This window comes from Pseudopipra pipra, chromosome 3 (assembly GCF_036250125.1).
Source record: "Pseudopipra pipra isolate bDixPip1 chromosome 3, bDixPip1.hap1, whole genome shotgun sequence".
Classification (NCBI taxonomy): domain Eukaryota; kingdom Metazoa; phylum Chordata; class Aves; order Passeriformes; family Pipridae; genus Pseudopipra; species Pseudopipra pipra.
The window spans coordinates 42,670,401-42,800,238 of NC_087551.1; the positions used below are offsets into that span (position 1 = coordinate 42,670,401).

Genomic DNA, 129,838 nt, shown 5'->3' on the forward strand with positions numbered 1-129,838 from the left:
TTCTCTGGAATAACTTCAACACTGGAACAAATGATGTCCTGTAATAATAAAATTGGCAAGTTCATTTACTGGGCTACACCTCATACAGTCGGCTGAGGCACGGGTGCTCTCTTGGCTCTTCGCAACGAAGAACTGTGGCTGCGAGTAATTTGGGAAGGGGAAGACTGACATCACTATCTCACTGAGGCTGAGATGGGCCATGAGGACCATGAGGACTATGAGCACGTTGTCTTTACCATGGTTATTAGCAATCGCTTTGGGCAGGAAGTTTTCATATTCTAATTTCATTTTCTATTTCATATGTAAAAAATCTAATTCACAGGCCTTTATCTAGCTGGTCCTCAAAAGATGACAACAAATGTCAGTGTTACTGTCCTTAGGCTTGTATGTGCTTTACACACACACATGACCAGCATCCCTTCAGGACAACCTGTAAGGGCTTCTCTAGATGAAGCTAGCAATCTGAGGTCATGCTGAGTTTGCAGACAAAGACTTGAGCAGAGGTGTACCACAAGCATTGCCTCAATCTCTGCAGCTTGGCTGTCCATGGCTTCCATTCCCAATCACCCCTTCAGCACTGGAGCAAGAGGAGGTGCTTCAGGGTGGAAGCCCAGCACTACTGCCAAAAGGGACAGTAAAGAGCTGGGCTATGCCACAGTCTGTTTTGGAAACAATGTGACAGATGGAGCTGACTCTGATCCTTGGAGTTTTGCTGAAGGCAGAACCACTGGCAGATTTTCAATGTTTCAGTTGCTGTTATTAAGAGTGAGCATTTCTAAGCCCCAGTTTCTTGAGTTTGAAAATACATGTATATACTAATTCACATCCTGTTGACACTTGGTGTTCTTCAGGAGTGTGAATGCACCTTCCCTACAACCACCACTGATTTTGAGTTGTGCTGTCTCCTGCAATGACTGGGCATGGAAACGTTACACAAAAATGGATCAGCTGCTCATGAGGGGTTTTGAACTGGCCACATTCTGTGGGTAGTTGGTTGCAAGTGCTGAGGCTGTTAAACTCAAAAGCAATTTTACATGTGGCAAGAGTAACTTGAAGCCCATGAATTTTTAAACAGAGGAGCTCTGGGTCAATTAAAAATCTTTCAGTGCACCTCTCCAGTAACAAGTTGTTTACGTGCCATGTGCTTTCCCTCTTTCTTTAACTGTGTTATAATCACTCTCCTTACAAAACTGTGTGGTGAATGCATTTGCATGTCTTGCCCACTCTTTTTGAGCCAGTCTGACAGCAGGAATCTGGTCCTCTTTTTTCAAGAGTCACTGCCCTCACTGGGGTGGGTTTGGAGTGTCTCAGCCATGAACAGGCAGCTCAGCTGCGAGAGCAGAGCAGAGACTGAGCTCCATCACCTGAGTGCCAGGAGGATGCTGGAGCAGTTGGGTCCTTTTTTTTTTTCATTCAAACTGTGAAATATCTCAGCCCTATCTTGAGGCAGAGGGAAGCTCTGAGGTGCCTGGATCTTCCCTTTTTGTGAGGCAGGAACCTGTTTTGCTCCTCCACTGGTTCAGCGCTTGACCTTTGTCTCTCCAAGGTGGGTGAGGATGTGGGGTGAGTGCTGGTCTGGAAGCTGAGACACCGTGGGTAGTGGCAATCACCTCTCACAGCTCCATGGAAGCCACCGGCAAATGCAACTTCCCTGAAGTCCAGGTGTTTCAGCGGAGTGCTGGGCAGTCTGGGCTGCCTGTCCTAGGAGTACCCAGAGAGACAGAGCTCTGGTCCATCATGGTCTGTCGGCTGGTAGTGTTACAGGGACAGGGAGAAGCTGCAGAAGGGACAGGATGGATGGGTGCTGCTGGCTGGGTGCAGCAGCATAGCTGAGCAACCACTCCAGAGTCCCTGTGATGGATGTAGCAGGGAGGCTGCTTCTGAAAGACTGGGAGCAATATATCCTACAAAACCATTTTTTTAATTGGAAATTTAATAATTTCTTCTCTAAGTATTTCTACTGCCTGGCCAAAAAAAAAAAGTGTCTAAAATTAGCTTTCCCAGATAAAGACATTTTTGTCATATTTGGTGCATTGCTATCTGAACACTGAAAGCCAGCTGTTTGGGCTGGGTTACAGAGAGGAATCTGTTTGTAACTATACTGATCTGGCATTGTTAGCCCTAGAATTAATAGCTTTTTTATCTTTCTACATCCTAGGCTCATTTTTTCCATACTAAGAGAGTGCCAGAGGAAGCATTATAAGGGCTATATAATTAAAACCAGAAGAGCCTCCCAGTGAACTTAACTGTAAATGCTAATGGCATTTCTAGCAAAAGTAATGCCCTGAGGGACTCATTGCAAATGAAATAAAAAGGAGTCAGTGCTGTTGTTTTTATGGATTTTAACTGAATCTGTACAGTTGAAAGGAGTCGGGATTTGGATTTTTTTCATGTCAGTTGAAGTCCTCTGTAACTGAGGTCACCAACTGCTGGGTAAAACCTGTGAGACCAGATTCAGAAGCCACTCTTTACATGTTTTTTATCTTCATGTAATTTGCCTTACCAGGACATTACCATCACAACCCAGTTTTTCCATCTACTCTTCTGGCTCTACACTGGTGAAAGTCATTTGGCTTCAGGGAATGGAGTGAGAAAAGAGCTGGGCTTCAGTGTGAGGAAAAAGTGGAGGGAAGCTGGTGACCTGGCAGTTGGGCTGATGCCAGCAGAGGGACTGAGAGCTGGCTCTGAACATTGTAGGGCTCTGCACCCTTTAGGGAGTAAAAAAAAAAGATGTAGGGAGAGACGAAAATAACATATTTGAAGAATGCCCACAAAAATCCAGTGGTCTCTTAATGTCCATGCTTTGCAAATACTTCTGTGCCTGATTTTCCAGGCATATGTGAGAAGCTTGCACAGGAGGGTTTAAACTGAGAGTTTTAGGAGACTTTGCTGTACTGGTGAAGCCTTCCTGTGGCCTCTCCACTGAAGTGCTTGATGCAGGGGTGGGGGCTTTGGGGGTAAGGCAGAAAACTGGGGAGCCAGTAACAGCTCAAAATGAAAAGTTTTCTGCACTAAAGGTCAAGGATGGCACCAGTGGGCTGCAGGTGGGCTCTGGTGCCTGGCTTATGACCTACTGACAGCCAAATGCCTCTAAGAAAAAGTGTCCTGTCCTGGCACGGGGCCTTTTGCTAAGCTGCTGCTGCAATAACAATCCGTACTGCCGAGGAGTCACCTGGCAGCCTGGGAGAAAACTTCCTTTAAAAGGGCAAGCCCAGGGAGCAGGCTGGGCTGGAGGGAGGCAAGCTAGTGCCCACCTTGCCAGCTCTTGGTTCCTGCTCTGTCCATCAACATCAACCCTCTCCTTGAGCCCTGGAGAGCCTGGATAGCCCAAAATGGACAGCTGTCTACTAGGAGTGACCTAGACCAGTGACTGTCTGGGCAGGGAGAGGTCTCCATCACTGGCTGTAGGTCTGAGGGACCTGGCTTGGTGCTTTGGCACATTAATGTCAAATTGGGAATGGGGAGAATGAATGTCATTCCTGGAAGAGAGGTGACAGATGCATCAGAGACACGGAACTGCATGTGGTTACAGGGTAGAAGCTGGTTCATCTAACTCATAAGCAAGATTTGCTTGCTCCCAGCCAGGACTGGTTTTGAACCAGCAGGTGGAAAGAACATATAGGAGGGTACTTTGCTCTTTGATAAGCTTGTTCCTAGTCATCGGTGCTCCTGAGATGTTACTGGGGAAATCCTAGTGATGAAAAGCTTCCTTGGAACTGTTCTGGGATTTCCATAGAGTCAGTTGATTTGACACCAAAGTTAGTGGGTTGACTCCAAGCTTGCGTTAAGGCTGATGGTAGAGATATGGTACAACTTGACCAAAGATTGGGCACTCAGAATTACTTGATCTGGGATTTTTTTCCCCCCTTTCTCAACTCCTTTTGAGGTTTCTGGAGGAAAAGCAGCCAGGATCTTCATGTAATTTAACATGCCAAGTGCGGCCCAGTGAAAGAAAGTCCCTGATGCCTAGCTATGTTATTAAAATGTCTTGCAACTTCACATTTTCTCACTAATAAAACACTTCATGACATTTCATGACAGCAAAACTATTGTCTAGGTGAGATGAGAGCCAGAGAGGATGAAACAGAGGACAAGCAAGAAGCAGTACTCCTGTGTTGGCAGGACAGTGGGCCAAGAAACTCTCACCTCTTGGTACTTTTGCAGTGACTTTGGCCAGACAGTTTCTGGAGCCAGCTCAGTGTGTCTCAGACCGCAGGTCACTGGTCACTGCCTGCACTGCTGCCAGCCTGGTGGGAGCTTCTAGATACCCTCCTAGGTGCCCTAAATCACTGACAGCAGCTCAGTTTCTCCAGGATGGAGACGATAAAAAAAAAAGCTGTAATTACTGACCACAAAATTTGCAGTATTCTATGCCTTGGAGGAACTGAGCTGCAGCCAAACAGGGGTAGAACCGAAAGGGATCAGTACAACACTCGGGCCAGAGCAGGGTTTCTTAAACATAAGCTTATAGGCACACATCAGAAGTTTCTTTCTTGGCAGATGTAAGCTCTGAAAAATGTGGCAAGGAGAGCAGGATGTTCAGTCAAGCTTTTAATAACAAACAGCTGTAATAAAGTCCGGGCTTCCTCCAAGGCAGAATAAATTTTGCCACCAAGCTTAGTGGAGCCAGTGCTTCAGCTCACATAGCTTGGAAATGCCAGGGTGGAGAGGACCCACATGGTGAATTTTCTCCTCCCATATGAACTTTGTTCCTTCTTCCGTCACCTTTTCTTCTTCTCCCAGCACCCTGCCACCACATCTTTTCACAGCAGCTGTCATTTTACAGCAGCAAAAACAATCCTCATAACATAATTAGCACCTATTACAAGTGGGAGATTTTCAAAGACTACCTTCAGCTCTGGTTATCAGGCTTCAGAGAACAAGCTCAAGAGACAAATGACCCACTGAACTTCAAGGTCACTGGCACTCTTTACACTTCTGGTAAGAAGAGAAACTAGGGCTGAGGTCAGGCCCTTGTGGAAACCTCTAGTAGATCACTGAAGTTGAACTGTCCAAAAATCACAGAAGACTCTTTCCTTCCCCCATCAATTTTTTGTTCCATTCCCTTATTCATTTTGGAGACAGGCATTACAGGAAAGCTACAGTAAGCTATTTTCAGGGCAGTTATATGCTTTTTGATTTGTTGGCATCCTAGTAAGGTCCTGACCTGCCAAGAGCATTTAAGTCTGTATCTTGGTCCTGTATGAGGTCCAAGTTTCGTAGCCATTAGGCAGCAGAGCTCATAAATGCTGTGATTTAGAGGTTGCCTAATGGAATCTTTTGCACCAGAAGACATTCAGAGTAAAATCCACACTGATGCTTACAGAAAAATGGTAAGCTTTAAAAGTAAAGTGTTGGGTTGAAAATGAGCAGAGACATGGCTGCCATTCTTCAGCCAGGCCTGATTGTTCATTCCAATAGCTGCCCTAGTAGATTGTACCTTTACTGTGCTAAGCACATGAACTTGTCCTGGAAAGAAAATCAGGCTGCTGGTGAGAAGCAAGATAAGCTGCTCCCTCTCCCTTGTCATCTTCAGTATGAACAGCTAAAAGAACAGGAGGGAGCAATGACCCTGGTAAGGAAATCTTAGGGGACCAAAGGATCTGTTGAAGGAGAAGGATGAGATGGTGAGGTTTTCTTCTCTGCTCCATTTATGGAATAAACTTGGTCTCAGATCAGCATCTTTTGGATGCAGTCCCCAGTACCACTGTGGAACTGCAAATTAGGGATTCAAACAGATCTTGTGATCATCTCCCACCCCACATTCATTGACTTGAGATGCTGTCAAGGCTCCCCAGATGGTGGGAGGTCAGATGAAGATGTAGCTCTTCGTGGTGAACTACTTGGTTACATTATATGTTGAGGGGTAAAGCCCACTTGAGGAAAGGGGACAGTAACAGAGACCTTCAAAAGAAACACAGAAAGCGCTCTGTTGAGAAGAATTGGCTGTGCCTGGCTTACCTGCTCCGTAGAGGCATTAGCTCATTAACTCACACACAGGACAGCCAAATTATGGTTTTGTCCTCACGGTAACATGACCATACTGAATTAAGTGGGTCATGAGCAAACCTGAACAGCAAAGTCTGGGGCCTTGTCTGTAAATAACACCTACAAAGTCAGGTTTGTATCTCAGGGAAATTACTTGTGAGCTCTTTGGGGGATGCTGTTGCCAAGTGATCAACAGGACTCTGCCTGCTGGATGCTGCTCCCATACCCACAGCCATGACCTCAAAGACAGCCCTGTCTTTGAGCACCCTCAGCAATGATGGCTAAAGTCACCAATAAATAAAACAATCGCTATCCTTTGACAGGCAGCCAAAGTGTCTTTTCTACTCTGCCTTTACAACTCTTCACTCAGTAATGAGACCTGCTGGCTACTTGTGCCAAGACAGTGCCCAGATGCTGTGGATTTGCCTTTATTAGAGAGAATTTTTAAAAAGTTGAGATGGAGCTTAGACAAGATTGAAGCAAACTATGTGTAGGCCAGATCCTAAATATAGTTGGAACACCACCCCTTAATTGGCTGTCGAGTCTTTCCAAACCAAATTCTTCTTCAAATGCCTTTTTAGTTGTTGTTGGAAATTCAGCCCAAGTGTAAACCAAATTGTTTTTCAAAATACATTTTTGTAGATGTGAGCAAGCAGAAGAAAAACTATTCTTGTAGCTGCACATTTCGCTTTCTTACACTGTGACAACTTGCATCATAGGACAAAAGGCAGAAAGTGAGACTACCCAGTGGCCTCTGCTAGCACCTTTCTTTTTGTGACATGCTTTTAAAACCTATACATAACCCATTCTCTCCCCCATCCTGCTTGGGGGAAGTGAAGAAACAGCTGTGTAGTGTTTAGTTGACAGCTGGGGCTAAACCACGATATGAGTTTTCAAATTGCACCTGCAATAATGATCCAGATACTGCTTTGGATTACCTGAAGATATTGAGGGGAGAGTGTGTGTTAGGTTTAAGTCTATTACAATGAAGTACAAGTAGATTTTAGTCTTTCCAAAATCTCACCTTGTCCCCAGCTGTCAGATGAAATAATAAAGCAAGGATAGTTTCCCAAAAGATTCACTTAACACCTTGAAAAAATAGCTGAAGTGTGTTGTTGATTTCTTTTATCCTGACCTAAAAAATTCAGCTTGTAAGTTCTAGATTAAATCATTCTTGGCTGCCTCTCAGGAAGAATCAAGATGCCACAAACAACTCCAATGGCACTGATGAAAGCAGAGTATATGGGACATCACACAAAGCACCACAACAGCCTGGAACGTTTTATTTAAAGTGACTTTATTAAAACACTGTTAATATAAAATGTGACCAAGTACAATTTTTTTGTAAGAATGTTTAATAAAAACATATTCAAGAAAGAAGGAGCATCAACTCTTGTTAAGCACAGGAAAAACCTACCAGGATAAGTAAAAAGTTCTGCAGCATGTTCTACCAGCTGGTCCCAATGTGTCTTAGGGTCGAGTTAGCCAATGGAAGAGACAGGCAGTCAAGGTTCTTCCCTAAGAAGCTTTAAGGTATTTAGCAGAGATTAAATGTAACACTCCTCAACAGTAGAAGACTTCATTTTCAGATCTCCCCAAATCACAAGAAGATTAGAATTTGCATCTTCATTTTGGATTTAGAACTTTTCAGCAGCTCAATGTACAGAAAACTAGATTCACTGGTAACTGTAAACCCCAAGATTAACATTTGTCAGCTTTGAAAAAAGGTGCGAGTCAATGCTAATTATGCACCTAAAGAATTTGTGCTAAAGTTGTTCTAAGCTATATTAGTGCTGGATGCTTGTAGCAAATGCTAAAAAAGTGCAGCTAATTAAAAAACAGCAGAAAAGTCCAGGAAGTTAACAACAAGTACTTTCTGAACTGCTGAATGCAAGAGATAATATCCATGAATTACAGGAGTTTGTACAACTCAGGAAGAATGTAAATATGCTTTCAGAAGTCTGTAAATAAGACTATGCAATGACTTCCACTCTGTGGCAATCTTCCCCTTTAGCTAAGAAACCTCTTAAGAAAACACTAGAAAAATTGGAAGGTTTGGCCTTGGTGGTTCAATTTTTTGGGGGAGTGAGGGGTTCGAGGAGGAGTGGAAGGAGAAACATACTTACAGCATTTTCCTTGATCAACAAGTAAGTTTTAATGCTCTATCAGCACACTCTGTTCAGAGAAAGCAGCACACCAATTAGAGGTAAAGATTCTTCCAGGACATTTCAAACTCTTCCTGTAACAGGTAGAGTCCTGCTGCGTCCAATTCTGCACATGTAACTGCCCCTGGCACCAAACCAAATGTCAAGTGCTAATCCATGAGAAGCCTAGCACAACTATGGTCTAGGAGATGGTAACCTTCTTATAGCCTTGGCTGGGACCCATTAGAGCCCTGTGTTTTGCCTTCTACCCCAAACAAATGCTATGGGTCTATTGCTGAGGTAAAGGGAAAAGTCAAACCTTTGGCATTGGAGCAGACCAGTCACTGGCTGTGCGTAGGGGAATTAAGGCTTCAAGGTGAGGTAAACACAGTGAGAATCAGTGTGTAAATCATGCTGCATTTCAGAGACGACAGATTCAAACGACAGCTACTCTTGTTCTCTACATTTTAAACACCAAAGATCATTCAAAAGCAGAACTGGAGGCAAGACTGCTGAGGGCCACCTTGAGATGCCTCTCTGCACCTCAGGAACAAATGTAACCCAGATGTTGAACACTAAAGAGAATGTACCCACAAGGAGGAAAAAGCACCAAAGTTGATGAGTCCTTGAGACGATAAGCTGCTTAAAAACAAAAAAGCCTTACGCTGCTATGACCTCCCATAAACATAGTGGTTTCCTGACATAAAGGTAATCTACACTCCAGAAATTCTCCAGTGCTGTAGTTCCAGCACTAGTATTATGAAGAGTTATGCTCTAGTAAGGAGGCAGTGAAATTATTAGGCTTGTGTTCCCTGAAGAATTTCGCCAATTCATTAGTTGTTGTTCCGTTCCCCTCTACCCACCCCCAAGTCTTTAATCCAGAGAGCAGAAACACCTGTCATTTCCACATATCATTTTTCTAACACTCTTATGTTATTATAGCAGATTTGTAGGGTACAAACACAGTGCTTCTTTGTATCCATCATTTTGGCAATGCCTTTGCCCTCTTCAGAAGAAAAGTGTTTTCAATAAGTGGTACAAAAGTAACTTTCAAACAAAACAAAATCTATAAATCAATGCAATTCTGTATGTTTGTTTTTCATACTACTTTTGCTAGCTATCTGAAGTATGGAATGATTTTCTTACTTGGAACCACTGCACGTGCAACACTATTTCTTACAAGCCATGCTAGCAAGGTTTCGATTGAAAACAGCAATCTGGTCCTGCAGGTTCCATTTGTAGGATACAGAGACTCTCATTTGTGTTTCTTTAACATGTGTATGGTAACTTCTCCCATTCTCTCAATACAGTAGCTACCAAAAATTTTAAGAGATATTAAAAAAATATCCAAATGAAACCACACTTCTATCACTGTTTAAAAAACAAAACCGCATATGGTGTTACAAAAGTTTATACAAAGGCAACATTTAAGAGTTTGAAAGTTACTTCTAGAAAAAGACACAAATTCTAGTAAATTAACATACAAGGAGAAAGGTATTCCACTCCTTCCTCAAAATTGGTTTGATCTGTTTTGAAGTATCTTTTACCAGTTGTCCAGAAAATCAAAGCCAGTCTTCAAGATAACATTGCTTGTACTAGTCTGGAAGGGAAAAAAAAAGAAATAACATGTAGTTGTTAATTATGGTATTATGAACTCAGTATTTGACTGCCTATCTACAAAATAAAATTTAAAATGTTGTCTGCCAATATTTCAAGGTCTTCGCCTTGCTCTAGACACCTAAATACCTACACCATAAAATGCCAGACATGGAAAAATACTCACAATGGCCATTTAAAGGCAACTGCAAATAAAAATAAAATTCTTTTCATGGGCTGCAGTCAAAAACTTATTTTTCTCCTTATGGAAAAATTAATAAAGATCAATCTTTTAGACTAGAGTGGGAATTGCAGAGAACGAAACAAACACAGAAGAGAAGCATCACTAATTCAACAGATTGTCTGTTGCAATTATAGTCAGTTGTTTCCAGGAAACTACACAGTTTAAACTTTGATGACAAGTTATTTACTAGGCTATCAAGAACATGCTCACTCCTGTAGTGTTTCACTCTTAGCCATGACATTTGAAGTGATTTTAGTGGTCAGGAAAAGTATTCAAGAGGCACAGGTGAGTCTGCATTATCTTCCTAGAGCATGGCTTCCCAGAACAGGGAAGAAAATTCAGAGAAGAGGAAAGGAAGAAAATTCTATAATACATAAAATTCTCTGCTACTCTGTTCACATTTTGACATGGGGTGTGTGTTTTTCCACAGAGAGAAAAATCAGGCTTTTCAAACTGTTTCAGTTAGCTTGAAAAAATTCCCAAAGGAATTAAAACTAGCAAATCATTAATTTGTAGGAAAACAAGCTAAAGCCTTTAATTAAATTAGAGGACTACCATGGTCACAATTTGCAGCAGAACAGCTCAATAAGCATTATCTCTTAGCTTCAGAAAAAATAACTAATCATAGGGCTTCAAATACTGAAGTGGCTTAAGTATTGTTCTCTCCTAAGTGCTGCCACTTCTCTTGCAACGAGCTACCTCATTCTGTATCTTTCTGACCTTACATAATCTTGTTCAGAATTTAAACAATCACAGTTCGGAAAATGTAGTACAGAAAAAGTTATGCCACATGCTGAAGATGTACAGTAATGTGTCAGGCTATTGCCAGAGTGATGCCACAGATTCCAAACAGAACTGCGCAGCTCTGTTTGAAGAACCGCTCCTCTTCCCTACTTCACAGTTTTCAGGCTTCAGATCTCTTTCTTTTCTTTCCTTCACTATGTCATATCCTGCTGATCCCTTTCTTTTCTCACAGATCAGCATCTCAGCATCTGCTTTTAAAATAGCTTCAATTGGCTATTGAGCTGCTTAAGGTTATTTTTTGTTGTTGGGTTGTTTGGGTTTTTTTATTAAAAAAACATTCAGAAAGCTAATTCTGGAAGTTCACTCTATTTCTATTTTGGACTTTAAGAGAAAACACATTTGAAAGCAGCCCAGCTGCCTGGGACAAAGCACTGGGAAGTGGCTGTCAGGCTACTGCCTGAAACATCTGAGAAACTAGTTCACCATTCACCACTACGCTGTGTGTACCAATAAAGTATCCTAGCCTAGACTCCAGCTTATCTACTTTTCAAGTTAAAAATTTATTCTTTCCATTAAGTGTTTTGCTGTTTCAAAAAAACCTAAAAACAAACCAAACCAACCAAACAAAAAAACCCCACACTCAACCAAAAGAAACCCACACAACCTCTTTTACTTTATATAGCATGTTACTAGGTAGCTTGCTGTCAATTAGCCACTGGGTGCCTCGTCAGCATTTCTGGTGTTATATTTAAATTATGCCTTTATCCTATGTGTTAAAAAATATTTAATTCAAGTTAATGTGTCAAACATTTAAACAAAAGGTTAAATAAGACTCCTTCACATTTGAAAGATAAAAAGCCATCAAGCTTTATGGAGTCCCCGATCTTTGAGAGTGGCCCTCTCAGATTTTAATGTACTATACAGTTTTTAAATCTAAGGACAGTGGATATAGCAGTACTTACCTGTCCAGGCATTTGTGGGTCTGTAAGTATAGTACCATCAGTATCTTCCTTGTTTGTCCTAGATGATGCCAGATCCTGTGGTGGGTCAGGAAGAAAGAAGTCATCTAGAGAACTAGTGGGGAGTTGGGAAGGTCGAGGTTTTTCCCATTCGAGAGATACAGAAGGTAGGCTGGGGGCAACAGACTTCTCTGGTTTAGTTATGCTCGGCTTCTCAGCTTTTGTCATCTCCTTTGGAGTAGACTCTTGTCTGTAAAAAGAGGGAAGGGGTTTCTCTCCTTTCTCCATGGACTTGATCTGGCTGGGGGTCAGGGACTGGAACTCAGACTTGTCTCCTTCAAACTTTGAGCGCTCTGCATTTATCTTCCAGAAAGAGGACTCCTCTTCCTTTCTGGGTGCTATCAACCCATCAGAGCCGGGGGTCTTATTGGCCTGAGAAGATTTAGGGACTTGGACGCCAGGTGCTGCTTTAACAGGCTGCCTCTGTTCGTTTTGCATCTGGGCACCACCTTGTTCTTGTATGGATAGAGATGCAACGCTGAACTCCATCTGACTCTGTTCAGGGTTAAAGAAAAACAGTATTTCAAAGCCCCTCACGAAGATAGTTTTGACCTTCAGACCTTGATGCATATAGGTAGCACCTTTGCCCACAGTGAGGCAACTCCCAGACAACAGATACACACCAAAGCTACCTTATTTTCTCTATTTTTGTAGTTTCATAAAAATAATAATTTTTAAAAGTCTGAAGTGCAAGCAAATATAAGAGTCCTAGACCTGCTGCAGATTAGTCAGAGAAAGCAATCAGGCAATCATATTCGAGTTACTCAGTGCATGCACAGCACTAAAACATTAGAAGAGCGACACTAAAACATCAGAACAGCTGCAGATGTATTTTGAAAATCATAGATTTTTACATGAAAATATTAAGCAAAAAAGCTTTACAGTGTAGTTTAAAAGACAATCTTCCACTACAGCCTTTGAAATAGTTGGCTACAATTCCACCTACTTCCAAGATAAAGGATTAGATGTAGTGGGTATGCACAGGCAAGTCATTTTACAATTCTAATGCACCTCTGAAGGAAAAGAAACATCTCCAGCAGGACCAGTTCTTCACCTATTCCAGAACCTTGTTTTGTTTTTACTTGCAGTGCAAATAGCTAGTCATTTCTGATAGGTAACACTGGGTCAAGGAAGCAAGTGTCCACAGTTAATGCATGATACAGATCTTGCAAAAGTCACCTGAAAGCTAACAGTACTTCAAAATGTTCATTTTACTTACCACCACCTCAGTAAAATGATTGTCAACTAGTTGCACACTGTTTAGGCTAATAAAAGTTAAGCCTTATTTCACTCTGAGAAACATGTAACCATCTTTAGGAGCACAGACAGCACCATAGCAAGTGCCAGGAAAGAACAACCTAATGTCTAGACTTTTGTTTGTAAAATGGAACAAATAATGCAAAAAAAAAAAAAAAAATTTGCATTTACTGTTACAGCTATGCTGTTGCCTGACTGGGTTTGAAAAAACTCAGACGAGCTGTAACTTTTCCTACAAATGGTTAATAGATACTTTAGAAGTTCATTACAGATTTGTGATGTTTTTTCCCATTCTACTTCATTGCCCAGCCTTTCTGAATAAAACTGCAATAGTATGTATGGGCCTGATTCTAAAACAAGTCCCAGTTGCATATCATTTTCACTAGAAATGTTTGATCTCGAGTCCTACATTATCGTGCATGTTAAGTTCAAAGGGACTCTAGTTCTAGCAGGTCTCACACGACTAGTAGTTAATATTCTGAAACTTCTCATCAAAGAGAAACTGTTAACCCAGCAACTGATTATTTATAAAACAATTTTTTTTAAACAGTCAGCAGCTGCCTACACATAATTTGACTCATGGACTTACTTCTGACCTTTCTAAAGAATTAGATATATTATTTTTCCAAGGTTATAGGCAAGGAAGCACCAAGCTTCATGTTTTCACTAAGAATATCAAAAGATGCAGAACATAAATAAGCTGGAAGTAATTATAGCTCAGCTAGAGTAAGGTGAGTGCAAGGATACACACAACTCTTACCAAACAGCTCAACACCCCATGCTGCCTGCAAAAAACTAAGAGGAAAACCGTGGTGCTCCAATTTTTTTTTTCAACAAAAGTCATGACGTAAACCTAAGCGCAGAAGATTTATCCTTAGATAAATTTTGCATAAACAAATTATAGATGCACTGGTGTTGAGGATTATTTACAGTGACTGCCATTCCTTACATTAAAATATAGGGATTTATTTGCCTAAGCTCATTTGGCAGCAGTACTGAATAGCGATTTATCACCCTGAAGTTAAGACGCTTTACGACTTTAGAACTGATAAAATTCCAGCTTAAAAAACCCATAACACAATATAAAATAGACCTGCACTTCTCTACTATCCAAAAGGAAAAATAAAAGACAGATTAAAAAAAAAAATCCATCTTGGAAAGCCTAAATTGTGTATGACTTGTCATGTAGGAATTAAAACAGTGCTACTTTTTATCCTTCAGCAGTCAGCTGCCTTCTGAGTAGACTGTCCCAGGGCTCACACTAGGGATGACAGTAGCTAAAGGCCACCACAGCAGGAGTCACTTTCAGTAGAATGATTCCTTCACCCTCCAGCCCAAGAGAGAGGGAAGGTCAGTGCCCAGAGGGCAGAGAGGCTATCACAACCCCAGATCCACCAGGACAGTGTTGGAAATAAAACCCAGCAAAAACACTGATGGAAGGGAAGCAGGGGTCTGTTAGAACAAAAATTAGAAAAAGTAAACCAACAAGATGGCTCTGCATTTCAATGTCAATAAGACAGACAAGCAAAGCCAAGCCTCCTGAGAAGTTCTTAGACTGTGGAGCTAAAGATATATTTTATGTTCTTTTTTATGGGTCCAAATATCAACTCAGAGGTCTGGTTTGGAAGTGGCACATTGCTTCTAGAGTGTGACACTGCAGCACAACTTCAAGCAGTTGTGCCTTTCCAACCTGCTCATGGATTCATGTTCTGAAGAAGATGTCCTTTTTGTCCTCTTAGTATGGAGATCATGGAGTGCACCTTTCCATTTTAGAAGACAGGGCCACCTGACATTTAAGATTGCATACTTGTATCATGGTATGCTTTGGAGATCAAACAGTTCATAATCTGACATGGAATAATCCAAATGAAAATATTTCTTCAGGAGTTTACGTTCTCCCACAAGGAAGGTAAAGAAGATAAGACTACCCTGACAGGTTCTGAAAGCACTGCATCTCCGGATGATGTAAATACAGCTCCGTGAGGTCAGATGTATAATTCTGCTTCTAGCATTTAGCTCAAGAAGCCAAGAACTTCTGTGGACCAGCCGCAAGATATTCTGTATTCCTTGAAATATATAATGCTTCTATTTGACTTTTGAGGTTACTTAACACAACTAAGCCCCTAAGCTAATGAAAGAAAATGATTAATAGGCAGTATCTTTCAAGTAAAAAAATTGGCAATAAAACACCCTCCCCCGCAAGATAAAACAAACCAAATAACAGAACAGCATCATAAGTAGGAAGATAATTTCACACAGAGATGGAGAAGACCCATGTGTGAAACACCCTATGCTGACATCTAAGTAATGAATAGTGCTGAACACTCTAATGAGTCACTAGACACTACAAATGTGATTTTAATTAGTGTTCTGCTCTCAGTTTCTTACATCAGATTGCAAATTGGCAATTGGTTGCGTCAGCAGGAGAAAAAAGGAAACAATATTTAAAAGACAGTTACCCCCTGAAAAAAAACATTTCCTTTTCCTTAAGGTTTGCCAACCATGAGAATAGCATCTCTCCTGGCCCCAGTCAATATTAGGGCAGCAGCTCGTCTGTCAAGGGTCACACTGAGTGCTCGCTTTCCTCAGGCTGAGGCAGAGTTGCTGTGAGCTGCACTGGCATATGTAGCATTCAGCAGTGGAAGGGTGCCTGTGACACTCTACTAGCTGCCACCTTGGGGAAGCAAACACTGAACACTGGGATACGATTTCATGATCAAAAGTGAATTGCCATTTAGGCACCGTTTGGGATTCTAGAGACAGGGCTTCAGTCCCCCACTGCTTTCATAGATTTTGTATGACTTTAAATGAACTGCAATTTCTGTACTTATAATTCTCTATCTAAGGAATAAAATAAAATTATTTTCTTTTTCCTACCCTTTGTCCAAATTGTATTTCTGGGAACTATTCAGCCCAGAAACTCTCAAGAGTTTACAGACAGGCTAGTGAGGTCCCAACTGCAATTTCTAGAAGTTATTGGAATTCAAATAAAAGCTATTAACAGCAGTAGTATTTTCAAGATGTTGCAAGAGCAAATCTTTCTCAACACATTAAGAGAGAGGGGGGAGAGAGAGCATGTGAAAGCATGCACTGAGAAGTATTTTGAGGCAGAGTAAACCTGGAAGTCTGTGTTCTTTTTGGTCTTATCCCTCTGGTCCCAAACCACTGCAAGGGTTCAAATAAAGGATGCCCTGTTTTGATCATTTTTCTGAATAATAAATATGAATAACATTATAAATTGCAGTTTTTAGTTGTATGTTCATCTTTCCTTAAAAAGATGATATTAAGGTATTTAGGAATTTTGTTTATTGGATTAAAAAATTTAGACTAAGCTTCAGTCTCAAGGCAGCAATAATCCACCAAATCATACTAGTGGCTGTATATACTCATGAGAAACAATGTATTCTGAAAGAGAGGCACCACACACTGAGAATGTCATGATTTAATAATACTGTATAAAATCAGGTCTCAGTTCATAAGTCTATATTAAAAACAAGATGACCACAAAGAACCCAGGAACTTTTTAAGCATCTTATTCACTCATCAGGAATGTGTAGTATTTTACTAAGCAGTCACGCAAATACAGCCAAAACAAATTGTTTTCCTTGGCAGGCTGAAAAATCCAAATTGTTGAGAAAAAACTGCAGAAACACTGTCAAAAGCAACTTGTTTTAAGCACAGACTAATAAATGCAGAGGTAAGAAAGCCAACTTTAAAAAGATTTAGAAGATGACTTTGCTTTGCTGAATGGACAAAACCAAAATAAATATGGGACTCAAAGTAGTTGCAGTTTTTGCTTTATCTCCTGTGCACATCGTGGGTGTTTTTAGGATCTTTTCAGTCAGAAAGAAATCGTTAGGTCAGCAGAGGCAAATTGCAAGGGCAAAAAATAGAGCCAAGTACTCAAAACCATCTAAGTAATTTTAGTCCCTACAGAAAGACAATGCCCAAACATATATAGCATGGATCTCTGGAGGAAATTACATTATATACTCTTTGGTGATATGAACTGCATTCTAGTCTGCCACTGCTACCATCTAGCTTGAGCCAGCTGATGCTGACAGTATCTGGTACATGCCTGGTTTTATGCCCAAAAACAACTGTCTAAAGAGTGATGCAGGTAACTGAATCCTTAGCTGAGAACACTTGGCCATGCAGAATAAAATAAACATTGAACATAGTTTCTATTACCACAAGCTGGGTTTTTTTTGTTCAAGAACTAATAGTCAACAGTGATCTTACAGCAGCGTGTTTTAAATGTGTTTTAAAGGGAAGGCTAATCCCAAAACCTCAGGGATCACGCTTCTTTCCTTCCAAGGAAGCACTGCCATTATGCCTGCTTGGTAAAAATAATTACGCCAAATTATAGTTTGTAACAAACAATTATAATATCAGGCTGCTAAGCAAAGGAAGGAAAAAACTCTTTTCTTGAACTTTTTTCCTATTTAAAACAAAACAAAATCCTCCACAACTAGGACTTGTATGAAGAAGGATACTGAAGTCTGTCTTTTAGTTTTAGATAAGGGAAACAGTTTGCAAACCGTGTTTCTTTATAAGTGCAATTTTTCTCTTCCTAAATCATTGCTAGGAATAGATCACTTCTGTAGCAATATAATTAGGGAATTCAGACATGGAGGCAGCAAACAGATTATTGAAGGGATTGAAGCTTGACACTTCCTTGTTTTGCTTTTTTTGGTTTGTTTGTTTTAAACACACCTTGAAGGCTTTTCTTTTCAACAAATAGCTGATGGTCTGTTGAAAACAGAAGAGAGCTGGCAATTATTCTACCTGTATCAAGAAAACCAAATTTTTAGATATGCATGTGTCAATTTCAAGCATTTGGAATAAAACCTGTTTTCATTAATAGCATGAATTAGAAATAGATTCCAACTTACTCCCATGCTGCTCAGTGCAATCAGTGTGTTAACTGAGATGGCAGACTGAAATTATATTTTCTGCCCATTATTAAATTATTAAAAAAACAAACAAACAAACCAAAACCACAAAACCCACAAAGTTCTCAGTTCAGGAAGAGTTGCAGAGAAATTTTATTTCCAAACGCAGGCATGATTCTTGTTTTCCATTTATATCTTGAGGTCCATGCTGAGTTTCACTGAATTTTTACTTCAAACAAACCAAGAAACCTCAAAGGCTAAACTCAGCCAAAATGTCGTCTTTCATCTCACGTAAACCTGAAGCCATAAATAGAATGCCCTGAATTCATAAACCTGGCTAGAGCTCCATTTAAAAATGTAACCCACATTTCAAGACATTATGTCCATGAGGGCTCCACCCATGAACCAAATCACTCCCTCCAATTCAATCTCTGGTTTTAAAATGTTTGCAGTGCCAAGAGAACTCATTGCTTCCCAAGTAGTTTTCCTTCCGAGAAGTGATATCATTATCTACTAAAAATATTATTTTTAATGCTGTCAAACAGCTAACTCAGCAATTTACATGGTATTTCTACTTTGATTTGTTTGAGGATTTAAAAATAAAAAGGTAAGACAAGAAATACACATCAAACCGCTAAAAATAGTGGAGACACTCATGCAAGTGTTTGCTGTGATAAGATGACTTAAGCCATATCTCACATTTGTGTTTAAAATGAGAACACAGAAAGCTTATTTTTGACACAAGTGAAGTTATCAAGCCTTTCAACAATGTTCTGCCCAAAATGACCGCAATTTAGTACACTGTTCTCTGGGTAAGTTTGACAGCCATGGAATTAGGGAATCCATTGCACTAGCTCCTGTAAGAAAAATTTATCCTTACCTAATCCCCTAGAATCCCCTATCCTTACCTAGAATCCCCACTGGCATCACTGTAACACCTGAGAGGCTTCATCTTGGGAGAATACATGCTCTCTACTCTTCTCATTACCCTCTTAGTTTCCCTCATGTTGGTTACAAATACTGATTTTGCTGCTTTATTTTTCTGAGTCTCACTGTTAAAAAAAAAAAAAAAAGCCTAGTGGTTTTACTTATTTACATCTTTATTTTGCTCTGAAAAAGCCACATTCCTTTCCTTGGGTAAAACAGATCACATTCATGCACATTGAAGGCATTAAAGTGAGATCAGGGGAAAGAATATTGTGGAAAGACTAACCCTTCACGGGATAGAGCTCATGGAATGGAAAGAGCCTGATGGCCTTAAATAACAGGAGGAACAGATTTGGCTCACAAGACATTGCACGTGCATTACAATACATCAACCTTACTGAACAGCTCATTCAGGTTTCCTCACATGGGACCAGTTCAGCAAGGATACTTTTTCCTCAGCTGGTACCTCATGGGAAAATTGCCTTCCAGTATCACCTTATTAAAGTACTGGTTAGGGAAGAGATCTAAGAGTAAGCATGAAGCAAGATCTCCACCTTTAGAAAAGGAAGACTCAGCAGCTGAAGGATTTGGCTGACAGACTGATACAATACGAGGCACCGAATTAAAACCAAAAGGAAGCACCCACAGAAACCAATCAACCCACACCCTGTAAAGCCAGACAAAATGGATTCCCTAGAGTTTCGCTAGAGAAAAAGGTCAGGCAACTTTTCAGCCTACAGCTGAGGCACAGCTTTTATCCCTGGTCAGCAAGCAGGGAGCGGGGGAGAGGGAAGCACAGCTTCATCAGCCATGACAATTACTTCTAAAGCAACCTCCTCCCCACCTCACTTCTTTTCAGCAGCCACACGGGTGGTCCCATATCATTCTGTGATCCTCCATTCATTACAGTAGAGTATGAAACTAGTGCATCTATCCACTTGGGTCCCTCATTTTGAAACAGTAGGAGGACAGTAGAAATAACATTAATCAGAAAGTGATAAACCACAGGCTGGGTTCAAAAATCCTTCACTAGACATACAAGCATTAAAAAGAAAAAGAGTATCAATTAAAGAGAAAATCCATTCAAATCCAGATGCATCTCAATTTGGATCACCAGTCAGTGCATTACACGAAGCATTATCCTCCAGGAAGTTCAAGTATTCAGAACTTACATAGTATTATCAAGACAGAGCATAAAAATATGATTACAGCTGCCACGTTCCCAAACCTGAGTTTTTGGATTCATATCGAAAAATAGAGGAGACACAACAATGCTGTCTCCAACATATGATTTATTACACCTTATTGTCAATGAGGTCCACACTTTTCTCACAGGTTTTCCTTTCTTGGCAGCTTCACCCAAGTACACCCATGTTAAAAAGCCTCTTTGATATTATACTAAGAGCCAGTGGCTGTTTCTTCTAAAGGTTCTGAAAGACAGGAGGGCTTGCCTGAGCTACCAGGCTTCCGCTGCAAGAAATTTTCCACTGGTTCCTGAACCATCACAGCTTATAAAGGGAATTTTAAGGCAAGTGAAGACTGGCATTGGTTTCTCTTAAACCACGGCACTGTAGGCTGCCGGGACCCAGGAGCCACATCAAGTTAGAGGTTAATCAGCTTCTGCAAAGCACAGATGGGGCGCTGGCTACAGGCAGTGACCTTGAGCAGGGAGGGCGAGGGTCAACCAAATTAATTTAGTGTTCACTGGCATTTCCAAATAATTACTCTGCATTAGGCTAAGATTATATTCATAAGCTCATACATGATTATCTACATAGTTCAAGGGCAAAAAAAAACCCAAGCCAAAACAAAATAAAAACAGGGAATAGGGCAGAAGCAGCTTTCTCTGACAGAGAACACAAAGTCTGAAATGTATGATTAAATTAATATGTTCCCCATACACAGCTGAGAAAGGCAATGAGCTGTGGTTTTGCTCCCAGAATTTCTTCAACAAGAAGAATTAAGCTTGATTTTCCACCACAAACATGGTATGACCATATTTCCTCAAACTGCACGTTCAGAAAGATGGAGAACTCTGGCTCCATGTTAGGCATATGAGAATCCCATCGTAAATAATACTTTAACAAAATACCAGCAGTAAAGTGAGAGGTGAAAAACAGCAACACAACAATTCCCAAACCAACCCACCACAGAAAGAAAAAAAAACCCACCACATTCTTTTTTGAAGGAGATGCCTTTTGGAGATGTAATAACATAATGCTTGTATCACAGCCTCAGGTCAACAAGTTTCATTACATTTGTTGTAGGACAACATTCTTGGTCATAATAAAAAGATGAAGCATAAGACAGGCCTTAAGAAAAAATCCAATCAAGTTACTAGATACCTGCAACTTTCTCACCCCGTTTCCTAGCTAGTTTACTCCTGACTGCCAAAGTGAAATATGGTTATGTTTTATACAATATCTGATAAACATGGAAAGTTGATTAAAAAGTTTGCAATGAAAAATCAAATAATTGGTAATTAATCAGTTTTACACCTGCACTTGAAGCCAGAAACTTAGTTCATGAAGTCCCATTTTGTGTTTCTGTTGATGTGAATCAAAGTACATCAGTTCTGTATCATTTGCAGGATAGTCACTTTACACAGCTCTCATAGAATAAAGGTGATATTAGTCTATCGAGTATCAAAATGAAGACAATAAATACATAAGGAAAAGTATAAAATGACAGACCAACATTAAAAGTAAAATTGCTGCATATTTACCTTCGTTTCCCAGGAGAATGGAGCTGAGTGTTCATCTTGCCAAGTTATGTCCTGAAATAAAATTCAAGAATGACTAAAAATCAGAACAACAACTTTACCTGCTGAGAAGCATCATACAGATGGCATTACATTACACTGCTGGAACTGTAACAACCACTACCACACAACTTGCTAAAAAGTGAAAGCCCTACTTGAAGATGGCACTGATTACATTTTAGGACTGACTGAAAGCAAGTTCTCTGAGGGGAAGGTTATCAATACTATACCAATTTAATCTACAAAATATACAAAGGTTTAACCTGGTCTAAACTACTTGAAATGGCTTCTCAACAAATAGCTTTAAGATGTACTATATTTCCAGTTTTCTACTAGGCATTTCTTTGGTAGCCACTAGCAACACACAGGGACAGAAAAAACAAAAGGAGAAAGGGAAATAAAGTCCCATTTCCTCCCCTTGGCAAACCGAAGAGCATGTGCACAACCAGGCAGTCACATGGCAGTGAAACAGCTGTGCAGCCATCAGGACAAGCCACAGCTGGATCCAGCCCTGACAAAACACATAATCATGCCACTTCAATGATGGCTGGTCTGAAGTAAGAATTCAGTGGTGTTGAAAGAGCCACATGACATCCACAGAGTAAAATCCCAATCTGAAATCAATTCTTTTAAGAAGGTATATTTCTGAAAATAATCCCGATTTGAGAAATTTAAATAATCTCTTCATACACAGCATGCCCTCCAGAAATACATGACCCATGTCGAAAAAAGGAGGAGTGAAATAATAAAAAAATTACTGTATTTCATATTTTTTGAAGACTTAAAACAAAACTATTGCATTTTTATTCCTAGTCATGGCTGGGTCTCACTGGTACACTGGAGGGTCATGTTGGTAGAGGCTGTGAGTTGCACCCTCCATACCGAGTATAGCCCTGTTTGGCCATCCCAGTACATAAGAAAGGAATGGGAGTTGGAGTACCGTATGGAAAGACAAAGGCCAGGAGTAACCATGCAGGACTTTCATACTCCTGCTGTTCAGAGAATAACAGAACTAGACCGTGTTTTAAGACAACACAGGAACCCCACATCTCACTATGATTGCTCTTTTCTTCTTATTTGTGATCTCCGCCTTTATATAAATGTATTTCTCAGACATCTGATAGCATTCTCTTGATTTGCCATCTTATTTCACCCTAGGCAGATTTTGCTGGCCAAGAGCTATGAGATCACAATTAAAAATGTCTGAAACCATGTCCTAAACACGAAAACATGTCATTCTCCAACTATTACTCATCTGTGAAGCACAGGGTTTCTCGCAGTAAAGCATTTGTGGTATATATAAGGATGATCCCATGCTCTTAGAAAGAACTGGGCTGATAGAGATCATCTAAGAGGAAAAGCCTGGACTCTGCTGGATCCCACATTCTGGCCAAAAAGGAAATTTGGTAAAGGAAATTTTTGCCAAGAACACAAATGTAATACCAGGTTCTCTCATTCCAGGAAACAGATACTCAGATGTACTAACATTTAAAGAAAACAAAGGCAATAAAAGTCTGCTTTTTAGTATCTATCAGTATTTGCACTGTGCTGCTGACCGCATGGGCATGCCACACCACTCAGTGTGTGATGCCTCACAGAAGGTGTATCAAACTATTTCAAACTCATTTTAGGACTATATCATATATATTTAGGACTATATCATATGAAGCACATATGACAAGAATCACAGTCTGAAAGGGAAGAGAGATGGGACAACCCAACCACTGAATTGAGTCTCATACACAAGGCAGGACTATAACCCTTCTGTCCACATGGGGTCTGGAAAAATCAGTACTTGATTTCAACCACAACAGTAAAGGATACAAATGAAGTTCAGAGAACACTGTAACACTCCTACATGCTGTCACAGCACCTTAAAGCTCCAGACATGTAGGCATAGCTGCCAGTGGGTTTTACCTTAGGAATTTAAAGGAAGCTCTGGACAAGCAAACCAGCTGTGGACCAGTTTTAAACTTGGGTGCAAGCCAAGACCATCCTTGTCCTTGATGCAAGACATCCAGTTCTTTATTTTTCTGTATCTGAGGCAAGTGTAGACAGCACTGGGAGGGACCTCTTCACCCAATGCTCTCTGCACACTCTCAACTCAGTGATGACACCACTGTTGTGAGGCTGACCACAAAGGGATAGTAAAGCAGCATGGAGAAGGCAGAGTGAAGGTATGAGATCATCATGCAGCAGGATACATCATTCCCTACAGGGCAAAGCAAGTCAGCCTCCCATTTCATAGAATCTGATGTCTTCTCAACCATCACTGCACCTGTTGGAACCTCAACTTGTAACCTCATCCTCCAGCATAGGCAAGCAAAAAGCTCTTGAAATGAATTAACAGTATTTTGGTACCAGTTGTTAAAAAGTTCAGTTTAGAGATAAAATCTAAGACTTTCATAGACTATTTCAAAAGATGGAATTAGTAGACATTTGTTAGGCATGAGCAGTTCCCTAAAAGAAAAGGACCATAGATTTGTTTTTCTTAAAAGGATGGCTCATTGTATCTTGGACTGCACAGCCCAGCACACCTCAGAGCCAGTAAGTCTGAGGAGCTCTGTCCACTTTCAAGAGATCTTCCATAGGACATAGCAAAGAATAAAATAGGATAAGACATGGTTTGAGGATACAAACCTTCAAGGAGGTGATGTCTGTGGTTATTTGAAGTGTACTTCAGGGTAGGATGAAGGAGACAGTTGACGAGTTCTGTCCATTGCCAGGGAAGGGAAGGAAGTTTGTGGCCTCCACCTCTTGTGCCCTCACACAGAGGACATGAAGAGGAACAAGTGAGAAGCCAGAGATTACACTTCAATAGTTGCCTACCTTTAGTGCCTGACTCATGTTTGTCATCAACAAAATATGAGAAATAACTTTGATGTAGAATAAACAAATTCTTATACATTTGAAAAAACTGGGAGCAAAATAATCAACTATTTCAATATTAACAAAAGAGAATTATGAGTGAAAATTCTAGAGAAAAAGGCCTCAAGGCTATGTATCATCAACATAGATTAGGAAAGATCCATATCTGATCAGCTTTTGTTTCCAGTACACAACAAAGCCTTCTTCCAGAAAGAAGGCAAATAAATAAACTTTTGTTCACCAGTGTTAAAGAAAGAACCTATTTGTAAGAAATGGGGCCTCATGCAACATATTTCAGAGCTGAAAAAGACAAGAAAAAAAGAGAGAGGCAAAAATCTGGTCATACACTTGACTTCAACAACCAGCTGCAAAATATATAAAGAATCACAAACTACATTTGCTGTATGTAGGCAGCTTGTTGCAAAACAGCATCTGAATTTCAAAATGGAAGACACTGGTAGAAAAATGCCTGCGTATCTGACATGACTGTTGCTCAGTACAGCTGTCAGTAAGTGGGAAAGTCACAAACCCACCAACAAATGCATCTTGGAAGCATTATCAGAACAGGACTTGCTCTTTTTTGGGGTTTAACTGCACTCAAAAGCTGCCCTGCATTTTTCATTTTTTAAAAAGCACAAGTCTCTAACAGGCCCAACATAAAAGTTTTTGCTCTATTGACTATTTGTTGCTTTAAGGCATTTTTAAGTAGGGAGGTAAAAGGGTTGATCCTTTGCTTGGTGTCAAAGTTCTTAAGGCTAAGCAAAACAAAATACCATATCTGCCTTCAGGTAGATAAGTCAAGCTTCCCTATTAAAAGACGATCAATGAAGCTAACCGAAGTCTCCTACCTGTCTTTGCTCCACATAAAATGCTTACTACTTCTTAAAGCATATGGCATTTACTTCAATGAAAAATTTAGTTATTTCAAGTCCAACTCTTTGAGCTACTGAATACTGCTCAAATATTGAATATCCATTTAAAGAAAAAAAAAGAAAAAAAAAAGAAAAATCAGACCTTGAATCCACGTGTATGTCACACACTTATGGATAAAGAGGGACAGTATTAAGAGAACAGTGAGAACTTGTTGTAAACTACTATCTAAACTTTCACTGAATCAAACAGAGGATCCAGTGGCACCAACTAACACCAAACCAGCCGCTTAACAAAGGCTGACCACTACAGCAGGCAAAGGGTGGTAGCCTCTTACACACTCTGGTTTTCCACTGGTTCCTCTCATAACTTATGACACATTTCAAAAATAATCAATTTATATTACATTCATATTCAATCCTGGTTTCTATTTTCAGATTTTCCTCCGTTCAGTTAACCTTCTTTTCTACTGCTGCGGGCATTAGACATGAATGGAGAAATGCCAGTAATTGGAGGCTTGTTAGGAAAGAGGAAGTTCTGTTTGAAGGTCACAGCCTCCAAAAGCCCTCAGTCAAGAGGTCTAGACTGTCTAGATACAGAAAATTATGGTGAAGCAACAAATAATCTCCTAGTGCTGGGCTCATGTGTGATGGTAGCGAGTCAATCTTCAGTAAACAGAACAAAACTTATTTCATGGGGTCGTTAAATGACCCTGCCAGCCTAGAAGAGATGAAAAATATGACCTAGACCAGCCAACTCTAGAAAACCGAACAAGACAGAGTGGTAAGGGATGTCGGATGTTTCTAGCAGGAGGTGTTAGAGAATACCGGGTACTGCAACCCCATCAAGGCTATTGAGCTGATGTATTCTGGGGTTCATCTCAAACAGGAAGTCTCAGCTTGACACTGTGAGGCTGACGGTGGACATGTAATGGCTGGTTAGTGCTTGCATGCACCCTCACCACAACAGCGTGGTGCCCACAGGTACAACTGCCAAGCAGAACTGGGTGCCACCCAATCCAACTCTGCTTGAGAGAAATGCTGCTTGGGGAATCAGGGAGCCTAACTCCTGTACTTCAGTTTCTTTCATCAAGCTTTTTGAGACTTTTAAAAATACCTTCAGTTCTTTGACAGCAAGATGGGAGATTAAAAGAGCAGCTCTGGTGTCCTGGCACAAATAGTCTTTGGGACCCGCGTTCACAGTGCCTGCACAGCTTCAGTTATTAACTCCATGGCTGGTGATGCTGCAATGAGCATAAGATAACAGAAGAGAAGAAGCAGTGGCATTCAGCTGACTTTAGGCATTTGCTAAGAGTCACACATGGTGCTGCAGTGCTCTAACATTATAAAATGACTGGATCATGGCTGCAGGATGCCATGGTCCTGTTACTGCACATCTATTTTCTCTAACACCCTTCCCACACAGCCAACATACTGAAAGGTATTTTGAAAATGTAAGAGATGCTTATAGTTTGAGAACTTACAGTCCTGGGCAATGAGTTCAGGAAATAAATCTGGTGTTAGAAAAGATATATGTGAAATGGTGGGAGCGAGAAAGAGGGAACCAACTGTCCAGAGATACGAGACCACTACATATATTCTCTGGACCACCTTATGAAAGTGGTCAAATGCATGAAAGTGGGACTGAAATGGTGAGAGGCCTGGACGGGTAAATCAGTATCTTCATCATTCATCCTTGGTTTGCTTTCTCCCTAGACCTCTAAAGAACATGAGGTGAAAGAGATAAAATTTCCATGCTTAAGCAAGCACAGGTAGATCACTACAGATTTCAACATCAGTTAACAGGGAAGATGAGCTGTGTCTGGAAACTTGAAACCTTTGGAGCAGGTGTCAGCAAGAACATCACCACATCAAAACACTCTCACTGAAAGTGCTGCAAAATCAACAAGTGATTCTGAGGTATGCAGACTACTCTCCATTTCCTTGCCTTTGGATACCATACATCAATAGACAGGGACAGCAGCCAGGACCAATCTAATTGCCCTGAGCAAGGGCTGGGTGACCACAGTACATGTAGCAGTTATGTCTTACAAAGACAGCAGGAGCACAATTCCGTAAGCTGTTAGACCAGAAGACAAGAAGATAATAAAGCTCTGTAGACCAAGCACTTGCAAGCCTGGAAAGCTGAACTGAAATGGCAAGAGACTGGCCACAGTAGCTCTGCAACAGCAGGACAAGGAGGAACAATTAGTGAGCCAGGGCAAATGTCCAACAATCAGGTCGAATGCCAGCAAGGGAGCCAGGGGAGAGGAAGCTATCAGATGAAGAGCCAGGAAAGGTTCCAAGGCTCAACAGTGCAGTTGGAAGAACTAAAATGGAAACTGAGGATGCCAAAACGAGTGGAATCTCTTTTCTTCAGAGAAACGATTTATATTAACTTCTGCTTAGAAGTCAAGGAGGAAGTCAGTTGAGGCGGATGCTTCCAAAATTAAACACTTCGTATCAAGTATTTTGATGAATTCTTTGATTAATGGCAACAGAAACGCTAATACTATGCATTTTGTAACTGCATTTGGGGAAAAGAGGGGAAAGAAAACAGCTTGCTGAATTTCAGATGGACTCTCTAGCTGTTTTGTCAAGTGGGAAATTATAATTTCCATACAGTACAGCACAACAGCCTACAGCACGCTTGCTTTCCTTCCAGATCCACATAATTCAAAGCAGAAAGCATACCAGAGCTCTCTGAGACTGGGAAAGATGAACGTATTTACAGTCACAACTTTCATAACTAACTTTTAAATTTCCCTTCAAAGTTTGTTTGCACAATCAAATTTGTTGTCTTGTATTCTTCTATACCTCTCTTTCACCATTACTATCAAATATTTACCTAGAATTTTGGGTATCACAGACTAAACAAAACTGAGCTTGACCCTGTGTTCTCTAACTTTAGATACGATGTGCGTGCGGCACAACATCACACCTTCCTGACAGGTGAAACACAGCGAGCAGTCTTCTAGCACAAAGCTCCTTGGGAACCATGATACCCAGAATCAATGTGCCTCATATGCTTCCTATAGATCCTATTGCAAGGGATATTGGAGAGGAGGCTAAAAGTAGCACTGTTCTCTTTAAACTGGATTGATGATTACAAATGCAGAAGCAGATTATGGTTTTTTTTCTGGTAGAAGCCACTTGAGTTAATTAACAATAGGTCACTGTAAGTTATTATATGAACACAGGGAAAGAGACTGGCTCTGTAATCATACAGAAATGTAAAAGAAAAGAAAACAAAGGGAAACAATACACAGAATAAGAGACACAGTATCTGAAGAGCACTGTCAGGTCTCTTCAAGCATTGTTAGACCTTCCTCTTTAAGGGATTGCACTCGGTAACATGACCCACTGCTCCAGACCGGGTACCCTTTATACCTATGGATTTCCAGAAGGGCTGCCACGCTTTGCCATTAGATAGACGGCTCTCAAAAGGTTCGAAATCCATACTTTGTGCCATCTATCTTTCCACACTCTTGTTTTTCCTGGCATGTGACATGGAGCAGGCTGCATTTTTTTTAAGGTGTCAAACATGCCAAGAGCTGGAATGTTTTCAGGGTTGTATTTTTAACTGTGTCTAAAACTAGAAACAAAAAGGAAGAGACTTAATTCAATGTAAACATTCCCTACAGCCTATTTTCAGCAAGGGACTATGCCCAGCGCCAGCCAGGGCCATGCCCCGCTGTCGGGGCAGCTGGAACTGGCCTCTTTCTTCAAGTCCCCGTTCTGCAAAACCCACTCCAGCGTTACCGTCGCTGGCGCCTTCCCTGCTTTTACAGTGTGACCGAGTCCCCCCGCGCGCGGTGTACCATCCTGCCCTCGCGCACAGCCAGGGAGCCGGGAAAGGAATAAACCTCATCACCGGGGCAACTCCCCCCAGTGAGGGGGGATGCTGCCGACGGCGAGGAACGCTCGCGACCCTCCGCAGCCCAGCGCCGGCGGCACCGGCGAGCAGGAGCAGCGGCAGCTGGGGCAAGGCTGCGGCAGCTCCGCCCGGGCGGCGGAGCCATGGGTGGGGAGCGCCGCTCGCCCCAGACCCGCCGGCGCCCCCTCCCCTCGGTGCCCTGTCGCGGCGCGGCCCCCGCCGTACCTCGTCGCCGAAGCGCACCACCTTCTGCCCGGTGTTGAGGCGCAGGCTGGGGTAGGAGGCGGGCGGCGCGGGCGGGCGGGCGGCGCCGCGGTGCGCGGCGTAGCGGGCCTGGACGTGCGGCTCCACCAGGCACTTGTCGATGATCTCGTCCTGCTGCCGGGGCGGCAGCCGCTCCCACTCGGGCCCGTAGCGCTCGCGGATCCGCTCCTTCTCAGCCATGATCTTGCGCGCCATGGGGCTCAGCGAGGAGAAGTAGCTGAACCGCTTGCGCTCCCGCTCGTCCAGCGGCCGGTTCCCGTTCATCACCGCCGTGCGGGAGGCGGCGATCGCCGCCGCCATGGACGCCATGGCCACCCCGCCGCCGCCAGCCCCGCACTCGCACGGCGGGAATGGGAAAGGGAACGGGAAGAGAACCGCCTCCTCCGCTCCCCTCCTGCAGACGCCGCCTCCCCTCGCTCCCTATAAAGCCGGGCCCGGCCGCCGCCCCGCGCTCCCCGCCCCCCGCACGCCCAGCGCCGGCGGCATTCCCTGCCCGCCTCCCCCGCGGCGCCGCTCGCCGCTCCCGGGTGGGGGGAGCCGGCCTTCCTCCGTCTGCCTCGCAGCCGGCCAGGGACAGAGGGAAGTGGGGAAACCACCTCCGGGGCTTGCTTCGGTCTCGTTACCGTCGGTAGCCTGGGGCTGACCGGACCCCGCTGCCCTCAATTGCTCCTACCGTAGCGCTCGTCTCCCACAGCCCTTCCCCTTCTTTCCAGAGGAGACGAGTTGTAGTATTCCCACGCTGCCAGGGCCAGGAGCACCAGGAAACGACTTGCCTCAGCTGGCAGAGTGGGCCAGAACCAAGAACCTGCCTTTCCTAACTTCTAAATAAGTATTACATGTTTCTTAACACGATAGAAGGGCGAGCAGCTGCTGTCAGAAGGGACATGATGCCTGGGATGGGCTATTTTATCCAACTCAACAGGTTTAGGGAGCAAGATGGTCTAAAGCTTCTGTATTATTTTGATAATACAAAAAATTGCAGCCTAAGTGTAACAAGTCTATGCAGCAAGCATTAGTTATACTGGTAAAACAGATTTCCTAGAGGCTGAAGTAACTAGGTTTTCTGGTCTCTTCCTTCACTGTACAAATGCTCTCTTTTCCTGCAACAAGTCCTAACTTTGGCAAAGCATTCACAGAGGTACCACACAAACTCACAAAAGACGTCCAAAGTCTCCGGGGGTGGGGACACATAGTTCCTCTTTCCACAAAAACAAAGCAAACTTACCTAAGACAGGCAAATATGCCAGAAGATTTATGCGAGGCTAAATCTATTTTGATTTTTGGCCTAGGTACTTGCATGTGAATTTGTACTATCTTCAAAATAGATTACGCAGTCACACAAATATTGTGATTCAGGTTAATGGTTTTTCATTGCTTAGCCAATTTTTTTTTTCCTCATTAAGCTTTCTTTGACATTATTCTTAATCGATAAATGGTTAGGACTGCAATATATTAATGTTCCCATTTAAGAGTTCAAATGATATCGCTAGACCAGCTGTCTAAGATGACACAGAAGAGGATGGAAAATGATAATTAGATTTTCCACATATTTGGTTCTTAGGAGGTAATTAGTTCCCCAAGTCATCACATACCAGCCCAGTTATATAATCCTGTTTTGTTTGTTAAACTTGTTTGAGAGCACTTGACTTGAGCTCGCTTTCTTAGTCATCTGCATCACGCCCAGAGAAACAAGCCTTTGAAACACGTATGTACACACACACACACACACTCACAGTGGTGTAATCCATGTTACACCTACCCTTTTTTGATGTCCCATCAATCTCTTCCTCTGGCATCGGGGGTGGGTGTGAAGTCAGTCACAGGAATAAGAAATGAGGAGAAGGAAACCCAGACATTGGTACATGCTTTGTTTGCCCAGGCAATTTTTTTCTTCCCCACCATCCTTTCTCCACTTCCTCTGGTCTAATCCCTAAAACAAGAAACCTCCTATTTTACAGTTCCAAGGACTGTCTGGTCAAGTGCCAATGCCGACTTCGCCTTTCTCAATGAGTAACACAAGGTGTAAGAAAACTTACAGGCTTAAAAGAAAGATCATACCATTAGAATACAATCAAGGCATAAAGTTTGGCATCTCTTCCAGGCTACTGTACCCATTTCTCCATTAGGTAGGCAGAAAGTAACAATTCCTTTCCTCCACAATTAAGTCTAGTAGAGGTTTCTGAAACTTCTGGACTTTTAAACAGAAGAAGCAAATAGTGCTTATTTCTAGTGGGATAGAGGAAGGTACTCAAGCAACAAAATGGTGGAAAAATACCATTGTCACATTTGGAAAGCAACCCAATAGTTTCAATCAAAACTGACAAGCCTCCTTTATCCTTACTTGGAATGAAACACCTACTTTTGTCCTTTACAGAAATTCTGATCAGGAAAGTTTAAAATGCGTGTTCATTAGTACCAGCCAGACAAGTGGTCAAATTTGCTTTTATTATGGCTTGGTTAATGAACCTTAGGTCTGCATAGGAAATTCTGCCTTTTTTTTTTTTTCTGATGAGTTTCACTTACTCAAAATTATACCTATCCTTCCAAACACATAGCAACGTTACAAAGTGCATTACTGCTCACTAATGGCAAACAACTTGGATTCCAAACAGGTGTTTCCCCAGTTTTCTAGATTTCCTTGTGTTTTGGGCACTCATCTGTTACACATCCCTGATCAGATGTACCTGAACTTAACAAGCAAACAAGCAGGAGAAGAGAAAAAGAGGCTTTAGGGAAAATGCGTTTAGACATGAGCACAGCATTTGCTTTCTGATATTTGCAAAGCAAATGTTGATTTCTACACTTCAAGATATAGCACATTAGATCATTCTACCCTTGGCTGGAAGTTGGGTCACTATTTTTTAATCAAATCTAACCATGTTATTATCAGTGCAGCTCCAGTACAGTCCATGTAAACTTTGAAACAGATTCTAGAGCTACTCTTAGACATACTAGAATCAGGACTAAAAACACTGAACAAAATATCTGCTTCATACAATGTTACTTCTGCTGTGCTTACAAGTCTGGTAACACCACTGTAGGTCAGCATGGCAAGAAGTTAATACTCTAAGAGTCTGTTCTTAGAGAGGAAGAGTTACTACATAGCAACATTTGTTTCAAGTGGAAGGAAAGCATGTTATTTCCCTACCGTTTTGTTTTCAACACAAAATCCTAGAATATGAACATTCACAAAAGAAAAGTTCCCAGAGGTACATACACACTACTGGTTTAATTTGAATTGGGAGCACACTTGTGAAGCAAGTCTCTCATTTTCTTCACTTGCCACATTTTGGTTCCCAGTGCAGAGGTAGGTTTCAGGATACCTGTAGTTTCATCCAATAGAAGTCCAAACTGGAAGTTGCATTGCTGATGTTCTTGCTATATCCAATGAGCAGCCAGTTAATAAACTAGACCAGCAGACAAACGTATAAGCTCTAAAATGCATATCATGAGGGAACTGAGCTACTCACATTGGGTGGGGTGCACTGCTTCCCAGTGAAGACACATCCACCTTCTGGGATTTATTTTCTATCTATGAAAATAGATAGAAAATTTCATACAGAAACTCTCAGGCCTCTAGCTGCCCATAGCTGTCCTACTCTGCAAATAAAGTAACAAATACTGAAATCTAACTTGAAACCAACGTGGCTTTTCATATTATGGATGTCAGTATTCACCACAGTTCTAACTTATTTTATGGCACTTCCATCCCCGAACTTAAACACACACACACACAGAGCCCCCTTTGAATCCAATAAATACTTCTGTGGAATAATCAAGAAAAGACTCTCCATTCCATAAATCCACCCTATTATAATCAGTCACCTGTATCAACATTCTTGATGCTTTTCTTTCTTCATTAAAGAGAGGATTGAGATTGCACTGTGCTGTAAACAGAGAAATGCAACTACATCATTGGTACTGGTACACTTTGGGGTATGCAGGATGTTTTTGCCTCTTCCTTCTAAATAACTTTAGTATATCTAATGTTACACGGTCAGGCCAGGTATTTGCAAGTGCCCAACAAATCCCTAACCTCTGGAAAACTGAAAGAAGCTAAGTAAAGAATACAGTATTTGTGTAGAAGATGACAGCAACAGAATCACAGTTTAGACCATCAGTATTACAGAACTGAAAGCTGTATCTAAAACAAAACAGTTCTGTTTTTCTGAGATACTGAATATTCAAGCAGGAAAAAAAAGTTGATCAAAGCTACTGAGGAAACCAGACGTTTGCCCTGCTTGCTGTTCCTGAAATCACTTAACCTGATAAAGAGCTCTGAAGTCATGGAGCTCAAGCTAAAGTGTGTATAATTCAGAAAAGACTCACCAGAAATATCATAGTCACTATTACAATCAGAAATTGGTTCATAGTATGGTCCATGTTATTTGGACTGAAAGAGCCCTGCCCTACAGGAAGTCTGCCTTTCCAGAACGCTGCCAAGCCCATCCAACAAAAACAACTGAAGGAACCCTAGCTAGCTCTCCCAATATACTGTCAACCCGTTGATAACTTTTGCCAACCACCACCACCAATGGGTACTTGGAAAGGGAGATTGCTGAGTTTCTGACATTTACTCACCAAGAGCCTAACTCCAAATGTGTAATTTGTTTGGTTTTGTTTCCAAATGATGTTTCCCTGTAACCCATTCTTTTAAGCTGACATCTGTTCCTTCCCTGGACTGCATTACATGAAATACCTATGTATTCACCAATTACTCACATATGTACAGCTCAAAGTTTTCCACGCAGAAGTCAGAGGCTTTGAAAAAAAAAAAACAATGGGAAGTAGTAGAGTGGTATTTCCAACGCAGATTATTTTTCTTTCCTTTTTTTTAAAATAAATTTTCACCTGCAGTATGTTTGGTTCATAACTGTGATCCAGTTTCCTACTGCTCTTCAGTTTGGCCCTGAACTACTGTATTTCTGTTAGAGTCTTAATATGAAAAATCAGTTATTCTACTTCTTTTTTCCTCTTCAGTATTACTGGTCACAGAAAGATTCCTTTTACTCTAGTGATAAATAGTCAAGTAAGTTTGTTCTATTAAAAAAAAAAAACAAATCAAACTCTTTTGACCATAATTTGCCATTCAAAATAATTTATGAAGCGGTACCTCTTGGCCTTTTATTTGTATAAATTATACAACAACTATAGTTTTTTTTAGACAGTGAGATGAGTCTGTATTTAGTACTTCAATCATTGTTCTCAGGGTTGGAAAAGTCTCTGATACAGATGGTAGGCTCTTGTAAGAAGGTGAAATACTGAAAGAGATAAAAAAAAAACAACAACAAAATTATTTATCTTTTGATGAGTTCTATGATTTACCTGAAAGTCAACACATTAGCTTATACTTCATCCCCTTCTCCAACACATTTGGAACCTGAAGTCAAGAATCAGCCCCAAGCAATGCTACAGGCTTGGGGCAGAGTGACTAGAAAGCTGCCTGGTGGAAAAACAGGGGGTGCTGGTCAACAGCCACTGAACACGAGCCAGCAGTGTGCCCAGGTGGCCAAGAAGGCCAATGACATCCTGGCCTGTATCAGGAACAGTGTGGCCAGCAGGAACAGGGCAGTGATCATCCCCCTGGGCACTGGTGAGGCCGAACATCGAGTACTGTAGCCAGTTTTGAGCCCCTCACTACAAGAAGGACGTTGAGGTGCTGGAGAGTGCCTAGAGAAGGGAATGGAGCACAAGTGAAGGGTCTGGAGCACAAGTCTTATGAGGACCAGCTGAGGGAGTTGGGATGTTTAGCCTGGAGAAAAGGAAGCTCAGGGGAGACCTTATCACTTGTTATAACTACCTGAAAGGTTGTAGCAAGATGGGGGTTGGTCTCTTCTCTCAGGTAACAAGTGACAGGACCAAAGGAAATGGCCTCAAATTGTGCCAGGGAAGGTTTAGATTGAATATTAGGAAAAATTTCTTCACCAAAAGGGTGGTCAGACACTGAAATAAGCTGCTGAGCGAAGTGATGGAATCACCATCCCTGTAAGTGTTCGAAAGGTGTGTGGATGTGGCACCTGAGGACATGGTTTAGCGATGAACACAGTGGTGCTGGGTTAGCAGTTGGAACTCAATGATCTCAGTGGTCTTTTCCAACCTTAATGATTCTGTGATTCTAAGACTCTGCTGTTCACAACCAGCTCTTGCTTCTCGTAACTCCTCAGTCACTATACAGAATGAAAACAATGACTATATGGAAGAGCTTTTAAAAGTAGCAGAAGTTAAAGAAACAAATTATTGCTGTAAGTCTTCCAGCCTTATTTACCGTACCCACTACAATTCATCTACCACAGACAAATTAGCCACTCAGGTTAATTACCTTCATATTATTACACTAAATCCTTCATATTATTACTCTAAGTCCTTTGGGCTGTAGTTCTTCACATGTTTTTCTCAGCATCAAGCAAAGCCAACTTTAGCACTTTCTCCACTGGCTCATTTCCTCACCTATTATACATCTCTCACTTGAGCCAGCAATACTTTAGGTGGTACCATGCTATGAAATGGTCTTGATTAAAAATAAATTTTTATTTTGGCAAAGTTATTTTTAACACAAATGAGTTCCCTGATGTGGTTTGATACAAGTTTCAATGGTACAACTGAGGGAGTCGGAAACACATGGATAGCACTGAAATGGCTTAAACTGACTTTGCTCTCAAGAGAGAAGTTTCTCTTTGGTAATGTCTTAAAAAAACCCCAAACCAAACCCAAAATACAAAACCAACATGAACAGAAGATTAATAAAGAAGTAGGGTACATAAGTTTGGAGATTTACAGTAGAAAATTATGGGAACCATAAATATTTTATATTTCCAAGACAAACATGTCACAATATTTGTGCAGGCTACTTACAATAAAAAACACTACTTGCTACTCTGTAGTTTGAAAATGTCACTCCTTAATGAAGACTGAATTTGACTCATTTACAAGTAGATTATTAGCCTGAGTTTGACAAAGATTTCCTTGAGTCTTCTTAATAGCCTTCTTCATTTAGGAAGGAATTTTACATTCTAGTGAAACTCACCAGGCTGAGAACCCCTGATAATGAAGTTAAACAACACTAATCAGTATGCACTATTTGGCACTAAGAGCAGCTGCAGAGTTCCTCAGGCTCTCAGAATAACTCAGGTTGGACCAGACTGCAGGAGGTCTGTGATCTAATATCCTGCTCAAAGCAAGGTCAACTGAGTAGTCAGACCAGAGTGTTAGGGCTTTATCCTGTCAGATCTTGAAAATCCCCAGGGATGAAGAATGCACAGCATCTTTGGGCAGTCTGTTCCACTGCTTGACTACCTTGAGGATGAAAAGATTATGCTCAGTCTAAACTAAAGCACATTGTCTTTTGTCCTCTCACCAAGCACTGCCTGGCTCCATTTTCTCACAGGTACTGCAAAGCTGCTGTTAGGTCAAAGCCTCCTCTTCTCCAGGCTGAACAAGCCCAACTCTCTCCTGTTAAGGCTTGTGCTCCAGCCCCCTGGCCATCTTAGTGGCTCTTTACTGAATTTGCTCCAGCTGTATTTTAGGTGTGGTCTAAAGTGCTGAATACCCCCAATGGGATTATCCAAACAGCTTTTTAATCCATCTAGCTGTCCATTCATCCAGACCATAACGTGTGATCTTGACATGGGAGTATTGTGGGACTCCTTGCTGAAGTAAAAATAAACAACATTGATTGCTCTCTTGTCATCCCCAAACCCAGTCGGTTTCTATCAGAGAACAATCATATTGAGTCACACAACATTTGGTAAGCTCATGTTGACTGTTTTCTGTCACCTTCTCCCTCATATACGCTGAAGTGTATATGAAATGCATTTCATGGCTTTCCCAGGGACCAAAATGAAGCTGACCAGCCTACAATTTTGCTAGGCTGTCCTTTTGGGCTTCCTGAAGATGAATGCAAGATTTCCTTTCCTGCAATCAGCAAGAATGTTCCCTGATGTGCACCACCTTTCTGAGATTATAGATGGCCCTGTTAAGGACATCAGCCAATTCTCTCAGAACCCTGTAAGTGTCTTGACACCGACTTGAAGGATACCAGAACTGGTGTTGTCTTTGATTTTTAGATTTTGTATCGGGAATAACCACTAAGGGACAAATCAAATGCAGCAGATTCATAGTATTAGTTCCTTGTCAATGTATTCAGTATTCAAAAATCAATTCATATGCAAATCAAAATTTTTAAGCATTGCACAAAAGCCATGCAGCTATACTAAGTAATATAATTCTGTATATTTAAAATGTCCATCTACTTTGAAAACACTAATTCCCCAAATCAAATCAGCTCTAAAGGATAAGTAAATGACTGATATTTAGTTTGAAGAGATTCATAAGAATGAAAAAAATCAAAATTGCCCCCTGCTTTGTTGACTCATTGCCAGATTTACTAATGCTAAAAAATAATAATAAAAAGGCAAAATCAACTACTGAACAAAATAAAGACAATATTAACCCAGATAATTTTCTCAGAGGATAACACTCACAGTTAGTAGTGTAGACTACTAACTACTCTGCTAGAATAGAAACACACTACTGTGTGTGTAAATACAAATCTTGTCTTATCAATTCCTAAACAGTGTTAAAAAAATCACTGAATCGTTTACTAAACTCATAATTTCTAAATAACATTTTTAGTGCATATTAAATTTTATATTTAAAGTTTTCCTTGTTTTATTTATCCATTCCCCATCTGAATAAAAATATTTACCTTTTTAGATTCATCCAACTCCTTGCTATTTTGCTAAAAGCTTCAGACCCTGGTGCTGTCATTGCTTCAAAATCGACCAGCTGAAAATGCAACAAAATAAAAAAGATATTAAGAAATTACAGAATTTTGAAGTTCTCTAACTTCATGAAGAGCTCTGAGAGCATGCTACCTATATTCTTGGTAAGACAGGAGTAAGCTTACTAACCAGTATTTGTATTTTGAGATATTTTGATACTTGCCTTTCCTTTAGGGATTTTTCCTGACACTTCTTTTCCACTTGCCATTAGTGCTCCCATGATCACTGAGTAAGCTATCACACTAAAAGATTAAAAATAAAACCAATAAATGAAGTAGAAGTCTTTCTATGATGTTAAACTACAAAACAAATAGAATATAGTACTGTTTCATAGAAGGCTAGTAAAAACTAATGTTTTAGTTATTTTAGAAGCAAAACCAAGCACAAAACACTTAAAAAGTGAAATTAGTGTTACTTTCCAACACCACTAAAATGAAGTTATGAACCTATAGAGTGTAGCTACTGTTTCTACATTAGTTACAATCATGATTTCAGACTTTGGAGTTCTTAAGACTCCACAGAGCTGAAAACAAAGGAAGCTCCTGTTCCCAAGAAGCTTAGCTGCAGCCCAGAAGAGTTTATGAACTCTACTGCAATAGAGCTAGAGGCACTGTTAAGCTATTGAGTTACTTTTTTTTTAATTTATTTTTTTTTAAATTATGAATCTCAGACAGAATTTCTGTTAATTCTTTCATTCTGTAAGATAAATGTAAAATCTGACTATAAAACCAAAATCTCAGGTTTGTTTTTGTTTTTTTTTTTAATGAACTGTGTTTAGTAATAAGCTTAAAGATCTCAAGTGCTTAGTGGAACAGAAATTCATAATAGTCTTGAATGTAATGACGTTTGCAGTAAAATAGAATCTCAGTTAAAGAGTTCTGTGACATATGGAACTTTATACTACAGTTTCATCTGGTGACCCTAACAGTTGCAATAAATTACTAAAATAATATTTTAGTGTATTTTATTAAAATAAGTTAACTCAAAGTATATTTCATCTTAAATACATGTTTCAGAAAAGCCTTTTAAGTGAGAATACAGTGGGGTAAGACAATATGGATTAGGAAACCAAGCATTACAATTTAAAAATTACACTTTTCAATCTGTGAGTTGAAGTCTAAAAATACAGACTACTCAAAATTTTAAATATACATAAAGCTATGCGTAGTTACCATCAGAAATTATAAACTAGCTTTTAAAACAGTACTAAGTCACTTCCCTTTGTCATGGCAGGATAAAAGGAGAGACTGTGCAGGACATATAGCTCAACCCAGAGCTTTTTTATACTTAAAAAAATACATTAAGATACAGCAACACATGGACATTTTACTACATGCATCCAAGGTAACAGACACAATGAATACAAACACTAACCTAGATCCTCTTGAAAGTGGCATTAAATTATAGAAGTAATAAACTAGTGACAGGATCAAGTTGCAAACAGCATCTACTTCCTAAGGAGAAGAAAAAAGAAAAGTGAATTAAAGATAATTTAATAGCCAGGTAACACCTTCTAAAGGTACACTTATTGCAAAGTCTTACAGTACTACTATCTTTTTTTTAAAAAAACCATTTAAAATGTGAAAAATGTCAAGCTGAGAAGTTGAATTCTGATTAAAGGATGTTTAAACAAACTATTTTGTTCTATCTTTAAAATGTAGGTGAAACATAGTTCATTTACTTTGTATTAAGGGACGAAAAAGGAAAAGCACAAGCTCAAATGTTGTCAGATTCTCATGGCAAATCAAATCAACATAAAAACAATTCTAGTGCTTTTCATGAATTCATGTTACTTATCTTACATGTAGCCACCAGGAGCCAAATCCTAAACAGTACTTACAAGGATGGTGAAAAAGTTGAACACAGACCCATGAGAAAAATAAAAAATATAATAAGAGGGAAAAAGAAAGAAAAAAAAGAACCAAAAAAAAGGAGCACACTATGATATCGAGACCTTGCCTGGACACCGTCTATTACTGCAGGCAAAGCATAGCAAATTTTTAAGTAACAGAGAATTACAGTTACTTCTCATGATATTGTCCATAATTAGGTTTAAATAAGCAGTCGATTTTATTACTGAAATACTCTGTCAAAAATTATTAGAACAGTGACTGTTAGACAGAGAGTATAAAAACCTACTAGGATTTTACCAATGAATTAATCATTCCACTAAAACAGCCTTACCCCCAGCTCTGCAGACAGAATCAGAATTTTTCCTTTAGCTGTTAGATCCTTATACAGTGCATCTATTTCTGCATGATACAGCTGTGTTCTCTCTTCTGTTGTCTGAGTTTCTACTGAAAATAGTATGTTCCCCACTCTATCAAGCAGATGGAAAAAAAAGGAGATACATTTTTTGAACAGAACTTGATGCACAATCTAATATCCAGGGTAAGCTACATATGTACTACAGTTACACATCACATCACTTTTTTTCCATCATTTTTCCTTAAGCAAAAGATTATGGGCATTGCTTCCCATTTAATTAAAAGAACTCCAAAAATCACTGAATTAAAAATGTTACATCGCGTTGTAAGTCTGAAGATACATAAAGATTGGTATTGATTGCTGTGATTGTCTAATCACAGATGAAGTATTTTATTTCTATTGAACAATACTTGACAAGCATTAGTATTTCACTTAAAGTGTGAGTAAAAAATAAGAAATATGAAATTTTAAAATATTTTCATGGGCTTAAGACTTTTGTATAGAATGTATGTAAAGTGTAGTTTCATTAACTTCTAAAACACCAAAATGAAATTGTTTTGCTATAAAGCATGGTTACAAACTGTGGATCAAAACAGTCTGAGTGATACTGAACAGAGTTTGCGCAGAACAAAGACCATTTTACTGACATCAAAATATTTTCCTCAAAACGGTGAGGCCATAAACATAAAAAAGGTAAAAAATTCAAATAGAAGAGTTTCTTCCATTCTTAGACCACAGAAATTTCCATTCCATTTAGGACTTCTCAGTCAACACAAGAGACAAGGTCTCACAAAAAGAAATGTATTTTGATATTGATAAAGACTGAGATTTTTGAGATTTTTCCCCTTCAGGCATTTTATAGCCTAAGATGAAAAACAAGGTCTTTCTTCGCGTTTGTGCTATATGTTAGAGAATCAAAGCAAACAGGCCTACTCCATTAACGTTATCCCTATCCCCTTTTTGTCAGGGAACACAACAGGAATCAAGTTCTCAAACAAATGCACTTCAGTTATTTACAAAAAGGTCACTAGTGACAAACAAAACCCACTTTATGCAAGCAGAAATGGCATTTCAGACAATTAACTGTTAATACCTCATCGTTACTTAGTGTACCCAAACCCCTGAAAATAGCAAACATACTTATCTCCTGTTATTGTAATTGTGAATCCATCATATTCTTTCCCTTGATCCTTGAGGCTGGGGACTTTTGTGTTCACGGTAAACCCATCTCTGGTTTTACTGTTAAACTGCTTTCAGAAGGAAAAAGTGCAATATTAGAGGTAACAGAGGCAGACTGCCTAGCTATTGTTTTCAAACACTTAAAATACAAGGAGCAGAAGTAAAAATGAACAAACTGAGGGAGCAGGACAAAGTTACTGTTGACTACATTATTTCATTTATCCTTTATTTCCTACTGAATGGAAATCATAAATACTGAATGAAGCATACTGGCATTCAACTTTATAACTATATAGTGAATAGAAAGCAGCACTGTTTATGAAAAGTAACCGTACACAGCAATTCCACTTGTACAGATTTTTCCCCAAGTTGCACGCTGACAGTAACCTTTTGGTGCAACAATGTAAATACAAAAGTAGGAATTTGAGACCCCATTTTATGTTTACAGTAAGAAGTGGTTGCATTAGTCTAAGTGTGGATTCCAGAATACAAATCAAAGGAACAGTTTCTTAACTGTGATTCAGTTTCGATGAGTTTATCCTCATCAGAAGGAAGATATCACTAGGTTTAAGAATTTTACAAAGCTACATTTTCTAAGAGTAACACTGTAGCCAGAGAGCACTATAAACCAGGCAAAACTGCATTTAAGTAAAGCCAGAAGCCCTGCTTTTGGCATACAGCATTCCCCAGCTATCCACATAACCAAACTACATCGCTGTTAGCAGATATTCATTTTATACAGGCACTGCTAATGACTATTATGCACTAGTGTTGAATGAATTACTCAGGCAATTATTTATTTTAACAGAACTTGTGATCCAGATGTGTTGTTTGAAGAGAACCTGGATTTATTTTAAAGGAACAAAAAGCCTCTAATGAGACAGCATTCCACTTTGATACAGTTTGGAATGGGATACAGGAGACTCAAACCAGATCAAAATGTACAGGTTATGGAAACCAGAAGAACTTCTGCTGCCAGTTGAGGCATTTACTTTGAAATAAGTAATGTACAGTCCACTATGTTTATATATTTTCATCATTCTTTTGGCGTAACCTATACTTTTAACTCCATTAATAGCATTTTTTCTGGCCTACAATTCAACAGTGGCCATATCAGGTGCTCTACAAGGCCCTACTTGCACATGTGTGTGGCAGTACGGAACAATCAGTTGTCCATTCACCCCAACATCCACTCTTCAGCACAAGTTTTTGTTTAAGTTCAGTTAGTATCCACTTGGCTTCATCTTTCAAGGGCAAGAACAAGACAGTAATATAAAAAGGACCTCCAAAATTATGGTATGTTCTGTGAAGTCACTTATATTCACAATACATATTACAAAAACCCATAGAAAAATTTAGTGCTTTAGCCATGCAGCTCCTGCAAAGATATCTGTAGTGCACAAGTGACCGAGCACTATTCCCGTGAACAAATCCAAACCCAGCCAGTCTTTCAGCAGTAGCAGCAATGTAGCTTCAGAGAGCCCTGTTTTATGGCAACCCACCAACTCTGCTTAGATACAAAACTGCAATGTGGACACACATGATAAGAAAGTAATGAGTTTGTCTCTATTTAGAATGACTTATTTCTTCCCAAATTTTATTCTGCTCTAAAATCCTGTCCAATCCTTTAAAAAGATGTATTTTCTAACATTCCCCCAAACCAAATATTTACATGCTGCTCATCCTAGATTAATTTGGAGGAGAGGGGGAGAGTGAGAAAACTTTTTACTTAAACCCAGCTCAAGGGTAATAAAACTTAATTTAAGAGTATAAATAATTTTGCAGGTCATATATCCAAGGCCTTTCTACAAAGACCACCATCAAGAAAACCTGCAAGTTTCTCCAATCCTTTTCAGACAAGTCTTCCAAAGCTCAAGAACATTATTCCAGTATTTCATTTCAGCTACCAGTCGCTAAGGGCAACTGTTCCCCCATTTCCCCCTGCCAGTCCCATCACATACCAACCTGCACCAATGAACCTAAAGAAAAAAGAGCTTCCATGTTCTTAATCTTTCAGACACTTAGTTCAATTTTTTTCCTTCCTACTGCACAGGCATACAGTGAGTCCATTGTGGTGAATCTGTTCACAAACCCTCTCGGTTGAGAAGGTTGACTTCAAAGAATTACATTCAACAATCTGTTTCCCCATAATTTTGTTACCAGTTCACAGTTAGGCCAAGGATTTCAAATACACATCACCCACCTGCATATATCAAAGGGAAGGTCCAACCCTTCATACTGCAGATTTGGAATAACCTGAGCTAGTATTTCCACTTACTCATTTTAAGTTTACACACAATGGTTTTATTCTGAGAAACTGCGTATCTCCCAGAACACATTTTATTATTTTTATCATATTTTCAAGTTTTTCTTTAATTTACCTTCATTATGGGAAGAAGATCTTCTACTTTATGTACCTTTTCCAAAGCTTCTCGCACCTCTAACAGTCCTTTTGGATTATTAGCACTGGAAAAAAATTAAATATGGAATACAACAGTTGAATGCATAGCACTTCTGGAAATTCACCTACTTTTAACCTAAATAGCCATAGTGAAGTAAGTTACTGAAAGTTAATTATTTCTTTTCTGAAGATTAATTCCTTTATACTTGGCCACATGGTCTCCTATTTTTCAAAAAGTAATCTTCTATATCAACTCAATTAATTTTTTTCAGCTTCAAACCTCAACTTCAGTCTTCAGGTTTATCTTACTCTAATTTACTAGTCTATCTTACTCTAAGGCATTAAAGAATGTTTGCATGAGTGTGTGTAGACGGGCTTCTAGATAAGGAAAGATGGAAAAGAATAGAGTTAATGTTAAAAATATTCTTCACAAACTATGTGCATCTCTGTAGCCTCAAAGGCAAGTAAATAGCCCAGATGCACACACAGCCGGACCATGAAGAAAGCTGTTGAATTACTGTTTTAATATTTACTAATTACTGTACACTCAGATTTTAAGAAAGAATTATTTTAAAAATCACAGCACAAATTGCTCTGGTTTAAGGTCAAAGGCTGCTGGCTTACTCTGAACAAACTTAACAAACTTACTCCCAATAGAGGATAGACTTCCCAGGAACTACAGAACTTATGTACTTTCAGCAACTATCATAGATTTTCTAAAACTTAGATGTTTTCAATAGTTATAAAGATTTTATGCACTTTAATTTTTTTATATTTAAGTAGAATAATGAGATTGAAAAATAGAGCTCCATATTTAATATGGGTTACAAGGCCAAAGAAGAAAGAGGGTTTAAAGCTAAAAGGGTTTCTTAGTTTTTAATGTTATCAGAATACTGAGCCAAGAGATGGGACAGTCATTTTTGCTCATAAAAAACTTAAAGAAGTTTGAAATAGATGCCAATATCAATTTTCACATTACTTTTTGTCACATTCTTTTATTCAAAATTCTGTAAATGCCTTCAGTTCCAGGACAACATCTACCAAACCATCTATGTAACATGTAGTAAAGATTCTCTGCTCATTTAAAACTATCAGAAGGAAACCAAACATCTTTAATAAATCATATACTTAGAAAGAACTGAGAAAATCGATCATGACAAAACTGTGGCTACAAATTCAAAACAGTCATTAGTTTCTAAGTACACTGTAATGCACAATGGTTTTTTTCCTATTAGTTTAAGTTTCTTAAGGTAGCAAAAAATAGCATTTTGCACCTTTAATAGGAAATAATTATCTCTATAGATAACTAAGAAAATTAGAACTTCCTAAAATTAAAGAAAAAAAATCTCTCAAGACTTTCTCAAATGACTATGATATAAATTTCAGATCAGTATTACCAGGGGAGTGAAGGTGGGGGAAAAAAAAAAATCAGTAATTTACCCGTGATAAACAAGGATGCGGTCTTTGATAAAATGAAGAATTTTCTCAAAGTATTCCAGGTATCGCATGTTAATGACCTGCCCCCTACAAAGAAGAGAAAAGTTTTTTTTGAAGACTTGTTTTTCAACTCAGCATTCCAGGGCTAAAACATAACTATTACTCATTAATACTTGACACAATTTTATGCATAGATGCTCTGTTAATAAAAGGAATGAACTAGAGTTTTATCTATGTGGTCATTTGCCAATCCCCCATTTTAAATATAGCTTACATAGTGAACTTACAAAATCTCATGTATCGTTACTATTGTTGTTCTCTGATAAACTACATTTCAATACATATTTCCCTGTTTTCAATGTACCCAATTCCAGTACATCTTATTTATATGATAAATATCAATTTGCACAACAATATAATCTTCCCTAGACTCGTAGATTGCAGAATTAGAAAAGAATTCTCAATCTGTGCATTTATTTAGAGAACCAACACTCTCCAGTTTAAATATTTAGCAATAGATATGTTGATCTGCTCTGACAGTCAACATACATTTTTCCTTATTCACCTATGTCCCTCTTTATTGAAGTAATTTTGCTTTGACTCTTAACAGCGACAAGTAGTAACTGTAAAACAAAAGCATTAAAAAGGTGTTGCTTTCTCCCTTGGACTACTAAGGAAAAGAAATTTACATTAAAGTGTGGTAGAAACCTGTTAGGATTATAACCACTCTGAGAGGAAAAATTACATACCCTTATTGCATTTGTAGGAGTCCTTCCTCTTCTCCCAGTCTACAAAACAAGATTTTATAAAGCAAACGTTATCGCTCTCTGAGGAAGCAAAACCACTGTCAATCACAGGAAGGTGTGTACATCTAGCCTTTTTTTTCCACTCTAAGTGATTTTTGGCAGCTTAAGTCCCTATCTAACGTCTCACTCAACAGTCTCACACCTTAGTAGGCCTAGTCTCAGAAAATCAGCAGAATCAGTCTTTAAAAACTGAACAGAACTAGAACACATACACATATCTGCAAATAGGAAAGGGAGGTAGGGAAAGTGGAAGGATGAAGACAAAGCTATATACATAATTTGCCCTTGTTGTACGTCCCATCATTTTCCATCTGTATTTAAAAAAAAAAAAATGTGTACAACAGGCAGTAGCGTGTCAGTATAAGGAACTGGATTTTCCTTTAGTGTCATCTTGGAAAATACATCCAAACCAGACCTATCATTCTATCAGGCCAACTAGAAGCTGTAGTACCAAGAAAGACTTTTGGTGGGTGGTCAAAAGTGATCTGTGTTTATTTCTACTCTTTCTCCTTGTTTACTAAACACTACCACCAAGACTTCAAAAGTTGAAGTGTTCCAGAGTGTCCTTTTTTTTACAAAAACATTAAGTATATCATTAATGTTTAGCTGATCCCAAATCCTTGCTTTGCCTATAAAAACAGCTTAAGCTTTCAAAAACATTTCTCTACTTGAAATGAAACTTGCTAGCTTTGATCATTTAAGCCAGAAGGAGATAAGCCAAAGTTGCCCTTGTCTATAGGCCAACAAAGAAAGTGACAGCTGATACACTTGTGTCTTGAGTACATTAAGATCTGTATGAAACACTGTGAAGTGTAAGATGTTTCTTAAATATCTTTATAAAATGGTCTCCAAATTGACTCGAAACCAACAATAAAAAAAGTATTTGTTTTCTGACACACTCCAAACACTCTGCCATTCCGAAAAAGAAAAAAAAAATTAATTCAGCAGACAGTGAATGCTAGTGCACCATGACAAGACTCACTTGACAGGAATCACTGAACAATAATGGACTTCCAATGCAAAGAATTCTGAGTAAAGAAAAAGGTTATGCTAGCAGATATCTAATCCAAATATTTTTGTCCACAGAAATTCCTGCTGTACAATTCAGATCAAATAAAACCTAGATACAACTTCAGCTCAACGTGACTAGATGTGTTACAAGTACTAGAAGAACACCCAACTGATATTGTTACACTTCTTGACTGAACATCTTTTATCTTTGTATACAAAATAACCATGAAGTCTGCTATTTGTCAGCCTAAATCTATTGTTACACCTGGTTTTCGGGTAGCCATTCTACAGAAAGAACTCAGCCTTAGTCATACAGGTGTCAGAATAACTTTCAAATCATAACCCAAATATAAAGCAAAATATATATTCCTGAAAGATAGGGAAAAGATCATAAAGTTATCTTAATTATCAACAAAAAGGTGTTAGCTCTGTAGCATATTAGTATCTTCAATCAGCAGGCATTTTACAAGTTGAGTAATGTAAGGAGATTATACAAATCTGCATAATTCATTAAAATGAGATTGTGATTTAGAAATCATAGTGAACTAGAACATGCTTCAAAAGTATAATAAATTTAAGAAAATCCTCATTACCGCATAATATATTAATTTCTTTTAACTCTCACATCATCTTGAAATCATTGAGATGGAATCCAAAAGAAACAAATCACAACAGAAAACTGACCAAGGAAAGCAGCTACTGCTTGGGATGGAGAATAATCAAACAAGCATGGGTTTCCAGAATCAAAAAGAATGCAATCACTATACAGTACTAAAGTATGATCAACTCCTAAGGCAGCAGTAATTATGCTGCTTCAAATCTATTGTTTCTTCCAAAAAGGTGCCAAGTCAATAATTTTCAGAGAACCACAACCTAGCTATTAAAAAAGCACAACCAAAATGCTGATGAGATCCCCAAAATCCAAGGCTGAGCCAAAACCAAAAGGTTAGAATTAGATTCACTGCGGGCCTACAATTCTGAATGATCATGAAGTTTATTTTAGATTTCTATAAAATTACCAAAACAGCTGGAACAGTACATCATGAGTTTTGCTACTATTCTCTGACGAAACGAAAACAAGTAAAGTGTTTGGCCACTGCAAAACAGAGTTCCTGACACAGAGATCTTGTACAAGGACAAATTTCCCCAGATTAAATGTTCAACGTTATTTTCAGGATGTTAATTAAATGTTGTTACATGAATGCCTTTCTGCCAGCACAGATCACCTAGAAATGAAGCTTTTACTCCCTCATTTAAAAATAAAACCAGGAAGAAAGAGATGAGCTATGGAATGGATCCCTGTCTCAAAGTACAGATGGTTGTGGTTTCTGCTGCATTGTATGTGTGAGAAGAGAGAAACGCAGCAACAGCAAAGATGAACGCGGGTTGAAGCCCAAACGTAACACTTGGCTTGAAGGAAGAGAGAAGCCTGAGCATAAGACTGTTCAAGAAGCAGCACATCCTGCAAGGCAACTACTGATCTGCATTGGAGTTTAATGCTACATTAACCACTCTATGAAGTAAACCAGAGGCTGCTAGGGTCCATTTCACAGAGTGGAAGGAAGAGCAAGGAAAAATTCTCATTTGCATCTGCATGTGAACATTAGAATATCACTGTTTTTCTCTGCCTGAAATAATTCTTGAGAAGGCTTTGTTTCCCTTACCCTCCTTTTTCAATAAAGCTTCTCAGAGAAGAAAGAGATAAAAGGAGAATGACAGATCAAAGTATTTCCCATGAGGGGGTGGAATAAGATGAAACCTGGCTACATATTTACTTACACAAACACACTCTGCTCCTGTGATTGACAGTGATGCTGCCACATCGAGTCTCTCTGTCATGACTACATGTCTTGCAGCATGGGAGAAGATGGAACGTACAACAGTGGTTGAATCTTCTAAATTTTTCCTTTATTTGAAAGTGCAACTGTTACCTTTCAATGTTTACTGATTTTGTCATTTTTGCTTTACTTTGACCTGCTCTGAAAACAACTAAGAGAACCATGTTTTTCCTCTCCACTCTAAGTTGGTATTAAAGCTAATGAACAGCATTGTTTCAATACCAATGCCACTACTTTTGAGAAGCAGCATTTGAAAAAATTACAGCTATGATGAACCTAATCAAATTTTTACATTTAAAGTAATTTGGGAATTAAAAACAGCACATAAAAATATGTGTATTCTGGATCCTTGTTAGATCTTGCTATAACTCAGTTGTACGAGTGAAATTCAGGAAAAAGAGGAAATATCCCAAGGGAAAATCTGAGGTGCACAAACCCCAAATGTTTCATTAGAAAACATAAAATAAATATAAAAGTAAAACAATAAGCATATATACATTCAATACTGTAAGATGTTCTTTCACGAACAGATGGTAAGTTTTTGTACAATCCCTTAGTGAGTTTGGGAATGTTGTTTGGTAAAACTCTCATACCTGATTAAGTTAATGTGATTATTGAAACCTCTGCTAAGGCTTCGGGCAGGCATTTGGTCCAACCAAAGCACAGGCTGGTCAGGGTCAGCTATCCTACAAAGACAAAGAACATTAACACTGGCACATATTTCACTCCATGTAGTACTTTTAAAAAAGCTTTCTTCACAGACAGAACAATTTCAGGCAAAAAATAGAATTCACAGATCACAAAAAAGAACCTGTTTTTATTGAAACACAGGTTTTTTTCTTATGAAAACCATACAATTCAAACATTTTACATTACTGGAGTTTGAAATTCTTAGTTTTTGTTTGCCTTAACTGCAATGGATCCTGTCTTTCACAGCTTTGCTTCAACCGGCAAAAGCTATTCCCAACTCTTTCCCTCCTTTATAGAAAAATGGAGTATTTTCAGAAGCGCGCTCCTTGTACCTAAACCATCCTTGTCTTCTATCAGAACATCTTCTAGTTACAGAATGGTAGCAAGTGTTCATTTTCTCCTCCATGACTTTAGCCCTTTGGTTAGCTGGAGCATGCATCATTATTACAACAGTATAAGGCTCTTTCACCATTACCTTCGCCACTTTACAGCAATATCAAACATATCTCTCCACTGCATCAGTCTGGTTTTCCCATTCATCCGAACTTTTGAGTTTGCCCAAGTCCGCTGCACAGCTTGCATTACTTCTAGAGTGGCCAATCCCATTGCTGAGGTGAGGGAAGAGAAGAGAGGGACCAACAAGAGAAACAGAAAACCAATTAGAGCCACTCATTTTTGTACAGATAGGAAAACTGAAGAAGAAAAGCAATGTATTTACAGGAAAAGAATTGACAACATCAATAAACTCTGGAAGATCATGACTTCCAGTCCTCAGCTAGGTCAAGAAACTGCTGACATAATGATTATTTTAATTTTAAACTTTTTAAACAGAGCATAAAACTAATTTGCAGATAGCAAAAGGTATAGCATTCAATTATTACCACATTGATTTTTTTTTTCCCACTCAAATTTACAGAGAATTTTCAGTATACCTCTATGTATTCTTTTATTTGGAAGAAATCCTGGTGTCTCATACTGCATCATTGAACCCAGATGATCAGCTACACATATCAGCTCTTGCACATCAGGTTTATAGCTTTCAAAATTCTGAAATAACACATCTCTTACAGAGGAGAAAAACACACATCAGACGTAACTTGGCAACAAAAGTCCTGGAAGCATTAGACAAACTAATCTGTGTTTTACAAATCAATAGTATTTGTGTGAGAAACACTTAAAAGCAGTATAAAGAACACTCATTCCACCTCCCAGCCTACTGAACATACACAGTACGTGGCAGTTACACTCAATATCTCAAATTAATTCAGTCTTACTGAGATCTTATTATTAAGCAGATCTTATTACTGTCGCAACCAGTATTTCACCTTCAGATTTGCTCATAATAAGTGACACTAAATAAAGTTCACAGGTAATACATTATTCTTCACTGTTACACTCATCCTGATTAACTTATAACTACATAAGAAAAGGATATGTATAGACCCTGGAAGTCTTATTCCGTTAACTTATCCCATAATTCCGTAAAAGCTTCTTGTGCTAAAAAGGTGGATACTATTCCACATACACAAAAGTCAGAAATTTTTAATGGAGCAATGTTTTTACACAGACAAAGTGAATACATGACAATATATCTCAAAACTGTTTTACAGCAGGAGAAATTGCTATCTTTTCTTTAGTTACATAATTTTGAAGTCTGTTTTAATAAATCCCCTGCTTTGTTGACTGATGTTACCCTCCCCCTAAAATACTGGTTATCTAAGTTACTCCGGAGAATGTTTTCCCAGTGAAACCCAGCAAAACCCAGCTGCCATTAAAGATATAGTATCTAGAAATTACATCTATAACAAAATAAAAACATAACACACAACAAGAAACTGTAATAAGGGTACTACATTTCACTACAACTGAGCATCTCAGACTTATGTCTTAACATTAATTCCAAGAAAAAAAATAGAAGAGTTAATCAGTAAGGCCATAGAATATGAAAGAACAATATGTGAATATTATTATGTAAAGACAGAAGTGAAGAAAATCATCCTAATATTAATTCTTCCTCTTTTATGAGATAAACCAACTCTTACGATCTACTAAAGGATTTAAACACTCAGTGGAATTGTACTTTCATACAATATTAAATATTTATGCTGTGAGTGCCTCAGAATGGCACTTTAAAAAGTCAAACTGAAAGAAAACAAATCACATTTAGAGTAGGCTTAAAAAAAAAAATTCTCACTTTATATGTGGTTGTAACCCTGGCTGTTCTTCATAATTTTCTATAAGAAAAGGAAGATTTTTGGCCCAGTGGTCCTTGAAATTTCCAGGAAGATCTATGTCAGTATTATACTCTGTAAGAGGAGTATCCAAATGTGCATGCAAATATCTAGAATACTCTGGAGGAAAGAAATAAAATTAAATACTATCTGCATAATCAATCTACTTATGTCATTACACAAAACCGGTAATCAGATTATATGTTTGTCAGTTAAACAACATGACTTTATTGTCATTATTTTTAGGTAATATCATTTTGCTATTAGCCAATTTCCAAAACAGAAATTAGTCTTTTTCAACTAACCATTACAATATGCTTTACCATTATACAGAAACGTGTATTTCATTTTTGGTCCTAGTTTTTAACGATACGAACAATAAGAACCTGTGTATTTCATTTTTTTTAACATACATACTCAACAGTGCTCATGAGAATATACACTGGTTTATTTAAAATGGCCAGAACTACAAGCAAGTTTGCACTTTTAAGGTTCTTGAAGCATTGAGGAAAATTTAAAAATCCACAATTCCAACTTTACCTCGGAGGTATTTCACTTTCAGATATTCTGGGCTGGCCTTCTGTCCTGGTAGTGGATCATTTAGCATAACTTTGGTCTGAGCTTTTATGCCTTCATAAAACTGTCCCATTGCAACATGGCTAAGACCTTTCATGTACTGGCACACTTCATTGTATGGTTCTAGTTGTAGACATCTCTAGGAGATTAAAGGAACAAAATACCCATAAATCAAGAGAGAGAAAGATTATCTTCAAATAATCTAACCTGTCTGGTCAGAAGACCACCTGAAAAGATTTCCTGATTATTAAAATCCACTTCCATCACTATTTTCTTTCAAGTGATGCTGAGTACTTAAACTGTGAGCAAATGTAAGAAAAAAATATTTTCAGTTTTATTAAAGGGAAAATAACCCCCTGCCAGTGCAAATGTGCTTTGCACACTTTAATTGTTATGAAGACAGATCATATTTGCTCTAACAATATTAGCACTACAGAAGTGTCAATGTTAGCTAGATGAAATTAGAAAAAATATTCTCCTGACAGTACTAGTAATGTCATTTTTGGCTATTTATATATATATATAGTGCCACTTCTTCCATTCATCTCTTCACTACTTCATACATAAGTACACTTCTATGGTAGTCAACTATTTACCCTATGTCCACTTCTCTGTCTTGGAAGTTGAAGTGTCTTTTTAATTACACCAGTATCTACAAATTATATCAGGTGAATATTTAATATGTGCATAAAGTGTTCTTCCGATTAACACAGACTCATTTATAAAGGGATGGAATAGTTTCTACATCTTATTTCACTCCTTGTTTTAAGGATATCGACATACAATTAAAATGTGCCTTTATTGTTCTATCTACAAAATGAGGTAGTTATTTAATGCCAACAGAGATAGGCAAGACTTTGTTTACCTATGGCAACAGGCACATTTTTGCAAGCTCAGTCAATTGCAACATATTCTGAATTTTTCAAAAGAAAATACTCCAGAAAAATTAGATAAACATTGAAACTTATTTTACATTTAAAATTCCAAAGACTAGTACATTTCATTTTTCACTAGATATGAAAAAGCTTTAGGTTTCAACTAGAACTTAAATATTAGCAAGAACACAATTACCAGTTTAAAAAAAATACATAAAACACTTCAACCAGAGATTGGTTTTAAACATACACAGAACAGTTAGAGAAACCATCTTAGTTTAATCAAAATTCCATTTTTAATTAAAAACTGTAAAGTTTTATACATCATTTACGACAGACTTCACCAAAAATAATTTTTGTTTAAATGCACACACATATTCAGAAAGAAAAACTTCTAAATTTGTATATTTTATTGCACTCACTGAATACAAGTCCTTGTTAAACATTTTAATTTGGTATTTACTTAGGGCCTGCTTACCTTAAAATTCTTTAGTGCTTCATCTAAACTGCCATGATGATAAAGCATCATTCCTTTGAGCTGTAGTGTCTGAACATGATTTTGATTTAGCAGTAAAGCCTTCTGGAAGTTCTCTGTAGCAGCATCAAAGTTGCCAAGCTCTCTAGGTGATTCCATAAAGTGGAAAGTGAAAAATATAGAAGGCAACAATGACAACAAAATTACTTGTTAAAGGTTGCCTTAATGTGTCCAAAGGGGATATCATTGAAGAGAAACACAGTACTAACAGAAAATTTCTATAACAAAAGCAGTAATTTTGCAACTATTCTTCTGTGGTAATAACAGAACAGCTGCACAAAGTTTTGACTCCCAGAAATATGTGCTCTGAAATACAACCCCACAAGACCACAAATCTTCACAATCCTCAGCAGACATAAAACTGTAAAAACACATACCTATGGCATTTCTTCAGAAACTAAAACAAATAAAACTTCCACAGAAAGCATCCTTGGAAAGCACTACCTTTGACAGGTCTTCTCAGTATAAACACATTTTTAAAATTTACTAACTACTTAAATGCTGATTAAGAAGAAAGCATATGGTGTTTGAAAACTGAAACTAACTAAAAATTTATTGACTGAAATTACTCCATGTGCAGGACAGCTGTACATGTAAACAGACAGTAAAAATAGTCTTGGAGAAACTGTCATGAGAAAATTAAAACAGAAATAGTACACAATTTAAATTATCTTCATTTCTTTTTAATTCAGTACACTGACTTCTTTAACTTTAAGGTTACAAAATTCTTTCCACATCAAATTATAACAGACAAAATTAATCCAAACAAGAGCAATACTTGGAAAAAAAAAAAAAAACCAACCCAAGATTTACTAGTTTTAAATACATTTGCCAAGAAGAATTTTTAGGCAGAATAGTGATTAACCACAGATCTTTGGTTCAAAATGAATGCATGAACACTGAAGTCACTACATTTGAAGCAGGATTTAATAGGCAAAATTTTGTAACTCATATTTCACAGAAAGGTAAAAAAGGCTAAAAATTGTCTACTTTCACTTAAAAACAATTCTTCAAAAGGTATTTTTACACATTGTATTTAAAACTTATTTGATGCAGAAGAAAGAGAGCATGAACTTAAGATGAAACATTTTAGAAAGAAGAACTTTAAAACTGAAGTTAACTGTGCCCTGGAGAAATGAGATTGTTATTTCTGCCTGTTTTAAGACCAGAGTGTTCATGAGGAAGTCATTCAGACTCATGGTAGTTAGTCAGTAGTTACAGTGTACTCAGCTATTAAAACAATCCTCTATTCAGATTCTGGCTTCTCTAACTGCTGAGCCTATAGAAGAGTCAGCAATAACTGCACTTTGTACATTAAGTTCTTTAAAAAAAAAAAAAAGGTAGTTTCTCTACACTCCTGCCTCTATTATTTCCTGAGGATCAGAGAACTTTGGAGGCATGGGACACTGAGAGGGATTTTAATTTTAGCAGATTAGATCAGGGATATTCTGGTTAAGTAACTTTTGGTTTGTAAAACAACAATGCAGTGCAAAGTGAGATATTTTAAGGCTTGCTTTTTCTCTCCTTCAAAATAAAACTTATTCAGATTAAGGTTTCTTGGGCACAGGGTAGAACAGCTGATCAACTAGAGAGGCAGTTCCACATCCAAAAAACAGAACAAAAAAGTTAAAGCATTTATTGAAAATGTAAGAAAGCAACTGCTCATCTTTCAGACTACATTACTGACTATCATTTAGCACCTTGAAAGTACTTGCAAACCACAATAAGTATCACAGAAAAACTCACGAGGAAATCAGTGATTCTACATTGTGTTTTAAACTTATATACTGTGGTAAGTCAGGTACAAGTTCACAAACAAAACATTTTCTTAATGAAAACTGCCATTTACCTAACCTTAGGAGTTAGAAGACTGAATTAAAAATACAAAGCAAAACTAGAAATTATTTATATTGAATATATCCTGATATAGCCATACCAACTGCAGGACCTACCAAATACACATTTGATTCTGCATAATTTTGTAACAAGTGTATAAAACTTTAAGAGTGCATTTTAAAGAACACAATCAGACAGAAATCTGACTTTAAAACTACTTCTGAATGCAATTACCTGTAGGCTTGCCCCAGACTTTTATACGCATCTATGAAGTCTGCTTTCTGCTTCAGAGCTTCTTTGAATGATTCAATGGCTTCCTACAGAAAGGGACCAACAAAATAATTTATCACTTACTACACTGATTAAATTTCAGCATCCTCAGTAATTCCTAGCCATGGATTTACAGTTATTCATCAAAACCTTTGGAAGAAACAAACAAGGCATATATTTATTACAAAAACTACAGAGTAATCATCATATAACAAATGAAATACTGAAACATTCTTTACAGTAATTACAGATTTAGCTGGAATTCCTTAGTCTAATATCCCACGGGAATGAGCAGTTCTTTTAGCATTTTAATAGAATTCAGAGATGAAATCCCTTCAGAATTAATAGCTTTCAAAGCTCCCTATGGCAAAGCAGTCTCTTCTCACAGTCTTCCTTCTTCGTTCATAATACACCTCTTATTTTTGGAGTCCAAAAGTCTCCTTCAAATCGGTACTCTGCTTTTAATTGTTTTATTGTATTCTTTGTTATTCGCACAGTTAGCAAACACTCTCAAGGGATTACAGAGTAAGTGATCACCTTCACACAACAGCACATACTGTTGCTATGAGGAACACAATGTAATAAAAATAAAAGCTAAAAATATATGTATATGGTTAAAGAAATCTTCTTCAAAGAATTTCACTAAGAACTCAGCTTTTCAAACCGTACTGGCTATACAAATTGGCATATGCAATACTGAGACTTAGAATTAAGGACGGAATAAATCAACTACTTTATATTACTAAGGAATGCCTGAAAAGTATCTTGAAACCTACAATACAATAATTTAAATGCTGTAAGGAAAGCATTTTCAGTATCTTCAGTAGACTTAGAAATTCTTATTTAGAAAAACTATCAAATATATTTTGAGCACTACAACATGCACAAAAATATCTATTGAACAAAAAATGTAAGAAAATCACCTACCTATTATTACTTATTAATTAATCTATTAATAAAAATTAACCTATTATTAATAGGCTCATGTTCTCTAGAGAAGTTTTAAAACCAAGATGATTATTCCCAAAAGCAGTGACTCAAAACAATCTCTTCACTCTGCCACTCTCACCCCCAATCTCACTTTTCAGAAGATATGTACAGCTTTCCTATAAGAAGTCTGAACCTGACTGGAAGCTAAGGTATACCTGTGGATGAAAAGCCACTCAGTCATAATCTCTCTGAACTTGAATATTAGAGAGGGAAGATGCTTCCTTTGAGGAGAGAAACTGGGGGAAAGGAGGTGATGCAGAAATGTGTTGATATGCATATCAGAAAGAAGAAAACTTTGCTTTTATTTTGCAAATTGAGACAGTATTATTTTTTTCAGCTGTATTTTCACCATCACTTTCTGGGGTCTGTTGCCTACATCAAAAATCAGAAATTCAGACTGTTATTAGCAAGTAACTCATGTGACTGCAATAAAATACAGAGAGTAAGTTCAATGACTGCTTGAACGTCTCACAGCATACACTGAGAGCATAGAAAAAATACCAGCTTGGGTACTAAAAAAAATGAGGAAGTAGACTGCTAAAAAAAAGGGAAATACAAAGAGTGGTGATTGCCTATGAAAGATAGTGGGCCAAAACTCAGGAGTTCTGGGCTGTCCTCTGGGTTCTTTCAGGATTTCTTCATACAACTGTTAAAATCTCAAGCTATTAGCAGAGGTTTAAAAAAAAGCTTCCATTGTTGGAATTCACTGTTGGAATTTAGGAATCACACATTTGCACCTTTACTTTTCAAACTGAGGATTTCAAACAACTTATCTAATTATTCTCCCCTCTGAAAAATGGCAGCAGTATCTGTAATACTTTACAAGCAAGAAAAGGGTGCAATATTACTACAGCTAAAACATAGAGAAGTTTTGAGTCACAAAATGGTGAAAAAGTAAAAAAAGCATGGGAAGAACTTACTTCCTTGATGATTTTCAAAACTGAGTGAGCACCTCTGTTCCCTCAGTTTAGATATCAGCATTCCAGAAACAAGATATAACTGAAATAAACATGCATAAATGCAGGCCTCTCTATCAGCAGTTTACTTGATTACCTTCTAGCTCATTCAAGGAGGAATTTTAAATTATTTTTTCTCTTCATCCGTTTCTCCTTCCCAAAACCTAGAGAATCTCCATTTTGTTTTGAAATTTTGAACATAACCATACAAATATTAGCAGAGGTTCCAAATACAAACATCTTTCAAAGCACTCCATAAACATGTCAGTTATCACTGATTTACTAACATCCAACTGGTTCAGTAAGACCAGCAGTATTTACATGTCATATGATGAAGTATTACAGTCAGCAATGGCACATTTTCATTTTGGTTGCACTCTTTTGTCTTAAGAAGTCTTCCTTATGTGAGAGAAAATACATATATCAACAATTATAATATTTCTATTATTTTATGGAAATAACTTCGAATAGAGGGTATTGTTCTATATGAACTATTAGTTAATACAGCTTTACCTTCAAAAGTCCTCTGTGAAAAAACGTTAAGCCTTTATAAAGCATAGCTATAGGCTGGTTTTTGTTCAGTTCCAACGAGTGCTGAAAATCATCATGGGCTGTTGCATAATCCTGTGACAAAGCAGATTTTAAATGACAGAGGAAATAAAGAGGAATACGTGCTTTTATTTCATAAAGCAAACTATAGAACTTTGTTTAATATATGAAGTCAGCCTCAGTGCTAAGCAGCAATTATTATCAACTCCTAATCAGAACATCAAAGAATAAGGAATACACCTCCAACTTTTCAAGCAACCACTACATAGAACATAGTAAAGTAAGTGAAAAAGACAGCTGGAAACACAGTGAAATCAGAAGAATAAATTGGGAAAACAGCTATTTAGTATTTACACAATCTTTGAAGACAAAGTTTTACGCTAAAGTATTAAAAACAACACAAAAATTACACAGCAAAATAGGATGTTAGCATTTTTGTAGGGGTTTTGTTTGTTTGTTGTGAGAAGTGGGTTTTTTTAAGTATATGGAGCACTTACTGCCTTGGCAATAAGTTTTTTCTTTTTTAGACTGGTGTTCACCAATACTAGTTAAATGTTGTAGGTTACAAATCAAGTCAAAATCTTTATCCATATGCTACTCCTCAAACACACAAAAAAATCTGAAATGTGCATGCAATATATTTTCCCTTTGATTCTCTGCATTAAACAGATATGCAGATGATATACTGAAAGAATACCTCTGAACTGTCAAAAAGTCAACTACAGGAGAATCAAGGCTTTTGGTGTTATATTGTTTGGGGCTTTTTAACTAATTAGGAAAGAATGTAACAAAAGTAACAACTGGCACAAACAACAACAAAATAATCAACAACAACCCAAACAGAATCCCCAAAATCCACTAACCTCAGATATGAAGTAAAGGGTACCTCTGTGCCTGTAGAGTCGTGCTGATGGTTGTAGTTGAATAGCTTTGGTTAGATCAGATAACGCTTCACTGATTCGTCCTAGTGGGGACAATATCTAAGAGTATAAAACCACAACACAGTTTAGAGCAAACAGAGTGAACAGATTTGTTTTAGAAACATGAAGATTTTTCTTTTCCATGTTCAGCTGTAAGAGTAACCATATTTGCTAAAATAGGTTGGAAAGTTCCACTATAAATTTCAGTACTTATCACTTTTATAATATATCAGTGTAAATGAACACCACCAATAACATTTGCAGAAACCTAGTATTCTGAATTAAAAACAAGTTGGTCAAAACAAAATACTCCATTTCAAGTTATGTCAACATACTCAAATGAAAATGTAATCAAAATACTCTCATAAAGCTAATTTTGAAAAAACACTCCTCTCAATGGAAAATGGTCTATTTTCCAATTATTTGAATGCCTTTCACATTTTTAGATCAAGATTAACACTAAAAATATTAAAACTGTGAATATTATGGCAGCTATCATTATACAGTATGCTGGCTTTAACATACAATACAAACTTTTGATTTGTCTACAAAGCTGCATCTTGAAATCCATCTTCTGTAATTAATGTGGCAAAACAAAACTTGATTTTCAAAATAAAAAAATATATGTGAATCTGAACGATATTTAACTTATATGAACAAACATAAAACCAAAGCATTTCATTAAAAACTCATACTTTATAAGTTTGGCACTTTAACAACTAGCACTAATAATACCTTTACTGAGGTGATGGTAGGTGCAAATAGTAAGGGGTCAAGCAATATTTGAATTCATTTCATACCAAAAAAACCCCAAACTTGCTATACAGTATGTTAAAAACTGAAAATTTAAATGTCATTCTCTTGGCTATAGTAACTACGTATGGTCTATGTTTTATTTGAAAAACATTCCACGAATTACAGTGAGAGCAAATACATATGTTTTAAAAAAAAGGAGGAATATTCACAGAAGAATGCAGAGAAGAGCTTTAGTCATTAAATCAGTGAAGAAATACTTGAAAATACTACATAACTGAAAATTCTCCAAAAGTCTGAAAAGAGACAAAAAATGCTCACTTCTGCTCGCTGTTCAAATACTTCAGGATGATCTGGTTCTAAACTAATCACCCTACTGAGCTCAAACAGAGCAAGTTCAGCATTTTTCATATCCTGAAAAGGAGAAAAATTAACAAGGTGAACAACTGTGCATACTTAGATAAACATACTCTCATGATGAAGGACAACTAGATTGGCTAAGTTTCTGAAACTGTATCAGTTTACATTAACATAAAGATGTAGTATTCTACAAATAGCTGAAAAATAACACCTATCTGCTACAAACAAGGAAAATAAACTTTGTTTGTACACATCTCCTTTGTGTTGTACCTCTAACAATTTATTAATATAACTGTGAATAAACATTAGATTTATGGCTTTGTAAGTCCCTTTCTTGTCAGCAAAGCTGGCTCAAGCTCTCGCATGAACTCCAACACATAGTTATACTCACACCCACCAGTGTTTTTGTCAGCACTGTCTGTAACTTAACCTAAGTGGTACTGGTGGTTGATTCCATCAGCATCTTGCCCATCTAAATTTTTATATTTTCCTCAATAAATTGTAGGATGGAAGCAGTTACTTAATTAGAAAAAAAATCCAAAGTGGTTATACAGCAAGTTCTGTATCAGATTTCATTGATCTTTTTCTCCTTTTTCAGAAATTTTCCATGTGCTTAACACCACCTTTGTGTCTTGGAAGTGTCACTCACAAAAACTTTTATGAAGTGAAACTGTCAACATCATGGAAGTAGGACAGCACGAAGACTTTGTGGTGTATTCATCAAGTTCTAATCAGTCTATCTATTCCTGTTACAGGCCTTCTTATAGTTTAGATTCAAATAATTCAGTCGGATACTAATTTAATTATTATCTACTTACATGTAGTCCTTTTTTTCCATATGCTATCCCTCGTCCATAAATTGCACTAACCAGCTCTGGTTCTTCCTGTTAAGATTTAAAACAAATAAAATACTCAGTTGTGGTGTGGTTGTTTTGGTTTTGTTTGGGGTTTTTTTGTTGGGTTTTTTTTTGTTTGGTTGGTTTTTTGTGGGTTTTTTTTGGTTTTTTTTAAAGCTATCTTTCTTCAATACATATTTAATTCTAGCTGATCCAATGTAGTAAGCAATGAACAATCACAGCTGCCAGGCAAAGAAACTGATTGCATCACAGTCTATACTTTCATATGTTCACAATTTCAAATTCAATTTAATGGAATTGTTCTGGAGTATTTGTCTGGTAAAAAAGCAAAACAGAGTGCAGTTATAGTATAGTGCCAGTGACCACCTTCCAGAAGATATGTACATCAACTTGACTAGTTGTAACCTTACTGGCAATTATATAACTTGTCTAATGTCACTGAACTGATTACAACCATACAATTCAGCCATTCAAAGCTTATATTGTATGTAATTTAAATTTGAGATTTAAAATTTGGACACAGGATATTGTGACATCTTGATGAAATTTATATTCAGGCAGCAACTAAAACCAGAGGTATTCTACCACAATAGTTCTGCAAAATTCAAACCAACCTGCCTTGAGTTAGATTTAAGTTCATGACTTTCCTACTTCGAAACTTAAGGGGGATGCATCTTACACAGTGAATTTACTCTTCTTGTTTAATGCTATTTACTCCAACCACAGTTTCCCATTCAAATTTCAAGAACTACACAGCAAAACTGTTTTCTCAACAGAACAAAGCCTATGCAGTCAGCTTTCCTGAAAACCAGTTAGGAATCACATCATCTTCACACCTGCAATCAACACAACTGTGCTATAAAAATTTGTAGCGCAGGCCTGGTCTTAACTGGGAAAACTGCCAAGAAACAAACTCACTCCCAGGAAATAAGCTCTTCCATTGACAAAACAACAGAATACATGGCATACCAATGGTGGCAGTTTGCCAGAGGTGAGCTGATTCCAAGTCTACACTTGCCAACACCAACATCAGGTAACTTCCTACCTCTAACACCATGGCTAAGCAAAGCTGTTTTATTATTAAATGTTCTAATACTCACTTCATATGTATTTAAAATTGCCTTATGGAAGACAGAGTGAACAATCATGACCACTTCACAGCTTTTCAGGCATACTATGAGCATCATATTAATTTAAACTGAGATGTGTGCATTGCAGAGGTACTCTATTAGATACACACTTCTCACAATATCTTGCTATAGTCACTGTATCTTGCTTATCTTCATATTAAGTTTTCTTCTGAATAAAGACAGGAAAAAATATGTAAATGCAGTGATGTTGGAAGAAGGATTGCTCATTAGGGTAAAAAAAAAATCCTCACATTAAAAACAAATCAGAGATCACTGAACACCTATTTCAAACAATGAAACAAACAATGAAACAAACAAAAACAAAAGCACACGAGAAAAAATATATTCTGGTCCTCAGATAAATTCCTAGGAATAATTCCATTAAATTGCCACACTTCCACTCAATTTAAGTATGAGCCATATGACATTTTAGAAGAAACACATGCTATTATTTGCAGTATTGCTTTCAGCTTGCATTTGTGTACTTCACCCAGTTTAGACGAAAAAATAGGTCCATGCTTCTGGCAGACTCAGGTTTTTAGCCATAAAAATACAGTATATCAGCTTTAGTTGAAGCTTATAAACTGTTGGGGCTGGTTTTGTTTTAAAAGTGACTACCTCCTACTTAACTGCAGAAGATTTTGAATTCATCATCTTGGAAAAAAACCTTCTTCAAGATTTTATCAGGAAAAACCCCACAATGTTGAAGTATCAGTTATGTTTTATTTATATATTAAGCTAATCAAATGCTTATCATTGAAAAAGGATAAACCCATCATACAAAATCATTTATCATCATGAAAGCAATGCATTACCTGCCACACATACTGTCAGGGTTTTTTTCTGACAGATGTTACTGGCAACATGCTGTCACCCCAAAAAATCCACATTAAAATATCTCAGCCTACAGATTAAGAGGACAATCTAAGGAACCTGAGCTTTGCAGAGGTCAGGTTGCTCAAAATGTGTGACTTTTTTTTCGAAGTGACATGAAAACTTTATTTCTACAGATCAGGAAAATACTCACCAAATAACCAAGATACTGATCACTCAGTTCTAAGACTATGCTTATGTTTGGATGGAAAAGAAAATGAACAAATAGTAGAATAATTACTCTCATTTTAAAATCCTTAATTAAATATTTGTTTCGGTAAAAGCCCTATGTTGCAATGGGTAAAGTTATTTTTTAGGGGTCCAAACAGAAAACTTACCTGCAGCATTGTTGAAAAATGTCGTATAGCTTCATCATACAAGCCGTTGCCAATCAACACGTAAGCAATTGCTAAGAAAACATTACAAAAGTAAATAAAACAGAAAAAAAAAATCTTTGTTTTTAATATATTTTACAATGGTTGTATTTAATATAAGTTCCTACATTGCACTGAAGATTAAAGTAGCCAGAAGATTCCTGAACTCCACCAAAATGATATGACTTCCCTTGACCATTACATAGTATTCATTATTTACTCAATTCACACTGTGCTCCTCAGAATTGTTTTGGGGTTTTGTGGCTTTTTTTTCTCATTTTTACAGGTTTTTCAGGAAAGAGTCTCTGTTTGCTACCAAAGTACTTAGGATCTGGAAAGGTACCATGATTCCAATTCAGTAGCCAATTCATGTTTTCTCAATTCAGAGTCAGCTTGGCTATCACTGACTAACTTTTTTTTGGATAATTCCATTAGAGAACTTCCCTTTTTTGTACACATTTTGTTAAACCTTATTAGCTCATAGTAAGTTTTTCCTTCATTTGAATTAACTAGAAGTACCTCAGCTAAACTGATTCCAATATTTATAAAAATGAGACTGAAAAACTACAGTGTCTTTACCTATGTTATAATTATGGAAAGCTTTAAAGATCTTGCATATCCACCCACTTTGAAGTAGAAGCCAAGTGTTTGAAAAAGAAACATGTTCCTGTAATTCCTGTTGTTTTAGAAACATGTTCCTGTAATCTCCACAAGATACAAAAATACAGTCAAATCACAAGACTGGAAAGCTGTGGTTGTGCTTGCATGACTGAAGTTCAGTTCTGACAGCTGAATATCCCAACATTGTTTCATTTCGCATGTTTTAATCTCTTGCAGTTCTTAACTCTGGATAAAGCTCTGTTTACACTGCCCACAAAATCCAAGTATCTTTTAAAGAGAACTTTTCCCCAGGCAGTTTGTTCAAACAGCTGGCAGTGGAACTAAGAGCAAGGATTCACCTTTCTCGTTACTTAATAATGCGTTTTAGCAGTCATCCAAAGAATGGAAGAGGCACCTGTTAGCTTAATTATTTATTCAAACACGAGAAGAGACAAATAAGTCAGCTAGAATAAAGGTATTTTTAATAGGACACAGACACTTCTCTTTCATGCAGGCAGAGCCACATTGTTTTGGCAGTGTTGCTAAGAGCTGTTCATTAAAGGAGGGAAAAAGTTAAAGGAAAGAAATAAGAAATGTATTTAATTCAGAGCTTGTCTCATTCTCAGAGCATTTCTATTATGCAGAAGGAAATATTGGTGTGAAATATAAGCTCTTTCCTCGATACATAAAAAGCTTTACTTGGTACAAATACATAGCATTGCCAAAAAAGGGAAAAAAATTGGCAGAGTGAACAACAGGTTGAAGAGCTCTTGAATTTTCCTCATTTCATTCTCCTCCAAGACTATACAGTTATTAGTATCATCTTAGGATTTCAATCCCAGAACACAGAAAAGCTGGCATGTAAAATAAAATTAACTCAAAAAAGTGGAGGAAGCAAGATAAAGAAGACTCATATTGTCACTCAATTGTCCTGCTCATAATTACTTAATTTTGTTTATCCAAGACACTCAGCAAAATGCAGGGGATCATACACTATGTAAAACTATGGCAAGTGGTTGATAGCTAGTAGCTGATACAGTATCAGCTTCTTTTTAAATTTTTTTTTATTTTTTCATCTTTAATTAAATATTACAAAAATGCAAGTAAGTATTATGAAAAATCACAGGGTTAAAAATGGTCCACTAGCCAAAGTATTTGGGTACCAACATTGCTTCGGAATGCCCCGTACATTTCCACTGCTTTTCCTCAGAACAGTTAAAAGTAACACGCACAAAGAAGAAGGACCCAGGCTCCACTATGACATACTTGGAATAAAGTGGGTAGGTAGGTGCCAGCCTACATGCCAAACATGAGGACAGAGACCTTCTGGCATAGTTTTCCAAGTCTACAGAACAGTTGCTAAAAGCATCAGATATTTTCAGCTGAACAGAAGTTTGGTATTCCTTGCAGGATTCCATGAACGTAGTTACGTACAAGAGGAATACGAAAAAAGATTAAGCTCTCAAATTTTTCTGGATAAATCTGTGCAGGCAGAAATTATGTTAGGAAAAAAACTACTTAATTGTTTTTAGTTCATTAGACAGGAAAAAAGTCTCCCCTCACTTATATAAAAGATTGTCTGCTGCCTACCTTGACATACATTCTCAAAAATCTCTATGCTGTCTCACAATACCGCTGCTTCCTACACAGGATACCAGTTTGGAAAAGCAGTGTAAGTAACTTTTCTGAAAGGACTTAAGGAGGGAGTATTTCCTGTTGCTTTATTTGAAATTTCTTTTTTTTCACACTGACTGTGCATTAAAAACAAACGTCAGCTAGCAGCCTAGGATGTAATTCAAAAAGCCTTCCTGCTGCCTATAAGTGTTGATAGGTAGAAGGTGTGGAGAGGGGAAGACGGATCCAAGATCTATATTTGATAAAAAGCACATTGAATTGATAAAATTTTCTGGATGTTTTATTAGTTTTAGTCATCAATAACAACAGTAAAAGGAAAGCAGGAAGTAGCTGAGCCTGTTTAAAAGGATTTATCAAAATGCTTTTTGAACATCTGCTTAAGAAGACGCGGTGAAAAATTCTATTGGACAAAACAGGAAAGATTTTTAGCAAGATAAGTATTTTCTTTGTATGACCAGGGAAAACTCACCGTATTTTCAGACTTATTGGAACACTTTAAAGTTAATGCATCTATAAGGAATAATCAGTTTATTTTCAAAATGTTGTACTAATAATCAGCACATCATTCACTCGCACAAACCTTATACAAGGCATCTTACCCAATTCTTCATTTGTGTTGTCATTATCAGTAGCAAATGGAAATCGTTTTTGCTCTGCAAGCAACTTCGCTTGGCTCTGTAAAACATCATGTTTTTTAAGTATTCAGCAAACAACAATAAAGAATTTAATAGAAAATCCATGTCTTAAATCCTTAAGAGAATGCCTTAAATAGCAAAGTTAAGACTAATGTGGTTGCATTAAGGTAACAATACAAATTCAATCCTAGTCTTCCACAGGGAGAGAAACTACTCTTCAATCAGATTCTGCTGTTTTCCTCTCTAACATAAGGCTAACCAAACCTTTCAGATGAAAGAACATTGTCAGCATTTTACCAGTGGCTGTTTCTGTATTACATCTGTTTAACATGAAGTTTTGGAAGTCTTTCTAAGACATGCTATTTCATATGAAAGTTCATACTCTTTACTCCGTTAATTATTCCTTTGTCTCCTCCAAAGGGAAGGATACTGCAGAACAGTAAAACATTGAAAATAAACACTGAAAAGAGTATCACTCCATCAATACAGAAAAGTGTAACTTCACAATGCCATATGAAAGAGTCTGTCCTTTTAACAATTACTTTCTATCAGTTTTAGACTTTGTTCAGCCAATTGTAGCCTCATCTAGGATGTCTGTTCCCTAAATAATGCACCTACAGAAACCAATACTGTTCAAGACAACCCCTCAGAAATATAGAATTACTCTACTCTGTTCATTTTCACAAGTATTTTCCATAGATAGTTGTAAGCCTAAGAGAGTAGTTTATGTTAGAAAAATAAAAAATATTCATGTCATTAATACGTCTTTCAAAATGTTTTAGGAAACAAGAAGAGGGAAAAAATAACTTCTCTCTCTGTTCAGTTCTCTTCTTTTGCTTCAACTAAACAGCTTCTCTACTGTCTTCTTTTCATGTTTTTTTGCCTGTCTAATCAAAAGTAGCCACGTTACTTGTATCCACAAAACATATTTCACTTATCTGCAAGGTGCAAAAGTAACTGGTCAAATCCCATTTCACATTTTCTACCCCGTGCCATCTAATAACGAGAAGAAAGTTTGGTCTGCTCTAAAAACTTGAGCATTTTGGAGGGTATGAATGATTAGCAAGTGGATTTTACAAACTTCGTTTTTACTGCAATAAAAGATAATGTATGAGCTCTACATTACACCATAACACTCTGCAAATTGTTACTCCACCTACTACTGCACTGCTACAGTAACAGAATGGAAAAGTTCTTCTCCTTTTAGAAAAAAGTAATTAAAAGCCACTACAAGAATGAGCAGCGTTCAACAGTTATAACAACAAGTAAAATAAATCTGCGTTGCAGTCCATACACATTTACAAATCACCCAGTCTTCGAAACACAACCTTTTTAAATCATCAATGGTCTTTGAGTAATTTCCAGAAACCCTAATTCAGAAAGTGATCTTTAACACTTAATTCTGCAAAACATTATTGTTCTATAATTGTCTTAACAGTAGGAAAAAACTCCACAACCTTTTTACTGAAGTATAACCTCTTCCTTGGCGGATTTACAAAAAAGGTCTACACTTCTTTGTCTGCAGACAAAGATATAGCATGATTCCACACCAGGTATTCGAAAATAAGCTACAAGTGGTAGAATCTGGCATTACAGTAATTTCCTATGGATTACAGGCATGCATGTGACAGCAAGAGAAGTACCACTACCTTGCCTCTTTTGTCATTACAGAATAACAGAACAGTGGTTGGTTCTTGGGGTGGCAGAGAAAGAAATCCTTCTTCAACAAACTCTGAATTCAGGTACAGGTTAGACATTCTGCAACTCTACATGTAAAATCTGTGAGTCATGCTGCCTTCAAGAAACGGGAGAAGAATTTTCATCACATCACCAGACCCCAGTAGATTGATTTGTTGCTCTCTTTAAAATAACTTTTCTTTTTTTGTAACAGGGAAATGTCTTACAAACTAATATACATTTCACTGCTTTAGAAAGAATTGCTGCTGCTGTTGGACTAGACTAGACAGAAGATCTGGCCAATATCTAATGAAGTAATGTCTAAGGAGAATATTCAAATTAAATAATTGGCTTGGTGGATTTGCTGTAGAGTAGTTTTATTTCCAAATGCCACCTTTGGAGAAGTTGTTTCCAATTACAATTTTGATTCCATGCTCCCCTATAGCCAATAATTCCTACAAATTTGCCAAAGCTTCTTTATATATTCATATGGGAATTATTTCAAGATTTTCAATACCTCTGACTACACTGGACTGAAGAAGTAACATCAAACCTGTGTTCTGATGTAGACTGAAGATTATATTTGCTCAAGATCAAAAGGCTAACACCAGTGTTGCAAGAAAACTCAAATTACAAGATAATCCTCTTGAAGTCTCTCTACCAAGAAATGCTCTTCTTCTGTTAGAATATTCACCACATGCCACATCTACATTACATTTAGAGAAATATGGCCTGAAGCCCCTAACTCTTGTCTTTGCACAATGTTATTTCTGTAGTGATTGCAAGTCATTATTCCTGCAATTATACACATTTTGTGGTAAAACTCAGGAAGCTAATCTGGGTGAAAAATAATGCACCTTCCCCTATTTCAGGCATAGCCCCTGCACCCCTAAATGCAAACAATTAATCAGTTGACTAATTGAGGTGAAGGTTAGCTTTCAGTGAAAACATCAGTCTCAATTACCTGACAGCCCTACAGACTCGAGATGGAGCACTACAAAGTAATACTTTTATGAGCAACAAGAGTTCATTCATACTTAAGTCTTTGGCACCTGCACCTACTGATTAATAGATTCTACTCGTAGTTACTTCCCTGAACTTCATTCTAACTGGTTAAGGAGCAAAAGTGATCTGCAACTTCAACAATCTATTAAAATTGTTCTGTACATTATATTCTTGATATCATACCAGAATTTTCTCTGTGTTCAGAGAAAGCATAGATTCACAAGACGATGACCCTCCTATGTCACAATCCGATTCATGGAAGTGCAAAAATGATGAATCTGGGGGAAAAGAAAGAAAATACCTTTAGGAATACCTTACATGTGTGTTCTATTATCACATCTCACATCTCCTCACGTTCAGCTAAACAGCTTCCCCACTGGGCACTCCACTGGAAAATTTTCATGAAGTGCTTTCTGCTCACAGCACTACATCCACACAGCCAGGGAAGCAATAGTTTACATGACTACTTTTATATAGTTAGTTTTCTGTCTACTTGTGCTTCTGTTTTTGGCTAAAAATAAATGAAAATAAAAAGGTACTAAAAAGGGGGGTGGAGGTAAAAAAAGGAGGATGCTGGAAGCAAATAACAAAACTTTGGGGTAGACATGTCCCCTTTTAGCATTATGATTCCATTCTCTGGCCCCGGAAATAATAAATAAAACTATCATTGCAATCCCAGAGAGGAAATAAATGGAATGGACTGTACAGAGGCAGGGAAAGAGCTGCTGTTGGAGATTCAGAAAACAGAGATATAAAGACTAAAAAGCAGCCAGAATAGTAAACCATAATTGACTGACCACATACAAAGGTCCCCACAGGTACGCTAAAAAGAAGGGCATTACAAAAAGGGTAGGATTGATTCAAACCTATAAAAAGTCAAACACAGCTTGTTGAGAAAAAGTTTAAGACACCAAATAAACAAGTAATAATAAAAATCAACAATCCCCCCAGATTGATATACTATAGAAGTCACTACTTCCTCTATATGGTGCTTTAATTGCAGAATTGGTACCTCTAAATCTTCAGGTCCTAAAGCTTCTATTATCTTGAAATATTTCAAGAGTAAACAAGAAAAAGCAGATATACAGTATTATCTCTTTGAATCCATGCCACAAATACCAAATTTTATCATCTCCCCTAATGTTTGTAAATATAAGCTTGAAGCTTAGTTTGAAAGGCTGGGGGGCAGTGTGCTCTTTGACTTCTTAAGGACTGCATTTAGTTAATTCCCTATTTCTCACAATGACAGAGCTAAAAGAGAAAAAGAAACAGTCTCCTTATAAAGAGAAGTCAAAATAGCATCTAAAATAATTTCCTGTAAATAGGAACTTGGAGCTATGTTGAGCCATAAATGATAACCAGTAGAAGTTTTACAACAGCAGTAAGAGTGCTAAAAAGCAGAAGGTCAAAGTATAAAGTCAGAAAGTCCTGTGAGAACAGTGGCTCACCACCCATAGTTTCCAAAAAGACAGCAGGAGGTTTCAACACTGCCCTTTGTTCCTTATGTTGGCCAAACCCTCCTGTGCTATGGCAGTGTTATTAACATGTTACTTTTTCCTTGTTGGTGTTCATAAATCAGTGACAGTTAAGAGTTTTGGCTGCAGACTCACAGAGTAATTTTCACTTTAGAAACCAAAACAAAGAGGTGCAGGTATGGCCTGCCTCCACAATAGTGTTCTGCACAAAAGCAAAAATTCAGTGATGGAATTTTTTAATAAGGTGGCAGGGAATAAGAACAGCCTACCTGCTACAAGCTATAATGTGGAAAGGACTCCTAATATCTTGCAGTTTTGGGGGCAACAAACTGCTTTACTCACAGGGAAGAATGGATCTGCCTTTGTCTGCAAGTCAGATACAATCAAAACTGTACCACACTAACAACTTTATGAAAAACAAGAAACACCAACCATAGAAATTACCTGGGACCTCAAGTACTTGAAACAAAAAGAATCTCAGCTTCTGTGAAAGTTGTACTGAAACAAAAGACCAAGAGCTAAAAGGAATTTTATAACGAGCAATTTATTTAGTCATGCTATTTAAATAGCAAGAAGTGAATTGGTATACAGCTATTTCAAGATAAGTATATTGTTTTGTAATTAAGGGCTATCTTATTATCATGCACGCAAAGTACCTCAGGTACCTGATGATTTCAGCAGAATTCCTGGTATCAATCCCAGATACACTGGTCTCTTTAAAACAACATCCACCATTAAATCAAAATCTAATCTTCCATATACACTCCGAAGGAGTATCCTGAGTCAATCATTCACGTCAAGTTTACTAACAGATGTAATCAAGTGCTTTGCCATTTATTAACTTGTATGGTGTACAGATTTTGATCTCAACACTGGGTGAAAGTCTTCTTGGCTTTATGCTTAAACTTGAATAAAGTGTAGCAATGGTTATCTGAGATAACTTTCACAATCTGATTTAGTGTTTACATTCTGTGGCTCTCAGCCACTGCAGCCACCCACAGCCCCCCAAAAAACAGTGATAACAACTAACCAAAGAACTATATAATGTGAAGACAAAAGCACACACACAAAGGGTGGGGGGGGAAGGAAAAAGCACAGATGCAGCAAATACATACCAAGGTATTTCTACAAAATCTGTAATTCAAGTGGATTACACTAGTTGCATATTAGTTCTTAGGGACCACAGGAACTGTTGATGTGAACACAGGCTTCATGAAATAAAGGGGGGAAAATCATAAAATGGTGCTGACAGCTAAGAAATCATGACACATTACTGATTATTCTCCTATATATAATTTAGTGTCTACATTCCAATGAATTGATAAACCTTTTTCTTCATCTGTACTACGTGTACATTTTGATTCAGACTGGCATTTTTGTACGGTCCATTCACACCATGCTCACAATCAACGATCACAAGAAATTAAGCCACATGCTTCTGATGCAAAAGATACTGAAACACATAAAAATAGTTTTAACTGTGCCTGTATTACAAGCCATCAATTAACTTGAAAAAGACCAGAAGACCTGCTACCCAAACTTCTCATAAAGAGAAGCACCCGGTTCACCAGCAAAATACATGTAACTGTGGCCGAAAATAAATCAAGCCACATCCAATTTACAGAACCACAGAATTCTCAGGGTTGGAAGGGACCTCTGGGGATCATTTAGTCCAACTCCCCTGCCAAGACAGGGTCACTAGAGCAGGTGACACAGGAACAAGTCCAGGTGGGCTTTGAATGTCTCCAGACAGGGAGAACTCATGACCTCTCTGGGCAGCCTATTCCAGTGCTCTGCCACCCTCAATAAAAAGTTCTTCCTCATGTTGAGGTGGAACTTCTGCTTGTTTTTGTTTATGGCCATTCCTTCTCGCCCTGCTGCTGGGCACTGCTGAAAAGAACCTGGCACCACCCTCTTGGCACCCGCCTTTGAGATATTTAAATGCATTAATGAGATCCCCTCTCAGTCGTCTCTTCTCTAGACTAAACAGGCCCAGCTCCCTCAGTGTCTCCTCATAAGAGAGATGCTCCAGACCCCTAATCATCTCTGTTGGGCCTTCACTGGACCCTCTCCTTGTCTTTCGTGTACTAAGAAACTCAGTGAGCACAAGGTGCTGGCATGTCCCTACGCTCCTGAGTGCAGGGATTAAAAAGCAGGCAGAATCCAGCTGCCAGGCTCGGGAGGTGAGTGGGGCAGCAGGAATCCTCCAGCGTGGTACCACACGCCGTACGGTTTCTCCGTCCAAGGGGTGAGAGCCTTCCCTGTGCCCGGTGCCGCAGCCCCCGCTCCGCGCTGCTCGGGGGTGCCGCTCGCACGGGAGATGCTCCGGGATGAGTCAGCTCAGCGGCACCGGCGCGCACAGCCGAGGGGCCGCCGGAACCCCGCACCGTCCCGGGCCGCCCACCACCACCACCCCACCGCCTCCCGCCGCCAGTCCAGCGGCTCCGTCACCGCCGACCCAGCACTGCGGGCGGTCACCGCGGCGACGCCCCAGACTCACCGCACTCGGCCGAGTACTGCTCCGCCCACTCCCCCGCGGGGCCGTGGCGCTGGCGGTGCCGCTCCTGCTGGAGCAGGGACAACGCCGGGTAGCGCTCGGTGAGGGCGAGAGCGGCCCGAGCCACCAGGGCCAGCAGAGCCACCGGCACCCACAGACCCCGCGCCACCCCGCCGGCAGGTGCCATCTTCACAGTGCTCATGCGCGCTGCCGCCGCCGGGGACACGGGGCACCCCCACCGCCCCTCCCACGGGGCCGCCGCCGCGTTGCCCCCTGGGACATGGAGTTCTCCGCTGGAGCGCCCCAGTCGGCGGCCATGGCGGGAGAACTACAACTCCCGAAATGCAGGGCGGCGCGGTCGGGCTCGGCTGCGCCCCCGAACGCGGAAGCGGGGCGGCGGTTTGGGAGCGCTGAGAGGGCTGGGAGGTGCTGTCGCGCGCCATGGCGGCGCTCGGTGCCTACCGCTGCATCGAGTGCAACGGGGAGGCGGCGGAGCTGTACCGGGACTACCGGCGCGGGGTGCTCCGCATCTCCATCTGCGTGAGTCAAATCGCGCCCAGGGCGGCGGGGCGGGGCGGGGCGGGAAGGATAGGGAAGGATGCGCGTGGGAGGCTCCGACGCCCGGAGATGGTGGCACGTGGTGGAGGCCCCGCCTGCAAGCGCGCTGCGGTCCCTTGGGACGCCTCCTGCTGGCGGCGTTGTGGCCGTTTTCCCTGAATCCAGGTGTCTTATGAGGAAAGGCTGAGAAAGCTGGGCCTGTTCAGCCTTAAGAAGAGATGATTGAGAGGGGATCTCATCAATGTACGTACGTATCTAAAGGAAGGGTGCCCAGAGGATGGAGCCAGGTGGTCTTCTTAGTGGTCCCAACCAATAGGACAAGAGGCAATGGGCAGAAACTGATGCACAGAAAGTTCCACCTGGATATGAGGAAGAACTTCTTTACTGTGCAGGCGACCAAGCACTGGAACAGATTGTTCGGAGAGGTTGTGGCATCTCCCTCATTCGAGATATTTAGGAACCATCTGGATGCAATCCTATGCCATGTGCTCTAGGATGACCCTGTTGGAGCAAGGAGGTTGAACCAGATGACACACAGTGGTCCCTTCCAACCCGACCCATTCTGTGATTCTGTAGGTCTTACATCTGCCCTGCTTCCCAGTGTCATTTCCTCCAGTTCCTCAAGGGCACCTGCATGGTAGCACTGTCCCAACTGTCCTGTGCACTCCTGTACAGGGCGTGCAGTGGGTCTGCTGCTGTGTGTGCTTGGCTTGGCTCTTGCTGAAGGGTGAATCTGAGCATGGCTATGTGGTTGGACATAGCTCCCATACCATTGGACCTAAATGTCACGGTCTGACTGATGGTTATTCAAAGGGACCTGGTCAGTGGCAAGTTGAATATGAGTCAGCAGTGCCCTGGCAGCCAGGAGGGCCAACTGTGTCCTGAGGAGCATCAGGCAAAGCATCGCCAGCCAGTCGAGGGAGAGGATTGTCCTGCTCTGCTCTGCACTGGTGCGACCTCACCTTGAATATTGTGTGCAGTTTTGGGCACTGTAATGTAAGAAAGATATAAAGCTGTTAGAGAGCATCCAAAGGAGGTCAACAAAGATAGTGAAGGATCTGGAGAGGAGACTTCATTGCAGTCTACAGCTTCCTGCTGAGGGGAAGCAGAGGGGCAGGCACTGATCTCCTCTCTGTGGTGGCCAGTGACAGGACTCGAAGGAATGAAGTTGTGTCAGGGGAGGTTTAGGTTGGATGTTAGAAGAAGGTTCTTCACCCTCGTGAAGAGGTTGGTTGCGCACTGGAAAGGCTCCTCAGGGAAGTGGTCACAGCACCAAGCCTGACGGACTTCAAGAAGCATTTGGACAACACTCTAAGGCACATAGTGTGATTCTTGGGGATGGTCCTGTGCAGTGCCAGGAGTTGGACTTCAGTGATTCTTGTGAGTCCTATCCAACTCAGGATGTTCTATGATTCTGTGAATGTACAGACGAGGACTTCTGTATTACTTACCCAGCTTTCCGAAATGGCACCAGCATGTTCTAGGCTATTTACTGCTCTCCCTTCCCACTCTGTCTCTCACAGTTCTGTTATTTTTTTTTCACAGTCTTTTCAAAATGTTAAAATAGCTATTTTCTCTTTTAGCGTCTCCTGTGTTTTTTTGGAGATTTTGCAGTGGCAGCAAAAAAACATTTACCTTTTTCAGCAGTGTTTTCAAGTATTTCTAAGTTACTGTTTTCAACTTTTGATAGGGTTTGTGTAGATGTGTCTCTGGTGTCAGTTTTTACTTTTTTTTCTACTTTTTTTGGTAGCATGTAAAAAATTGGATCACTTAGGAAGCTAAGTATGGGGAAAAATGGAATGGAGATATCTGCAAATACAACTTGACTAAGCCTTTGATTTTATCTGTGACTTTGTTTCATAACATCCTGTCTGGTCTCTCTAAAATAGAGGAAACCCAGTGCTTGAACCAGTTGTTGAATATTTTCTAAGGAATTAGTTGTGTATCATTCAAATTTCCTTTGTGGTTGTTCCCTCTGGTTTTGAAGCCCTTGGCATTTTGCGAATGCTGATAGAAGATGCATTAATTTACAAACCATGAAGCTATGAACATAACAGATGACCAAAACGCTTTGTATGAAATCTGTGATGAATTCCTTTACAGCTTTTTAACTTTGAGTCATTCAGACACTTCCTAGATCAAAAGCAGAGATTGTAGATTGACTTCTGTGGGCAGTTTACATTTGGGGAAATGTAAACTGGCCTACCTCAGGTTGAAAGAGATACATATTAGATCTCAGCTTTTGTTACCAAGAAGCAGTTGTGGAAACAAGGTATGTACAAATCACTGATTATAGTAGAAAGAGCTGATTCATGTCTTTCTCTTTTCCCAATCCCGCAGTCACTTTATATGGCTCGTTGCTGTAGAGCGTAAAGCAGCTGAAAACATAGACAAAAAATCTCTGACTTTTCAAAAACTGGTGAGATCAGTAGTTTTCTTAGGTAAAAGGCAAACAAAGTAATAGAAATGGATTTCTGCTGGCTTTAGACATGCACACTACAAAGAAAAATTGATTTTTAATTGCTTTTCTTGTGTTAGGATAATGTATCATGCTTAGTAGTGGATATGATCTGCATCAGATTGTTGGTGGTCAAATCATGGTGAAATTCATCATTGGTACATGATAAAAATGTAAATTGTTTTCTTTGGAGCTCTTTCATCTGGAATCTCACACTAGTATTTGAAATCAAGGACAAATTGGATACAAAAAGAACAGGTATAAACCTTGTGCCTGCAGCCATATAATAGGATCATAGAATGTTTTGGGTTGGAAGGGAGCTTAAAGATCATCTAGTTCCAAAGCCCCTGCCAAGGGCAGGGACACTTTCCACTAGACCAGGTTGCTCAGAGCCCCATCCAACCTGGCCTTGAACACTTCCAGGTATGGGTCATCTACAGTTTCTCTGGGAAACCTGTGCTGGTACCTTACCACCCTCACAGGAAGGAATTTCTTCCTAATATCTCATCTAACTTTACCCTCTTTCAGTTTAAAACCATTCTCACTTGTCATATCATTACATGTCCTTGTGAAAAGTCCCTCTCCACATTTCTTGTAGGCTCTCTTTAGCTACTGGAAAGCTGCTTATAGGGTCTTCCTGGAGCCTTCTCTTCTCCAACTGAACAACCCCAACTTTCTCCGCCTCCCTTCATAGGAGAGGTGCTCCAGCCCTCTCATCACCTTTGTGGCCCTCCTTTGGAATGATTTAGCACATCCTGTAAACCCAGGTCATCAGTTATGTTTATTAATTTGGCAACGATAATCTCTAAGGCAAACTGGGAGCCAGTAGATGGCACTCATTCCTCTTAGTGTTCAACCATTTGAGGGCCAAAGATCTTGGTCTTCTGGAGCTGTGGCATCCCACATAGAGTCAAAGACTTAAGTCCCATTTGCTGTATTCATCGCAGCTGCCAAACTCATACAAAAAGAGTAACGAACAGAGGAAAAGAAAACAAAGAATCACACATTCCTAGCAACTTGGAATCCTGTCCACCTTTCTTCGTGCCAATCCAGATACGTAACATTTTTCACTTACTCCTACCAGTCTTTTCCCTCTGGCTGTGTTGTGGGTTGTCACAGTCAGTTCCAGTCCTAGTTGCTTGTATGTGGTGCTTGTCGTATCATCTTTAAGATTTTCTCTCAATTTCTGGCCACCCAGGAAGTGCTGAAAGTGGGAGCTCATGAGGAACAGGCAATACGAAAACCCTTGAGTAAGAAACATGTTACCTCATGGCTTATAAAGTGGAGATGAGAATTAGAGGATTGCCAAGATCAAAAGATTCCTTTAAGTGAGCAGATCTGAATTCAGTTTTATCTGTGCATTGCAGGAAAGCACCACTGTTTGTGTCCATCTACCAAGACCTCATGGTTTCTAATACAGCAATTCTTGTTTTACTTTTTCCTTTTAATCTGTAAGGATAGTTTTGTCACTGTACTAACTCTCTGCAGACATTCTACTCCATGCAGGCAAGACTGTGCTGCTGACAACAAAAGATAGAAAAATACGGAATGTCATTTGATACCCTTCACAAACTTTCACAGGGAGTGTTATAAGGAGTTTGTCAGTGTTATGAATCTTCCTGATTACGAATCTAACCTGAAAATAATGATAGCTTAGAAGGCTTCACTTCAAAATGTATGTAGATCCCACTTATCAGCATGAAACACCATTATATCAAGTAGGTATAAAACTTAGAGTGGAGGCCTCTAAAAACTTACAAAAAGCTAAATGTATTTAAGAAAAATTGAAGGTCTGAGGTGAGATTAGAAGATGTGATCACTCAGCCTGAGAACAGTTTTCGTCTGTCTCTGTGGAGTGAGAGCATTGAGTACAGCTACTCCATTGGAGCATAAGAAAGAAAAAATGAAAAGTTCATAGAAAGATTGTATAGTGATACTCAAAGTGAGGCCAATTTTTTTTTTTTTTGTTAAAAAACACTTGTGTTTCATTCCCATTTTCAAGTAGTACCTGAAAATACTGACACATTATGGGAAAAAAACAACCAACAACCCGATATTTGTTCCATATGGTAAGTAAAATAAAGGGCCCCAGAAAATTAGAAACAAGCAGAACACTGTCAAGATCATCACTGTTTTATACTGACCTACAGACTTGGCCCAGTGCTAGTTTAAAGTTATCGTTGATAAATTAATAGATCTGCATCTGAAAAGGTCTTTGCCGTTCTCAGGATGACCCTGTCATTCAACACTTTTTAGAACATCATCTCAAGGTTGAAGAAGCTAAATTCTCCCAACTGCATCTTCTGTTTGCCCTACATTTATTTCTAGGATGTGTTTAACTTGATCTGGATGTGATTATCATGTGGAAGATTTAAATTTGAATATCTAAGCAAAATGCCACAATTTTGTATTCTGTTACTAATTTGTTGAAGTAAAGAAGGAATTTTTTCCAGAGGCAAATAATAAAAGCTTCCATTAGGGAATATGTGTTTCCAGCTCACAATATTAGAGTACAATTTTGGAAATTCAGCCTAATGTTGCTTCTGTTTAGTACCTGCAGCATTTGTTATTGCTCTTAATATAATTAAAAGTTACTTTGCACTCTGTATTGTAATTTTAACATGGGCAAGCATTAAAGACCTCACACTATCCACTCTGGGAATAAATTTGCAATGGATACTGAAGAAACTAAAGGAACCTTCTTCTGTAAAACATAGAACTCCGCACAGTACCATGAAGCTTGAGTTGGAAAGGCCATATATTTTGTTAAGAGCTCTGGAAGATCGGTAACTGCTACAAATTCCTCAAGTTCCATAACTTCTTTTTATATCTGTTTTGTTTAATCAAAACCAGTTTCAGCAGACGCCTAGCCCAGACCTCTGGCATTGCACGTTCATTCTTGCTCAAGATTCACATTTAGTGGATGAACCTTTTTCTCATCCTACGTATCCTTGGCTGTGGAAGTGCCATTACAAGAGACAGGTGGACTGTTGCTCCTTAAAAAGAACTTAAAGGCACCTAAAAAGAGATAATAAAATTCTGAGCAAACTCACCTCCTCAGGAAGACCTGTTTAATATACTTTGTTCTCAGCGTGAAAACTGGGGAGTGGCAGGAGAGGGTGTAGGGATGTGCAGACATGTTAGGATTGCCTCCAATGAAGGTGACATTTGGCTGTCACTTTTCAGCTCATGGGTCTCGTTTTAGTCCTAATCTGTGAACGTACTGATGCTTACCCTATTCTAAATGAGAAGTGATGGTGAAAGTGAGCCTATATGGTTCTTTCTAGGTAAGGTTTTTGTTAATTATTTTGAAATCCTTAAAACTTAATTCATCTGTAAATAATACAGCAAATCTTCACTGAATATATTACAAACCAACCACTAAGAAGAGTTAGGAAAAAATACTGCTCAGATAACATTGCTACTATAATATTAATGCTGGGGCAGGGGGTGGGAACACATTCAGATAACCTAGAATAAGTTCCGCAAAGTGCAATGAATATAGAAGGAAATTAGCAAACTTCACTTTCTCAGAAATAGAAGGAAAAGCATGCAAACTTTTTTAAAATTTGGTTTTCAATTATGTATATGTTGTTGTATTTAAAAATAAATTGTTAAAATCATTCCAGACCCTAACAAAGGGAAAAAAATTATTCATTGCAGTATGTAGAGCTCAGTCAGGATCCCCCTTGTGTTTTGTAATAAGAAAGCCAAATTGCCTGAGTAGTGCACACTTCATTTAGCTTTTCTGCAATTAAAAAATAATTGAAAAGCTCTTTTATTGCAGCAAGGTGGAGAGACTGTAAATGCTTTGAATGCAAAGCATTTATATGGTAAGGTAACAAATCTGTCAAGAGTACAAAGATCATCCTGGAAAATAAAGTATGCGAATTTTACATAACTATTTACAGACCAGCTCTACTGGAAAATGTGTCATGTAGGAAAAATTATAAAAGAATATTTTTAATTTGTTTTCTGAAATGGAATGCATCTGAAACCAGGCTGTTTCATTTTTCAGCCTATTATGACACTTAATTGCATCCTTAATAAAGAACCCTCTCCTGAAAGCAGCACAGCTAATTACATTTTACTGTTTAAGGGGGCAATTGGGATGAAGGGCACTCTCTCAAGAGGATGGCTCTGTGCTAATTTGCCCTGTGAACCTATGTAAATAGACCTATGTTCATGTCAAAGTTATGTAAATGTTATTAAAATTTGCTGTATGTATAGTCCAGCAAAAAATTGTAGCATATTTTTGTCAAACTAAAATCAAACTGTTTCACTGATGTTTCTAATGTCCAGAGATTTGCAAACCTATTCCTGGTGTGGTTTTCCTGGTATTTTTATATCAGGATGGAGCTTGGACTCCAAAAAAGTAATGTTTAGGAACTTTATCCTTCAGAGACAGTAGGTATTTTCTCAAATATTTGTACACTTTATTGTATTGGGCATACATTTGTGAATGCTGTTTGCAAGTTTTCATCTTTGATGAACAAAGAAGAGTTATGTCTTTTGAGTAGTGTTTTATAAAAGGTCATAAACATTAGAATTACATATTAGTAATTTTACGTATGAGTACTTTTTTTGGTTATATGTAATACAACTCAGATGTTAAAATATAGTGCTTTCCCTAAATGTTTTGGATTGCTTTGATCAAAAAGAATCTGATCTACTATGCTATGAAGAACGTGGTTGTACTAGCTTATTTTTTGAAAAGAAACTAAGTAAATTTCTAAACTGAGAAAATGGAAGCTTTTTTTTTTTATTTTGAAACAATGGACAAGCACAGTCAAATATTCCTAAATATTTGGTTAGTCAAACAGTTCCTAAACTAATACCCATTTAAATTTATTAGAATATTGAAATATTTTCAACACTCTTTTTTAGGGGACCATGGTATCTGTTGGACTTTCGTGTGTCAGTATCAAACTCTTGTAATTTTCCTTAAATTTACGAATTCAGAAGATGTATAAATAGAATTTATGGTGTCAGCTTTAACCTTTCCTCTTCTGCAACATAACCTGAAAATACCTTTTAGTCAAAGTAATGTCTATTTTTTTCAAGAAAAAATACCGGTTACTTCCTGTTTCTGATGTCAGTTACATATTTAAGGAAGAAATTGAAAAAATGGCTAAAAGCGTAGAGAAATCCAGTTACTTCTATCGCTTTAGAACTGGTTACGATAACTGAGGCATTTCTTCAAGAAAGCCCAGAGAAGACTGAAAAAGCACAGGTTTGTTAAAGAATGGCCCTTTTCACTCATGCTGCCCAGGCCATCGACTACAGCTGTGCAGAACTGCAGCTGGGAATGAGACGTGAGCACCAGCGTTCCAGTTCACTCTAAATTGCCTGACTGAATTCTTAAAAGTAAGTGTGCAAGCAGTTCTCCAGAGCTGAGTTGCTCATACCAGTATTCTCTGACGGTATTAGTGATTATCAGTGTCAATAAAGTTACATTAACTAGATAAAACTATCTGGTTAAACCTATGTGTACTTAAACTGCATCAGCCCTTGCTCGCACTGATTTCTGAAGTCAGACTCTAGTCACAGGTTTCCTTCCTAGGCATTTAAGATTAGCATCAGATGTTTTAGTAGTATAGTCAGAAAAATAATCAAGAAGGCCAGGTCTGGAGAAAAATTCATCCTAGAGGGCATGTTAATTCTGTGATATTCTATCGGTATAGCAAACATCATCTTGTCCAATTAGTCTGTGGCAGTGCATACGCAAGTCTTTTGCAGCAGAGGTGGTTTGTAGGTCTCACAAATCCCTGGATGAGCTCATGCTGGCTAGGTGGCTGGATATGCACAAAGGACTTTTCCGTCTTACAACAGAGATTCAGATAGAAATAAAGTAAACTGGGAATATAAAATATATTAAGAATAGGGTTCTCATCTAGCTCTAGAAGACAGAAATACTAAATTAAACATGATTTTTATAGCTGCAGACGATTTCGTATTTGGCCGCCAGAAACTGTGGGGCAGAAGACACCATTATTTGTGTATTCATTTGTAGCAATCTCCTTACGTATCTGCAGTAGAATTTCTGTATCCTTGGTTTTGCCCAGAGGGTTGGTCCGATATGTTTTAATGGTCTAAAATTCATGTCAGCTGTCAGTGAAAATTTTGCAGTACCTCTTAACTGCACATTTTTTGATCAGTCTTCTATTGGGATCCTCTGATTGAAAATACCATTCTTTACTCAGAAAGATTTTTGATCCTGGTCAAAAAAAGTTCTGTTGTAGGAGAATTTGAGAGCATAATAAATCCAAGGGTATGTCAGATATCCTTCATCTAACCTTTATGACACTCGTTGTGTTGAAGAATAATCTCATTTTGTATGGACTTGTCCAGTGCTTGTGTGAATAAACCTATTAGAAAAATTGGACTTTTCTCATGCTACATCAACCCAGAGATTTGACATATGTAAATTACCACGTATAAAAATATCTGTTCATGATTTCCCAGTAGAAAGAAATGAAGCAGGACACTGCCTTTAATTAAAGGGGCAATTTCTTTTTCACTCTATTAAATCCTGTAGCTGTGGTCTTCTGTTAATTATGTCCTTTCTTCCATCTCACTCACTTTAATTTTAGACCTATCAAACTTTTGGTTAATTGAGTCAGTTTTTGAATTCATTATATCTAACTTGTGTACTGTCATACACAGTATTTTCTTTTTTAATCCAAATGAATTGAATTTTTCCTTGAAGTGGACCAAGAAACACTGATTAGTGGTTGTAATATTCCCTAGACATTCTATTCAATTTATGCATTTGTTTGGATGTTTTTCTTGATATAGATGTTGGACTTTTGAGTCAATTTGCTGATGAAATTTTGCATTCTGAGATTCTACAATAATAATTCTGTTAAATGGCAAGGCAAAATTAACTTTGGAGACTTCTTGGTTTTGGCTGATTTAATTTTATTCCTAGTAGCTGGTACAGTGCTGTGTTTTAGATTCAGTATGAGAATAATGCTGATAACACTCTGCTGTGTTAGTTGTTGCTCAGTAGTTACCCCACATCAAGAACTTTTCAGTTTCCTATGCTCTGCCAGCCAGCAGGTGCACAGGAAGCTGGGAGAGAGCATGGCCAGGACAGCTGATCCAAACTGACCAAAGGGATACTCTGTACCGTAGAATGTCATGCCCAGTATATAAACTGAGGGGAATTGGCTCGGAGGGACCAATCACTGCTCAGGGACAGGCTGGGCTTCAATCAGTGGGTGGTAAGAAATTGTATTGTGCAGCACTTTTTTCTCTTGGGTCTTATCTCTCTCTCTATTCTTATCTTCCATTTCATTACTATTATTACTATATTTTACTTTATTTCAATTATTAAACGGTTCCTATTGCAACCCATGCATTTTACCTTTTTCTGATTCTCATCCTCATCCTATTGGGGGAAAAGTGAGCTAGCAGCTGCATGATATTTAGTTGCTGTTTGTACCATAGACATAAGGAATCTATAAAACTGAAAAAACTTTTTCCTTTCCTGGTAGCTTGTCTGTAGGTGTGTGCTGTCTGATGCTGCATTTTTGACCGTTCAGCATTTCAGAAAGTGGTGTGCATACATGTCTCTTCTGGCAGTGCACAGCCATCCACTCATTAAAATGGAAATAGAGATCATTTCTAGGACTGTTGTACTCTGAGCATGGCAACTAATGCCAAGGCCCAGGGGAGCAGGATTAGCTGAGGACAGGTTGGAGGAGACAAGAAGCCAAACTGGAGGCTCAGGAGCAGGAGAAAGCTGACCTGCAGGCAAGCACCCTTCTGCAAGTGCACTTGTTTGAGCTGAAGTGGTTGCTGCTGCTCCTCAGCTCTCTGCTAAAAGTTATTTCTCCCCTCAGGTCTGCTAGGTGAGCCTTTTGTAAGACTGTTATTTAACCTTCCTGCTCACAGTGTATCAGCCTTTTGTTATCCCTTCTCATTTAACTCAAGGAGTGATCAGCCGTGCAGGTAGTTCAGTAAAGCAGGAGGAGGTTGATGACAAGCAGTTCCCAGTGGTCTGGGTGAAATAACCTCTCTAGCAGGAACAGGAGCAACCAGCAAATGTATTGAAGAAGTAATGGTCTAATGTCCTACCACTGCTTAGTGGCACCTTCTGACTCTTTGGCTATAGGTGTGTATGAAAACTACATTATCAGTATTCTGAATATATTGATATTTGTTCAATACTGGGAAATCAGTTGAAACATCCAGACAACAGTATGGAATAACAATGCAACAACAAAAAACATTTACTGTCTTCTTGAAAGGAAGAAGAAGGATAGGAGGATAAAGCATCTCTGAAAAGAAGGAAGTGATAGAAGAAATTAGTTTTCTTTCCAAAAAATTACCAAAAATAACCCAAACGAAATACCTCGTAGATGAGGCATGATAAGTTAACCTTTAACAAGATACTGGTGCATTTCTTGAGTCTTGGGAAGGTAGTTTTATTTTTTGCATCTGCGGAGCACAAAATGATAACTAAGTCCATGCTTACATAGTTTATTATCAGTGTTAATCTGAAGCCTGTAAAAATCGATAGTGTACCTTTATGTTTTATACGGGAAGTCTGTGTGTCAACTGCAGTATCAAGAGAGGGGAAGCAATTTTTCTTCATGCATTCAAAAGGTATTGAAAATTAAGGAAAGACTAAAAAGAATTGAATAGCTAGTTTGGATTTATGCAGTTGTGCTAAGATTATAGGAACATTTCATAAACTCTTGCTCTCTATTTTTTTTCCCTAATTCTTGATTTTTAACTTTCAGAAATCCTGCCAGAAACCTGTGGACAAATATATTGAGTATGATCCTGTTATCATCTTGATTAATGCTGTCTTATGTAAAGCACAAGCATACAGGCACATTCTTTTCAATACAAAGATAAATGTAAGTTGCTCTGCCCCTACTTTGTGACTTTTTTGGTTAAAAATATATTTAGATTTGGTAAGTTGATTGTAATAGTTATAAAATTTTAGAGATTGTTCTTCTCCTGCCCTTCCACAGATTTCAGCAAGCTGAACCAGTTACATTATAAATAGAACACATGAAATCTCAAGTTCCTGCTGTTACTAAGACAGTTTCTGTCTTCACAGTAGTGATGTCACAGTACCAGCAAATACAGCAGTCAGTTTACCCATTGAAGAGAAGGAACTGTATAGAGCTGTTCATACAGTTCTCTAAACCTCCCAATTTGCCTATCACATTAATTGATGTTAAAAGGATGATGTGCTAAATTACATTGTAAGAGAAAGATCTAATTTCAAATTAATTTCCAAATTAAATTTCTGTTGGAAACACTTCTTTCTGAAGTGAGCTATAGGAGTAGAACATACCATATTAACAATACTGTGGCAATTAAACCTACTGTACTAATTTCTCATGAGTTTCTTCCTGATTAATTAACCATGCTCTGAAAGCTACAGCAAAAGATTCAAATGTTGTTGATGCAGAATTACATAATCAACTTAGTTGGGCTGGCCAGGCTGTAGTGTACAGGTGTATACTTTCTGACAGAATTGTGTAGTTTTACTGTAAGGATTGATTTCCCAGGAGAGGGCAGCTAATCTAGAGCAAACTATCCAAGCATAAGTGTGTGCTGGGTTCATGTTGATGCCTCCTAGCCAGTCCAGTTTAAGCAATGTTGATATATATACTCACCTCATCTCTCAAGCATAAATCTCACTAAATATTTTTTATTAATTCGGTGCTTCTGGAGACTGGTAATGATGTTTACTGTGAGGGTTCTGGAAGAACTACTCTATCTGTGGAAATGTCATCTATTCAAATAAATGGAGTTGAATTTTAAACTAGATAAGCCTGGGCATGTACATGCAATTGGCATAACTCGCCTCTAATGGAAAAAATAGAATCCGTGCACAGAAATTGCATTTATGTCTTTAAATCTCTATGAAATCAGAAATCACCTCACATACACACAGTTTATAAGCTGTTTAATGTGGAACCATGCTAACTTTGGGCCCTCACAACATCATTTTTGCAGTCATTTCAGAGGATATTTTTGTTTGGTTGTATTGCTCCATTTATTTTTGGCGCCTCACCCTTTACTAACTAAGAAATATTTTGGTATAACTACACTACTAGTTTCTTCTAATGGAGATTGTTCCAGTGAAAAACAAGGCTATATAAACCAGTTTGCCAAATGGGAGAGTTGCCCTTAAACTGGAATTTTGGATAGTATAATTCTCCTAGCTGGCACAATTTCGGTTTTGCATTCGTAGATGAAACAGCCTTCCCAATTTTAGAAAAGAATGGATCAGGCTTTAGAAACCACAGTTGTATACATTCTTCTATATTGAACTATTCATGCAGTTTTCTACATGTTGTAATTTGTCTGTCGACGTAACTGATATTAAAAGGATGATGTGCTAAACTAGTGATTCAACAGAAGTAGTTTTGATTATATTCTAAAGAAAAATAATAAACCTATGGAGCTTGTTTGTGTAAAGATGTTGAAATATATTTTAAATACCAATTTCATACTAATGCTTTAATTTATGCTGCTTCAATACTAATGCTTTTATTATTTGTTCATTTACTAGATTCATGGAAAGCTCTGCATATTTTGTTTGCTCTGTGAAGCTTATATCAGGTGGTTGCAGCTACAGGATTCAAGCCAAAATACAGATCCTGATGACTTAATCAGATATGCCAAAGAATGGGATTTTTATAGAATGTTTGGCATAGCTTCTTTAGGTAAGATTGATGATATGTCACTGTCTACTTTTTAAGCATTGCAAATCTTCATCAGTCTTTCAAGCCCATATTGCAAAAATACATACAGAATCAATGTTATGTCAAACCCTGTATGCTTACACTATTACACACATGCTCTCTAATTTGCCTTCATTTAATTAAATGCCTGTTTTGATCCTGATTACAGTTCAGACTGGTATGATTAGCATTAGATATGAAAACACTGAAAAGTGACAATATTCAGAAATCTTTGCCTGAATCTATTGACATAGTTTGAAGACTAATGTAAGTGTCAGCCTTATTCCATATTTGATGTGGACTTCAAGGTTTATTATTCATTAAGGTGATACAACATTAAGGAGCCTTACAGAAGTAAACAATTGGAAAAAGCTGTATCTGTTGGTTTGGGGTTTTTTTAAATAAATGCGCAAAAATACAGACCAGTAAAGAGTAAACACATCTGTACTCTAAGACTACATTTGAGGGCAGGAGAGTGTTTTTGTTTTATGTTGGTTAATGCATTTATTCTCATACTTTTCAGGTGATAGTGTTTACATCAAACTTGCAGATTAAAACTAGTATTTCTCTTAGACATTCAGAGTTTAATTTAAATCATATATTGTCTAATGTTGCTTATAACATGTCAGTAAAAATGTTGAATTCATTTTTCAGTAGTAACTCATCTATTACAGTTGTTATGAGAGGGTCTTTGACATCTGCATTAATTCCACCATAACACAGGAATATGGTGTCAAAAAAAGTCTAGTAGCTCAATGGTGTTTTCACCTTAGTATTTTTTCTTATGCTGGATGAAAAGGGTTCATTGCTGGTGACCTTTTCAAAGAAGACAAGTATTGATTTTGTTCTTCATTCTCTCTTTCCAACTCCTTTTATTTCCTTTTAGAACAAACTTCATTTTTCATTGGCATTTTTATTACCTTATGGTGGATGACACCTGAAATGCTGAAAAGAAAGTCTGACTTCATTTTACTTCTCAAAGCACTGCTGTTGTCCACCTATGGAAAGCTTTTGCTAATCCCAGTTGTTATTTGGGAACATGACTACACACCTTTGTGCCTTGCGTTTATAAAAGTGTTTGTCTTGATATCCAACTCTCAGGCAATTAGAGGTACATTTTTGCTTTTTTTTATTTTTATGTGTATAGAATGTATGTGAGAGACTGCAGGTGTTACAGAAGTCATTATTCTTTCTATATTTTTAATCAATATCAGATATGTGACTGATAGATCTAGCTTAAAACTTTAGACTTTAATAGAAAGTGATTGAAACAAAAAACTTTATTATTAAGAAAAGAAAAAGCACCTCATCTCACTATCATCCCTTTGTATATGCTGTATTATATCCATTAGATCCATAATTAGAATTTGAAACAATTCATCATGGATCATTAAAACATAAAATAGAATTTTCGGAGTTTCTGGAAAATCAAAATTTCATGTTAATTTTATGCATGGCTTTGGAATGCAGATCTGTGTGATTTCTTATACATGCAAATGAATATAAATTCTCACATGGTTTCTATGATTTTCTTAAATGGTACGTGATAAATTTGTTCTGTTTTCTTTTGCAGTTACATTGAACTTGAATCGAATACTCCCTTGGTTTGCCATCTTCTTTGGATTAATTTTGGAAAACGGTGTGGTCTGCTTGTTCCAGAAAATGGGATGGGATGTTTGAAATGGTCAGCCCAGATATGAAGAAATACCAACACTATGATTATCATTTTCTAAGAATGATCTCTGCCAGCAGGCTCTAAAGACACTATTTTCATAATGATAAAAAAGATGATAGATAACAAAAACTTGGGTGGGTTTAGACAGTTTCAGAATGAGTTAAAATGAGAAACTTCAGAAGTTTAGCTCTTTACTGTGATGAGCCATAAAACTTCAGCCTTAGCTTGTTTATTTTCTCATTAAAAATAGGAACGTGTCACCATCCTAATAATTTTATAAATCTGCCTGCATAGCTATGGCTGTTAGAAAACAGGTACACTTAAAGAACCCAGCACTTCTACCAATCACTGCATTTTGGCATTAAGAGGAGGATGAATTGTTCCCTTAAGAGGAAGGGAAGCAGCGGAAAAATGTGAAAGCTAAAATTTATATTTCCACAACACCAGATTTTCAGAGAAACAAGTGAACATGTGCAAACAGTTTATTAGAGAAAAGGCAAGTATTGCACAATAAAACTTCAGTGGGAAAACCAAGAGCATTCTCCGGAATGTTTATGTAACACTCCAAAATAATAAAATATCTAGTTCTAGAGTAATCTCTAGGAACGATAGTTGTAACTGGCTTGAAATTTTCTGTGATCTCATAAATGCTGCTGCTTTGTTTTGAAAGCTGAAAAGAGAATAAAAGAACTCTGATCCTCAACATACATGGTTGTTCAGGATACCGCTACTTCTGATTTAATATTAAGTCACATCCCCACACCCAGCCCTCATCTGGCAGCAGGTTTAGCAGAAGCAAAAAGTGAACTATTAGGCTGTTCAGCAACAGAGTAGTACTTTAAAAAAACAAACAAATGAAAAAAAAATGTTTAGGCCTAAATTAGTGAAGAAACAAAGTTTTGTACCCTTTTCATCAGCAAGCAAAGAGAGGGGAAGATGGCCCACAAAGGAGCTGGCAGAATGAGTTTCCACCGGACAGTAATTAGGACACAAACCCACTTCTTTTGTGCAAACCAGTTTCCATTATGTTCCATCCAATGTTTAATTCTCCTGCTTCAGTTCTGGAAGGCTGCACTATCCATAGATATTACTTCCATTCTTTGTTTTCCTCAGATACTGTCTCCGGTCTCTGTTTTGCAAAATGAATCAAAAACGTTTTGCAACAAGCTAATTTTCGACAGGTTTAGAGTAAGTCTAGATTATGACTATAGAAGACATCAAACATGTTTGTCTGATGCAACTGCCCTTGCTATATAAGTTATTTGGTCAGAAAAGCTGACCAAATTGCTGATTCTGTTTTATTAGGTTGGAGGCTGACAGCACTTGTGTTATTTGTGTTGCACTTTACAGCTTCCTGGGCATGTAAGAGAAGGCAAAACCCCCCAAATTGCAACCTTTTAAAGTATGTGAGACTCTTGATTGGTAATAAATTAAACTAATTTCCCAAAGTTGAGTCTGTTTTGCCCATGAAGTAACTGGTGAGTGATCTCTCCCTGTCCTTATCTCGACTCATGAGCTTTTCCGTACATTTTCTCTTCCTGCGCAGCTGAGGAGGGGAGTGATAGAGCAGCTTTAGTGGTATCCAGACAGGGTCAACCCACCACAACTCTGTATGTCTCTTCAGAAAATGTACATAGTTTCTACTGCCAGTTCTGTTTTTCTAATGATGTAACAACGGTGCTTTGGTTTGTTCTTATTAGGATAGATACTTATATTTTTTTGTTTTCATCATATGTGTCATGGTTATACACAAAAGGGGGTTTTTTTCAGACATTTGCTCTGGCACTGGTTTCAGTCTAACGCTGAGTGGATCCTATTTAAGTGTGAGTAATGCAAGTTACTACATGTAAATGTTACCTTGTCAGCAGCAAAATTATAAATACAATGTATATAAATTTTACTTGGAGACAGCGTTCTTAAATTAAAGTTTATTTTGAATTTAAAAGAATTGATTTCAGGACATTTTCTGAGTTTTATTCAGAAGACCTAGAAAGGACATGAACACACTCTGAAAGAAGAAATGTTTATCTGTTGTGTCACACAGGCTGATAACATATCAACTATGCTGTCAGGAGCCACCACTGTCCTTACGCAACTTTGAGGAGGAGAAGACAATTAAGAGCTACAGAGCTATGGAACAAAAGCAGGTGTGGTACAGGTTCTCAGTCTTCAGAGGCATCGTTAGTAATGTAGGACATTCAGGATTGTTTGGTGTTAGAGCTACTCATTTACCAGAACTAACATGGCAAATACACTAATATTTCATAACTCTAGGGGGAGCTTAAGGATACCCTCTGTGTGTGGGGGCAGGTGTGTGTGCACTTCTTATGCTTTTGGAAAAGTGTTCTATATGGTCCTTCAGAGAGAACCAAGACTATTTTAAGGTCTTGCCTGTTTAAAAGTCATATCTTTCTTGCTTTTATTCTTTTTGTCTTACGAGTTCATCTCTTTTCCATAAACTTTTTGTAATGAAACAGTCATCCGTGCTGGAAGATGTATGACAAATTGCCTGCCCTTTCTATATGTCTTCAGTTGCTTCATTAACTAATGGGAAAGGATTTACTTCAGTTAAAAATACAACATACTGCAAATGAACCCATGTAAATTCTTTGAGTTTTGCTTGGAACTGAACAGGATATCATGGCCTACAGAGCAAATTCCAGAACTCTGTTATATGAAATGCACAGAAGAACCAGTGATGTTACTGAGACTTGGGTTGAGCAATGGTTTAGTGATTGTGCAGTGGGAGCTGGGAACTTAATCTGGGTCCATAGGTCATGTAACAAGCATTTAGAAATTTTTCTTTGCAAAACTGAGAATTACAGTGAAAGCTGGGAAGCATTAAAAGAGAAGACAGGAGTCTGGTAGACTTCTACAAAATTAAAATGGCTATAAAACTAAGGGGATAGAATCTGTAGAAAAATATGTAAGAAAAGATGCAGTATAGACACGTGTGAGTGTATCATTAAGCAAATATCTGAACATCCTATTCCCTGGTTTACAATGGATGAACATGAAGGAAGAATATTATTTATTGTAGACATTTTTGTAATAGTCAGGTGATGACATGACATGGCAAAGGATGTCTTCCAAGCAGTAAAGTCTATGGCTTTCCCTAGAAAAGATATTAGTAACCTCATTACTTCAATGGTTTGCAGTCCAGCTTTGAAAATACATTTTTATAAAGCAGAATTACCAGTTATACAGCGATAGGATTAGTCACCATGAATACAAAGCGCTGTGCAACAGCAGAGCTTCTCCCTTCATTTGGCAGTAGTGTGGGCTGCATTAGGCTTTGCTGGTGCAGGCAAGGGCTACTACCCTTGTGACCTCCTGCAAGTACAGACAAGCAAGTCCTTTCTTCCACAAATCCTATCTCAGGCATATAAGCTGCCATTTGTTAGCCCAGTCTTCACTGAACTGAAAGCAAAATAGGACATCTGCATGGAAAAACTCTTAGCTGATTTCTCATAAAACAAGCAAGCCCTTGTTTTTCAGGGGCTTGCCTGCTTTTGCATTCCAGCAGCCCTCCCCAGCGGGGTGGTGTTAAGCACCGCAGTGCCATCTGGAGTTGAAAAGTAAAGCACTATTGCTTTCAAAACTGGAAGGAACATACAGGCACTCTTTGATTAATTTTTGTTTTGTAAAATCACAAATTTAAAAATGAACATCCATTTTCAGTTTAGAGAAATGTCAGAATGAAATTAGTGATGAAAAACAGGTCACAAAATATTTGTTTTAGTGACTCAGTATCAAGGTCAATTCAATACACGAACCATGAAAGCTATAAAATGCAAATTATTTCAGGACAACATCTCTTTAAGACCTAAACAGTCCCGCAAGCTGGGATTATTCTGAATAGCCTTGCTGAGCTCTGAGAAAATTCACGTGGCAAAACACAGAATGAATGCATTCCTCCACTGCTAAAAATCAATAGGATTTTTGTTGCTGAATTAATTTGAAACACAGGTTTCTGCATTTACAATTTGCAGAAAGCTGTATATAACAAGATTCCCATTTTCTCTCCTACGTCTTATAAAGCTGTTTGGACCTTCTTAGTCTTTCCAATAATGCTTACTGTATTACTGAGGTGGCTAGAAGGAAGACGTGAACATTAGGAGCTTTGTAAAATCTTTTTCCTGAATGTCATCTGCTGTCCTACCTTTGTAAAGCTTTTTTGAGCATAGACAAATGGCAGGTCTGCAAAGCAGCTAGGAAACACTGCCAATGATATTATTTGGGTTTGTTTGGGTTTTTTTCCCCGGGCAAAAATGTGATCTAAATTCCCTTACATTGTAGCATAAGAGTGTGAACGCACAGAGTTTATACCTGTGCTGGCTGCTGCTGCAATAAATCCAGATGACCTCCTCGATTTCTTACAACCTCTAACTGTAATTCTGAGGACATTTTTAGGCAAAAGAAGTATTGTCCATAAGCTGCACAGAAGTGCGTGCCATAGCTATCTGAGCAGAGGACTGGGGACCTGAATTAAGACCTGAATCCTAATCCTGGCTGTAAGTCCAACAACGGCAGGTGACCTTGAGCAAGTCATGTACGTGGCTCCATAAAATGATTGTATGTCCACCATCACAGGATTTGGGGGTGGATTAATTTGTTCATGTCTGCTTAGAAAGATGAAAAGCTTTAAGTCCGTTCAGCTGCAGGTTGTTGGGAGTCAGTCAACACCACGAATGTCAGATATGAAACAGATATGCCAGGAGCCAGAGAGTGTGAATATTAAAGGTGACATGTTTAAATCTTTGTTCTACTAAGGGAAGCTTTAATTCTGATCCTTGCTGGCACACAGTTCTATAACATACACATCTGAAGACTTTTAGGAATATATACAGCAAATCATTAATCTCTTATCATGAATTTCAAGTTACTGCAGCTGCTGTGTGCCAAAATAAATCTGAAATTAGTTAAAAAACTTGGAGGGAGCTGGCACATTAACTGATCTTACTTTCAGCTATCTGAAAGAAACATTAAGGTACCTTATTTGACAGTCTAAGCGGTTGAGGCAGAAAGCACTGGTAGATCTTGCATAAAATTAAAATTACAAACCATTGGTACCTTTAAAATAAATAAATTCAATAATATTGCACAAACTTAAACAAGAAAACAAAACCTCAGCAACATAGAAGCACTTCTACTCACCTTGCACTCTTTCCTCAGAACTGCTAATTCACTTTGTAAGCATCTGTGGGTGTTACCTTTATAATGATTCCCTGCCAGGCATGCTGCAGCCCATCTGATGCTGTCATTCATGTATCACTCCTAAACTTTGATCCTTTCTTTGGTCTTTCACTTCCAGTATAAAGCTTTGGTTCTAACTTTCAAAGCCACATATATATCATGTCTTGGCTTCAGCAGAGATAGCATCTCTTTCTCTCAGTAGGACTACAGGGTTCTTTTGATCACCAGAAATCAAAAGCCAACAGAAGTCTAGTAATAACTAGGAAGAAAACATAGAGAGCATCCACTGATAATAATGTGCTACATACCAGCACCAGAAAAAATAGCTTGGATTTTGCAGGCTAGGGAATGTATTCCATTGACCCTACTCCTAATAAATCTTTCCAACAACAGGAATCTCTCTTTCCCTAAAAGAACGTTTCTCTATTTAGTAGTGTGAAAATGGCTGATGGGTTGCACAGTAAGGAAAGCACAATCCATCTCTTACTAATTTTGTCCTGGGAGAGAGCAAAGTGAAAATAAAATACTGATGGTTCATGAAGAATTTTTTCAGGAATGGTGGACAGATTATTCAAAACCTTTTCTTTAGAGAAGCAAGTATTCATTTCTTTACACAAGCACATGACGACAGTTAGTTTGTATTAAAACACATCTTTTCAAATGTATTTTTACACTTCTTTCATTTTAAGTGGATTTTTCCCTAAAAAACTTTCCTGGTCAAATGAATCGTGCAATTTATCTAAATGATGTGTGTGTGTAGATGGAAGGAGAGGGAAGGTCAATCCTGTTCTTACAGCCTGTGCATTTTCTTATCTATGTATGAAATAGCACAGCTTCTGCCTGTTTAAAGGTCCTACACTGAAAGAAAAGGCCACCTGGGAGAAAGGCACCTTCTCCCTACAATAGCTTGATTACTGCGCAACAGGACAGATTGTATCAGCTTAAATAAGAGAGTCATGCCCCTGATAAAACAGCATCAGAAACATGTAGAGACCACAGCTCTCTTCCCTCATTGTTACTCAGCTACTTTCATTTAACAAAATGCCATCGTGGTGATTCTAATCTAATTCAGCTTCACAAGCACTTTGATAGAAAGTTCAGAGAGGTGTTTTTAATCCTCTACAACATGTCCCAATAGATGGCAAAACAGGAAGCTCTCTCACGCAGATCCTTCCTCACCATAATGGCAGGGTGGAAGGTGCCATCTGTCATTTCATGCCATTATATTGGAAAGTGCTGTCTCCTCTAAACTCCTTGCAGCAGCTGCTGCTGAAGGCTCAGCTCTTTGTCCTGAGCTGGCAGCTGCCTCTGCCACTCCCTTGGGAACAGTTTTGTTTTCACATAATCAGACAGGGCTAGAAGTGAACTCAGAGGTCATCTGGTCCTTCCGCCAGCTGCTGGGATGGATAGGCACTCCTGACAGATGTTCTCACTGGCAGGCAGAGATCCTGGCTCTGAGAGACCAAACTTAAGCTTCCTTTCCTAAATTAGGAGACCTGTCAGCTCTTACTGCATGCAGTGGCAATTTGATGCCCAGTTATTTTTCAACTATGACTATTTATTCAAGCAATATGATTTTGTGAAAATACAAGATTTTACTTGAGGAATCCATTGTGAAGATGGTGACTTGATCTTTAGAAAGTGTCCTCTACTTTTATCCTCCAAGTTGCATGCTTCCAATTCCCTGCTAACCCCTGCAACAGCCTTGCTAAGCCAGCAAAATGAAAATCCATCAGACAAATTCCTTGGCTGCAAGACCACAAAGCATTTAAGAGTTTTAAATAAGGCAGCCTCTACCTCTTCAGATCTACTGCAGGCTTCTTGTAAGGACATACACACTGCTTTACACACCATTAAGCTGAAACAAAAATATGATTACTGCCTACAAATGAAAGCCTTTAATACAGAGAATGAGAGAATGGGCATGGTGAATTGAGATATCTGTTGCTGGAAAATAAACTCATCTGTACAAACTCCTAATTCGCAAAAGAAATTGTAAATTTTCATAGTCAGCATACTTTTAAGCAGATGCTTACACAAATTAATATCTGTGGTAATAGCGAGATAAGCTTGGTTTCTCTCATACTGATTGATGTGTTCTGTCCATACACACCCGCATTTGAAAGCACAGAAAAGAGTATTTATTCTCTATGAGAAGAAGGGACATTGAAAGCCTAGAACAGACCTACATTTGCAACAGAAACAGAAAGGACTTTTTGAATGACTGGCTAGTGATAAGTGGAAAAAAGTCCTATTGTGTACCCACATAAAGCACTGGAGACAAGACAAACCTATTTACATATGAGAACTCAGACCTCAAGCAAATCCTATAAAAAAGGACATGAGACAGGATAAAAGAAATGCATAAAACAGAATTCCTTCTTCCCCACAGAGATTACTGCAAATGTATACTTCTCTCATTTATCCTTAAGGTTTAATCCTTTATGCAAGCAACTGTGCAATGATGGTCTCCAAAATACACTAAAACTCTGTTCATAACTATCTTTCCTCTTCTAAAAATGCACACAAATAGAGGAATAAACTATACAGTGAATAGGTGCTATATATCCTGTTCTCTCTACAGCTTATATTTTATGATGCAAGGTATTTAAGGAAATGCTTCTCCAAGTTGAGCACTTCTGACTAAGTATCAGTCAGAAAGAGCAAGGGTGATTCAAATATACAATCCAAGGTTGTGTATGCTTTGTACAATACTAGCAGAAGAAAAAGGAATATCAAGACCCTTGGAGAGAATATAGACATAATGTGTTCATATAGGATAAAAAAACCAAATGGTAACACGGCTTTGATGTTCTAGTACTAAGAGAAATTAATTTTCACTCCAATTTGATGTATCATTTTTCTTTCAGCTGATTCTGATAAAATGTCCTTCCCCTATACCAAATTATTTTAATATTTCAGTCATTTACCTTTTGTGTAACATAGCATATAAAAAAGTAATTTTATTCCATGATATGAACAGCCTTTGATGTTGTTTAGTAGTAATGGAACAGGTTAAAATGTGGTCCTGTTTAAGCTTGTACTTTACCTGTTCAAAATTTTGCATCACTCCCTGTTAGCTCACCTCTGCATGCTTGAACTTTCCAATATCCATGAGGGTTTTCAATACAAATAATTAGTGCTACAGCTCTTCATTAAAATCCAGATTCAGTTAAACCAAAGATACTGTAAAGGGTTGAGTTGAGAGAAAAAAACCAATAAAATTTAATGTCCTTGTCATCCAGGTGCTTTTATAACTGAAGTAACAACCTTATTACATTGCCTTCTTGTAAATGACTTAAAATGGTTCTGCTGTTTGACGAGTCAGAAGAGTTTAAGCAAGAGCTGGTAGGGCTCAGACAGGCAACTTTATTGTTTGTGACAGTGCCTGGTATCCTGAGCCAAAAGGCGCTCACGAACTCTTACTCATGTGTCTAATCAGATAATCGCAGGGAGATTTCTGACTCGTGGAAGAAATGCTTGTGATTTCTGAAAGAGAATAGTTAGCACTGCAAGGAGGATGAACTGCTAACATGAATTTAAGGCAGTGGTTTGACACAGGACTGAACTCGCTATGTGCTAACAATTCCAAACAGTCTGCTTTGGTCACTAAATTCTAATAATCCATGATTTGCATATGATTTCTCCTCCTGTATTAAATTGAGGAATTCTGAAAGACTACATTCTCTTGATGACATTATCTTAATAATGTCTTAGCACAAATGCATTTAAAACCTGTGGCAACAGTTCAGAGAAGAGATGAAATAGTCACAAGTCTGTGTATTTCAATAGCAAATGGCTTTGTCTTTTTAGATTGCATACCAACCTTATCTGAAAAATGTAAATTCTCCTGCTAAAAGCACATTCCTCTGAAATCAGATGTGGTCTTCATTACTCAGAGCTGGTTGTTTCCACATTCATCTAATTAAGTTTCCCAAATAGAAAGGATGAAAGAAAGGGGGCCAAAAAACTAAAGGAAAGAGACTTCTGCAGTGAATATTCATCCCCTCCAAAGCTCCTCTGTCATTTAAAACCAAATAGCCAAACTCACTACTGATCATCTGAGTGAGAACCCCTTGCTAATCCTCTTCATTCCTTACAAGGCACAATTGCCCCACAAGCTGCAGATGCCAGTCCAGCACACATCCAGCCTCACCTATGGTTCAATCCACATTAATATGCTCTGGAGCATATCTGGATTCAGTGAGGCTACTTCTGCTCTTCCAGACCTTCTCAGCTCAGGAGAGCTTGTCTCTCTGCACAGACCACATCTGCATAGATCCCCCAAGTTCCTTGAGCCACAGCACAACCCTGGTGTTTGTAAAGCTACCTGCAGAGCTGGAGTCACCAGGATCATAGAACGGGCAGTTAGGAAGATCTAGCGCAACAGGGAGCTTTGAAATTCCCAGGAAATTTTTAAATCAATTGAAGATGACTTTTCAAATAAGAAAAACCTTTTAACTACTTTGCTAAGAGAACAAACAAGTTATTTCCTTAGGTCACACAGTGTTGTCTAGAGCTAAATATAGCAACTTCAAATAAACCAAAGATAACAATGGATGGAAAAATGTACTTCTGAGGAGTTTTCTGAGAAAGTGAAGTTGGTATACGAAACGGAACATGAACCTCAGAGTACTGTGGTAATGTATCTTCTACAGGCAGGCATCACAAAAACAAGAGCAAATTCTTTCTAAGTGGCTGAAGGACACAAAACTGACACTGGAGAAAAGGCCTGTTGATAGGGTTCCCTTTGGCATGTACCTGATTAATCCTCCCATTTCATATTCCTCTCCAGCAGTCAGCTGAACACCACAGTAGGAGAATTAGTTCCCTTTGCCCTCAGAGCAATCTCATTCCTCAATCAAAATGAATGGCTTTAGCTAGGCAGCACGGCAAATAAAACACATTCTTTCCAGTTAAGCAAAAGCATGTACCTGCAACAAATGACTGTCACGTTAAAAATACATGACAAGCAGCATAAAACAGGTTGAAAAAGGACATGAAAACTCTCCCAAGCTGTCAGCAGCAGAACTAATGAAACATGGGATCTTAATTCGTGTCCCAGGATCTCAGCATCTCCTACCAGACTGTGCCAAGCTCCAGCCTCTAGAAACTGTGATATCCCTTCCCATAACACTCCCCTTCCAGCATCCCATTTAGTCCTGAAGGCAACATCAAGGATCTTCCTGGGGCCCCTTGCCGTATCCCTAGTTTTCATCCTCAAGGGCCAAAAGATGTGCTGAAGGCTCACCTCCTTCCCACACTGCCCGCTGACACCCAGCACTGAGGAAGATACAGCATGTGCCCTGGCTACTGCAGTGCTGTCAGCAGCTGTCTGACCACACAGCCTTCGCTTTCTGGAAGCTGGGTGGCCAAATAGAAACCAAAAGTGCTGTCGTCCTGTCCATGGAAGGAGCAGTGAGTCTCTCCTTCTTCAGCTCCAAATTTTTACAAGGTTTGTAAAAACAGAGCAACTCTCCAACTTCTGTCCTATCAGATCTAGTCTATAGCAAACAGACTGACAGAAAATGCCTGGACAGAGTTACTGCATAAGCATTGTTTCCTTAGGATGTAGGCTAAACATGACACAAAACCTTAGGTTTGTCAATAGATACTAAGTGGATCAACTTTTTCATAAAGATGCTAGGGGCTTTCCTACTCTCTTTTTTGCATTTAAAATTTTGCAAAATGTTTTATTTACAAGAAATTGTAAACATAGTTTTAAAAATCAACTTATTTTAAAGGTCATGTAAAATGATGTAGTTACCTATGATTAGAAACTAAATTAATTACAAATACTATAATAATTTTTGCATCATTCTCCTAGTCGTCCAATTTCACACGAATACACTAAATATTGTATTAAAAACTCAACTTCAGCAAGCATCCAAACTACTCAGAGTGCAATTTAGCCCTACCTTTATTGGAAAACTCTTTCTTTGAAGCAACACTATTACAACTGTTACAAGTTATTCTAATGATCGCCTACTGTGTTTCACTGCACTAAAGCAGTACCTTTTAGTAGTAGATTTTTAGTGTGTATTTGAGTCTCTCTTGTATCATAGTAGAGATACCATGCAGCTCTTTCACGGTCATGGAAATAAGACAAAACAGCAGTTCTGATTTTGGGAAAAGATCCCTGGTTGGAAGTCCGTCCCCACGAAAATCAATAGGACTGACAGTGAATTCACCTGGAGCAGAACCTAAATGCTCACCGGTTATGTCTGCCATGGTATCAGCCACCTGTGTTTTTTGGCACCTACTTTCTCCAGAGTAGAGCACTTCTTCCAGACTCTTCTCTTCTTGTAGACTACTTCCAGGAGACTAGATTGTAATGTAATTATGGCAGCATGACTCTGCAGTTGTCATAGCAATAGAATGAGGGTGGTATGCTGTTAAAAACAAACAAACAAACAAAACCCCAACCTCAAATACAGCTAATGGAGACCTAGCAATTGTTTCTAACTGCTTTACCACATCTGTAGGCCCTTTGGAGAAAGGCCAGTGAAGAGTTACCCATGGCAGATTGCCTTTTGAACTGCTGTACTCAATAATTGTTTTCCATCTCTGCGCAGGAGGAGGCTGACCGCCCTTCTTTCCTTGTAAAACTGTTCCTGGGCCTGCTCATTACTGGCTGTGCTGTGTGGGACTGGAAGAGTTCTGCAGTGTTCACTGGGTAGGGAACACGAGTTTCTTTCGTTATACTCTTAAAAGGTACCTTAAAAAGTTACGTGTAAGACAAAGTGAGGTTATGGAGTAAAAAGGGAAAGGTGTGTTGGTATGTGGTTTGGACCAAGGGTCGCAAGCTTTTGCGGTAACGCAGCTTTGTTCCGTCACGCACAAAGCCAAACTCTGACTTGAAGCTCGTAACTTGAAACATGTAACAATTACTCAGAATTTAAGCTGTGCTTTCTCACCGCACACCTCTTTCAGAGCAATTTCCCTGCTTTGTGCTATTACAATGAGGTAAGGAGATACAACGCAAAACTGCAACACCAGGCATGGAAATCTGCCTCTGGAACAACTGCTTATAGACTTAATAACAAATTTCTTCTTTTTAAAACGTTCATCTGGCTAGCCAGCCTTCATGGCATTTGAATTTGCCTTAGGAATATAGACTGCAACTTCTCTCCCATGCAAGATGGTGTTATTAAAAGGGACAAGGTGCTGAAAACTTTGCGAGTCCTAGTAATCTATGCTGTTTTCCATTTCAGAAGTTGTGGAGTGATGCCTTAAGACTTTTATGCTTCCCTTGGTACAGGGAATACCAGCTAAACATTCCATGTTGCCCAAATCACAAGCATGATAAATCCTTTTGCTTTTTAAGTTTATGTAAGAGAAACTTAAGTTTATGTAAGAGAAACTTTATGTAGAGAAACTACAGAATCATTAATTCTAGTAGTAGAGACAGATTTTTCTCTGTTGAATTCAGAAACAAGTAAAATCCAATTAAGATAGAGCAGTAGGAAATTCCATCCCAAATATAGGTAGGTAGAACCTTTTCCACTGTAACTTAAAAATTGCTTGCTTTGGTCCAGGGGTGATGACTAGTCCTAGTTTTCTTATGGGAGGGTTGGGAAAGGGGGTAGGTTTTGGATTCACTGAAAAGGTAAATTAAAATTCACGCAACATTAAAAAGTTATGCTAAACATCATGCTTTTTATTTTTGGAGAAAGAGCAAGAAAATAGCAGTACTTCAACAAACTAGAAAAAGCCTCATGTAAATACCAAAAGCACAGCAAATTATATTAAAAGCTGATACATTCTTTAGTCAAAGCATAAAGCTGTGTATGTGTGTGTACAGGTACATGTATACACACATAGGCACACAACTTTTTTAAGTACAGATGTAGCTATCTGGATTATCTGTGTTTTCCCTATCATTCAGTTTAGTTTTGTGTGAGTGAAGTAATTAGACCAGAATTAACATTAAAAAAAATCCAACCATCATCACGGACTAGATTAAGAATTGTACACATACACAATTACAGCACAGTCTTCACTCTTGTGGCCTTTGAATTCCACTGCAATAAGCCAGTTTTAGAGGGAAAGCACCCTAGAAGTCTCTTGGCTTTTATCACTGCAACATCCTAGCCTCTGCTAAAAACTAAGAGAGGAGGTACCCCAGAATGTGATCTCCAATTCTTCCTGTAAAATGTACGCATACCAGACATGAACCATGCAAAAACTCTTTGAGATTGAAGCCCTTAATTATTAGCTTGTGTCAGGATTCAGGCACTGTGCTCTACAGCAATCTTTAGAATTAAAGTTAAGAGATGAAAATCGCATTGGGAGTTGATTTTACTTAAAATAGAGAAGGGTGAAGACTCACATAGTTGGCAACTCTCAGCTGATTAAGCATTACATGTACACACTATGAAATAATAACAACTTAACTAAGTGCTTTAGTAAATTCTGAAAACACAAATAAGTTATACTTCAAAGAACAAGTTAGTATAAAAAGTTTTAACATATGCAATGTGCTCAAAATACTTATTTTGCATTTTTAAAAAGAGCTGTTGTCTACCTTACAGAAACAAAGTTCACCCAGTATAAAATATTGCAATTTGTCCCATTGTGTCATATGAGAGGTTTCCTTAATCTTCATATGATCGAGAACACTTGCACAAGAGTTCATGTTATTCCAAGCCACATAGTGGCAGACAGACCTATGTTTGAATCTGTGCTTTTACTATGCGGTACAGTAAAAGCTAAGCAAACCATTTCAGAACAGTGTTTAGCAGGTCAAAGAGCTATGCAGATGCAAGATATCCAGAGAATAGTATAAAAGTTAACGCCAAGTGGCAGTACCAAGAAAGTGAATTAGATCAACAGAAAAAAACCCTGCTGATAACATTCACTATCACATGTACAGCTTGTAAGCTAAGAATAAATTAGCCTAAGGAGAAAAAAAAAATTAAACTGTGTAAACAATCCACCCAGTACAAAACTGGATGCAGCCGGTAAGAGCAGAACTAGCTTAGTAGTGCTGAGGATGTGCGTGCATCCAGATGCCTGTTCAAAATGCATTTACCAATATCACTGACCTCCCCCCCAAAAAACCCCACCACCTATAGCTATTTACATCACAGCAGAGGCTTCCCTGCCCCCTTACTAAGTTATTACAACTCAGGAAGTCACTGTTGTCTTCTACAACTAAAATTCCAGTTATAAGCTACCAATGCTTGTAAGTTGAAAACACCCACCTTGCAAATTAAATTGAAAACTCTTGTCAAGCATGTCTGAGGACTCTTCAAAACTTAAGAGTACAGCACTTTCCTCAAGTGGTATTTGCATGAGTAACTTGTACTGACAGCCTGTTAAAATAAGTGAATTTAACACAACTCGGGATAGCTGAGTATTCCTCCTCAGGAAGAGGGATCCAGATTCCAGTTGTTCTTGATGAGGTGTGTTACAGGGAAAGAAGGACAAAAGAACCTCAGTTCAGTCAGCCTGGAGGTCAATCTTTCTGCTTCTAGAAGTATTCCTCCTCTTCATCAAAAAATCCATTTTCCAGGGCATATGAGCAGTCTGCATTAGAGTCAGCTTGGCAGGCACCTTTGTATTCTTGAATTGATTCATACAGGGAGTACAGCTGACACAGCAATGACATATCCAGCTGCCGAAGGCCAACCTGAAGGGGGAAGAATTCAAACAAATAAACAAACAATCATTATTACAATTGTTTTTTTTACTGGCAGTATGATGCTATATATCTTTTGTTGCTAAACAAGAGGTTCAAGCTTCTTTCCACCTTGAACAGTTATCAAATATGGAAGTAAAATTCATTTTCTAAGGTGACAGACACTCCATTTACATGGGATAAACTGGACAAAAGAACAAGGAACAATGTGATGCAATAGTGCAGAACATATGCAAAGCATTCTTCAAAATGTTGCTGTATCACAACACCGTGCTTAACTTCCAATAAGCAATTCACTCCCATCAGCAGAATTACAGATAAATGAATAAAGTCTATATTTGTCATTATGCAAGAGAGGTATTTTTCCAGAAACACTGCGTGTCTTTGACACCATCTTTCTCTCTCACATATCACAGGCACTCTGTTTTTGTTTGAAACGGCCAGGAGTAAAAGTTTTAAATAGGACTCTAACTGGTTTTCCACTTCCTGGCTAAGTACTTCTACTCTAATTTTCTTTTCTCTATTGACATACATAGGCATCTTGACAAGACCAGCTCTGTCTAGTGCAATACAGCACACTACTTGAAAGCAGCAAAACTAAAGCAGAAGTGAGACAAGGACATATACTGTAGACTGCAAATCTTCAGAGTATTTTCCACGTGCCACTGAAGCATAGGCTTGATTTATATTTAAGCACCTAATATTTTGGTCCTCAAACTTCTCAGGTATTAGCTCCACAGCTAATTAAACATTTGGAGCACCATTAAAAAAAGGTTACCTTGTAGCCTGCATCTTTATGTCAGCTACAAAACCAGTATGTTGCACTGGAAAGGGAAACAAAGCCAGTCATTTAACTCAATGTAGTCTCCCTCTCTGGCAACAAAATGGAGAGTTCACTTGATATTGTCACCTATACAAGTCAGATCAAATTAAATCTAGGCTTTGATATCTTGCAGTAAATTAAAGCAACTACCCAATTCAACATTTTCAGGAAACAGCCATTTCTGCCTAATTTTTCAAGTAAGTGTTAAGCTGACAGGCTCTTCCCAGTAAGCCTCAGTTTTATCAGAGGTTTTTGCCACAACCCATGTTAAGACGAAAAAGAAAGAAATAATGTTAGTAGCCTTTACTGCAGCCCGAACACGAGACTCTGTTTTACCCAGAATGAGAACTCTTACCTCAAAAATCTCTCCTTGCATGTCTAAATTCTAAGGACAGATACACTCAGCACACAAGAAAACCACAAGAAGCTAGCATGAAGATCTTCCATTGACATTGCTGAACTATTCTAACAGCTCCTTTTTATGAAGGTAGGAGGAGGAAAAAAAATTCCTATACACCACGATGCCACTCCAACTCAGAAAAGGAGGATACGGCATCTTTGAGGAACATCACAAATTACTTGGTGAGGTCATGAAGCTAAAACATGAAGCACAGACTAACTGTGAGGACTTTAGGACAAGACATGGAACACTGTGCTAGCTGCCAGGATGTTAAAGATAAGCCTTTCCACCACCTCAGATCTACACTACTTTTCTTACCCATCGCCATTTGCCTTTGTAACCTAAACAAACTGCTCACCTCAGGTAAGAAAGGATGCTGTGAAACTGGACTTCATCATCATCATGGCTAGGCTTCGCAAACCAAGATTTGGGAAAACTGGACTTAACGCTATGACATGTGAACATGAGACCCACCAGAGAGATGTGCCTCAGAGCTAAATGTTTGATGGACAAAACTGCAGTGAAAAACTGTTCAAGGAGCAATTAGGAGTGAGTTGAGCCAAAAAACTCAACCTGGAGACAGACCATCTTTGTTTCCCAGGAAAAGTGGGAGCATTTCCACCAGCAGCATTCCTGTTTCAACCCCATAAAGGACTTCAGCACTTTCTGTTAAGTTCAGTTCTACTGATTGCCAAGCACAAACTTCAAGGCAGAAATTGCTCAGCAGAATTAACGTAACAGGCCTTAACACCAAATGGTTATGTTTAATATCTTATTTTTCTGTTGCTGCACTAGTGTCAATGAAACAAGAAGTCTACTGAGAAAAATGCAGGCTCCAGCTCTTCACAGCTTTCAAGTATGAACCCTGAGGTAGCAAAAGCCTGACAAAATTATAGCACTAGCCCAAAGTTTTTAATACCAGCCAATTTGCATTCCTGAGTCACAGTCCTGAATTGACCGCTCCTTTCCTCCCTCCTTCTCCAAAGCATCCAAGTCCATCACTTTCTCAGCTTTAAAAACTTATATACACAGTTACTTGCTTGATCATGCTGGAAAGATGCTGCTATGCATTTCTTCCTTGCTCACTATGGAAAATTTAAAGCAAATTCGTTACTCAGTAGAAATTCTATCTTTGACTGCTGCAAGAAAGTGTGTTCAATATCAGTAATAAAGTGCTATTACCTTCTTGATGAAAGGCAACCTATTAGTAGTCAAGAGTCTTTCTAATTTGTACAGGCCATAAATAGTCTTGAAAGTCTTTGATGTGTTCAGAAGTATTTTTTTTGTCAGAAGTAGTTTATCAAATTATCATCAAGGATAACAGAGTATTAAAGAGGATGTTTAAAGGGGAAGTCTAATTGTCAAATGACTTCGAGAAGCATCTCATTTGATTTCCCCTTAGGTAAAAAATAGATTAGAGTTTTATAATGAGTTATCTTTGCTTTTTTGGAAAGGCTTAAGACGACTAAGACCATATGTCCTCATTTCCCCCTACAGCATTGCAGAAGAAAGCCCCAGCAGTGGATACTAACCCGTCCTTCCTGAGCTTCAATGCAAACTGGCAATTCTAATACGCAGTTCTAAGAATGATCTCTAACTGTGTTTAAACTACTTGTTGAAACACTGGTGGCAGACTAAGATCTCAGCACACTACACTGTCCTTCTAAATTCACAGAAGGGACTTTCAACAGAAGTTCTTGTTTTCAAACACCTTTTTAGCCTGAGAAAAACAGTCTTGAACCATGCAGATTTTCGGCAATATCATATTTTATATGCTTCACAGAATTGTTAGGGTTGGAAGGGGCCTCTAGAGATCATCTAGCCCAAGCCCCTGCCAAGGCAGGGTCACCTAGAGCAGGAGACACAGGAATGTGTCCAAGTGGGTTTTGATTGTCTCCAGACAGGGAGACTCCATGACCTCCCTGGGCAGCCTGTTCCAGTGCTCTGCCACTCTCAGTGTAAAGAAGTTCTTCCTCATGCTAAGGTAGAACTTCTGGTGTTTTAGTTTATGGACATTGCTCCTCATCCTGTCACTGGGCACCATCAAGAAGAGCCTGGCACCATCCTCTCAACAACCTCCTTTGAGATATTTATATGCATTAATGAGATCCCCTCTCAGTCTTCTCTGCTCTAGACTAAACAGGCCCAGCTCCCACAGTCTTGTGTCATAGAAGAGATGGTCCAGACCCTTCGTGGCCCTCTGCTAGAACCTCTCCAGCTCCTTGTCTTTCTTGTATTCTTTCTTCAGAATCCTCAGCACGCAAGGCTGAGGCTATTATTAGTCATTACAGCCGCAGCTTGCACCAGCAAAGCACCAACACCCAATCAGTGTTTAATCAAAAGGTGTGCCAGGTCGCCTGGAAGAATTTCGCTGCTAATAACGCCGCGCTGCAGGATCAAAACAGAGTCCTGAAGAAAACTACGCCTAATCGCAGCCACTCGGGCTGATCGAATCAGTGCCGACACCTGGGTTTTTTTTTTTTAATGACAGCCTTGTAGCGTGGATGCCAGATCCCGGTGGATGCCGGTTCCCGGTGGATGCCGCCGAGCGCGGTAAGCGGCTCTCCATCTGCAGCCGGGGCGGCCCCACCGCCTCCGACCCTCCCCCGCCGCCGGTACCGCCGCGTTTCACGGCGCCCGCGGCGGCCGCGCCGGGCTATGCGGGGCTGCCCCAGCCCGGGCCGCCCGCGCCCACCGGGGCCGGGGCGCCCTTCCGGCCCGGGGAGGTGCCGGCGCCCCCCGGCGCCGCTCGCCACGTCCGCCGCCGCCGCCCCGCCGAGACCCGCCCCGCTCACCATCTCCTTGCGGAGCAGGGCCAGCGCCGCGTCCAGGTTGGGAGGCTTGGGCGGGCGCGGCGAGCCCCGGCCGCCGCCGCTCAGCTCGTCCTGGATGCGGGACTTCTGCGCGTAGAGCCGCTCCAGGTCCCGCCAGCGCCCGCCCTGTCCGCCGCCGCCGCCCGAGGACGAGGAGTTGAGCAGCCCGCTCAGGCTCTTGGGCAGCGGCGGAAGCCCCGCACCGCCGCCGGGCCCCAGCAGCCCCGGACCGCTCATGCTGCGGCGGCGGCCACCGACGGAAAGAGCAGCCCCCGCCCCGCCGCGGGAGGCACCGCCCGGAGCCCGCCCCGCCTCCGGGCCGGGCGGGGGCGGGGGAGCCGAGTGGGGCCGGCGCAGGGAGGGAGGGACGGAGCGGGGTGGGGGCGACGGGAGAGCCGGGCCGCAGGTGCCCGGTGGGCTCGGGCTCGGGCTCGGGCTCCGGGCTTTGGGCTCGGGCTCGGGCTCCGGGCTTTGGGCTCGGGCTCGGGCTCCGGGCTTTGGGCTCGGGCTCGGGCTCCGGGCTTTGGGCTCGGGCTCGGGCTCCGGGCTTTGGGCTCGGGCTCGGGCTCCGGGCTTTGGGCTCGGGCTCGGGCTCCGGGCTTTGGGCTCGGGCTCGGGCTCCGGGCTTTGGGCTCGGGCTCGGGCTCCGGGCTTTGGGCTCGGGCTCGGGCTCCGGGCTTTGGGCTCGGGCTCGGGCTCCGGGCTTTGGGCTCGGGCTCGGGCTCGGGCTCGGGCTCCGGCTCCGGGCTTTGGGCTCGGGCTCGGCAGTCGCAGCACGGTGGCTTTGTCTGGGCCGAGGCGAGTCCCTTCGGGCGAATCCTCAGCCTGTGACCCGCAGAAACACCCCCGCGGCACCGTCTGCCCTCGGGTCATGGGAGGCAGAAGGGCCCTGCGGGAGCGGGGCTGGGCCTCTGGGCTCGGCCTAGAGGCTGGGGGAGGGATGGAACGCAGTGAAAGCTAGCATGAAAGCAGATTAACTGCTGCAGGCGGAGGGTAGCTATTTCTTCTGTGGTGATGGTGTTACATCAGTTGCCTGATAACGCGACAGTGCTCTCCCCTTCCATCAAGGTGTTTCTTTCTGTACTGTTTTAGGCTGCGATGGAGTTAATTGCTTCTCAGTAGCTGGTGCAGTGCTGTGTTTTTCATTCAGAATGATAGTACTGTTGATAACAGATTGATGTTTTGGTTTTTGCTAAGTCGTGTTTATCCTAAGTTAAGAATTTTGTGTATGTGTGTATGTGGGATGCTCTGCCACTGGCAAGGTACCCAAAAGAAGCTGAGAGGGAGCATAACCAGGACAGATGATGTGAACTGGCCAAAGGGATATTCACCTTTTTTATTTGTACTTTGTTTTCAATTATTAAACTGTTTTTATCTCAACCTACCAATTCTACTTTTGATTCTCATAGCCATTCCAGCGGGGTAGGGGAGAAAGAGAGTGGAGTTGAGTGAGCAGCTGCACAGTGCTTAATTTTCAGCTGGGCTTAAACCACAACACCTTCACATCCCCACAGCTAAGTTTTGTACCAAGTGTTTTATTTCCAAGCACTGCAACCACTCAAACTTCGGCCTACCGAAGCGGGGTTTTCTCTTCAAGAAATAACCAGATTTAGTGATTTTGAGTTAAGCCTCTACATATTTTCAGTTTTGTTCCTGGACTTGCATGGCTTTTTCATGGTTTAAATGTCATCAGACTCTGTGACAATTGTTTTCAAACTGCTTACTGTGGAGGAAGCTTTTGTCAATTTTCGTTCATGGTTACACACCACTTTAGAGACTGATTTTTCGGACAACCTGATATGTTTTTTAGAGCTTTGTACACTGGACTGAAGAAGATTTTTTTTTCCCCCTGTTAGTCATGATGCCACTTCTGCCCAGGTTAATTGTGAAAAACAAAATTGTGCTGACAGCTTTTTTGAAACTAAAGGCATTTTAAACTATCCCTATTGTAGATTAAAAGTGTCAAAGGTGCCTGACTGCAAAAATACTGATTCGGTTTGCTAAGGAAGTAGGCGCTGTATTATGTTCCTGCTTATTAGCAAATACATTTATTTGTTCTCCTTCCAAACCCCCCCCCCCTTTTTTTTTCCAGATGAGAGCTATTTGGAAAAGCTTGTGAGTGGTCTTATTTTATCTAGACCATCTTATTTTTTTTTCAGTTTGCCTGATCTCATGAAATTCTGAGTGCATTTTCTTCACATTTGGGTCCTTTAGGCACCCTGTTGCCATATCTTTACTATTGCAGGAATCTTTATGCTGGCTTACTACTCAACTTTGTAATCTGAAAAATAATAAAAAAAAATTACATTGTGGGTTTTCAGTGACCCTTCTCTCACTTGGCTACATTATCTAGCCTTCATTCATATTAAATTTGTAACTACTCTTTAAAATCTGAATCTACTGCTTTATTTAGTCTGACCTAGTTCTAACATGGTGATAATGGAAGCTGGAGTCTCTTACAGTTATGTCCCTTGGTTATGGAGTAAGGTTTGCGAGATGTATAAACCTCTTGGTCTTTGTTGGTTCCTAGAATTGAATCACAGAAATGTGTTACTTGTCTAAACTGATCTTTGCTAAGGACGTTACCTAAAAAAACCCTACATTAAAAATACATGTAGTTATGTCATAAAGAATTAGGAAGTGGCAGAAGAGCAGTGTTCCATACCGTTTCCGTACAGAAATGCATTATGTCGTATTTTTAATTTATGTGTTCATATGTGGTGTTTTTCCTTTCCTCATTCATTAGGAGGTTACACAATGCCTGTGTATCATTTGTGCATCATTTACTAACATTCCTACAGCCTTTTCTCTGACGCTTTCCCCTCTCATAACTGACTTATCTACAAATGTTAATGGAATTCTTCTTTATGACAACATTGTGATAGAAGGTGGTATTGTTACCCACAGTGGGGCAAGGACAACAGAAAGCTAAAGGTAGGTCATGTTAAAAAAACATCTACTAATTTTAAGTGCCTGGTTCATTCCTAAGGATAATTTTCCACCTGACAGAACTGACAGAAGGATGTGTGCCTCTGCTTCATGCTACCCCGCACAGAGCAGCACCTTTGCTTAAAGCTACCTTCATTAGAGATTTAAAGTAAGACTCCAGATATTGCAGTAATATTGTCAGCTGTGCATCAGGGATATCATAAGACTTGCTAAACAAGATGCACCAGAGCTCATCTGTCAATGTCCCTTTTGTGTTTGCAAGATGTCTCTGTTTGGTTAACTTACAGTCAGGATTGCTTATCAAGGACAGGTCAGGATCCAGATATCACAAACTGAGCATAAGTAAGAGAAATTAATAATTACTGACACATGCTTTACTCTTCCATTTGCTCCTCTAGTCAAAGTACCTGAACATTCTCTGTTTCTTGTGAGGTCTATGGTTTTTATCACTGATGTGGAGGAACAGAGATCATGCTGTTCTGTGGCTCGCTGGGATTCATAGAATCATAAAATATCCTGAGTTGGAAGGGACCCAAAAGGATCGTCGAGTCTGATGTGAAACTCAACCCTTTGGCTAAAGAGAATTTAGAAGATGCTGGCTTCAATTGGAACCTGATATACAATGCCATATAGTGGCATATCCAAACAGGAATCAGGTTTTCAGCTGAAGATCATTCAATTCTTAGGCATCGTTTTTCATCGGTTTTAAATAAAAATGTCTGAGTCCTAATTTTAACACTTTTTTTTTCCAGGTATATTTCCATATCAATGCCTAAAAGATGAAACTCCAATATATTCTAACACATATCACACGAGCTTCCAGCTAGGTCCCTAGCAAAGTGGTATCCTTAGATCTAGAGCAGGGATCCTCCTATTTAAGATACCTGAGTAAACAGGAGCAGTAGTGGCCTCTTACCATTTTAATGTCTGCTACCTCATAGATACCCAAGAAAGACACCTCAGCCTTTGCAGGGTTCAGAATGAACTGCTAGAAACACAGAAATATGGAGATCTGGGGATCCAGGCTTCAGTTTAAAGTTCTTGATGAAATGTATTCCCGTAGTTATAAACCCACTTGCTCTCCCAGCCTGTTGTTATAGCCCTTGTCCTTGTCCTGGCATGGACCCTGTTCCAAAGCAATGTCCCCTACCTGTGGTCTCTGATGCCATAGTTCCTGTCCCTGCCTTTTCTCACTGCAGCTGCCACACACACATGCTTGAGCTGTATGCCTCTGGAGAGAGACCCTGGACAAAGTAATGCCGGGGACTTTATAGCCCTTCAGTCTGTGCACCTGCTCTTCGTGCGCCTTTCACGCGCCTCTTGGTCCAATTGCAATTTATGGTCTGGGTTCTTCTAACGCTTCACTGGATTCTTTCTTCATGCTCATGTGGGCAGGCCAATCATTTTTCTTGCCTTGGGGCCCTCCAGGGTCTCAGCCCTTATCTGAAGATATCTAGTCTTTATTTACTTCCCTGCTTAGCCATTCATGTTAACAAAGGCAGATCATTTAGAGCTCACCTATCCTGATTTTTGAGCAGGGCCCACTCATGCTAAGCTCTAAGCAAGTTACAATTAAACTTAAGCCTACACAATAATTTCTAATATTGTATACATAAACTTATTTTAATCTTCAGTACTCTTGGTGCTGCCTTCCTCAGCTTCTCTGCCATGTCTAATGCTGCCCTTTAGCCCTCTGCAGTGAAGTCAGACTGCAAATTCTTCCTTTTTCATGAAGAAACAAACAAACAAAAAAACCCAAATTTTGACAACAGCAGAGAAAGAATGTGTCTAGGACATGGGGGTTAGGTATGACAGAAGAGTGATTAGGTGATTAGGACTGGGCAAAGCAAGGACAATAGATTCAGCAGGAATCAGAGGTTACACAGAGGGACTGGTCTACAGAGATCTGTTAGTGTGTGTGAGTAACAGTTTTATTACTGATGGCATCTTCCAGCCAGTAATAATGCACATGTAAGGTTTTTTTGTGTTTTGGTGGGGTTTTTTTGTTTATTTGTTTGGGTTTTCTGTTTTGTTTGGTTTGGTTGGGGTTTTTTTGCAAGTGGCAGCTGCTCAAAGAAGAACCCTGATTCCTCTCTCCTTTTTTTTCAGTGAGCATGGTATGGATTTTTGAACTAATTTATGACCAGCAATTAAAGCAGTGAGAAGTAGTATGGAAAACTGAAGAGCATGTTCATGTGGCAAATAGGCAGTTCCATGTCTGTAATGATTAGTGATCTGATTCCTCTCTCTCTTGCTATATTTTTTTACACTGCCATCAGTTCCAAGTGCTGCTGGTTTATGTTGTGAAGGGGAAAGAAAGACTCAAAGTCTGTACTTTCATATAAAAAATTATAGGAAGGATCGTGCTTAGAAGAAATAAGGACTTAATTTGAAAGTAAAGTTGATGGGACCTCCAGTTAAGGTAACCAACCCTTTATTTTCCTGATGATGCCAAAATATGGCTTGTTCATGTCTGTTTAACCTTAGATCAAATTATAAATCTTCTCCACAGTACATCACTTAGTGATGTATGTCACTCACTGCAACACTGGTTTTAAAATCTCCTTATTCTGTTCTCTCACTTTATTAAATTAGATGTCACGATATCAGTCTTTTTCCTACCTCTCCAGCCTCGGAGATTCTTCCCTTATGTGAAATCCAGAAAAAGGAGTTGTCATTTAGACCACACCAAATTCATATTCCTATAATGTGTCCTTGTCTTCAGGGTTGCTGTTGTAATTAAGAAAGCAAGCCATTTTAGTATTTTTTATCAGTTGGTAAAAGCAAATCCCTCAAAATGAAATGAGAAACAATGGTAGGCTGTAGGAATTAATAATTTCAGTATTATGTGAAAATTCATAGCCATGAAAGAACCCAGCAGAGTTTTGTGAGATAACTGTGTAATAAACTAACATCATGCCCACAGCTTTAATGGCTCTGAACATCTTTCCTTCATCTCCTTTTACTGTGCCAAAAAACCAAAATAAAAAAAGGACTTCAAAGTGCCTTTTGATATTTTTCCTCCCTTTCCTATGAGTTCAATATGGTTCTGATAAGCCTTTGCCTCTTCAAAAAGATGGCTCGAGGCGGCATTTATTACCACTGCTCTGCAGTTAGTTCAGTTTGTTAGTCTCACAACACTGCACTTCTTATACTCTTAACAGTGCCGACTTGACTTACAATAACAGCTTTCCAGAATCTGATTACTGAAAGCAGATCGCCAGGGGATCAGAGCTACAGGCTTTAAGGGTATTTGTCTTATTATCCCAGTGACACTGAGCAGACCCTTTCCTTTAGTGAGATCTACATTGGGGTCAAATCTGGAGGATGCTATCTAAGCTGGGCCAAGGTCATCTGAGGTAAAAATGATTGGAGTTCTAAATCTGCAGGCAAAACTGCATAGCAGAAAGCAAGCTGCTGAACAGGGATGGCTGCGGGTGTGCAGAAGTAGGAAGGATTTGTGCTTGCGGAGCGCAGCATATTGCAGATTCTCTAGCAATTTGATATCTGCCTTGAAGGCTTTTTTGCATGAGGAGTCGTCATTGGTCATTTTCAAAAAAGAATTATTTATTTCTCTGCAAAATGGTGATTTGTAAGCAAACATGGAAGTTTCTATGTACTATTATGATCAACTGATGTTAACAAACAGGTCATATTTCTTGTTTCTTTCTTCTGTGTTCTCCCTTAGAAAATGTATATAGGAGATTTTTTTCCAGACTGAATATGGAAGCCTGTTAGGTAACATAAGATAGATGTAGATTACACTGCTCAGGAGATAAACACTTGTCTTCAGCTGTGAATGGCTATAATGCTTGCAGATGGGGCATAATTTTATATTCAGATGTACCTGTGTTCTTGTAAAATGACCTTTCCTCTCCCACAATGCAAGTAAACATAGTTGTGCCTGAACTGAGTTGCTGAATAATCAAATTCATAACTGAGGCCGTAAAAAACCCCAGTTCATACACTTCAGGTGGGCCAAATGCCATTGACCCATACTGCCCTCTGCCTGTGCTGGAGTTCTGCCTGCTGGTGCAAACAGCCTGTGCTCCTCTGCAGGCTCTCATAAAGGGAGAGCGATGAGCAGATTTCGGTAGGGCCTCTTCCTTCCAGCAGTTGAGGTTGGGCAGGATGGATGAGGCTACAGCAATGTCTGAAAGCGCAGCATCCAGTAGCCGAATTAAGGCCAGGCCAATGCTTGTGTGGAGCATCCTTGTAGGAACCTGGATGTCTTTGTCTTGTGCTAAAATTGAGCTGCCTCTGAGGTGGGACAGGGCAATAATTTAACAATGCATAACATTATTTCTAAACACTTTAGAGGAGAAAGGTACTCTCCGTAATTGAAAATTCATTTAGGTAGAGAGAATGTAATTACCTGGCACAGTTAGAGAAGCAAAGCTATTGTGAATCTCTGATGGAAGCTGTCATCAGTTAATGGCCAACAAGTGATTAGAATTTTTGTTTCATATTTCATACAAGAACAGCACATTCAGCAGCCCAATGACCCCTAAATTCAATGTGGGGACACTCAGTAATTACTGACTCAGAGACAGATGTTCTACTAGCTGAACTATGATCATTGCTTCTTGCAGCATTTTAGTATGTAGCACGCAAAGAGCAACAAGTTTGAGCCTTATTTAGTATGGGGAACCAACTTCTGTAATGGTCCCTTCTTCTCTGTTAGAAAAGACTCTCTCAGGCAGTACAAACTGCAGTTGCTTCTCTGACTCCATCCATGAACTGTAGACCAACATATAGACTGAGAGAAATGCATCCAGTGCACTGGTGGGATCCAAAATCTCCATTCATCTTGCCTTTCCGAAGCCCCTCCAGCTTTTCAGAATTGTTCTTCCTTGGCAGAGCCATTGGGCATCAGCTGTAATGCCAACAGCTGTCACTGCCAGGTAGGAATTGTTCTGGCATACAACAATTGCTGCACACACCTTAGACACCTGCAATATTATTGGAGACAACTCACACATGACAGGACCAAATCATATAATAATCCAGTCATGTCTTAGTCATTTTACAACTCGGTGCCATCTGGAGAATAGCACAGACAGGGCCTAACCCAAAAAGCAATCTACAGTTAAGATTGCACAAAGAAACAAAACCCTGAAGTGAAACAAAAGACTAAAATGTCTGCAGGGGGGAAATGCGACAACAAATATCCACAAAGAGGGGAAGCTGCAAAATCCAAACATCGGTGCTGGAAATGACATCAGATCAAGCTGATCACTAATCAGTCGTTGACAGGAACAAACAGGTATACAAATGAGTTAGAAGGAAAGAACAAGGATTTATGAAGTATTTTTGGCAAGTCTGGAAAACTGCCTGGGCAAAAGCAATCTAAAGTCTTCTTTGCTTTTCTCTGTTAATTGTCCCGGGAAGATGAAAGCCTACAGAGACTGCCTGAATAGGAGCCTTCAGAAATAGGGTTGCTAACAAGTCCAACACTTGCCATGAAAATAAGTTAGTTTTAAGGGCCATCAGTGATTTTATTTCCACTTGCATCCCTAAAGAGTGCTAATGAGAAAGAAGTGGTGGATATCTTTTGAAGCTCTTGAGTTTACAGGTCAGGTAGGCAAAAGGAATTTGTTCCTTCTCACTCTTGTTTCTCTCTTAGCTTCTTGTTTAGAAACTGTGACAGGGTAAACTGAATGTAATTTATGCAAGGCCACAAACCCCTACAGTGTGAGAAATAAGATTTAACATACAAGGTATACATGCTCTGAGTTCAGCTTACTGTTTTTACATGATCACTTTTCAGAGTTCAATTGCTCTTTAATTAATTATGAGTTCTCAGAACTTTTTGGAATCCCAGTAACCTTAAATAACTTTGAGATATCTCACAATTCTTTTCAATTTTCAACTGTAAGCAAAAAGTATCAAGAGCCATCTCTTTTATGTTTCAATGAAGATGAACATTTTTAGAATAGAGTCAACATAATTCAGTCAGTGCTCTGAAAACAGGTTACTTGCATCCTGTGGCGCTCACTCTTTTGAAGACATTTATATTTACCAGCTATATTCTTGTTGAGTCATACTTTGCTCTGATATTGCTTTGAGGCAGAGAGAGAGAGAGAGAGGTAAAATGATAATTTTATGACTTTGGTGTACTGTCATAGATCAGAAGATAAACCGTAATTTATAAATACCATGAGTTTTTAATAATTTAAAAACTGAAATACTTTGCTGTCTCTGCAATTAATTACTTTTCATTCTCATTCATTTAATGAAATATCAATCAAGCCATAGCTAGTTTAAGCTTCAAGAAGTGTGCAATTTAAGATAGTTTCTAATATTTTTGTAGGAAGATGCTTCCTAATATGTTCTTGAGATCTGTGGCATTCCTAAAATAAGCTCCATGAAGCTTGATCCAAATCTCATGGAATTCGATGTCGTTCTGTCCACTGACTTCAACTGTAAAGAGGATTGGATTAGGTCTTAGGGCTGAAATAACAGAAGGCCTATGCATGTCATGCTAATTGGTACTCAACCTCAAGGACAACCTTATATCAGTTTTTAGTGGAGGCAGCAAACTGGTTGTCAAATGCATCCTGGGAGCAGCAATGACTTACAGCTGTTTGTGTTACAGGAACACACCACAGTGTAGAGCCAAATCAGTGCATATGGGTGATTTTTGGAGCCAGCACCACCAGATGCAACTCTTTTGTCAAGGGACATATGGCCTCTTTAGCTTTTCATACTGTACGTCCACACCTTCCTGAACTACAGCTTGGGCTGTTGTTGGGGAAAATGGGCTTTTGGGGACTAGTGCAAACCTGTGACATAACAGGCTGACATATGATTGTAATCAGTACAGTGGTGATGTTTGAGGTTTCTTGTTTCACCACTGGAAGAAAAAAGGGTAGATTGAGCTGGAAACAGTTGGTCACACAGATCGTTGTGACCAACTTTTTCTTACTGCTCATAAAAAGCAGTTGGATGTCTGTGGTGTCTGAATGTTGGATGCTTCAGAGAAGAACTGGCGAACAAACTTGCTGTCAAGCTTTTCCTAGGGGATCTAGGTTCTCAGAGAAACACTGATTTACCAAACAGACCTGGGAGGTGCATAATAATCACATAAACAAGGATCAAGAAAAATGGTATCATTTGTAATACTGGCCTGTGTAAAGGATAAGTGGAAATGTAGGGAATTTAAAGAAGGATTTCATTAAGCAGTATTAATAGGAATGTTCTATCACATTTCACAAATAGACATTGAATGTTTGGTTTTTCTTACCTGAGGGCAAGCACTTAACATGTGATTTACAAGTGCTACTTCTGATACTGACAGTGATACCAGACGATCTGAAGAACTGCAGGTGATCGTGGCCTGGATTGTAGGTGTATGATAACATCTCTGTTTCACTGCCAAATGCCCAGGCTGTGCAGATAATGTATTTTTACTCTTGTCCTTGTTGGTTTCACACTATTGCTCCATCTGGCTGATACAATTGAGTGTAGTTCAGCCTTACTCAGTTTTAATCTTCACCTTTCCTCAGGCGTTTGTTATGGTTTGTTTTGGTTTTCTGTTTTGTGGGGGTTTCTTGCTTGGGTTTTGTTTATTTCTTTTAATAGCCATATAGCAATACCTTTACCATTGCAGACTGAAAGGCCTGGTTTGCTATAATCACTCCTTTTCCTCAAAACCTCTCCTAAAAGTGCACTGCCACATCCATTTGAACCTCAGCACAGCAGGACTACAGCAGAGCAGTTAGGTTGCATAATGCACTTCTCTAAAACAACTTGAGCAGATGGGAAGGAAAATAGCTTGAACTAGTACAGCACAAGTCCCCTTGGGCGCTTTTCAGATGGCAGTGGAAGTGCAGCCTGGCAATGCCCTACTGTCTTTTATTTTGTCCTTTCAAATGACAGAGGCAGCCTAGTCTGAACGAAGGACTATTCACCCTGGCTCTTCCTCTCCTCCCAGTTTACACTGGGAGCACTGTACAACTACATACTTTTGAACATTCTTGTATGGTAATTTTTCTCATTGCACATTGCTTCATTTCTACTGGTATTTAGGAAAAAAAAAAGAAGAAAAATAATAAGTTAAATACTCAAGTGAGATATAAACAGGAACAGCATGGATTAAAAGGTAACTAAAAATAGTGGTATTAGTAAGTCTTTTTTTATGCTTATCAGGTAGGGAGCTCATGGCCTGTATGAAGAAACTAGACCTTGTCAGTTTATTAAAACTCTATGGTCACAACTGGTTATTTATCAAAAACAGAAGGAAGGGAACACTGCCAAGTGAGGCTAAAAACACCGCTTAATTCAACTTCACTGTAGTCACCAAAGTCATAAATTTGTGTTTGGCTGGCATCATCTGTTCTCTGGTGTAGTAGCAAATGGTTATATAAAAACAGCAAAGAAATCAAGTTAAAGCTGACTGTTGTAATGGATCTTTAGAGAAAACAAACTACATGGTAAAACAGTTGAAGCAGAATCCATTGGTTTTGAGCAAAAGCCTCACCCAAAAAATTTGTTACTGTGAAGTTAATTACACAGACGAATGTCAGTGGTGGTGTCACAGGCTATTAAGTCCTGGGTCAGCTAGTCGGTGAAGGAGGGACACATCCATGATCTGGCTGGAGGTGCTGCTTGTCCATGCTGACTTATGCTAAAAGGTCTGTTTAGTATTCTTGCCCCAGAGTGAGCCATGGCTGTACCTCAGAACCTGACCAAAGGGCCATGAGAAGATCAGACTTTTCTCCTGTCCTTGTTCTAATAAGACAGCAGAAGAGCCTGTCCTCTTTTTCTTCTTGTACTTCATCCAAAGATTCAGTTCATTTACAACCCTGTTTCCTCATATAATTTATTAATGTCAGTGGTTGGAAAATTGCTAACTTCTTTAAGCTTTTACAATTTTCAAAAAAACTACAGCCTTGTGTGCGAGGATATTCCCTTATGTATGTCCTCTGCAACTTAAATTGTTCTAGACCTAGTTTAGGATGACAGCAATATGAGCCAAAGAACTGATAAAGCTACAGAGGGTTTAGGTTGTGAAATACTTTATGGTCCAGGGACAAACACTGAATACTAGAGAACCTGGAGCAGCAAGGTGCTGAGACAGATTTAAGCCTTTCTAAGCCAACTTGGTCCTGATTTTCCACATATGCAACAGTTGAGTTAACTTAACTTTGAATTTGAACAGGCTCTAATTCCTCCCGATCTCCTTCTTTTTCCTGTAAAATTTCTCAAGTTTTATACCACTCTGCTCAGTATCAACCTCTCATCTTAACCCAGCGCTATCTATTTCTTTCACATTTCTGAAACTCTTTTAAACGAGTAATTCTCTAACATTTTTGCTGCACTTCCTTGTCTTGCAAAGGTTGAATGTATTTTTTCCTACATTTTTGAAGCTTCAGTGTAATGTAAAGCATCAGGGGAGCCCTTCTGGGTTTTATTTGCTCTGCAGGAATCTGTGCTTAGTTTACTGTCTTTGCAGGATACCAAGTGAACAGCAGAGTTCATAACTGACGTTAGAGGCTTGAACAGGCTACCACTATCAGCACAGGTAGAGCCGATGCATATTTCATCACTTTGGCAGGGGTTTCTACGGGCCTTGTGATCAATGCAGGGATTCTTATGGGAAATTCAATGAGGAGAGTCTCGAGAGATGTTGCAAGGCAAGAAACATAGAGGCAGTTTTGAGGGGGTTGTGTTGGTGGTAGAAAAGAGAGATAACGACATAAAAAGAAACAGTGAAATAAGAAAAAGGTAAAGAGAGAAGAAAAGCCTCTTTTGAGGTTAAGACCTCAGCAGGGAAGAAGGAGCTGAGTTCAAAGATCACTGGGGCTTTGGCTAGAGCAAAGATAATGGGGAGGAATTCACAAATCTGAAGTGTGTGTTTGGGGGATACTGCACCAGTGGTATGGTGAGGTGTGTAACAAGTGAGAAAATAAAGAAAGAAAAAAAAGAAAGATGTGGCAAAAGGAAATAAAACTTTACTGGAAACAGTGATTAGAAAAGTAGCACCCTGAAAACAGTTACTAAAATTGTCAGCAAGGTGGAAAGGGGAAGCCAAAAGAAGGGGGAGGAGAGAAAAACAAGAACATCTATGCTGAAGTGCATTCAGGGGAGAGGAGATTCTGATTCCCCTGTTTTTTCTTAACCTTCTATTAATACACACAGTGAAGAGCTCTTATTCTTCCATTCATATATTTCTTTGCACCTTTCCACATAGCTTTTCTATGTTCACAGATATATATGTGACTTATAGGTAGGGTGACCCCCATTTTGCATCACCTCTGAGGGTTTCCAGGGAAGTTACAGCCTCAGCAGAACACAGCTGTCAAACCATCTCATGGTTTGCAGTGTGAGCAATCTGATGGGCAGTAGGTAATGGACATTTCCAACATTGATTCTCAGCTGTTGGAGGGTTTTCTTGTTTTCTTGAGAATATACTTCAGCACTATATTTTTGACTGCTACAGAGTCAAATCTGTCATTAAGAGCTGTTGGGGATTTACAAACCATGACCTAGGTCTAATATGCTATGGCTATGCAACATTTCCAGTGAAAACCTCTGCTGTGCCATGTCCTAGTCGGGCAAGGACTGTTAGTAGCTTTCAGGGAGAGGTTACAATTTCATCTCTTTCCCTGGATCCTTTTTTTGCAGGAACATGGAAGGATTGGTTGGATGGGTAACATGTTTATTCAGGGACATACTGTCTCTTCTGTCTCTGAGAGGGAATGCATTTGGCGATGCATTATTTTCAAACTATATACATGCAGTCTGATGAGAGTATTGTACACAGTGTACTGTATCTCTCTGTAAGAGGAATAAATGGGTACATACTGGTATAAAGCCAAGACCTGTAGCAAGAACTCAACTCTTCATTGACAAGGAAAGTGGAAGTGACATTTGCACAGGACTTCGCAGCAGCTTCTCACAAAATATTACAAAGACTGAGAAAAAAACAGCCCCTGAAGAAACAGATGAAGTTGCATTCCTCAGGGATTACTGTGTGATGAGACTTCAAGAGCAGCGTGCAGCACTGGTAGCCAGTGTCCCAAGAGCAATAATAGTTCTCTTGCCCAAGGCACTGCCATCATAAATGGGTAGCTCTGCCTCTGAAAAACTGGGGGGAGGGAGACAGTTAAAGGCAAACCTTGACATTTGGAAATTAGTCAGCTACCCTGTCTCAATCCTGCTTGCCTGCCTGTTTGGCAGTGGAGCAGGCTGGTGAAAATGTTTCTCTCATCACAGCTTGGAAGCAAGCTGGCAGATCTACAGCTGGAGCATGTGTCAGTGTTACCTTCAATCAAAATGTTTCACAAAGGATTCAGTTTAGTAGCATAAGAAATAAAGGCTTGGCTTAACATTTTGTCTCTCTTGTCTTTGTCTTGCTTCTTCCCCTAGATGAACCTCATGCAAATCCCCATGAAAGGAAGGTAGTTTCAAACAAGCTTCTCACATAGGAGCCACACTCCCACCCCAGGAATTGTACCTACCTCCCTCAGTTCAGTCCCATCCTACAGTTCTCCGAGGAATCCAACTAATGTTCAGAATAAATCAATTCCAATCCCAAAATCTGGTCTATGCTCTTATATAGCCAAAATATGAACTCGAGGCTTGCTTTTCTCCAAGTTGTTGCCCACCTCTGTGCCTTTGCAGAAATTCTTACCCTAGTTAATCACCTTTCCCTTCTTCCTCTCTGTCTCACTGTTATCTCTCTGCCATGCTGCATGTGGCTCAGGCTGTTATCATTTCAGCCTCCTTCCCTGCAAAGATCACAAATCCTCAGGGTGGAGAAAGGTGCCGCCGAGAGATGAGGAAGAGCTGAAAAGCAGTGAACCCCTTGCAAATGTGAGCTGGAGAGGGCTCTTCTCAGCTTTCTGCTCACTCTCAGACGTGCTTCCTGTCAGTCTCACAGCTCTTAGAAGAAAGTGGCAGAAGAGCTCATTTTGTCTCAATTTGGCAGACAACCAGACAGTCAGGTAGGGCAGAGGGGTGCATAGCTGCAGATTAAGAAACAAATATCCAAAGTCACTGGAATAAAGTTGCACAAAGCCAGAGAGAGATTGTGAGAGACAGAGACTTCAGACAGCTTTGTTGTAATGGAAGTGTTGCGTTTTGACAAATGTCTTTCAAGTGCTTGTTTCTTCTTCCTCTGACAGAGCTCTTTTTCAATAATTCAGATAAATTCTCCTTGGGAGCTGTGTTTCTGTACTGGAATAATTAAGGTATGAGATTATTCCCCTAAAGTGCTAGACAGTGTGGCATCAATCATATCTGCCAGCAAGACTTTCCTCTGCTGTAGCAGCAGGAGTATTGACTCAGCAGTGGTCTGTGGACAGAAGAGAAGCAGCGTTGGTAGGGAGATGGAACAGCTTTTATTAGATCAAATGCAGACCTGAAGAAAGGCCTTTTTATGAAAAGTTGCCCATTTTCTCCAATGGTGTGTGCTGGTCTAATGAAAGACAGGATTTCTTCCTGCTAGCCCTGTGTGCTTACATTACCTGTGCTTTGATCAGGGCCTGCAGTTCTCTTCAAACATTTCCCTAGGACATTTGTTTGTTTTAATCACCACTGGCTGTTTCTTTTGCTATCAAACAAGCTCCTTTTGCTAGCCTTTGATATGAGGAATACATCACCCTGTAATCAAAGTGGTGTTTAACTCATCCCTGAACATCTGGAGAGAAACCTTGAACAGAAGTTACTAACTGAATGTAAAATACATATGTATTGAAAGCTGGTCAGGCTCAAGGGTGTGTGTGTGTATATGTGTCTAGTTTGTCATGCTGTATTGCTGACATGTGAAAGCAGCTGCTTTTTTAAATTACAGATTCAAGGCATACTATCTTTACTTTTTAAACAAAGATCTGAAAAAAAAATAATGCACAGGAAAAATATTTTCAATTTCTTATTACGTAATACCATTCAACTGAGTGTCTTAGAACATCACAAAACCATAGTTACATACTTACAGTGATCTTGTGATTATCATTGTAAATATAGTAGTGGACTGACAAATGGCTTAGCAAAAATGTTTGCATTTTTAAATATTAAAAAGAAAGAGTCAGGCAGAGGGCAAGTGCCTTTCTAGTCTCACCGGGGTTACCTCAGAAGCCTCTTCCAGAATTCCTGCAGACTTCATTTACCCCTAGTTCCTATATACCTCTTCTGGGTTGTGATGGAACTACAGAAAAGCAGGCTGAAATTACTTACAGTTGATCAACAGGTATGTCTTATGTATATATAGCCACAGAACAAGTTTACATGCATGAAAAAAATTCTACTGCTAGTTTGCAACCCCTGTTGTCTCAAATAATGACTTCATTGATGATGTCACTACACATAGGTAGTAATACAGGCCAATCTCAATATCACCCAAGTTTTAGTTTAGAATGTCCCATCTTTTGCCTAACCAGAGGCTTTTTGCCAGTGGCAGTTGCACCTTAGATTAGAATACTGTAATTACGGCTTCTGCTGAAGAAATGATTGAACACGCTCCCCGCTCTCCAAGAAGCCACAAAGTGAGCCATGTGGTATTAGTAACAGTTCCTGAGAAGATAAGGAAGACCAGGGGAATGTTCTTTAGCATGCAGGAGGTAATAGTGAGGTCCAGTGCCCCCAGTGGGTCCAGGGCTGGACCATCTCCAGGTGCTGGAGGAGGGCTGCACAGCCATGTGGCTGCTCCTGGCTGTGTGGCTGGGGCAGGCAACATGGAGAACCTACAGTCTCCTTGAACCCCTGGGCAAGATGGTGACAGGAGAGACGGAGGGCTCTCCAGACAAGGATGCATGGCCTACTTCAGTGTATTTATAGCGTAGTCTCCTTTTGTTCTGATCTGTGTCCCTGAGGTATAAGAGTCAATTAAGTCTGAATGTCAGAGCTAACATTGCTACCCACAGTTGCTGTATGAACAGGAAAGTCTGTCAGCAAGGCCAGGAATAACCTGTCACCCAAAAATGGACAGGGCAGTGGGTAGAGTGGGCATCTTTTGTACAACCTGGCCTTTTGCCAAAAGAGTGATGCCCTTGTCTCCTCCAGTGTTACCTCCTGCAGTACCTGTCCAGTCCCTTACTGTGGGTGCTGCAGTCACTTTAGCAGGCAAAGTCGCCAGAGACAGCATTTCCTGCACCCAGATTGACTCACCTGAAGGGCGGGTGTCAGGTGGAACCTTGCTGGGTGCCTGGAGTGGCACAGGCAGGGAGGTGGGCAGCTGGTCCCCAAAGCCAAAGACACCCATCCTGCGGAGGGATGAGCCACACTCTCCAGGTGGAATAAATCCCACCCTCCATCTCTTACTTGTGGACCTGTGCTGTGCGCAGATCACAAATGGAGGCTCAGTTTTACCAAATCAGAAAAAAAATAAACCCAACCCAGCAGTGTTCAAACTGGAGATATTCCAAATATTAGGAACAAATAGAAATCACTGCGCTCTTCTTGTACAAAACATTTCTGGTACTGCTAAATGAGCCACTGCAAACGATGTAACAGTCCACTGATTTTTTGTTACTCAGCAGCTACTGTGGTGGTTGAGCAGTGAATAGGCTAAATTTCCTAGCAGAAAAATAATGAAAGAAAGTGGAAAGCTCAAGAGGTAGAAAGGGACTGATGAGACTGGTGGCACAGAGGAAGAGAAATGAGGAGCAAATGGAAGTTTGGCAGTCTGGAAAGATTAGCTTTCAAACAGAGTCCCTAGAAAGGGATCAGGGGGTCACCATCCTATTAGGAGATCAAGGGATGGCAAGTAGTGAAGCCAAATGGAATAATTTAAAGAAGTGAGAAAGAGACATGAGGACATCACAGTATACTACTGGGACAGAGATCTTCCTGGTTTGGGACAAAGGAATTTGGTAGGACTATTATAATCTTAATTTTCCCATTAACTGAACAATTACAGAAGACACCAACACATAGTTTGATGATACACAATTTGGACTTGCAGTTAAAACTGGTTGAATCTTAGAGACAACATCTCAAGTTAAAAGGAAAAGCAAATTAAAAATGAATGGCTTGCCAAATCCCTGCTGCTCTGCCTGTGCATGCAGGCAGGAAAGCTGCTCTCCATCACTGCCATCAGGTAAGGGAGCACTCATGCACAACCCAGAGCGCTGCCCCATCTGAGCACTGATCCTGCTTGGAGCTACCTCTCTAGAAATCCATAGGTGCTCATCCATGAGAGTAAAGCCTCACACAAATATACAGCTGTCTACAAAACTAAGGGAATTATTTTAGCTCATCCACCCACCTTAACCTCTTTTTCATCTTCCTCAAATTCTCCTTAGCATCTTTTTCCTCATCTGTTTTGTTGCACTCCTATTTTGTAGTCTTCCCTCTGTATCCATTACTGACGGCTGTCAAAGATAAGGTACACCAGATGTGGTATGGCCTTTTTTAATGTTCTTCCTCGAGTAATGGCTTGCTAAAAATTAAATCATTTAGTAAAAGAACAAATTAAATAATCAGCTAGGGTTCTTTTTTCCTTGGGTAACATAAGAGCATGTATGTTACATTTCATTTGAATTAAGGATATAATCATATCCACATTGCTGAAACTGTTATGTTTCATAAAGTGGTCTTATTATTTTTTGCATATTTTCCTTTGTGTGTGGAGTTTTTTCTTTCTATTAAATTGCGTATCCATGGAGGATTTGGGGGCACTCAGCCAGTCAATCCAATTTGGAGTTGGATGGTGGTTGCAGTGGGCTAAGTCCCTTATCTGTCCCCTTCAGCTGTTTGACTCCTCTGCTATTGATGGAAATATAAAATTAAAAGTGAAATCAACTCAGAGGAGGCAAGAGCCCAGCAAGAGACTTAGGAGGGAAAAGTTGAGGAGGGAGATTCTGACTATTGTCTCTGCAGCTGGGGTAATGTGCTGACAGATTTGGCTTTAAATGTGCATGCAGTAGATTGGATGCTTCACAAATATTGTCATTTTTTTTTGTGTGGGTATCACAGCAAGCATAAGAAGAAAACTGAAATCAGACTGGTAATGGTTGGGGGGTTTTTTTGAGAAGTGGAATTTATGGAATTCTGGTTTCCCATGTGGTGTGTACTGGGAAATGACAAAGCCCAAGGAATGAACAAGAGGCCTGAAAGTGGATTAGCCATTCCTACAGGATGATAGCAGAAACATAAAGAGGAACTAGCCAGAGTATATACTTGATTCTATGCGTGCATCCTGTTACATACAGGCTATGGCGAAAAACCAGCTGAAGCAATTGAAATCAGTGGTACAACAGTGCAAAATCTGGCACAGGTAAGAATTAGACTCTGATGGACCAGACTGTCTGGTGTGTCCTGTGGGATTCATAGTTCTCTTTGTACCTTCTGATTTTGGATCAGAGAGGGCCTTGTGTTTCTTCTACATTAGTATTTCTCAGTAGGCTAAATGATGACAGCTTCCTACGTCCTGCAATGACCCAGAGTCACACTGGAGATACACAGGAGTCAAGCAATGCTGCTTTATGCAAACCTCTCTTCTGTGCTTCTGTTTTGGGCTGGCATTTGGCAATACACACTGCTGAATAACATCTTATGTAAGGGGTTCTCCCCAGGGAGGATCCTCTGCCTGTTGTATCCCAGTGACGTGAAAAAGAAAACATCATGGTCAGCATGGTACCCCATTGGCAGGCCAGTCCTTCTGCAGTGAGGGCAGGAAAAGGACAATCCTTTGTGTCTGAGGGACAGACAGGAAAATCTTCCTTCTTTTGAATGAGGGTTTCTTGCCGTAGCCAGTACAGGGGACTGATGGGATAAATCCCACCTCTTTGGTAGGATTCTTGTTCTCCAGACCGCTTCCCTCTTGTCCATGTGGGAGACAAAGGTACACCTAGGGCTGGACTCAGTGTGAGGTGGGAAACAGAGTATTGGAAGGCAGGGGCCTCTACCTCTGAGAGAAGCTGGGGGAGAAGGGCAGAAAGGCTGCGATGAGTGTCAGGAGGAGAGGGTGAAGGAGAAAGGGAGTTTCTCTGCATCAAGGAGAGAGTGAAGAATAGTGAGGGGAAGCAACATAAGGAAGAAGGAAGCAGAATCTCACTACTTATGTAAGAATGTTAAGTGATGCTGTCATAGATGAAAAGAGAATGTAGCAAAGGGAAAGAGAGGACAAAAGCAGAACTAAGTTGTTTTTCAGACCAGAAAATGTAATGCTAAATGAAGCAATAGGATACATTGCTGGTGTGAGTGTGATTGATTTGGCTGACGTCTATTTTCTCCCTCCTACTGGGCAGCTCAACAAGCTGCTGAAGAGAAGGACACATAAATCTCGGGTAGGTAAGATGTGTTGATGAAAAAAGGTATATAAACTTGGCCTCTGGTGGACTTGCCTCCCCATTTGACTGATGCTGATGTCTCAGGCCACAGACATCGCTTTTTGGATCTTGTACAAATTCTCAGTGGTTCTACAAGGGGCCATTCTTTCAAACTTCTGTCCTTGTGTAGACATGGATACTTCTCAATCAAGACACTGATGCTGAAAGCTAATTGTCCTGGGCTGGATTAATGCCTGTAGCTGTGTGAAAGCTACTGTAAGTACAGAAGAGGCTATGAGAATGGGCAGCTGGGGGTGGTGTCAGAAAGAACCTTCTTTACAGGGGTGACACAGATTTATGCTGGATTACAGTGCTCATCTCATCACCAGTTGGCAGGACACAAGTCCCCATGCACATAAGAGGCCTTTCCTGTCTTGATTATCTGGTGCATATCAATGTGGGAGTTCTTGTTTACTTATCAGAAACCAATTTGAAAAGAGAAAGGGAAGCTCAAGGCAGCCTCTGTTTCTGCAACCTGTCAATCTGACCCCACTCACAGTTATAATCTCCCACATTTCTCTTGGCTCCTACCCCTCATTTCTCCATACGGCTTCCAAGTTTCTTTATTTTCAATGCTCCTGCGTGACATTCCAATACATAGAGGAGACTTTGGTCAAACCCCCTAGAACTCTATGTAAATTTTGTCCCAGTACAGTCAAGGTAGGTTTCACAGGTCTCCTGGTCTTTCAAATACATGCTCAGGGCATCATTTCTGGATGTGAGAGGTTCTGATCTTGAGATATTTGCAGAATAGGAAAGTAAAGTCCATCTGTTATGGTATTTATAGATCCTTCATGGCTCAGGGAAATTTCCTCTTGCTAAATAATAGCACTTTATGTCTTTTCTTATGTATAGTTAAGCTGTAGAAAAGCTACTTGGGCCTCCCTTCTTGATAAGAGGACTTTCTTAGTCACACATGGATCAGCTCTCTAGCCCTGTTCACAGAATACTGCCCACCCTTTCAGGGACAAAAATTCACTACCCCCTTTATGTAAGGATTTTCTTTACATGTGAAGAAATTGCCACATGGTGGCAAATTACCTCCACTTTACAGCTGTACATACAAGTGCGTAACCCAGTCTAGATTCTGTTCCAAATACATTTTCTTTCAGCCCTTCCTGTGCTCTTAGGAAACACTGGCACTTCAATGTTAAGATTACATATTTCTTGTTTGTTTTTGTTGGGATGTTTGCCCCTCTTCTCTATTCCCTCCCACTTCACAATGCTTAGGATGCCATTACTTTTTCCTACTTCCTTCCAGCCTTCCTACCAAAAGAGAATATTTGGACCAGTATAATCCCTGGCTAGTTTCTTAAAAAGCCAGATAAACTTTTCTTTACAGGCATGAATGGGATGACCGTAGGGATAGCTGAGGGAGGAGGGAACCATGTCAGGACAAGTTCAGAGGGTTGAGACAGACTCTAAGTCCATGCTCTGAACAGCTTCCTACGACCCTCTCTCCTCAAGAGAAGGAACACAGGAGACAATTGAGGATCCATAACCCACTCTCTGCCATAATGCCATTGAAACCAAATAATCTCTGTGAGAAGTTTACATGCTTACTTTAAAAAAAGGCAGCAAATGCGACACGAGCTCTCTATAACAATCATATGTGAAGATTTTAAATGTGTGGTGCTCTGAAATGGGTCCAAAACAGGGCACAATTTCCTGCTGTCTCTCACATGCAGCTGCTCAGGGTCCGGTGCTCTTGTCCTCTCTCAAAAGAACAAGCACCCTTTAGGATGCTGCTTGCAAGCTGAACTGTAGCATTGAAGGAAAAGTATCTCACTCCACTGCACAGAAACAACAAGAAAGAGAGGACTCCAGGCACAGCAGGAAAGCCAAGATGTCCCTGAAGTAATTCCAAAGGCTTGCAGGCTGAGGTATTTTTACAACACCACAGAAATATGAGATCTTATT

General features: G+C 39.3%; 4 protein-coding genes across 6 annotated transcripts; 1 reads left to right on the top strand and 3 right to left on the bottom strand.

Moving 5' to 3' along the window:
- Window positions 1-7,268: 7,268 nt before the first annotated feature.
- C3H1orf198 (chromosome 3 C1orf198 homolog) lies at window positions 7,269-29,843 on the bottom strand. Its single transcript, XM_064648852.1, has 4 exons — window positions 29,415-29,843; window positions 21,540-21,590; window positions 11,679-12,230; window positions 7,269-9,732 (listed from the first exon to the last, which is right to left on the bottom strand). The coding sequence occupies exons 1-4, from the start codon at window positions 29,760-29,762 to the stop codon at window positions 9,676-9,678; spliced, it is 1,008 nt and encodes a 335-aa protein (XP_064504922.1). The 5' UTR covers window positions 29,763-29,843; the 3' UTR covers window positions 7,269-9,675.
- Window positions 29,844-34,534: 4,691 nt separating this feature from the next.
- On the bottom strand, window positions 34,535-73,629 carry TTC13 (tetratricopeptide repeat domain 13). Its single transcript, XM_064648851.1, has 23 exons — window positions 73,416-73,629; window positions 69,624-69,718; window positions 66,723-66,798; window positions 63,853-63,923; window positions 61,473-61,538; window positions 60,616-60,708; window positions 59,485-59,601; window positions 58,586-58,696; window positions 56,091-56,173; window positions 53,964-54,105; window positions 52,575-52,749; window positions 51,998-52,154; window positions 50,736-50,866; window positions 50,279-50,411; window positions 49,707-49,799; window positions 45,462-45,545; window positions 44,002-44,086; window positions 41,582-41,691; window positions 40,418-40,553; window positions 39,608-39,687; window positions 38,397-38,475; window positions 38,158-38,237; window positions 34,535-34,714 (listed from the first exon to the last, which is right to left on the bottom strand). Exons 1-23 carry the CDS (start codon window positions 73,612-73,614, stop codon window positions 34,591-34,593), a joined length of 2,520 nt encoding a protein of 839 aa, XP_064504921.1. The 5' UTR covers window positions 73,615-73,629; the 3' UTR covers window positions 34,535-34,590.
- Window positions 73,630-73,790: 161 nt separating this feature from the next.
- ARV1 (ARV1 homolog, fatty acid homeostasis modulator) lies at window positions 73,791-90,266 on the top strand. Of its 3 annotated transcripts, none has more exons than XM_064648853.1 (5): window positions 73,791-73,952; window positions 85,179-85,298; window positions 86,972-87,125; window positions 88,030-88,254; window positions 88,717-90,266. In XM_064648853.1, exons 1-5 carry the CDS (start codon window positions 73,854-73,856, stop codon window positions 88,821-88,823), a joined length of 705 nt encoding a protein of 234 aa, XP_064504923.1. In that variant the 5' UTR covers window positions 73,791-73,853; the 3' UTR covers window positions 88,824-90,266. The 3 variants fall into 3 exon arrangements, with proteins under 3 accessions (XP_064504923.1, XP_064504925.1, XP_064504924.1); XM_064648855.1 differs by lacking the exon at window positions 73,791-73,952 and adding an exon at window positions 74,052-74,217; XM_064648854.1 differs by lacking the exon at window positions 73,791-73,952 and adding an exon at window positions 78,441-78,497.
- A 13,008-nt stretch (window positions 90,267-103,274) lies between these two features.
- On the bottom strand, window positions 103,275-108,033 carry FAM89A (family with sequence similarity 89 member A). The gene is made up of 2 exons (XM_064648856.1): window positions 107,676-108,033; window positions 103,275-103,648 (listed from the first exon to the last, which is right to left on the bottom strand). Exons 1-2 carry the CDS (start codon window positions 107,928-107,930, stop codon window positions 103,490-103,492), a joined length of 414 nt encoding a protein of 137 aa, XP_064504926.1. The 5' UTR covers window positions 107,931-108,033; the 3' UTR covers window positions 103,275-103,489.
- Between the last annotated feature and the right edge of the window lie 21,805 nt (window positions 108,034-129,838).

Coding starts and splice junctions, on each gene's coding strand:
- ARV1 (XM_064648853.1), top strand. CDS start 73,854: ATGGCGGCGCTCGGTGCCTACCGCTGCATCGAGTGCAACGGGGAGGCG. Junction 73,953..85,178: donor TGCTCCGCATCTCCATCTGC/GTGAGTCAAATC, acceptor TTTAACTTTCAG/AAATCCTGCCAGAAACCTGT. Junction 87,126..88,029: donor GTTTGGCATAGCTTCTTTAG/GTAAGATTGATG, acceptor ATTTCCTTTTAG/AACAAACTTCATTTTTCATT.
- TTC13 (XM_064648851.1), bottom strand. CDS start 73,614: ATGAGCACTGTGAAGATGGCACCTGCCGGCGGGGTGGCGCGGGGTCTG. Junction 58,697..59,484: donor CCCTTTACTTCATATCTGAG/GTTAGTGGATTT, acceptor GCTTTGTCACAG/GATTATGCAACAGCCCATGA. Junction 56,174..58,585: donor TTCACAGAGGACTTTTGAAG/GTAAAGCTGTAT, acceptor CCCTTTCTGTAG/GAAGCCATTGAATCATTCAA.
- FAM89A (XM_064648856.1), bottom strand. CDS start 107,930: ATGAGCGGTCCGGGGCTGCTGGGGCCCGGCGGCGGTGCGGGGCTTCCG. Junction 103,649..107,675: donor CCCTGCTCCGCAAGGAGATG/GTGAGCGGGGCG, acceptor TTCCCCCTTCAG/GTTGGCCTTCGGCAGCTGGA.
- C3H1orf198 (XM_064648852.1), bottom strand. CDS start 29,762: ATGGCGTCCATGGCGGCGGCGATCGCCGCCTCCCGCACGGCGGTGATG. Junction 21,591..29,414: donor TGGTGCGCTTCGGCGACGAG/GTACGGCGGGGG, acceptor ATTTTATTTCAG/GACATAACTTGGCAAGATGA. Junction 9,733..11,678: donor ACCCACAAATGCCTGGACAG/GTAAGTACTGCT, acceptor TTTCCCTTCCAG/ACTAGTACAAGCAATGTTAT.